The 144179-nt window shown below is 38.3% G+C and overlaps 1 protein-coding gene across 1 annotated transcript; it reads left to right on the plus strand.

Annotated features, from left to right (window-relative positions):
- Positions 1–35492: 35492 nt before the first annotated feature.
- Positions 35493–96165, plus strand: lrfn5a (leucine rich repeat and fibronectin type III domain containing 5a). The gene is made up of 3 exons (XM_079853032.1): positions 35493–36173; positions 87400–88807; positions 94540–96165. Exons 2-3 carry the CDS (start codon positions 87420–87422, stop codon positions 95513–95515), a joined length of 2364 nt encoding a protein of 787 aa, XP_079709158.1. The 5' UTR covers positions 35493–36173; positions 87400–87419; the 3' UTR covers positions 95516–96165.
- The last annotated feature ends 48014 nt before the right edge of the window (positions 96166–144179 follow it).

Here is a 144179-nt window from a genome sequence, read left to right on the forward strand (position 1 = left end):
CCTGTTCCCTGGATTACTCTCTTGCCTCTGGTCCCTGGATTACTCTCTTGCCTCTGGTCCCTGCCTGTTTTGTTTGTTTTGTTTGTTTCTTTGTTTTGACTACCTGCCTGTGTATGACCCTAGCCTGTACTTTGGATTACGCCTCTGGATTGCCCCAGCCAATAAAGCTGCATTTGGATCTCCTACTTTGTGTCTCTGAGCAGTTCGTAACACATTTCATGACGACTAACTTACATTCGTCCATCAACCACCTTCAACAGAAAGACAAAGTTGGAGAACAGCACCAAACCAACCATAACCAGTCTTTACTGTAAACCCAACTCTGCCTAGAAATGGGAAAGAGCTTTTCCCATTTATCAAAGTCATCAGATCTTTATTCCAGCATTGAACAAACCAACATAACTGACACAGATTGTGTAATTTCTGTCCTAATATGTGTGTTAAAATGAGAGTCAGGCTGCGCTAACTCCTAACTCAATAGCCGGCGAGCTCATGACCCCATTATTTGATATTTTGAGGTCTACAAACCCCATATCACATATGCATGTCTATCCACTCATCCTCCTCAGCCAGTTCCGTTCTCTCTATTCCCATTCCAGACAGAGTGTGATACTCATATCAGCATCATTGCCATGCAGCTTGAGTTTGTCATCATCCTGGCTGGTGTCAGACTTCTGCCTCTGACACCTGGAATGCTCTGGAGGATTTCCCTCTCAACTGAGCCCATGCAAGAGAGTATTTCATGGAAGGGACATGGACTGTAGCTTCCTTTGTACTACCTGCCCTCTCTCTCTTTCTCTTGCTCACTCCCTCACTCATTCTCTGGCTGTGCAAACATGAGACCTGCAGAGACAGGACATTAATCCTAAAAACAAACAGAGTATGTCTGCATTGCAGCTTCTCCTCTCTCTCACATGCCCAACACGTGGCCTCTTTGCATCCCTGGAGTGCCAACTAGACCTGCCATTTTGATTTTCACATGCCCAATAGAGAGAGAGAGAGTCTGGTCTTGGCAGAGCTTCCACCACCTGTTTTGATGTCCGTGGAAAGCTGGGTTAACTACAGTTCACAAGCACTGTTTTTTTTTTTTTTTTTTTTTTTTTAAGATACAGTGGTTAATGTAATGTTGATCGATTAAAAACGATATACAAATTCAAGTCCCCACGCGCTGCATTTTATGTCTGTTTTTAGAGCGAATATTTTGTTCTTATATGTTTTCAGTGTCTGTTCTACTTTTTATAGAAATATTTTGTGTGCAAGTTTAATGCTGTGACTCTGATTGAGATTTGTTCATTAGCCTATCTGCCTATCTATCACCAAATGTACTGGGACACCCCTCCAAATCATTTAATTCAGGTGTTCCAATCACTTCTATGGCCACAGTTGTATAAAATCAAGACTGCTTCTACAAACATTTGTGAAAGAATGGGTCGCTCTCAGGAGCTCAGTGAATTCAAGCATGGTACCATGATAGGTTGCCATCTGTGCAATAAGTCCATTCGTGAAATTTCCTCACTTCTAAATATTCCACAGTCAACTGTTTGTGGTATTATAGGGCTGGGACAATAAATCGATGCATCGAGAAATGATTCCGGATCGATTCAGAGATTTTCCGAATGCATTGCGATTCTGTCTCGAATCGATTCTAAGCTTAGTTTTTAACAGCAGATGGCACTGCGTGCTTTAGAAACACCCGTACTCTGCTTGCTTCCATGCCTTACACACACCACTTGAAACTTCTAAAAAATAATCATTCATAAAGCTGTTTACATTAATCTTGCGTCATAAAAGTATTCTGAGGTGCAAATACATTCTCAGACTCAGCCGAACACACGATCGCTCTTCGAGCATTTGAGCGTGCGGTTAAAAACTAGTCTACAGCGCCATCTGCTGTTAAAAACTAAGCTCAGAATTGATTCGAGAGAGAATGGCGATGCATTTGGAAAATACTGGAATCGATCCACGAATCGCGATGCATCAATTTATTGTCCCAGCCTTATGGTATTTATATGGTTTATAGTGGAAGCAATTTGGGAACAACAGCAACTCAACCACGAAAGTGGTAGTTAATTATTAATTATTATATAAATGTAATGAATTATTACCAAGACATTTTGGACAATTTCATGCTCCCAACTTTGTGGGAACAGTTTGGGGATGGCCCCTTCCTGTTCCAACATGACTGCGCACCAGTGCACAAAGCAAGGTCCATAAAGACATGGATGTGCGAGTTTGGAGTGTAGGAACTTGACTGACCTGCACAGAGTCCTGACCTTAACCCGATCAGAACACCTTTGGGATGAATTAGAGCGGAGAATGCGAGCCAGGCCTTCTTGTCCAACATCAGTGGCTGACCTCACAAATGTGCTTCAATAAGAATGGTCAAAAATTCCCATAAACACACTCCTAAACCTTGTGGAAAGCCTTCGCATAAGAGTTGAAGCTGTTATAGCTGCAAAGGATGGGCCAGCTCCATATTAAACCCTACAGATTAAAGCTACACTGTGTGATTTTTACCCCCATCTAGCGGTGAAATTGTATATGACTACCCAGTGAATATAACTTTCTGTTCCTCTCAATTCCGAGGGCGTTTTAATTCCTACGGTGGCCGTATTATTCCAAGATTAACATGGCTTCCAGTTATCGACTTCGTCCATGACAATAATAAACAATACGTCTAAAATGAATAAAACTACAGGACAGATGTCAGGAGGTAAACGTCACCCTTGGAATCGGCTATCCCAGCATAATCAGATTAGGCTAACGTTACAATGTGTACAAAGTAAAAGCAATTAAAAATAACTAAAATTTACAGTGTCCTTTTTTTTATATAGCTTAAAAAATTGCGCTTTTAAAACTATTCATTACCTGTGATCCGTCGCAGCACAGATTTATGTTACAAGGTAAACAATACTTTTTCACCATTGACGCGAGGATGAAGTTATACTAGAGGTCGATCTGGCGTTATGCACAACCATGCTATGGTTAGACAAGCAACTATAAAACTTCGAATTTACACAAATGAATTACAACAGGCTGAATTACCTGTCGAGAAGAAAGCAGGCAACCTCGGCGTCCGTTTTAAAATCTTTTCTCCTCATGAGCTCTTTCCATCTGGGAAAAGTTACTCCAATATTGACTATGGTCTTGCTGATTTGTCTGTCGCGTTGACGTTTTAATTCTCTCTTTCAAATGTGAGTACGCACGCACACACACACACACACACACACACACACACACACACCACACTATCTTTCAAATCTGCCGGCACTCGCGAGTAATCTCCCCCTCGCATTCGTCACGGTGTCACTGAGTGAAAAACGCAAAAGGCGAAGCTTGAATTTACAGGCATGTCCCTCTTTGGCTAATGTAGTTTCAAGATGGAGGGGCAACATGGCGACCGGCATTCAGACCCCTCACCCGTATGTACTTTCAATGGCAGATTATAAACTTAAGACAATACTTTATTACTTGAAAGAAGTAAATATACATTAATGAGCACATATATTTTTGAAAGAACTAAGTTTTTTTTGCTAAGAATCAACTAAAAAAGTTACACAGTGTAGCTTTAAGAATTGTATCTATCTATCTATCTATCTATCTATCTATCTATCTATCTATCTATCTATCTATCTATCTATCTATCTATCTATCTATCTATCCATCTCAGTCCACAGAAGGAAGTTATTTCAAGCTGGTTGCCATTAAGTGTAATTGTTCTTCTTGTATGCAGTGGTGTGATATGGCTTCTTATCACAGAATGAGTTTGAAATTATATTATTTTATAGTATTCTATACAGTGATAAAGGCTATATCATTATAAATACATTATATTTATCTTCATTGCATTATAAATACATTATCTTTATGAGGTTCTGTTGGAGTGAAAATAAAAAGCCTTGTCCCAACCAAGATGGCTAAGTGGTTAAGGTGTTGGACTTAAGGTCCAATGGACAAATATCCTTGTGGTATTTGCAAAATATTTTATTTTGTGTTCCACAAAAGAAAGTCAGAAACTACAGCTTTGCAATTTCATGAGGGCCAGTAAATAATGCTGAAAAAAAAAAAAAAAAAAAAAAAAAAAATCCAGTGAGACAATTTCCTTTTAATTTGAGCTTGTAATTATCTTTAGTATAAAAGTATACAATAATCTATTGTCATACGATACTGATGACAATTTGCACTATATAGAGTGCAAAATATAAAAGAAGGATAAAAGCAAAACAACAAACTTAAGACTGACTTTTCCATGTAACCTAGACTGCTAGTTGTAGACAAAAAAGGCTGTGTTAACTGTCAGAAGTCATTACAGATAGCTTTCTTCTGAAACAGACGAGCACACTGTCTGACATGAGCAACAGACATTTCACTCTCTGTTTATTCTCACTCTCACTCTCTCATAATTTTATGTGGATTTGATCATTTTGAAGCTCCTGGAGGTTGGGGTTGAAGGTAGCATGCTTGTTATACAAAGCCTCATGCTGACTTTGTTCTAGGTTTTTGTTGTTGTTGTTTAACCATACCTTGTATGCATCTATATTTTTACATGTATTCATGGAAATAAAATACATACCACTACATTCACAATCTAGACCAAACATTGTGATTTTCATGTATCATCTTGAAAAACTAGTCTGTTATTTTTTCAAGGGCTTTGTAACAGTTGATTTATTCATTCCAATATATGCTGTGTGTCTGCAAAAAACCTCTGGAACTATAGTATTTTGTTTTTGAAATACTTCAATAATATAACATTTTTGGGCATTAAGGGGTTAAATGAAAATGCTGTTTTTTTATCACCTTCATGTCAATCTGAACCCATATGCTACTATTTTTTGTTTTTCATGGATCACAAAAAGAGATTTTACGGTTTTAGAACTGTTCATTTTATAAGATTATTTAATTATTGAGTGTTTTGTTTTCATCTTCAATGATAATGTGAAACAGCGGTTTTTGCCAGACTAATTTGTTATGGATATTTTGATCTTTTTAATGGATTTTTTACGTCCATTAAAGGTATATCGGAGGATTTTCTTTTTCCGGGTGGATCATCAAGACTATTGGTCCTCCTAAGTGTCAATCATACTGGTGATATGTTTACGTAAGGCCGTCATATGTGCTCGTCCCTATAGTTTTCGCTTTCTGCGCATGCGCACTTTCAGGTGTATATGTGTGGTGAGCTACGGTTTCAGCCATTCCTTTGAAAATGGCTGAGGGTCGCAAGAGGAAAAAAGTCTACGAGGTGTATGAGAAGAGGAGAAAGGCCGCAGAAGATAGAAACAAGACCAGAGTGTTTTTGGGAGAATATTTCACACGATGGCGTGCACTCAAAACACAGGTTGGGCTTCCCACTGATGCCTCAGTCACGAAGTTTCTACTCGACAGGTAAAGTTTGGCATGCTATTTGGAGAAATCCATTTAAAATCACTGCTAGTAAAAGTTAATGTAAGCTATGATTAGCGATGCTAGCCCTGGCACAAGTCACACACCGCGTAGACATGGTAAACATCTCGATTTGCTCTCTCGTGCACACGTTTAATAGGCGTTCCCTCTCGGGAGCAGGTAGAGTGTTGCGCATGTGCATTTTTTAAAAAAGTGGAGAGGGCGGTTCTTTTCTAAAATTCTGGAAAATCCTCCGCTATACCTTTAAGTACAAAGGTCTCATTCCCTAAGAAGTAAACCAAAAGGTAATAACGTTTTTAAGAGTTTAGAGATAACTTGCACACAAAGGAGGGTGGGTCTTCCAGGCAAATGGCCTCCTGCTTTTGAAAGGTGTAAACTCTGAATGCAAATTCCGATTGTTAGCAAATGTTTCCATGTGAAAAGAAGTTTCTGTCTATATAATGAAATGCAACAAGAGGCTCAGGTTTCACGATTCTGTAAGATCAGCCCATACTGTTGAAGGACCTTAAGGACTTCAGCATTATGTATTTTTCTAAATGTCGGGTTTAGCCTATCTTTTACTCTTTATCTCTGAGCATATGGATGTTATTGTATTGATTATCTTTGAACCGATTATGAAATTTGCATGATACATTTACGTGACATAATAAATTCGTAAACATTTTATTTTATTTTAACGGACATTATTTTCAATAAAGAGTTAAAAAGGATAGTCAAACATTCGCTCACATTTAATGATGCACAGATATCATTAAAACCTTTTCATTTATGGAGTCAGATGAAATAACGAGTTAATACATATGAGAACATGTATTTCATTTAATCAAATTACTTTGCCACGAGGAAAGACAGTAACGCGCAAAAACCTTCACCCTCTGACCGGATGCCTCCATTGGGCCAATTGAGTCGGGCTTACAAGTATTTATGCTCACTTAATAAATGTAATTTATTCCTGTGATGCAAAGCTGAATTTTCAGCATCATTAATTAAGTCTTCAGTGTCACATGATCCTTCAGAAATCATTCTAATGATGCTCAAGAAACATTTCTTATTATTATCAATGTTGAAAACAGTTGAGCAGCGTACTATTTTTGTATACATCTCTGTTGCCATGTTTTCCAGGAGACCTCAGGGGAAGGAGAGCTATAGCTATGGTGGGCTTCCACTGTTCATGCATGCGCTGGCCACGAGATTCCCTCTGGACTGCGGATCATCTCTGGCCAGTGTTTGGTGTGGATGGGGTAAGGTCAGCGTTGCATGGAAGATTACAGTATGTGACAGGAACAGATGCTGCAGAGAAGAGCAGCCTGTGGCCGCAGCTGAACACAGAGCTAGCAGATTTACTGGAAACCCTCAAACAACCAATGAGCTGTATCCTTTCAGACAACACACACACACACACACACACACACACACACACACACACACACACACACACACACACACACACACACACACACACACACACACACACACACACACAAACACTCTGTTTGGCTATCTTTGTGGGGACTCTCCATAAACATAATGATTATCATACTGTAGAAACTGTTTATTATATCCCCTTACACCAACACTAAACCTATACCCATCACAGAAAACTTTCTGCATTTTTACATTTTCAAATAACAATTATTTAGTATGATTGTAGTATGATCGTGTTTTTTTTTTTTTTTACTCATGGGGACAAGAAAATCTCCACAAGGTCAAGTAAGCATCTTTGTGGTGATTTTGACCCCATAACCAAGACCATAACCCAAAAGGGTATTCAAGAGACAGAAAAGAGTACATTTTAAAAGGGTATTCAAGAGACAGAAAAGAGTCAATTTTAATTTCATGATGACTTAAAGACTTGGGTCTAAAAAAATCACTCTAAAATCACTGGGTCACTCTAAAAAAATCTTGGGTTATTTGTTTCTACCCAAATACTGGGTTGAGCCTTTTGGGTCATTTTATGGGTTATTTCTAGCCTGGATGCCAGCCGAACTTAGCCCCGCCCACAAAATTTTTAGGTCGGGAAGTTCGGTCTGGACTCGATCCGTTGAGGAGCTATTATGCCCGAACAAAAATTGTTCGGACCAATCAAATTGTCAGGGGCGGGCTTTATACGATGATGGACAGATGAGCAACGGTAACGTAATCATCCACGTCATCAACGAGCGCTTGGGTTGAATACAAATGACTGCCGCTGGAGAATTGAGATTTCACGAGTTCACGCTTACAAATAAGTCAGATAGAATAAATGCATATTTGGCGTGCTGTCTGAGGAGAGGGCTCGGGCTCGGGCTCGGGCTCGGTATTCGGCCCGAACCCAAAGTAGGCTACTCCCCCCGTATTCCTGGCTGTGGAAGGACAAGCTGAGAGTGAGTGGAGGGATGCTGAAAACTGTCAAGGAATGTTAGGTGAGTTGACAGAGTGAATAATATGCTTCCTCTCATGCTGATAGTGTAGACATTGTGTTTGATGACAAGTTGATTGGATTGATTATGTGAACGTGCTCCTGCCGAACTTTGTTTATGAAACATCATGTGTAAATTCCGCCATCGCGTCTGTTATAGAAGATATCGACAGCGCATTAATTTTAAAAGAGGAAAAGAGAACCGCGATCAAGGCATTTGTCGATCGGAAACATGAATGAAAACTTACTCCGTTGCTCTGATTGGTTGTTGGTCTATCCAATTGAGTGCAGAGGCATTTTCTTTCCTGGTTCGGTTGAAACACGCCCTATAATCAAAGCTCAATGGACCAGTATCAGACTCACATTCTGACTAGAATCTGAGTATGACGACGTCAGGCTAGGTTATTTCAGTATTTGGGTAGTATTTGTGTTACCCAGCTCCTGGGTCAGACGTAACAACCGTGTTTGGGTTGTTTTCTTGTGTTACCCAGATCTTGGGTCAGATATAAAAACCCAGGCATTGAGGTTATTTATCGCAGGCTTTTTGCGACCTCTTCAGGAGAGAGCAGTGCAGCTCTGTCAAATTGGTGCATGTTCTCGGTAAAATACAGGTTTGTATTCAGATTTAATTTTAGCTATGAATTCGTTATTGTGCTGTACATCGTTTAATTTTAAGCAAAGCAGCATACAGGGGGTGAGCATACACCTACACTAGTGTCGCGTGACTTGCGTCGGTCTTTTCGCGTGATGGAAACGCCTGATGCCTTGCAGTCCAGGGGTCAGAAAGTAAAAGTCCTGCCCTGCATTTATTCCACCCATGAACTCAGCCAGCTGATTTCACTAATTTGTTTTTCCTGGCTGAAAACTGTGCTAATTAGCAAATCCAGGTGACTGGAACAATAGCTACTGAGGAGGACTTTTACTTTCTAAACCCGGGCTTTACACCTCTGGCTTTCACCAAATAACAATGCAAACACGATGTAAATACAGTAAGAGCTTCGTTGTACTGTACATTGTAACAGCGTCGTGATTTTGTGATGATTGATTTCAATGAGTTTTGGCAAGTGTCCAGATAAACAGGGCAATTGGAAAGGGAGCGTTTTTTGATTGCTTTCTTTATATAATTTAATCACAGTTTAAATAAGATTATTTTCATCCTACTAAGAGAAACGACGTGAAGATGGTTGTTTAGTCACTGGCTTGATTTACTAATGCATAAACAGTATTGAACGATATTTTGAGAGACAATCTGTCTGAACCTGAATAATTACAAATAATGCACTGCTGAGACAGTCACATTGTTGGGAAAAAAACCAAACTATCCTAGCATTAAGATAGCGTTTAGAAGGTAACTAATGCTCCAGTGGACGGGGCCAAAGCTGCCCTGTGATGTCACAAGTCTCCACTTTTTAGATCCTGCCATTTACTGGCCTTGGTTTCAATAAAAGCAGTTTTTGGAATAACAAGAGTTTTGAAACTTACAGGGTATTTTTATAGTATAACAAACTCTTAACTGTCAAAGGATCAAGGAACATTTGAATTCTCAGTCTATGACCCCTTTAAGTTGTATTTTTGAACATTCATGTCAGTCATATCATGTTGGATTCTGTAAAAGCAATAAGCCATCTGCTGCAATGCTTTTTCCATGGTTACGGGGGGGGGGGGGGGGGGGGAATCCGCATTATATAGTGCCTACAACACAGCTTAACAGAGGTAAATCACTGTCTCTCATGCTTTATTGCTTTTATAGCATCCAGAAAGTCACAAATCAACAACTCCTGTCAAACGAAGTCTTGGAGGTCATATGTAGGGTTGCCACCCGTCCCTTAAAATACGGAATTGTCCCGTATTTGAGAATAAAATAGTGCGTCCCGTTTTGAATCAATACGGAACGTGGTTTGTCCCGTATTTTCGGAGTTGTCTTCAATGCAGCATCTCTCATGCAAATCATCCCACCGGCATTCTGTGAAGACTCGTCCTATTCTGTCCCTGATTGGGTAATACTCGCTGCTGCCATTGTTGGATTGATTGGTTTGTTTCAGGGTCACAGCCAATCAGAGTCAGAGGAGGGCGGGTCTCTTGCAGAGAGTTGATTTGAAAGAATGGCGGAGGCTGCTCCAGATAACCCCCCGCGTCCAGCGCTGAAACGAAAGCGGATGCAAAAGTACAGACGAGAGTGGTAGGAATCAAATACTTGGCTTGAAAGTGTCAGCGTAAATGAATATAAAGCCAATTGCACAATTTGTCGGCGAGTGTTCTCTGTTGCGCACGGTGGCTTGTCAGATGTGCGACAGCATGCCTCGGGAGAGCAACATTCCCGCAATGCCAGAGGTCACAGAAATCAAAACACCGTCTCACAGTTCTTCATACCTAAATCATCTCCTGAGACAGATAGTGTAATGACAGTTTTTTAATCACCTCAATAATTTTCTGATTGATTACATTAGATTTCATAGGCTGCCTATTTGTTAAGAAATAATGTTAAAAATGTAAATGAATCATGTTATGGTATGATTGGTTGGTAACACTTTACAATAAGGTCCATTTATTAAACATTAGTTAATGTATTATTAACTAACATGAACTAACAATGAGTAATACATTTGTTACAGTATTAATCTTTGTTAATGTTAGTTAATAGAAATAAAGCTGTTCATGTTAGTACACAGTGCATTAACTAATATTAACAAGATTCGAATAAAGTATTAGTAAATGTGGAACTATTTCAAATTTGAAAACGGTTTTTATCATCAAGTGAAAGGTACGGCAATGGGATCTCCATTTGCCCCTAATTATGCAAACTTGTTCATGGGTAAATTTGAAGCAGACTTTGTGTATTCTTCAAGTAACATTTTTCATCACTGTTTGAAGTGTTGGTTTCGATATATTGACGATGTGTTTTTCGTTTTTAGTGGAACAGTTGAAGAACTTAATCAATTTCACGAATTCTTAAATTCCAGACTTGACTCCATACGATTTTCATTGGAATACAGTATGTCTTCTATATCGTTTCTTGATGTTAAGGTTTTTAGATCTACTGGACAGACTCTTCAGACGACAGTATATCGTAAATCCACAGATAAGAATAATTTTTTACATTCTAAAAGTTATCACCCTCCATCTATGAAAAAAAGCCTCCCGTATAGTCAGTTTTTGCGTATAAGAAGGATTTGTAGTACTGATGAAGAATTTGAAAACCAGGTGAAAGTAGTATATAACCGGTTCCTTTCAAAAGGTTACGATAATATGAATCTCGACTCGAGTTTGGACAGGGTACGTGGTATTGAACGTGAATCACTTTTTAAGAAAAAAACAGTCATTTCAGATAATCGAGTTGTCTTATCTACGACATTTTCTCCCCTTTCGGGTAAGATCAAATCAATAGTGAATAAACATTGGCATATTTTATCGAGTGACACACAGATCGCCCAGACTTTTCAAAACCCTCCGCTTTTTGCTTATAAGAGATCACGTAATTTGAGAGATATGCTGGTTAGAGCTGATTCTTACACTTCGCCTACCAATTGGCTTACAGCCCTTGATCCGGGCAATTTCCCTTGTAGGAGTTGCATTAATTGTAATGCGATGATTATGGGTAATTCCTTTTCACATCCACGGACCGGCAAGACATTCTCTGTGAGAGGGAGAATTACTTGCCGTACGTCCTTTGTTGTTTACTTGCTGAAATGCCCATGTGGGCTCTGTTATGTTGGTAAAACAAAAAGAGAGTTAAGAACAAGATTACACGAACACAAAAGTAACATACGCAATCACGATATTAAGTCACCCGTGGCGAGACATTTTAATGAGTTTGGACATGATATCTGTACTTTGAAATTTCAAGGCATTGAGTTAGTTAAACCTTTTCAACGGGGTGGAAATAGGGAGCGTTACCTTCTTCAGCGAGAGTCATTTTGGATTTATACACTTCAAACAGTATACCCTAATGGTTTAAATGAAGAATTGCCTTTGAATTGTTTTTTATGAAATCATGTAATTTGTCATTGAAATCATGTAAAAATGTATTTACCATGTATTCTGAAATTAATTTCTTTATACAGTTCAAATAGTATACCCTAATGGTCTAAATGAAGAATTGCCTTTGAATTGTTTATGAAATCATGTAATTTGAAATTAATATATATTTATTTATTTATTTATTTATTTATTTTTTTTTTTTTTTTATTTATTTATCATGTATTCTGAAATTAATTTGTTTATACACTTCAAACAGTATACCCTAATGGTTTAAATGAAGAATTGCCTTTGAATTATTATTTTTTATGGAATCATGTAATTTGAAATTATTATTATTATTTTTTTTGTATAAATTGTTCATAAGGGTCACATGGACATTACATATGGTATGATGTGTTATTCCTGGTGTTTCCACAATGTTGGTAACTTGATGCACCTGAAGGTGCTGATGATTTGCGGAATGAGGTTCACCTGCGATGTGTTTCTTTTAAAAAACAATCTTTTCGGTGTTTCATAGTACACACTGATGATGGCTTAGGCCGAAACGCGTCTGTGAGGACATGGTAATAATAAATGTATGAAAATAGAACCTGAGAGTGCGGTTTTTCATCTTTACTTTTGATAAATGTGGAAATTAACATTAACAAAGATGAACAAATGCTGTATAAGTGCAGTTCATTATTAGTTAATGTTAATTAATGTAGTTAACTAATGAACCTTATTGTAAAGTGTTACCGATTTGTTTATTACGGTTAAGGTGTACAGTCGGACACATAAGCATTATTATAATAAGAGAGATATATTTAATAATAGAAATATAGTGCCTATGTGAAGCAAATAAACAACTTAACTAATGTAAATGATTGCATCCTTCAATAGGCTACTGTAGAAAATGTTCAATCTTAATATTTTTATGAAAACATGTTTTAAGTTGTGATTTACCACCACTGGCACGTCATCAGACCCCCAACCCCCCCGGCAGGCGTCCCTTATTTTTCTGTATTGAAGGTGGCAACCCTAGTCATATGTGAGGGTGCAGAGAGCTGCTAAGGTCAAAGGATAAGATGAGAAAATCAAACCGAGCTGCAGTACATAAAGAACACTTGTTTGTATCATGAGCCTTAAAATCCCTTTGTGATTGGCAGATTCTCTTCAAGTCTAAGAAAGCTGTTTATCACAGCTATCCCTGAAAATCCTGTCACCTCAACCCTGTCACCTTTAAATAAATGTTTTCAGTCTCCTGGAAGACAACCTGCCAACGCTAGAATAGACTGTTGATTTGTCCTGTTATTAGCACTAATCCAAACCTAGATATCTGCCTTCTAAGGTAGTATCACAAAGTCATTAGTGACCAACTTGGAATGTTCTACATATCTACAACATAATTGTAGAATGTCTCCGAAATATGAGATTACAATGGACATGGAATAATAATGGAAATTATAATAGACATTTCTTTCACCTCAACTGCAAATCTGGATATCTTTTTTTTTTTTTTTTATTTATTTATTTTTTTTTTATTGTAACAGAGCTCGTGGCAATGCATTATGAGATTGCCTATGCCCTATCAAGTCAAGTCAAGTCAAGTTTATTAATATAGCGCTTTTCACAATACAGATTGTATCAAAGCAGCTTCACAGTATTAAATTAAAATAATACATCAATGTTTGTTTCTAGTGGAAAACGTCCACGTTTGGTAATGCTGATCAATAGTATTGTTTGATTAATTAAATTAAATATCCCCAACTGAGCAAGCCAAAGGCAACAGTGGCAAGGAACCGAAAAAACTCCATCAGGTGACCTGATGGAGAAAAAAAAACCTTGGGAGAACCCAGGCTCAGTCGGGGGCCAGTTCTCCTCTGGCGTCTATGAACTAGAGGTCGGATTGTAGTTTGAACTGTAAGATTAAAAGTATTATATGAATGCCTGGCTGAAGAGATGCGTCTTTAATCTAGTTTTAAACTGGGAGAGCGAGTCTGAGCAACGAACAGTATCTGGAAGACTATTCCAGAGTTTTGGAGCTAAATGTGAAAATGCTCTCCCTCCTTTGGTGGACCTAGATATCCTAGGTATGACCAAAAGTCTCGAATTTAGTGATCTTAAAGAGCGCGATGGATTATAGGGCGATAGAAGGTCCGTTAAATAGACTGGAGCTAAGCCGTTTAGGGCTTTATAAGTCAGTAGCAATACCTTGTAATTAATACGGAACTTTATAGGTAACCAATGTAGTGATGATAAAATTGGTGTTATATGATCATATTTTCTTGATATAGTAAGAACTCTAGCGGCGGCATTTTGGACTAACTGTAGCTTGTTTATTAAGGATGCAGGACAACTGGCTAATAAAGCATTACAGTAATCTAGTCTCGATGTCATGAATGCATGAACTAACTTTTCTGCATCAGAAACTGATAGCATGTTACGTAGCTTAGCAATGTTTCTAAGGTGGAAAAAGGCGGTTCTTGTAACATATGAAATATGATTTTCAAAAGACAGGTTGCAGTCTAGTATAACACCCAGGTCTTTTACTGTAGAGGATAAAGTAACAGGACATCCTCCTACTATGTTAAAGTTGTAGTGTGAGAGGTTTTGTGGGCGGTTTTTTGAACCGATGATTAGTACCTCTGTCTTGTCTGGATTTAATAAAAGAAAATTGCGCGTCATCCAATCTTTTATATCTTTAACACACTCTGTCAATTTGGATAATTTAGCGTTTTCATCTGGCCGTGATGAAATATAGATTTGAGCGTCATCAGCATAACAATGGAAACTAATTCCATGTTTCCTTATAATATTTCCAAGTGGCAGCATATATATTGAGAATAACAGAGGGCCCAACACAGATCCCTGCGGCACTCCATAGTTTACTGGAGTTATGATCGATTTTTCTCCATTTAAATAGACAAAATGGTAGCGGTCAGATAAGTATGATCTGAACCAGCTTAATGCTTGTCCTTGAACACCAGTATAATTTTGTAGTCGATCTAAGAGTATTGTGTGATCTATAGTATCGAACGCAGCACTAAGATCAAGTAAAACTAGTATTGAGATACAGCCTTGGTCAGAAGCTAATAGTAAATCATTAGTGATTTTAACAAGCGCAGTTTCAGTGCTATGGTGCGGTCTGAATCCAGACTGAAACTTTTCATAGATGTCATTTTCTTGCAAGAAAGAGCCCAGTTGGGCGGATACAACTTTTTCTAGTATTTTAGACATAAAAGGAAGATTTGAAATGGGTCTATAATTTGCTAGGTTATTATGATCTAATTGTGGTTTCTTAATGAGTGGTTTTATAACTGCCAATTTAAATGTTCTTGGAACATGACCTAAAGATAAAGATGAGTTAATAATATTGAGGAGAGGCTCTTCCACTACAGGTAACACTTCTTTCAGTAGTTTAGTTGGTATAGGATCTAATAAACATGTTGTTGTTTTAGATGAAGTGATAAGTTTATTTAACTCTTTTTGTTCTATAGTTGTAAAGCACTGTAATTGTTCTTACGGGGTGATAATTGAGGCTGGATTATAAGGCGCGATTGAGGACTGAACGTTTACAATTGTGGTTCTGATGTTTTCTATTTTCTCAGTGAAGAACTTCATGAAATCATTGCTACTAAACTGTAACGGAATATTTTGATCAGGTGACATCTGTTTATTTGCTAGTCTAGCCACGGTGTTAAATAAAAACCTAGGATTGTTTTGGTTGTTTTCTATTAGTTTGCGGAGGTGCTCAGCCCGGGCCGATTTTAGGGCCTTGTTATAACGTGACATACTGTCTTTCCATGCGATTCTAAAGACCTCTAAATTAGTTTGTTTCCATTTTTTTTCCTTTTGTTTGTTTCCTATCATTAATGTATAATCTTTTTTCCAGAACATAAATAGGTCTGTAAACTGTTTGTGAAGTTGTTTTTCTCGCGACAATGAGATTCATTTTAATTACAATAAACAATTGCAATGAAAAAAAAAATGCAATAAACAAAATTTAACTGTGCATTATCGAAGAAATTCACAGTGTTGAAGTGCTTAAATTGAAAGCTGAAGACTAATGCAACATCAGAATATACATGCTGTGCAACTCTTAGCACTATAACCCTTATATACAGTATACAGTCTGTATATATATATATATATATATATATATATATATATATATATGAAGAGTTCAGATGCAAAAGCCTCTAAGTGCCATCTGAAATTTTCTTCTAGAATGATCATTTTTATAAAGCTTGTATATTTAAGTTAAGTAATTTCACTTAAATGACAATTAATAGGTAATTTGCATTGCCATTTAAGTGAAATTATTGAACTTAAATATACAAGCTTGATAAAAATGAAAATTTCAGATGGTACTTAGAGGCTTTTGCATCTGAACTCTTCATATATATATATATATATATATATATATATATATATATATATATATATATATATATATATATATATATATATATATATATATATATATATATAAGCACAACTGTCTTATGCACTGATAATATTATAATAATTAGAAATATCAGTGGCTGATGAAAATTCAGCTTTGCCATCACATGAATAAATACAATTTTTAAACATATTTTAAATAGAAAGGAGTTATTTTATATTGAAATATTAATTTAAAAAAATCCCATTTTTACTGTATTTTAGATAATGAGCTGTATTTAAATAAATGCAGCCTTGGTGAGCATAAGATATTTTTTTTAACAAACTTTAAGCCAAGCAATAATATGTAATCCTGTTACGTAACCATTCAAATCGGTTCACCATTGTGAGATATAAAGTCATGTGACCGTCTAATCTTTTTTTGTTTTTGTTTTTATGTCTACCTCTAGAACATTTTTTTTTTTTACTGACATAAACTTGGCCTTGCCTGTGTGGAAAAACAATATTAAGCAATACTCTTCTAACCTACTTTTCACAACCCAATCCAATCCAATCCAACCCCCCCATCCCCCCCCCCCCCCATTATACAGTTATAATTTTCTGTTTCACTCATCACATTATACGTAAAGGTTATAGCAATATGAATGCTCTTCATGTTGTCTTTGAAGATTAAATATCTTTATCCGCTCTCAGTAAATCCTGTTTTGCATTATAGGCCAATTTCAAACTCTGTTTACAAATACTAAAGGTCATAGGTTTATGGTAATATGTAGAGGCAGTTTTCACATGCAGTCACATAAAATTGTCAGTAATGATGCATTAGGTGAGCAGACACGGCATTAGGCATTGCTGATTCATATCTCTGATTGACTGAACACCAATAATGACTGAATCTCCTTTTCTGTAATTGCAGACATTGAATTGCACATGTATAATTCTTCTGACTCATGCTTGTTCACTCACTGAGAACTGACCGTACACCTTGAGGTGTCCTGATGTCTAGATTGCACTTGCCCATTCACTTGAATGGCTGAGAGAGCTAATCCGTGTTTTGGCAGCTAAATGGCCTGGCCACAGCACCCAGTTTTAGGTGAAGTTATCCGGTGTGCAGGAAAACAGGGCACTCTCTGCCTCTGCACTTGCCAGGGTCATTCGTCAGCACCTGGAATGTAGAACGAAGGAGATTACGCCTTGTAAATAGTGGGAAATGTGAAACGGTAAACACTGCTTCCCTGATCTCCCGTTTTGCGGCTGTAAAATTCCCCTCTCCGTCTGACACGAGCACTAAAGCTTCCTCTGGTCTCTGGTTGTTCGGCCATATCTTAAATTTCCTTTAATCCCCATGGGATGCCATATTACACAATCCCATAGTCGCACAGCAGACGTGCAGTGTTTAGGGCATGTCGTCTTAAGCTTGGACAGAAAACAAAACAAACAAAAAGAAAAAAGCTCCAAAAGCAATCATTGTGATGAATCTTCAGTACTATTTCAGATGGTACCATCCATATTTTACATCCGGAGCATTGCATGTAATTCTTAAGTACATTGTATAGTATTCAGCCAAATGCAAGAACAGTATAAATACACATGGACATATGTCATGCAAAACATGATTTCACTTGATTTATTTTGAAATGAAAGAGTTCAATCAAGAATTTAGATTTAGATATTTACAACGAAAATTCCTGTATGTAATCCATCAAGATTAGAAATGGGAACCTAAGCGACCAAAAAGGGGTCATTTATAATGTTATGTCATGACTGTTCAGATATTTAATATTGCTGTATTATTTTATGACATTACATAATATTATATTTCATATATTTAAGTATATTAATTATTTTAAATTATTTGTTTGTTCATCTTTTTTTTTTTTTTTTTTTTTTAGAGAGATTTGTATTATGTCCCAAAAATAAAAACCTTGGACATCAAAATATTAATATATGACATCCCACATTGACATATAAACACCTATTTAGCATTTAGAAATTTGACAGAGGCCTTGTTACTCATTCTATATGCATAAATGCAAGCCAGTCATAAGGTAAGATTTTTTTAAAAAAAGAAAAAAAGTTTATTATGCTTACCAAGACTGCATTTATTTTGATCAAAAAGACAATGAAATGGTAATATATTTAATTATTATTACAATTTAAAATAATGTAATTAAATGTAATTTATTCCTGTGATGACAAAGCTGAACTTTCTCTGTTTTGGTACTCAAGAAATATTTCTTATTATTATCATGTTGAAAACAGTGTTGTGTGCTACTTAATATTTTTGCGGAAACCGTGATATTTTTCTCAGGATTATTTGATGAATAGAAAGTTCAAAAGAACAGCATTTATTTGAAATGTATTTTGTTTTTGTACCAATACGAATGTCTTTACTGTCACTTTCCATCAATTTAATGCATCCTTGCTAAATAAAAGTATTAATTTATTTAAATAAAGAGACGGGGGTGGGGGAAATAATGGTTGTGTAAAACTCAATTATGACTTGCAAGTGCAAGAAACATTGCCTAATATTATAAGTGGACCTATACTGTATATATATTTCTATAATATTACAATGTAGAGATTTGTTGTTGAATGCTGGTGTAAATCAGATCCGCGACTCCCTGACGTGCTTGGTCACAGGGACGGTTATTTATGTCTGTAGGATAAAGAAAAACTGCTGATATCCTGTCTGTGCTCCCCTGTCGTGTGTTTTACCATCACACAAGGGCATGTATTAGGTTTTATTCTTATCTGCTAGGTTTCACAAGTTTATGAGTGCCAGAGTCTCTCAGCAGGTGAGAAGACAGCTGTTTCTCACCTCCCTCTGCCAAAAAACACATTGTGTCGGAGCAATACTCACATGCACATACTGTAGCTACACATAATCATAACCTTCTGAAACTCAAAAAGCACAGAAATGTAAGCACAGCTGGCCCTCCTGCTAGAAACAATCCAGATAAGTGATACTATACAGCTGGTACAATGAGATAAATATGAGTGTAAACATCACAGAACAGTGTAATGATAATAATAATGTCAGAAAACTTATATATGGTTTTGTCTATGATTTACCTGATCTAATGCTCTCATAATGAATGGTTTTATTGTATGCCATTGTATGTTCACAAGCTGCATTAGGATTCTTCAAAAGTACTCATTTTGTTCTTTAGAGACAAGATAACAGCAGACGGGTTCCGAACGGCATTAGGGTGAATAAATAATTACAACATTTTCTTTCCTAGGAAACAATCACTGCGGTGTCGTGGCTGTGAATGTCCTAGGGTGAGAGGGATCACGGAAGGGATGGGACTGTCACTGCTGTTCAGTCAGTGTGTTTATCAGGCTACAAGAGCATGACAGCTTGTATGCTTCATTACGGCTTCAACCGCAGCATCGAGTGGCAGGTGGCTGTGTGTGTGCGCTTCCTGCCCACTCTCTCATTCACACATACGTGACAGTACTCATACGCAGTCCGTCTCTATTTCTGACTCGCTTTCTATCTCTCCTGTCACCTGTGCTGCTCATTAGCAGGGGGTCTTTTGTTTTCCTCCAGAGGTGAGCGAGTGAGCACTGGTGGTGAGAGCTCTGCCATTCTATGGGTGCCAGACTGTGTCATCCCGAGATAACCTGCTACACGCTCTGATTCCTGCTCATTTTGTACAGTGGTCATGTTCCCTCAACTTTGAATGAAATTTCACATACATTCAGAAAGGTGGGAACTAAGAGGTCGTCTACATTGTTCTTATTGATATGCACCCAAAATTGTGTTACTTTTACACCTTGAAACGAAATACGGATTATGAACTTTTTCATTATATAAATTAGATGGATGAACTAGAAAGGCAAAGTTGGATGGATGTGTTACGTGTGAATGTATTTACTTTGTGTTGGTGGGGAAGATGGAGCTGCTAACGAGTGACCTGATTAGTGACGGGAGTGATTGCCGCTATACTTAAGCCTTCAGAACCATTGATCTACAGCTCCCTGCTCTCATGGCTTCCTTGATGGACAGATGTGTTCAATGTTTACGCTGTACATAGTGATTGTTAAACAAATTTACACAGCAAGAAGAAAATAGCTGTCTATGAAGGTGCAATACAATTTACTTGCTATATCAGTGCAAGTAAAAGTTGTGAAGTTAGTTTATACAGTTGATAAAGGTATAGAGAGAATTGAACATTTGAGCTCACATGTAGTAATTTTATAGCTTTATCTATTGATTCTAAAGCATATTTTATATTACCTTTATATATTTTTTCATTTAAACTGTATGCTTCGTAATAATAATTGATAAACTAAAATTGTTCATGTGTGATCGATTAATGGTATAATAATTACATAATATCTAAATCATACAAAATTATTGTTCTAAATAAGTATTACTAAAAGCCAGACGATTTTGTCTTTAAAAATCATTTGTAATGTAGTGACCTTTAATTTGGAGTAGAAATATGTGGAGTCGCATTAGACACGTCACTTTGCTCACAGCTGATTGGTCCAAGTTCGGTTTGCAACCTCTTACCTGGAACATAACCCGCCCCGGACCAGGTTAGCCATGGAGCGCAAGTTACTATGGCGATGAACACTGCTAAAAGCCAAACCACTTTCATGGTACCTAAAACCCAGGGTTGGCGCAAACTAAACTGAAACATACCTGGCTAGCCATCTAAACCGGCTTCATGGTATAGGCCCCAGGGATCTTGTTGATCGGATCCTTGTTAATTGATGGTTTCATCCTCTTTGAGTAGAGATTTTACTTAATTTGTAACAGATGGATGAATGGAAAGACTGAATAATGGATGGATTAATTGATTGATTGATTAATTGACGAACAGCTGAACTGTCAGCATTAAGAAATACATTTTTCATGATTGAAAACAATTCGGGAGTTCAAGAGCATTCAACTCATAAATGCAATATTTCTAACATAACTTGAACGTACCAATAGTCAATGTTTTTACTATCTACTGATACAGGAAATGGACACAAGAACATTTTACGGGCGGAAGGAACATGATCGAGCAGTTAGAGTCATTCCTTCTGACAGTGAGGACAGTGAACTTGAGGAGAGTGACAATGAGGACAGTGAGGTTGAGGAGAGTCAGGAAGACTGGATCCCTGAGAGGCAGTTTGGAGGTCAGGGGTCAGTAAGAAAAGTAACATGTGTGTGCATGCATGTGTGTGATGTGTGCGTGTTTGTTTGCATGTCATTGTATGATGAAGGGTATATGACACACTCTTCCTGTTGTCTTTTTTAGGAGAATGCCTGTCTGTTGACATTGAGACGGAGTCTGAGGATGAAGATGAAGATGTAGAAGAGGTTGATGTTCCACACTTACCCCGGTGGAGAACATGTGGGGTGTATGCACACTTCAATGCTTACCCAGAATGGCAGGACCTGCTTCCAACATCTCATGATAGCATGTCCCCCCTCCAGTACTTCAAGCAGTTTCTCTCTGAAGACATTCTGGAAGTTATTGTAGAGCAGTCAAATCTATATGCGATACAATGTGATGCAAACAAGTCGCTTTACCTCACCATAAACTAATTGGAGCAGTTCCTGGGGATTGTGGTGTACATGTCATTGTTTGGTTTACCAGGCACCCGCATGTTTTGGAACAAAGCCTGCAGAGTGTCCCAAGTAGCTGACACCATGACACTGAATAGATGGGAGGCCATCAAAAAACACCTGCACTTCAATGACAATGAAGAGAGACAGGAGGATAATAATGATCCACTCCACAAGATCCGACCACTGGTTACTCATTTAACCTCAAAACTGACATCAATCCCAATGAGTGAGAAGCTGGCTGTTGATGAGCAGATGGTCCCATTCAAGGGAAGAAACAGATTGAAGCATCAAAACCAAAGAAATGGGGCTACAAGATTCTCATCTTGGCTGGCTCTGATGGTGTCCCGTACAACTTGGAAATCTACACAGGGAGAGTTGTACAACCCCGTGAGCTAGCAGATGTGGGAGCAAGTGGTAATGTTGTCTTCCGCCTGGCCCAGCCTATACCCAAGCAAAAGAACTTCAAGCTTTTCTTCGACAACTGGTTTATGAGTGTCCCTCTTGTGCTTACACTGGCTCAGCAGGGAATTCACTGCACTGGTACTGTTCGTGGCAACAGGCTACCAGGCGTCAACTTGATGTGCGATGCTGAGCTGAAAAGAGCGGGACAGAAGATGGCCATGGTTGGAGAAACCACCTTGCATGCTGTAAAGTGGTACGATAATCGCTCAGTGACCCTTCTCAGTGATTACACTGGAGCCCATCCAGTCACAGAGGCTGACAGGTGGGATCGCAAGCAAAAGATGATCACCAAAGTCCCCTGCCCTGCTGTGGTGAAAGAATACAACAAGAATATGGGTGGGGTGGATCTGTTCGACTCGCTGCTTGCACTGTATCGAAACAAAATCAGATCAAAGAAGTGGTACCACCGGCTGGTGTTCCACTTTCTGGATGTGATCATCGTGACCACATGGCTGCTCTACTGAAGAGATTGTGAAGGTACTGGTATGTGAAAGAATGAACATATGAAGCTGTATACCTTCAAATCCTACATTGCTGACGCCCTATGCAAAAGTAGAAAGAGCCTGGAGCGCAAGAAAGGTCGCCGCTGTTCCACAATTGCATGAGGAAAAGAGGAGAAAGGGACGTGCTGCTCCAATTCCAGTCCCTGATGTGTACCTGGATGCCACAGTCCACTGGATGATTATGGCTTAAAAGAAGGGGATATGCAAGGTACCAGGGTGCACAGGTACACCAAAAGCCAAGTGCCGGAAATGTGATGTTCACCTCTGTTTTACATCCATCAGCAACTGCTTTCTGAGGTTTCACACATAATAGGAAATCAGAATATGCTTTGTCAAAAAGAGAAGCACTGATTCAAACAATAACCAATAAACCACACATTCACACACACACACACACAGTCATTCAGATGTTGGTTAATATGTTTATATGAAATGTAAGAAACAATTATACAGGTGTTGTAATTAGTAGTAGTTTGTTTATTTGATTGTTCATTGTTTTTTTTTGTTTTTTTATTGGTTGGAACCATTTGTTATTGATGTTTGTCAAAATAAAACGTGTTCTAATGAATATATTACTTGTTTTCCTTATTCCACTTATATAGAAAACCTTGGTGTTTTAGTATCCTCGTAGGACATTGTTGCCCTGAGGCAACAAACCAATATTTTGTTCAGGGGTGGAGGACGGAACACATTTTATGATGGATATATTATCAGGGATCCCCAAGCTCCCAAAAAATGGGGTAAAAATTGTTCCTCCCCAAAATAAAAAGTCATGCCATAGAGGGATAAGGAGAATAGCGTGCATAAATAGAGTTCTTGACTCCTTATTTTCAGATGGAGATGAAACCGGCATAAATGTCTGGTTTATGAACCATGGGAGGATGTTTGCAAAAACAGGAAAAAAGAAAATCAACAGGGGAAAAAAAAGAAAGAAAGCTGTTGACTGAACTCATTAGAAGATATGCTTTTTCTAAGGTGAAAGCTAATAGTTGGCGGTTCGGTCCTATTTGCGTTTGAGGATAAGTTTGTGTGTGTCTGAGCTTGTGTGTGTGTTTATTTACTAGCGTTGTGCTGGAATCTGGAGCTGATCACTGGATTAATCAGGCATTTATTCCAAGGAGAATAGCAAACGGATCTGTTCTGTAAACACTTTAGGCAAGTGTCAAAGAGGCAGGCTAAGCCATGCCTGACAGATTGGGCATGTCAAGGCCCCATCACACACATTCTTTACTAGCCTTGGCCTAATAATGAATGTGCCCATCACATGAACCCTCTTTCCACTGTGCCGAATTATCAGATGGTCTCCTTCTGCTATATGTTGGCTCAGCCATTTAAATAATCAACATGATCTCATTAATATGCATAGGTATTCGCACAAAGTGTGGCTCTAGCACACATAAAAAAAAAAAAAATTCACAACTAGACAGACACCGATTGCATTGGTGTGCTAGATACATGTAGATAGCTGGATGGATGGATTGATGATTTTATTGTCTTTTTAATAAATTAGTTTAATTCAATTTATTTAAAATGTTCAGAGCTTTGATAACTGAATTCAAAAACAAAGAGTTAAAATGTCTTTGATTTTAATAATCCCATTTGTATCAAGTAAATTTGCCATTATTTTGCCCTTCTCAGACAGTTTATCCATTTTATTGCCATGAGAGTCCTGGATTTTTTCATGTTATTTTCAATGGTGAAGGTTCCAGATCTGACCAGATTCAGATTAATAAACATTTGTACATCTCAACAGTTGTACATAGGGTTTACTTTTAATGTGCCCATATTGTACATTTTAGTGCCTTTCAGTGTGTGTGTGTTATGTGCAAATACCTGCAAATCAGGATGACACTACCTTTGAATGAGTCATTGCCAGTGTGCTTTAATGCTCATGATTTCCCTGTGTTTGGTATCTAAACGCTGCTACAAAGCTGAACTGACCTGCTGTGCTAGCTTATCCATGATATCGTTGCATCACAACACCTCTTTTCTGTTACGCCCCCCTACTAATGCTTTATTCCCCACTCCAGACCTCATACGGCACCAAGCCACAATCCCTCATCAGATCCGCCTCATGGAGATTCAGGAAGGTTACCTTCACAATTTAATCCTTGACTCCATTCTTCACAAAGGGGGGTTAGATGTTTAGCAAAGGGAAGAAAGGCCACACTTTGAGCTACTCTTCTCAGACCCCATCTGATTCAATGCCATAATGTCATTTTTCAGTGAGGAAACTAAATGTTCTCTTTTCTGTTCCTATTTCCAGAGTGTAGCTGCAAGATCTGCTCCATAAGCTCTTAGAAACATTATCCTCCATTATCCATCGCAGAAGGATTACTAACCACTGAGGTCTATATAATACCTGGAGAAAGCTTTTCGCTAGTATAGTATAATCTTAGCTGGCATGGAAGGTATGCGGTTTGCCATTTGCCATTTTATGTTCCAGACTATTCGAAACTTGGAATTCTTCTACTTAAATAATCACTGGAATGGCAGACATCCAACTTAACTGACATCAAATGACACCTCTCACTGAAGTTGGTTGTTTTTTTCCCCAATATACTGGCAATTAAAGTGACGTTTTGTTATTTATTTTCAATTGGATGTGGAAGAATTCAAAGTTCTGAGTCTAGCATGCAGCAGTAATTTTTTGAAGTCAGAAATGTGCAATTTCAACTAGTTGAAGTTATCCTGGCGTTTGCCATTTACCAGCTATTTCTGAGTGAATCACTTGAGCTGTACGTGACTAAAATTTTAGCCATAGTAGTAACCAAGCCAAACCTACTAACCATCAGCACTGTGTTTGAAACATGCATGGTGCGCTAGTCAAAGTAATTATTCTTTTTCGTTGGATGAACTGGGGCATTGGCTGGGGCTCTTGAAACAGCAATAAAACCGGTGTGGCTTTTTATAGTGAATGTGACAGCTTGATATATTGTTTTTGTTTATTCATATAAACAGAACAGCAGAAAGATGCAGTCGTGACCTTAAAAACCACCACAGATGCATCCTCTCCTGCAATGCTGTGCATCAATAGATTGCTGCCTGACTTATCTAGCGGCCTCAGTAGACACGCTCATTGCCTTTGTTATATGGATGGTTTTAGAACCGAGGCTTACGTTTCTTAACCAAATGCCTATACATGCATTCTGTGATTCGAATCCAATATAAGATTTAGTTCTTAATAAGCTTTTGCAGGACGGTGACGCTAAAGGGAATTGGAAGTTTCTACAAAACTGTGTCAGCGTCAGTTATGGTCAATCAGACACGCACTATGGGGCTGTAAAATTCTGTGCAACTGTACTCTCTTTAGAATTAAATCTGGGACTTTTGAAAATGTCATTAAGTATTGAAACTCATGTTCATCTAGAATAAGGTCTAGTCTGAAATGCAGCTTATATATACTGTATACAGTACACAGGAAGATACCATGTGACTGCCTAAGGGTATTTTTACACAAAACCATTTTCTACTAAATACAGAAAACTTTATGTTCGTTATTGGGACTCGTTATTGTGACATATGCGTTTTGGCCATTCATTTACACAATAACAGTGTTCTGGGGGCTTGAAAACAAGCTTTTGACAACGGGTTTCAAAGTACAAGGTCTTGAAAATGTTACCTTTACCGTCACCATGTAAACAACAAAAGCGTGAATTTGTGAAAATGGTGACATCATGCGCTGCATTCTCACAGCCTCGTCCTGCTTGCCACACATACTTTGTGTGTTCTTTTTGTAAGTGGTGTTTAGGGTGCGATTATCTGAAATAGATTCAGAATTGAATATGCCCTTTAAATTCCAATTTCGGTTTGAATGGTTTTTCAATTTGAATTAAGGTAGAAAATAGAAAATTCCCATTGCAGTTTGAATGTAAGTGTCAGGGTTGTTGCCGGTTGCTGAAGATGAGGGAACAGAATTTCAATGCAGCTGGTTTATTCATAAACTCAGGTTACAGAAAAATACAGGAACTCAGGAGAATATAGGAACTCAGGAACACACAACCATACATGGACGAGAACCGACAAACACTGAGGGAAAACACAGGGCTTAAATACACTGGGGTTAACAGGATAATTAACAAGGTGATTGACAGGACACAGGTGAAAGACATGACTAATTAGAACATAGGAGAAACTAATTAACAGGACTAAACCAAAAGCACAAAAGACAGGGGAAACCTAGATAACAAAACTAAACCAAAACACAGAAACATGACAGTAAGGAATTGAATTGAAGTTCACATAAATTCAACTGTAAATGTTAAAAAGTAAAGTTTATCTAGACAAAATGTAAATGCTGGCGTGATAAAACTTGTTTGAAATGCCATAGAAATAATTTAGTTTATATATTTTACCATAGTTAAAAAAATATATACTTATTTACACCAGGATGGAAGAATACTTCCTTTCCCAGAATTCATTACATGTGTTAAATTTCTTTGAATTATAGTTCAGTAAATTTAAAGTAATTAGAAACTGAGTTAATTTCTCTTCTTGACAATCCAGTTCAACTTCATATTATACTTCCTGCCAATTCTGTATTTTTTAACTAGAAAATGTTATTTATTTGATATATATATATATATATACATCTTTAATAAAATACCTTTTGTAGATTAGGATGGGGAAACACTTAATTTCCCAGACTGATTTTCTTGAATTACAATTCAGAAAAGTTCTCTTCCTGTGATTAAAATTCTGATTCAACTTCCTGGCCTTCAATTTAAATATCATTGTATCAATCGGAGGGCTTGTGAATGTGTTTTGTTTCCAAACAGACTGATAAAAAAGCACTGTGCTGTTCCCTCAAATTGTGTAAAGCCAACCAATCAGATTAGAGCTTACTAAATTGAGAAATCGATTGCCAGTTTTGTGAGCAGCATGTATCATACGGTTGTCGTGCCTGTCTGAGGCTGAGACTAATGTCCACCTATACCTCAAACAACATAAACAGTCCCAGAAGAACCTGTCCAGACAGTAGAGACACTATGTAAGTACATGATCCTTAAAACCCCAAGGGAATCATTCTACCACAACCAGATGTCTGTCTCTTTATTTCTTAAGAACTACTGAGCTTGCTCTCTTTCCACAAATCCCTCCAGTATACCCCGCAAGGGAAGACCCGAGAAATACAGAGTGCGAAAGAACATCTCATTTTTCTCTTGTACTTTCCAAGCAGTAAATTCTTTTACATTTTTTCACAAAGCTCCTACAAAATAATGGTTGCAGGGGGAGAAAGTTACAGAGCAAGATCCAATTATAAAGGGGCGGTGAACAACCCCAGACATGACACGCGGTGAACAGCAGATAGGGAGGAGAAGCAGGAATCTCAAGCAGGTGTTGAGACTCAGCTTTGACTGAGGGCGAACAGATTGCTGCCAGCACTCATCTGCATGGTAATATCAGCTGCCCCCTGCTAACCAGACAAAATGATAAAACCTTCTGCCACAAGCAAGTCCTGAGAAGTGTGTGAAGAAATGCAACACATAGTTCTGATGGTTGCTTATGGAAATACAGCGCTTATCGCTCGACAGGCATCTTAGTAACAACCCTGGGCAGCTTCTGATCTCCCAAATTGTTTGACAAAATTGTGCTGTTCCTGTTAATGTGCATGTAAGTTCTAGAACAAACACACTTTATAAAAAAAGGGATTGGCTGTTTTAACTTCAAGGCCCTGAATGAACTGGTGAGACGTAATTTTGAACAAAATCAGGCCCAAACGAAGTTTGTTAGGAGCTTGCCAAATGGTAAACACCTTCAAACTCCCATTGGTCCGTGACGATTATGTTATAGGTAGGTGTGCTCTGAGGCGTCACCTTCTTTGGCGTAGAAATCTTCTCTAGTTCTTTTCTTCTGTTCAATTTGCAGAGGTCAGTACGCTAGTAAAGTATGAATTACTATATAAATAAACGTTACATTGCTTGATACGTTGAACATACAACCATTCAAACATTCAACTTTTTTACCCCTATGTGAAGAGTGAAAATAACTTTGTTGAGAATATTTTGGGGCCTTAAATGTTGTACTTACATTCTTAAAGCTATATTGAGTGTTATGATTCGTGTGGGCCGTTCCCCTTACGTCTTTCATGTAGCATGTTTGCATCAACCCTGCAAACATGGACCTTGTTCAATGTGAACACAAAAGAAGCTGTGAGGGATAGAAGTACAGTTTGTTCAGTGAGTTATATTATTGTGGATTAGGTTGTCGATAAATTCGTGCTGGAAACATTAGTCAGAGATTTTGGTCCATATTGACATGATAACATCACGCAGTTACTGCATATTTGTCAGCTACATATCCATGATGTGAATCTCCCGTTCCACCACAACTAAAAAGGTGTTCTATTGGATTGAGATCTGGTGACTGTAGAGGCCATTTGAGCAAAGAGAACTCATTGTCTACTTCAAGAAACTAGTTTGAGATGATTTCAGCTTTGTGACATGGCGCATTATCCTGCTGGAAGTAGCTATCAGAAGATGGGTACACTGTGGTCATCAAGGGGTGGACATGGTCAGCAACAATTATTATACTCAGGTATACTATGACATTTAAATGATTCTCAGTTGGTACCAAGGGGCACAAAATGTTCCAAGAAAATATCACTGACACCCTTACACCACCAGCAGCAGCCTGATCTATTGATATAAGGCATGATGGATCTATGCTTTCATGTTGTTTATGCCAAATTCTGACCCTACCATCTAAATGTTGCAGCAGAAATCAAGACTCTTTAGACCAGGCAACATTTTTCCAATCTTCTATTGTCCAATTTTGGTGAGCCTGTGCCAATTGTAGCCTTAATTGTTCTTAGCTGACAGGATTGATACCTGGTGTGGGGACAATTTTCCTTTTATTTGCTGTTCATTCTTGAAGTGAAAGAATGTGTAATAGACTACTTTAACAAAATCACTTTAATATTGCTCAAATGTGCATGCATGTGTCATAATTGCTTACTCATCAGTAAATACAATGCAAATACCTGCCACACTTTGCCATTTGTGGCTACTATTAGGCTGTACTGAAGATGTTTTGGTCTACAGTATACAATCAACAAGATTAAGCGCTAAGTATAAATGAGACCGCTGCCAAAAAAATCAATCCTCAGGTTCTTACTCGTTTTACCTGTAATGTTTTTTTTTTTCTGCTTGTCTTGGACAGTGGCTGTGCCGGAGGGTTGAGGGGGAGATGATGTGACTCAGGGAGATTTCTGCCTGGTTGCTCTCTGCAGGCTGCGTGAAGGGAAAGGTAACCTGCAGGTGGGCTGAGGCTTGGAGGAATTTTCCTGCACATGGAGGAAATAGAACAAAATGGGTTCTGTGTCACAGTGAACAAATAGCACCCTCAATCAGAAAGCACATGACCTGTCACACACGCTGAACTTGAACACACACATACACACGCCCAATGTGTCTGCACTTATGACATAAAACCCTTCTTAGCCCTGCGGCTGAAGCTACAATGATACCCTTGACATTTCATGCCCAGCAATGCCCTCACCCTTCCATAGCTTCCATAATTGCTCTCTGCCCACCCCCACCCCCCACTTCAGTGTTTGAAATAACATGAGGTTGAAAAAGAAAATGACACAGGAAACCTTTAAATCATAGAGCAATATATCTACAGTACAGGACGGGCATCCGTAACACATAAAGAAAACCTCATCTCAGACTGTGTACTTTTCTGTTCTATTCATATCTGCATAAAATTACAGCTAGTTACACTCCATCAGAGTCATTAGCATCCTCTCTCTGTCTTTCTAAAAACAGAAGATTGTACTGTGCAGACTCATAGCATGATTACAAGAGAGGCGGTCTCAGGAGAACAGAATCTCACATCAGCAGCATGAAAGTGTCCCTTAGGAGCTACACCAAAGGTGTTTCATTCCCTCTGATGATGTGACAGGGTATGGCACAATAGAGCGCAGGTCACGCGTGTGTGAGCACAAGCACATGGGTATTGCGTAGGGGATATCTCACATCTGTTTTTGTTTGAAGGGGGTAGAAAAAAAGTTTTTTAATTAACATATTAGTCATTAAAAAGGAGACATGATCTCAAGGGGAATCAAAACAGTTACAAATTATTTCCCTTCTAGTAAAGGCAGCGTTCCACAACCTTTTTCTGCCCACTAGGACTATCTGCTGTCTAATTTGTATGTCACGTCAATTACTGTTGGTTGGGTCCTGACAACTGACGGATTCCCATCAGAAGACACCTGATAGATAGTATATTTGTCCTCTCTAGAGAGCTGATAATTAAACGACAATAGTGCTTTCACCATTCATTGCAAAGGTGTTAGTAATTTACAGCACAGTAACCTACTACTACCATTTTAATCAGTCAGTAGCCTTCATGAGTGTTATTAAAGCTAAAACATTAGTCCATATTTGACTGTATAGAAATTCATATACATTTCATGTCATGTTTAAAATGATTTAGCTCTTTTCTTATAATTTCAGGATTATAAATTCTGTAAACATGGCCTTGCATTGGCAAACCAAAATCATCATTATGGCTTTTCAGAGCGAATTAAAGTAAGTGCTAATTCAGCTAAACAAGAGCTTGATTATGAGATGATCAGCAGGGGGGCTTTTTATTTTGCAGGGCAGATACTGATGGGCTGTTTAATGCTGAGTGGAAGTGTTTGCTTTGGAAGGAGAACACCCAAAATGAGAGGTAATAAAATAGTACAAATAAGGAGATTTCATGGCCATTTTGTAATTCACCCTTTAGAGAAAGCATATACTGTAACATGTTTTGCCTTGCAAATAAATGACTCTGCAGGAAGTCCTGGACTGAATAATCCATAGCAATATAGTGTTCAGTGCAACAGCTCCCCCATCTTAACAGACCTCTTGCATGCATGCTGTGCTTCGAAATAAATTGATCCAGCACATAAAACCATTTTAATGCTATGTTCTACACGCATGTAGTTATACTGAGTGCAGCGAAACAACCGGTCGTGTCTTTATGGAGCGTGCTGAGTGCTGACGACACAAAGAATAGTGAATTGCCCAGACAATCAACCGAGTGAAAAAGTCAAATACCTGTCAAACATTTTTCAAGCATGTACAAATGGTTTTAATGAACACATAATTTACTGTGAATCATTTACGATTCACAGACCATTCCACAAGGACCTCAGTGTGAGATTACTTTTAACTGTGGCGTCAAAGGAAAAGTTCAAACACAACTGCAGACAACTCTTTGAGGGTGAAAGGGGGCAAACCTGAATTACAGTTACATCAGTGTCTAACACTTGGTATACCAGGACTCAAAAACTGATTTATTATACTGAAAATAATATTGGTCTAGAAAGGTAAGTGTGTGTGTTCTTGTTTAACCTACATTGAGGGGACCAAATGTCACCACAAAGATAGTAAAATGTGAGAATTTTTACATTGTTTGGCAAAAGGAAAACAACTTATAAATAAAACCAAGGGATGTTTTTTTTGAAAATGCAGAAAGTTTTCTGTGAGGGTAGGTTTAGAGTTAGGGTTAGTAGGGGGATATAATATACAGTTTATACAGCATACAGTAAACCATTACGTCTATGGAAATTCAACGTCAAGATATACAAACACCTTTGTGTGTGTGTGTGTGTGTGTGTGTGTGTGTGTGTGTGTGTGTGTGTGTGTGTGTGTGTGTGTGTGTGTGTGTGTGTGTGTGTGTTTGTGTGTGTGTGGTTAAGGTATACCATACATTATGTCCCCACTAAGATGGCAATATCCAAAATTATTGTCCTTGTGAGGATTTTGTTGTTGTTGTGAAAAACGCCTTATAAATCATACTAAGTAATGTTTTTTGAAAATGTTGTTTTCCCTTTGATGGGTAGGTTTAGGGTTAGTTAGGGGGTGTAATATACAGTTTGGACATTATAAAAATAATTATGTCTATGGAATGACCCCATAAAACATGAAAACCCAACGTGCGTGTGTATGTCTGTGTGTATGTGTGTGTGGTCTTAAAGATATTAACAAAAAACAGCAAAACTGCTGAAATCGCTGTCCATGGAGCTGAATCACAATTCAACAACCATCTTTGTGACATCTTTGTGAGTGTTTTAAATTACAGCATAGAACACAAGAGTTGCATCGATATTGACAGCTGAAATGTCAAGCTATATGTAGTGAGCAAACTCTTGAGGCAGAGATAAATGCAGCGTTGACGCTTTTATTAGTATGATCGTAAGTAATCGATCTCCTGTTACACACAAGTGTGGAAGCGGTATTACAGCAGCAGCAACTCAAACCTTTATGGCGTAATCAACTGTTGCTCCATTCACTGATGTCAGTGCATTCACTGCATGAAACATTCCAGAACTCGGACCACGTAAGGCTCGTTCTTAATCCCGACCATCTGCTGGATTTCCGTGGACAGGGCTGAGGGTTATACGTTGAACGGAAGTAAGATACAGACAGTATCATGTGCATTTATGGCAAGCTGTATTAGCATTTGTTCCTTTTATAGTACTATTTAATTAGAAAACAGAAGGTAACATTCTCATTCGTTTAGGCTACTTGTTCCTTTGCTACTGGTCTATCCTAATAGTTACAACACTGTCATTTCATATTTTCTTCAAAATACTGTCAATATGTGACAGCATATCTGCTTTTTGTGGATGATGTTGTCGTGCTGGCCCCATCAGACCAGGACCTTCAGCATGCACTGGGACGGATTGCGGCAGAGTGTGCCGTAATGCGGTCGATGTACTGGTCTGTCGTGGTGAAGAAAGAGCTGAGCTGCAAGGCGAAGCTCTCGATTTACCGGTCAATCTACTTTCCTACTCTCACCTATGGTCATGAGCTTTGGGTCATGACCGAAAGGACAAGATCCCGGATACAGGAGGCCGAAATGAGCTTTCTCTGCAGGGTGGCTGGGCGATCCCTTAGAGATAGTGTGAGGAGCTCGGTCACTCGGGAGGAGCTCAGAATAGAGCCACTGCTCCTCCACATCGAGAGCCAGCTGAGGTGGCTCGGGCATCTGTTCCGGATGCCTCCTGGACGCCTTCCCGGGAAGGTGTTCCGGGCGCGTCCCACCGGGAGGAGACCCCGGGGAAGACCTAGGACACACTGGAGGGATTATGTCTCCCTGGGAACGCCTCGGTGTCCCGCCGGAAGAGCTGGAGGAAGTGTCTGGGGAGAGGGAAGTCTGGGCATCTCTGCTTAGACTGTCTGCTGCCCCTGCAACCCGGCCCCGGATAAGCGGAAGAAGAAGATGATGATGATGATGACAAACTTTTTTTAAGTATGCATTCCAGTTTTACTAGTAGTTGTTCTTTAGGCACTTTAAGTAACTGTCCCAACTCTTACTAGAATGTATTCTAGCTTTATTAGTATGTATTCTACTACTGTAGTCACTATCCCAATAACTTAAGATTTTTGGTTGCACTTTATTCTAGACTACTTGCACTTATGTATATTAGTATACTTACCTAAGAATGTACTGGGTAGTATAAGTGAGTTAAGGTTAGTTTTAGGGGTATGTTCAGGGTTAGTACCTAGTTATTATCCAGTTATTGCAATTATTCTAATATGTATAGTACGTACATGGGAAAAAGTAGTAGCCTTTCTGATTAATCATTACAAATGTCAAGTAAAAAGCAATTTTTTTTACTAGTGAGATTACAATTACAATTGGAAAACACACTAGTGTCTCATTTTTAACTGTTAGATTTCTTCTTAATCACTTTGTTTTGATATTAAAGATGAAATCGGCCAATCATGATTCTGAAAAATAACGTGCAGGGAGCTTACTGTTGCTAAATTAATAAACACAAATTTCACATGCATCTCAGTAGCAGGTAAACAGTGTGCTCTTATTTAATTGTTGGAGTTGAATTTATATATTTCAGCAAAAAACAGTTTGCTATCTTCAAAATTCCTACATCTTGTTTTGACATCCTTCAGGGGGATCCAATTCGCACCCTGCCTAATAATAGTATCTAAAGAAAAGTTGCTTTTGAAATTAAAATGAATACGTCCAAGTCATAACTTCTGAATGATTGTTAATAGTTTCTTATTTCTTGGGCTTCACTTTTGACATCTGTATATGACTTTCTTCTTTCAGCCAAACACAATCAGAGTTATATTGAAACAAATATCCTGGCTCTTCGAAACTTTATAATGGGATTGAATAGTAACTTCATCCACCCATCAGAAAAGTAATCCATACGGCTCCAGGGGGTTAATAAAGGCCTTCTGAAGCGAAGCCCTATTTGTTTAAACTGCATATCTAGGATGGCTTGAGGGTGAGCAAATATAGATAATAGCAGATCATTTTAATTTTTGGGTGAACTTACCCATTAATAAACATGAGAATGTTTTGGTAGGCTACTACACTGTCTCTAGTCTGCTTGATCTCTAGTCTCCCAAAATCTCGCGCTGCTGCTGGGTTTAGGCTCCTGTTTCCAACTGATGACTGCTAGCTTTGAGGCTGAAGATATAGTGAACCTTGACTTACGACAGTAGTTAAAAACAAACTTTAAGTAAGAACGAAATTTATACTACTTTGTTCTAATGAATAAACGATAAAACAGCTTGCCATAGTCCGTGGTCTTCTTTACCTTTTCTGTCATCTTCGAACCCTAAATCAACAGCACTTCTCACTGAGGGGCGCAGAGTGACACACGTATCAAGTATTGCGAGCGTCAGTCTGAGCCAATCCGCGATGACGTCCTGCGTTCTCTCTCCCAATCCAAACAGCAGGGTAGAGAGAACAGCCGTTATACGGATGATCCCAGGCAGTGGCTGGTGCAAAACTAGTTTGTTTAAACAGCTCGACCGTTATTATGAGGAATTTGCTCGGTCTTCCCGCTTCATGTGCAATTAATTAGACCTCTCTTTACATTTTTTAGCATCCTGTGTGTGTTATATCGACTTATCGGAGAAATTTCGAGTTATTAATCCATCTTCAGTCGCGTGTGGAGAGCGTACGCAGCCTGAGGAGAAGACACTTTTGATACCTTTTGGATGGAGGGCTGGCGCGAAAGGCAGTCGGTCAGTGACTGTGTGGATTAAGCTGGGGGGGGAAGTACTTGTAAAGGTGCGGTGGTGTGAAGGTCTCCCTGCTGAGATTTGAGTTGACTTCCCGGGTTTAATGCGGACGAAAGCTCGCGCTCGAGCGAGGTGCGTCGACGGGCGGGAGGAGAATGGCACGAGCTTCCGCGCTTCTGAGGGGAAAACAAGTACTTAGCTTCCTTGAGGGGCGTTGGGCACGTTGCGCAGGAATTTGACTGTCCCTCAGTACGTTATTTGGGGATATCAATCCATTACTTCGAAAGGAAAAAAAATATCCCATTGGATTTTAGTGGTTTTGGATATGGGCTTTGGGGTGTTGGATGCCTTCATATCACGCGCACCTTTGAATTTAGTGTGAATCCAGTGGAGCACAACATGGGAAAATATGACAAGTGAGAAGATTCGGTTCCTCTGACCCTCGGTGCTTCAAGCAGGACTGGTGTTCCTTCTGCTAGGTAAACTTTTCAGTCTGAATATTGAATGGTTTGTCACATTGAACTGTCCCTTCTCGACCTTAAAGAATTGGTGCCGAGAGTCCGAATCTCTTTTCAGAGTGTCTAGATGTCTTTGGCAGATCGGGCTTTGGTTTTTAGACAAGGTCAATATATATCTTCAGGTATAATCTTTTATTTTGCTCTCAAAAATGAGAAATAGCTACATTGAGATGGTTTATTATAGCATATTGTATCTGGTTCATGCATTAAATATATAGCCATGATTTGGTCTGAGTGCTTGTATAGTTCAGATAATGGGATGGATGGGTTTGTGTAGCTATATATATGTGTGTGTGTGTGTGTGTGTGTGTGTGTGTGTGTGCGCGCGTGTGTTGGGCGGTGGAGGGGGTTATGTTGAAAGACTATAGATCAAAATCAATTATTTTATATGCACCCACATCCGTAATCTGCTCTATTCTAAGTAGTGATGACATTAAGAGTGACATTCTCTGTCATTTTTATTTTATTTTATTATTATTTATCTATTTATTTATTTATTTTGTGAAATATTGACTATCAGAAGCAATGAAGTAATGTTCTTCAACATTGGCACAGATTCTGTCGATGATACAAAAGGCGTATCCAGTCATGTGAACTTGGCTTAAAAGTGGTATTAAAAAAAAAGTGTGTGTTTCTAAAATATTGTAATTTTTGCAAAATATTGTAAAATATGTGAATTTATAGATTGGAGTTGTCTTCCTAGTTCCATCTTTTAGCGCGCATATATATATATATATATATATATATATATATATATATATATATATATATATGAGAGGTAATATGAAGTGCTGTAACCATTTCGCAGTGGTATTTGGATATATTCAGATGTTTGAGTTGTATGCAGCTTTTTGATTATCCTAAACAACAACAAAAAAATTATTTCTCACAAGAAAACAATTATCCTCACATGCTTCATTTGTGAAACTCTTTTTTTTATTTATTTTTTTATTTTATTTTTTACTATTATTTAAATACTTTATATAAAGTTTCAATTATATATAATTTATGTTCTAAACAATATTTTAGATCTAAATGCAGAGTAATATGCAATCTATCTATATATCTTTTATTTTAAATTAAGTAAAATTCCATCAGTTACCTTGACATAAATGTGTAATTTTGTCTTGAATTACTTGAAAATAAATGCAATTGCTAATATATATTGTTGTTCCTAAGTTCACAAAATGCCAATATACGAGATACGTTGTTTGATATGAAGCTGCTGTATATTTTTTTCACACAGAGTAGATGGGTAACTGAACTGCAGCACCTCTTCCACTGGCTGGTGGTGCTATAATTCAATTTATGGCTCACACAGCAGCTCTGAGGGCCTAGCGCACTGTCTTCCTGGATAGGGGTGTGGGAAACTATGGTTATGTCATGCTGACAAGACTGTATATGAGGAAAGAGGGTTATATACTTTATATTTGCATATTCATATTACAGTACAGTAACAAACTGCATATTTAATGTGTTATTGTTTTATGGAGCTGCTTGCATATTGGCCTTGTGGTGGACAGTAACCAGCCATTTTAACATTTACTATATAGCATTGATTTCCATTCATTGCGTAACATTGAAATTAGCACGTTTTTCAGAACCATGGACAGCTCCTAAATCTCCTGCGCTGTGTTGTTGAATGTGGTGCCAGAATGCCAGAAAGTCCTTCAGACTTGTTTAATTACTCTTGCTGAGCTTAGACCCATGATATGATGAGATGGAGCCAAGAAGCCAGCAAGAGCGCAATGATTCCCACAGCTTGCGTGATTGTTTGAGTAAGGAATTGGAAAGGGGGGGGGGGAAGATTATCACACTCATTGAGTTATTTTGCAGTGCAGAGTAAAACTGAGCTTTCCTTGAAATTATGCAACTAGCAGGTCGCAATCACAGCAGACCTGACAAGTTTTAGTTGATTTATAGTCATATGCATGTAAGCTGCTTGTTTGAGATAGGCGTTACATGTGTGACTTTGCACGCGAGGAATTAGGAGACATGTTAGCTGTGCTGAGATGGTGAAACCTAATATGCCTCTGTTTACAGCTGTCTGGAGAAGCAGCCATGTCTCTGGTTTGTTCCTGTGCAGGTTTTTTTTTTTTTTGCTTCAAATATAGAGATGAGAGGAACCTGAAAGCTATGCATATGTGTATGGTTGAGTAAAGGGTAATCCTATGTTTATTCTTTTAGTTTGTATGGCTTTGTTTGATGTCATGGACTAAAAGGTTAAATCATATCTCTCAGTCAATCATCCATGTTGTTTTCTGTGGGAGATTTGTATAGTATATCTGCTCTGACTGGTATAGAGTATTTTTCAGGCTTGGGTGGCCATCTGTTGCCTGACCTGTCTCTGAATTCAGTCAGCTAAGACAGATGAATTAAACACAATAGATCTGTGACTCAACTAGATGAATGTAAACATGTCAGTAAAGATTAGACACTGGATATGAGGTCAAATCCCAACCTTTAGTGCACTGACCTCATATCTAACTTTTGAGACATGCCGCTCAAGATGTATGCCAATATTTTCCCTAGAAAGGTACTGTACACCTCAGGTTTTTTTCTTCTTTTTTTTTTGTTGTTATTGCAGGTCTGCACAGGTTAAAACAACCCAGCAGTGTTTCTGCAGATGCTGTGAGGAACTACCTGAATCTTCTGGAAGCTATTTTTCAGTCGCAGAGGGCAGAGTCACTGGGATGTAAAAAGCTTTTGGGCAGGCATTCAGGAAATGTTTGGCGAGAGAAGTAAACTGAAACAATTCCAGTCAAAACAGCCAGATTTTGAAGCAGCATATAATCACAACATAGCCACAGTGAGGTCACGATCAGCACTAAGCGTTCTGAATGTCGGATTCGGGAGTGCTGGCGTTCAGAGATGGGGAGAGTGTGCTTGTTGTCAGAGTGACGGGAGAGGCGGTGAAGTAAAATGGCAGAGGTTCGAGTGGGAGTCACTTTAGGGGGTGTTTGTCTGTGATAATGAGCTGTCACTGAGGCACTGGTGCCTTGTTTTGATCTTGCCACCCTGCTGCTTTAAGCAAGAGAAAAGTGACAGCTGTGAATAGAAATAGAGTCTGTGTACAAAGGCCAATGAGGCTATAATGCCATTAGTTATGTGTATGTGTTGGAGAGTGGAGAATTTCGTCTGTGTTCAGAGGAAATGGTGTGTGTGTGTGTGTGTGTGTGTGTGTGTCTTGTACTGGACAGTGGTAGATGTGGTCTACTGAGACTTGAACAGAGAAAAATGATCATGAATTAGAAACCTTCAAGTGTAAAAACAGGAAATAAATCACCAGAAGGAAGAGGAAGTGACAAAAAAATGAATTATCTAATCTAATAATAGCATAATAGTATTATCAATACTCTAGTGGATTCCCTACCATTTGTAAGTGCTGCAGCTCAAATGAGACATATGGACTTTATCAAAGCATAATTTTAATGATGTTCAAGATGTCCCAATGTTTTTTCTTTTTTTTTCTTTTTGGTTATATATTTAATATGAATTAATTTACCATCTACCACATCTACATGTGTGAGGAAACTAGGTCATAGAACGATAGAACGATAGAACAATAGAACAATAGATAGATAGATAGATAGATAGATAGATAGATAGATAGATAGATAGATAGATAGATAGATAGATAGATAGACAGACTGAAATTAAAAATGTTGTCATCATGTACTTATCATTTTACAAATGACTTTCTTCTGCATTTTGAAGAATGCTGGGCATTGACTTCCATTGTATGTAAAAAAAAAAAAAAAAAAAAACATTGAGACTTTAATCAAAATATCTATTCCACAGAAGAAAGCCATACAGGTTTGTAACTATATGAGGTTATTATGACAGAAAAAACTATCCCTTTAAGATGTATTGCACTGTGACATTTTTATTAACAGTTAGCATATTTTTCTTCAAATTTCTTTACTGAAACAAAAAATACAAAGCATCATTCTAAAAATAATGTTTAAATTTAGTTTTAAATCATTTTATTTAAACCACATTACAAAAATACTATAACTTATTATTTTTTCACATTACATTAGTGTTGTCACAAAACTGGAATGTCTAACTTCGATACGATACCTTGAAAAATATAGATATTCTATACCATTTTTGATACCACGGGGAAAAAACTGTTTACGTGAATACTTGCCAAGACGGGCATTTTGACATAATTATGTGTGTATTTGATCATTTAAGTGCCATAAGCCAATTTGATACTCACGACTCTCAAGCTTTTTGACAGACAGCTTTATGTGCATGCATTCTGGGTGAGCACAAACTTGCGAGGATGAGTAAAATTATGCCGAGTGAGTAAGAGGAGCCGGTTGTGTGTCAACTCGCTGTCGGAGAGAAGAGTGTGAGAAAGCACAGCAGGTATCGGTCGATTCGATACTGTGGGAAATGAGTATGGGAATTGTTTCAGATATTTCAGTATCAATACATATTGAAAAATCTATATTTTTGACAACACTACATTACATTAATGATGAGTATGGTGCTTGGGTTTAGTTGATGTATCATATCATGTCGATGCAAATGGTGATAAAAAATCTTTAATGCAAAATAAAGTTAGTATTGTTTTTGTTTTATATAGGAGTGAAATATAATCTTTTTGCATATTCTTGACAGATTTCATGATTTTCATCCGCATGTGTACTGAATTTACACTGAGTTCCAATAAATGTAGTGGAGTAGACCATAAAATGAGCTTTGTGATCCAAAGCACTAATGGAGTCAAAAGATTATAGAAGTGTTGATATGCAGTGTTTGTGCAGTTGTTTGTTGTTGTCGTGCCAATGAAAACCTTTGGTGACTGAAGATTCATCAGGCCTCTCTGATCTAGAAATAAATCATCAGCGTGCATTAGCTGTCAACTGCATTAGCATATCGCCGCTACCTTCTGCTTTCCTCTGTATGGAGCAAAGCCTGTGTCATCCATAACAAGATTAATAGTTCTTAGCTAACCAAAGCTAGGCCTATCTCTTTAAAGTAGCCCATGCATCCACACTGCACTTATTTAAGCCTCATCATCCGAACAGAACTGGCTTGGAATATTTGTTTTCTCTGATCTCTGTTATAGGGATTTTCTGCAATGCCAATCTCATGTCTAATCTAATCAAATATTAGTCTTGTATTCACAAGGTGAAAATGGGATAAATATTTGTGTTGTGTTCTGAGAAAGGAAGTGTTTTATTTGTGTGAGTGAATTTGAGCATTAGATCTGGGGTGCATCTCATTCAGCTCCCTAGTTCAGTATTCAGGGCACTGATCATGGAGTCGGCCATTTTAAGGGCTGTCTCAATCGCAGAATCCTTCCAGGGCGCTGAAACGTTCGCTCCCTAAAAAACTCCCACAGTGCATCATGAAAACGAGGGAGCATCGATGCTCACTATGTTCCCTTAACGGAAGTTAAGAAGCACAAAATTGAAATCAAGTGAGCCAACTCACTACACAGGATGACATGCGATAGATGTTTTTAAAAATAGAAAAAAATATTTTTTTTATTATATTTAAGCATAAACATACATCGCTAGACGGGTAATGAACATACTCTAGCGAACAATTATAATTAGATGAAATGTTGCACGTATATGTAACAAGCAAAGTATTTATCTTAATATACTTTAAATAACATTGCAAGTAATGTCAGAAAGAAATGCTCTGCTGTTGTTCATAAATACCAGTAGTGATGTTGTACTGAGTAGTGAGCCAGCGTCCTTTACTGTCCTTACCAGTGCCCGAATTCTTGAATACTATATATTGATTCACAAGCTAAGGAGTTGATTGAGACACACCCCTGGTCTTTTCTGATGTGTTCAGATTACAGACATAGAGGAAGAGCCATTAACGGCATGGATGACCTTAATCTGATCCAGGTGTCACAATTAATCACACGTGTGTAAGTTCACATGACTAGCAGCGTTAGCTCTACTGTCACATCCAAGATGCTTACTTTCTATGTTCTGCATACACTAAAACTAAATATATAAAGATTAATTATTGGCATTACAATAAGAACCTTTATACTACAGGGCCGTTGAATGCTTGAATCTGATTGGTTGACGAACGTTCTAAGGTGTGCATTATTTTCAGGGAAACGCACAGCTAAAGTAGTTCCAGGCAGGTCTTGACCACATTACAGTTCCATATCACTTTGCGTAGTTAACTGTAATAATGGAAAATAGGATACAATTCATAACAAGAAAAAACATTTAGCCCCATGCGCTTAATCTGCAATTTTCAATGTCTAGCTTCACAATCAATGGAAACATGCAGTTTAATTTTAATAAATAAAGTATATTCCTATCTATAATCAATAGAAAATTAATATGAATATAGGCTAAATAAATGGATAGTCCTGCAGCACGGATTTTTATTGCAGATAATATAACAAATAAATAATTATTGATAGGCCTTACTTGTTAAAAGGCTTTTTTTTTTCATTTATTTGGCTAGTCTACTGTCATTTTTTAATAATAGAAAAAAAAAGAATGAACAAATTAATTAAAACGAATTGAATTAATAAATAAATAATAACGCACATGCTTTTCTGTCTCATTATTGCAACATCTCTCTAATAACTGCATAAAGCCGAGCTGAGGACACACTTTAAGGCCGGTTATGAATGTAATTTGATGACTGATCATGCCCAAACTCGTGTTCAGCGCGTTCAGTCTGTGTTCAAAGTCGGTGTTTAAAATCTGCTGCGATGAAAACAGTCAGAGAATGTGTCCGCTAGTCAGGTGTCCCCAGCATTAGACTGCTATCAGTGGCTCAAACCTTCGTTACTAACTCTAAAATGACGTTTTGGAATTAGCAACAGAGGCATTGGACTAGATGCGTAAGAAATTAGTCCTACATACAAGAGCATTTTAATGACAAAAACTTTACAAACGTCTTGAAATACATAATCTGAACAATGTTTCGAGGTGTGGTAACTGTAGTATAAGCGGAATAATTGACTTCCGCTTCGCGTCGTGACCGCATTACCACCTCGGGTGTGCATTATTTTTCTAATAATTCAACGGCCTGTCGTCAATTATTCCTTACTTAACATCCATGAACCTTTGCACAAAAAGGTTCTTTATAGTGGAAAAGGGTTCTTAGATTATTAAATGTAAATTATTAAATTATTAAACTAAGAAAAAAAAAAAAAAGTCGATCTCCGAATGTAACGTAACAGGGAGGAGAGTAAAGATGGAAAGCTCCTAAAGTTTCCTTATAAATTCACAGATAATTTGTTGTTTGGTCCTTAGTGAAAATCAATATTGACCTTGTATTTGAAAAAGGCTCATAGTAGAAGCAATACAAAAATTCAGAGTCAGTTCATTCACATTCGGAGATCGACTATTTCTGACTGTCAAAATGCCGGCCGACACAGCTACCGTGAGTTGTTCAAAATCTTTATTTTTAGTAAACTCTGTGGACACAAACAATGTTCTCAATGCTCGAGTTCATTTGTAGAGCCCCTGGTGATACTTCGAGCAAAGTTTCATGTTGTGTCGAGCCTTATTAGTGTTTTAAAAATAGCGATTTTTGATGCTATCATAGTAGAGCCCCAAGCACTCTCATTCAAAAGGCAGTTTGACCTAAATCGTAAATACGGTCAAACTTAAAAGTGGCGTTTCTATTCTAATTATGTTTTTAAACGAAAGTTTGCCTCGGGTAGATTAACAAAAAGACCCTAGGTTGCATTTTGGCGAGAGTTACCCTTTCATGAAGAACCTTTCTGTTGCACAAAAGGTTCTCTATCAGGGGAGACTTACGTCCTACCACTCTGGTTGTTGTGCGGGACTTATATTTTGATGACACGGCGGGCATTTATTTCGACAGCGCTGAGAACACCAGCGTCTGAGCACACATCGCTCCCATTCTCCTGATCATTAGATTACGTTCTGTTTAACAGTCCTATCTAATACAAAGAACTGTTATACAAAGAAAGTAAATGGTATACGAAAAAAGTATTATTGAGTGTGCCGTGTGGTTGAGGCCCAATGTCGCTAGCTGAGCAGAAATACATAATCATGTTTTGCTTGATCCCTTAAAATTCGCATTGGATTTCCTCCTTAGCATAAAGGTTGAGAAGTGCCTGGACTTCGGCGTCAGGTCCATCTTTTGTTGTTTTCCATGTTCGTGGAGGCGTTCCTCACTTCCTATAACTGATATCGTTCACAGTTCCTGCAGTGCGAACATGCCAAAAAGCGGGTACTTCTCCCAGTAGTTAATGGAACTGTTTACATGACTACGTTTTCAACTAAAAAAACAAAATATGCGTTTTGGCCGTTCATTTACACAGCAACAGCGGTTTAGGTGCTTGAAAACACAAACTTTTGAAAACGGGTTTCAAAATGCAAGTTTTTGAAAACGGTTTGTGTAAACAACAAAAACGCAAATCTCTGAAGACGGTGATGTCACGCACATGCGTATTACGTGTTCAGTCTATAGTGTTTCATCGCCATCTAATGACCTGGTAGCAGAATACACGGTTTTTAGACATTTTTGCAGATCCATGTGAATAGGGATCGTTTTGACAATGGTGTCATCTGTGCGCGGAAAACTTCTCCATTTGAAGCATATCATTGTCGTGTAAATGTACCCTTCGATTATTAAAATGTTCTTCACATTAAAACAATATATATTTTAGAACTGATCACTGAAGGAAACTTTTGAAACCTTGATTTTTAAGAGTTTAAGGTAAAGTGCAGAGGAGTGACTTTGTTGAGCTGATCTGAGTGAGTAAAACACTGTAACACTGTCTGATACAGAGGGTGGCATCTGATACAGCTCCCCTGCTGCAAACATGGCTGGTCAGGTTTGGCTTGCAGTAAGTGGATCTTACTAAAGTAAGCAGATATTGTCATAAAAGAGGTCTGCTGCTACTTTAAAAGGAGACGGTGTTACCCGGCATGCCTGATATACTCACCTGGTAAAGTGGTAAAGAGTGCATTAAAGCTCTTTCTGTATTCTTGCACCATTTTCTGGTAATGAAAATGGCTGCTTATCTACAGGCGTACACAAGCACAAACTATATAGTGTGGCTAGGCGATGTGTCCTACGCCAAGATACCCTAATTGCACTTCACTTGGCCCAGCTGATGAAGATAGAGATTCGGTAGGTGCGTTTATTGCATATATGATTACCTCCTCTGGCCTCTGTCTCCTGCGCATATTGACACTAAATGATGGACTAAAATGGATGTATGCACATCTGTATTCAGGGTGAATGTCAGACTATAATGGCTTAATGCAGTCTCTCTCCCTCTCACTACGGCCATGAGAGGCTCAAAGCAGATATAAGTCTGCCAACAGCTGGGTGGAATACAAATGCAGCACCACACCGCTCTCTCATTAGCCTGTGATTTATCACACACCACAAACTATTTCTGGCCTGTGTTTATAGGGGCTTGTTGTGACCTATGGGGATCGGTTGTTTTTCATTTACTTATCTAAAAGAATACAAAAAGTACTTGCTGGGAAGCGCAAGTAACCCAGGGATGACATGAGATAACAATTAAATAATAATTTTATTTAAAAAAAAAAAGAAGAAAAAAAAACTATACCAAAATCTATTTAAAATATATTTATTTATTTCATACTTCAAAACCATTAACATATTTATTGACATATCACTTAAGACTTGCTGATATAAAATTATAATTAAACTTTATTTGGAGTATTTGCACATGCACATTTCTTAATATTAAGCCTAAAATGTATATCATTTTAATATCATTATTAATAAGGATTGTATGATCTCTGTATAATATCAGTCTTTAAATGCAAGATATTTAAAGTGTACCTTAAGTATACTTGCAATAGTTCCACTTTAGCACCAAGTATACTTAAATGTATATTTAGTTGAACTTAAGCGCTCCAATTTAGCAGACTTTAAGTATACCAGTTTAATATGGCAAAAGTTTCAGCCTTGGTGATTTTAAAGGATCCTTTACAAGAAAAAAAAAACCTCTGAGATGAGATGAATAAAAAATTGTATTAGTTATTTTCTCTGTCAAACTAACTGAATGTTAATTACTGCAAGGTAAAACTTTTTCATCGATAACTGGATGTAATTAAAGTCAGGTCATGTTCCATCTCTTGAGAGGAAAATGCATTTTAAAAACAAAGTTTTTTTGGTGATGTAATGGGTGATAAAATCAGCTAGAATCATAACTAGGAATGAAATGATAGAATAGAACTGAAATTTCTGTTCATCTCATAAAGATTCACTTTTTCAAACTTCCCATTCATTCAAGAAATGTATCCTTTTGCATTCCACAAAAGATAACCATTCTGGTTTGGAGCACAAGGGCGAGTAAATGATGACAGAATATAAATGTTTAAATATAAGAATACAAGTATTCCCTTTCCACTTACACAAAACAAAATTCGAGATGGGCATTTTTGTCAGTTTCTCATTTCAAGTACTGATAGGTCTCAAAAACAAGTACTCTGGGCGGGTCGTGTCCGGCATGGCGATAATTATTTTTTTAAAAATGAAAACACTGTTATGAAAATTAATGTTGACAAATAAAAATATTTCATGAAAATATGTATATCAAAATACAAAAATATGACTAGAAAAACGTTGCTTGAGTATTAATAACGCATCAATGTTAACATCTAAAAGGAATAGCTGCATGAGGTGAATCTGAAGAGGGAATAAACACCTGTAAACTGAATCCTGTTCTATATGACACATCCTAAATGAGATTAATCAGATATCCCAGATCAGTGATTATCAAACTTTTTACACCAAGTACCACCTCAGAAAATATGTGGCTCTCCAAGTACCACCATAATGACCAATATTAACCAGTAGTGTAGTAGGCCTAACTATTCAACTACATCTATGCACAGCTCAAAAACGAAGCAGTTTCATTTATACATTGATTTATATTTAACCATTTCACACGTAAGTTTAAAATATTCTGGCTGACCCCCAAGCGTGAGTTTTTCAAGACGATCGTTATTTAGAACGTATCACTTTATTGTTTCCATGGTGACGTGTCATTGATTGTCACGTGATACACTGCATTCACAATAGCGCTGAATGAATGATGATCTGCTTTTATTTCCTTTTTTATTCAAAATATTCAGAAATTTGTTAGCTATAGCATATAGCTATAGAAATATCTCATATTCAGATTGTCAAATATGTGCAAGTGGATGTTTTTTGTTGTTTAAACGCCTTTATAATGATTGCGTTAGTTTAGTCTCGCGTAGCCAGACCTTCAGACTGACGGCAGAAGGTCTGGACTCTATCGCAGATTTTCTTGGCCAAGAGGACGTTTGACTGACATATAACGCAACCAATCACAGTTCGTTTTGTTCCGCGTCATGTTTAGGGGCGTGCCAATATAATGTTGATGTCCCTAGAATAACAGACCAGCGTGCATCTAATAAATTATTCATTCAAGAATGTTGTGCAAGTTTACTGCAACAATGGAGCCGCAAACTTCACATACTTTTGAAAATCCAGCGTTTAGTTGATCCTGGTAAGCGCTCATTTGTCTCAGTTGTAAACACAACGGCTTTCTTCTTCCACGAGGGGTTTTGGCGTCACGGCATTTGTTTCCAGACGGACCATTAAAGAACGCGACACACACGTCTCGCGGACATCCTGTAGAATTCAACCAATTAGGTCGCGACTTTGAAACTCCTGAAGTGTTTCCAGAAAAGTGTGCCATATGCATCAGACGTTCAGCCAACGGTCAGTGGGCGTTACGTCCGAGGCTGAGACTAGCGTTAGTTGAGCTATATGCGCGATGGGCGCCGCCATGTTAGTTTGTGCCGCAGTTTAGAGAATTGGACCTGTTGGATTTACAACACGTGAATTCATTCACTTCTCCTGAAACACTTCAAAGTATGTGGTCACTGACCTGGGAGTAGAGTAGTGTAAAATTTAAAGTTACTTACACAATGTGTTATGGTATGAATAAAACGTGATTATTAACATATTAACATAACATTAACATTAACATAATTATAATGGAAAGGATTATTATTGCCGCTTCCATAGATATCAGTGTGTATTTTACAAACTCTAAATGTATTGTTTTTTTAGTACTTATGTGAATTTAAATGTCTGAAACCTAAAATAAACACTATGTGGTTAAAAACACTGAATAGTTGTGATATATGACAAGCGCTGAGCGCGTCCATCTCTGGCTCAGCGCCAGCCATAGACTGTAAAAAAAAAATGAGGGGGTTGAATGCATCAACAAATGATTGATAAATGCATTCACAACCTTGCAACTATGTTATTGAACTTTAATACATAGAGAAATACATCCATTCCATTCACCTTTTGGCCCGCAACAATAGAATAATGACACACATAAAAAAAAAGTTTAGCTTTTAACACCTTTTACATGACACTGTTTCTTTTCATTACCATGAAAATAAAATAAAAATAAAATAAACAAATCTGTTGCCATAAGAAACCCCACTATTTCAGTAAGAAAAAATAATTTCAGTCCTCCAGATGTTCTCTTGTATACTTTCCTTATGTGGGCTTCGAGGTCGCTAGCACCTTTATGACACTTTCGTGACAGCTTTGCATGTAATGCATTCTGCTTCACACGGATCTCGACCGAGACGAAAACACAGGAATTTTCTCTGTAAATCATCAGGAGCCATGTGCCACTGTTGACAGGCAAGCGCTGCTGTGTGTCTCTTGGCTGTTGCCGTGGTGCTGAGGGTAATGATTGAGATGCAGTTTGACCAATGTTTGCGTTACGTACATGACCAATGGTGCCGTGCGAGAAGGTGGGACCTAAAGCAATGCAATAACGCACATCAACCCGATCACTTGTTTATCGTTCATGTAAAAAGTACATTCAGATTCATCAATCTGAATGAATTCAGTCCGATTGAAACAAAAGGGATGTAAACATAATGAATGGTGACTGCAGAAAGCAAAAGCCGAATCCCGGACATTTTGTGTGATCTAGAAATTCCGGCCTGGGGCATTTTTTAGGTAAAAAAAAAGGACGTCCTGGAAAAAGAGGACGTATGGTCACCCTAATTTAAGGCTTAATATGATTTAAATGGATGAGTTATAAAATAATTCACCCCACTCACAGTTGGCATAAAGGGCAAAATTAGCTATAGACCAAAACTACTTTTTGCATCAGGCTGTGAACATATTTTTTTCTGCTGTAAAGCATTTTAACATGGGGGAGATACAGATTTGACTCACTTTTGCATCCAGCCTCAAGCGGCCTGTCGATGAATTGCAGTTTAATTCACTTACGTGTTGGTTTCAAGAGAGAGAGGAGGTTGCCGCTTGGCGCCAGCACATTTGAATTTAGCAGTTGATCACGTGATGCACTGACCGTTCTAATCACACCGGTGTGATCGTACGTCCGGAATTAAGTGATTCCTCTGCGTACCACTAGAGGGAGCTGTACCACACTTTGAGAATCAGTGTCCTAGATACACAACACAAACATAACATTACAACTTGTATCTGCACAAAAGGACGCAAATGTAACTGAACTTGAACTAAGTTACCTGCTAGCCAGAAAGTGTTACTCCCATTGGGATGCACTCGTCCAGTAGCAATTCGCTGAAACACAAAATTCACAACGGTGAATTCTATAGTGTTCTTATTATAATATTATGCATATGGTAGAATGGTGTTGCACATCTTGCAATTAACTGTATTTTTCATCTACTTTATCAAGTGATTCCAGACATCCCTGTGTTTTCAAAGCATAAACATAGACCTACTGTTGAAAAAATAAGATAGCTGCTGGATTATTAATATGGAATATGAGTGTCTCAAATAACCCAATCATAGTCACACATCCAAGTACATCCCTACTAAAAACGCTGTATTATGCATGCTAGGCCAGTAGTTGGCGATGTCACTACGCGCCTATAGACTGAACGCGTAATATGGATGCGCATGATGTTACCGTTTTCACAAATTCAAGCTTTTGTAGTTTACACCGAGACAGTGTCGTTTGCAAAAACTTGCACTTTGAAACCTGTTTTCAAAAGTTTGTGTATTCAGGTCTCCAAAACGCAGTAGTCATGTAAATGAACGGCCAAAACACACAAAAAGTTTTCCGTAGGAAAACAGTGTCATGTAAACGGCCCTAAAGTGTCATAATTAATAAATTAGATATAAAAATAGATTTTTGGTACAAGAAACTTAAACCAACATGATAAATGATTAAGTTTTGGCGAAATACAATATATATATTTTTTTTTTTGTAAAAAAAAAAAAATATATATATATATATATATTTTTAAAACAATAATAAAAAAAATCAAGGTTTAAAATTCAGCTGCTTTTTGTTATAGTGTAGGCTAAACAAAAATACCTCATAGCGCCACCTAGCTTCCAACCAGTGTATACCGCAGCGGTGTGAAAATTACGACATTTAGTCTAATAATGCGTTGTTTGAAAAAGTTTTAAGGTAAAGTTTTGCATGACATACTGCAGGACACTTGAAATATCATGCCAACTACAAATACAATACAAATAAGTGTATATTTTCCATTGTTTGACATTCTTTCTGCCTGTGCTACAAAAAGAGAGATCCATTTAGTGAAAGACAGGAAACAGGAGTTTAGAAAGGCTTTGATGCTTTGTTGATTCTCATTAAGGAGCTGAAAGGTTGAATAGCTGTTTTAGAGGAGACACCTGGGAGGCCTGAATGGAGGCTGTCACCGTGAGTTTATGTCCCAGCGCAGGCAGACTCATGAGCTGAGCAAAGGCCGTCTGTCACTCCAGAGGTGCCGCTCACCGTCTCTAGAGATGCCACCGAGAACAATGAGCACCTGGGAGGATTTAGAGATCCTAAAATGTCTGTCAAAGCACCATGAGAGGTTAGACAAGTTCTGCTCGAGGATAAAATAACTATCACATGCTAACAAGCAGTGCTTAATTTGTAAACTAGGAGGTTGTGAAACAAAGACTGGTGATGTATCTGCCATTAAATCTAATTGACCTAGCAAGCGAGGGGCAGGAGACAAAACTACATCTCTTCTATTAAAATCAACACTTTCTACACTGACACTATATTCACTCATGCACAAATAACAATATTTTTTGGTTGTTATTATTATTAAGTGCAACATATTACTCTTACTACTATTATTATGTATTTATTTATTTAGACTATTGTTGAATCACGGAAGCTACACCAGTTACTTTGTCAAGAGATATCTTATTTATTATTTGTATACATGTGTCTGACAGAGAGAGGCATAGCAGAATAAGGCTATAGGTGAGGAGGTCTTCATTCTAGATTTCTCTGTTCCCCATACTCTATCCTCTCACCCCATCATGCCTTTATGTTTCTCTGGGGTGGTACAGTAAGGATTGAGCTTATATACACTACTCTGGGACTTACAACTTCCTTGTAAGGTAGAAAAACATGTTGCTTATGTTTAAAAATGGAACATATACCTCGTGCTTACACATGGTACAATCCACTTTCCATATTAAGAAACTATCCTCTGCGTATTCATTTGTGGTACATTTGCATCAGTTGAAACATTTCTTTCCTTGTAAAGAACATGCCAACTGAAGTATCATCATTAGTGGACCATCTCTGCTCAGCAGGGCCGGAGTGGGGCCACTTTTCAGCCCGGGAGTTTCAGGCCCAAGACCGGCCCACTTTTTCCATGGTGGAATTCCAAATTAGCACTTTTTCCAAATTGGATAAATGAAGCAACAGTTTGCTCTTACTATTGTGTAGTTTGTATTAATACCATGGTTCAACAAATAATGTAAAGGTTAAATAATAATTCACTTATTGCAATTCTGACTTTATATCTTGCAATTCTGATTTTATAACACGCAATTGCAACATTATTCCACGCAATTCTGACTTTATATCTCGCAATTCTGACTATATATCTCGCAATTCTGAGAAATAAAGTCAGAATTGCGAGATGTAAACTCGCAATTGTGAGATAAAAAGTTGCAATTATCTTTTAAAATGTTTTATTCTGTGGCGGAAACAAGCTTCCATACCTCCTGGCCTCTTCCTCCCATCCATCCTCCCTGACGCGTACCGTTACGGTAGGGCCGGCCCAGCTATCGGTAGGCGGTGCCGTGGTAGCCTACCTGAGAAAACGTTTTGGAAAAGACGGACTATGGACCCAACCAACTCTATAGGAGGGGTGGGGAGAACTCCCTCACATGGTACAACCCATGCAGAGGCTGCGCGCTGCGGTGTCAGGATGCGGAACGTCTGTAGCCTACTGTAACTAACGTGACAAATGTGAAAAAAAATAAATCCTCGACCGGCCCAAAAGTGAAGCGGCCCACTGGGAATTCTCCCGATTACCCACCCCAGGCCTGCTGCTCAGTGAACGTTGCATTGTACACATACCTCTAAGCAAAATATAGCTCATCCCAGATCTCTGCTCAGCACACATGTACATACTCTGACTTCACAAAACGGCGCTCACATTGTCCGTTTCACAGTTTAGCGTCTCTTTTAACAGTCATATCTAATACTGTACTGTACTAGAGATAACTGTTAAACAAAGAAAGTGAACGGTATGGGAAAAAGTATAGCGTTTGCTTTTATATTAAGAGTAACAGAAAGGCAATAATAGGCTATAATACTCATTTACCGTCAACATTTAGCACATACACATCAGAAAAACAAATCTCTGAATATTTAAATTTAAATGTTTACGTGAGCTTCCGAGAGCCTCTCCTCTCGGAAGCTATAGACCTTTAAGTCACTGTTTGTTTTTATGTGACAGTTAGAAGCAAAAAAGTGGCTCGTTCAAATAATGACTCCACAAATGGTTGTACAATTGTCAAAAAGTTTAACTTTGTGGTTAGAACTCAGAAGTAATAAGTATTGCTTTTTTAAAAAAAAAAGATTTATTTAGTACCTAAATTGCATAATGCCAGCTAATTAGATCAGATATTGCTATTGTTTACACATCTTGCCATTTTTGTGTGTGTGTGCAATATGCATTAGACGCAATGTAGGCAGTCCTGAAGCTGAGACTTAGTGATTAATCTTGGTCCAGTAACTGTGAAATAACAATTAAAAAGAAGAGAAAGGAATTCAAATCATCATAATTACTTTCACGCATGAAGATCTGCAGTTTATTATGCACAAATCATACTAGAAACCATTGAGGTGTAGAGTTGTGAGTGGCAAATGTGTGTTGAGTTTTACTTCTCTCTCCCCCCAGAGCACAAAACATTTCATTTGCTTGGTTTCTGCATGAAAAAAAAAAAAAAGCATTTAGATGTCAAGACATTTCCAAATGTTTAGCTAAGCACATATGAAATGTGCAGTGTGGCAGCCAGGTACTAACGTGTTTATTTTTGATTGCTATGTTTTCTGGTGGTATGTGACAGAGATCGCATGTGGCGGTTGCATCACTCCGAGCTGTTTATGAGCATTAGCATAGCTTTGATGTCACGCTTCCCGTTGGAGGTGTGCCATAATGTATGCATTGTTTTAAGGCTCCAGGTTATTTTCTCGTCTTCTCTCTGGCTTTCCCTCTCTCTTATAATTTTACTCCCTCTGCATTTTCATTTTCTCTCTTTGATCCACTTTATCTTTAATGATTCCACATTGCTCAGCTGATTAACTTATTTCTTGATTGCTTTATAACAGTGCTTGTATTGCTTCGTAACCTTATACAACTTTTTCTTTGTCTTCAGCTCCAGACATTTTACATTCAGTCGCCACTTGGTTTTATAGCTAATTTAGTTAAGGTAGAGATAAAGATAGTAGACTGCAGTGTGAGAATAAAATCAAGGTGAGAATGATGCTGTCAAGCAGGGGCAAAAACAACTTTCATCTGTGCATTAGCAGTGTTAAGTTTAATTGAAATCCACTCAAGGCTTTGCTCTTCATGGCTACTGCCTTGGTTACTGTGGTAACTGTCTTGAAAATCTTGGAATGTCTGCCCACTTCAGATATTTCAGTAAAACACATGTACAATCACACATGCCTGTTTATATATAGACTTGTGTTGTTCTTAAATGTCCACAACTATTTGGACACCTGTATGTCACCCTTAAATATGTCTGAAACTCATTCCGTTACATGGATTAAATGCTTTTGAACTAGTTTTATCTTCAAATTATTATTATTTTTTAATTCAGATTGAAAAGTATACTACTTTTCTTTAAACAAATAGCACTTTTTATTTTTTTAAATGCCAGTTTGACATTTTGTTATTCAATTATTAAATATTATTCGATTACATTTTAAAGTGTCCAAATACGTTTTGTCTATATTTTGAACATCTTCATTGTTTTATATTTAAAGATCTAACAAGCTATCTTTTGTAAAAATTTTGCCTGAAAAGTGTACTTTTTCTTTCAAATAAATGCCACATTTTTCATATTTAGTTCTGTCACAATAATTACTTTTTGTTCGGCGATATATTGTCGCAGTAATAATTGCGATAAATGATATTATTGTCATTTTTTAAGACCATTTTTCACTGATTATATAATGGTAATATAACAGCATAAGCATATAACATGCTTTCAAATAACAAAGAACATTTAAATCTTAAGAATATTTAGATACTGGAATTGAAATGTCTAAATCCTAAATAAAATACAACTTGAATAAAAAACATTTGTTAACAGAAAGTTCTAAGTAACAACAAGCAGAACAAACAAACATGTTAATATAAAGTCGCTGTACAATAGAACCTTTTTTATATAGCAATCTTGTCCCCAAAAGTGTTCGTAGGTTAGAGATACACCAGTGTCATCTCCCCTTGCCCCAGGTGTTTTGTGCCGCACGAGTACGGACACAATCATCAGTATCATTAAATCCTAATGACCCCATAATTATCCCCTGCATTTATTGGATAAACCTAGAGTGCATTCATCTCCATTCACTCTCCATATTGTGCTTTCTTGGCGCGATCACCCATAATTTGCTGCTTGTTGCCTTGACCTTCAGAGGAAGCAAATCATTAGGATGCTGCAGCGTATTGATGATTAAGGATTTTCTTTGTGCTGTGCCCTCTGAAACCCTCCTTGTCCCGCATGTGTGTGCATATATGCGTGATGATTCGAAACTATAGCGCTTGTGGCATATTCTGATGGAAAACATCACAGTGGGAGCGAATGCTTTTAGATCTGTCTGACTGTTATGCACGACTTACCAGAGTGACAGAGCTTTTCTTCACATGGGACACCCACACAACACACACACACACCTACACAAATACATATAATTACTGAGATGTTTCTGTGAGCCGTCAGCTATTACACAGAAAACACGAAGACTGTGATAATCAGGAGCCACAATGTACAAAACGAAAGGAGGAAGCCCCTTAAGGGGTGGTTATTTTGTCTTCTTGATAACACACCTCTGTGATTTGTTCCCTGTCTAATGGTTTCCACGTTGTCAGCATTTCCACACAGAGTGGCTGAAACCCACGTGAGCCAATTCTGCATGAAATACAGCACCAATACTGTCCACATGTAATAAGCATGCATAGTTTAATCCATGTTTTATAGGATTTACAAAGGGCAGATTGTTGTATTTCCTCGGACAGACATCCCAGTGTGTACTGCGTTTGGGAAAGGTAAAGCATCATTAAATTTTATGACTTTTCATACATATTCAGGGATCGTAAGCGAGCTGAATGTGGATCGTACATCATCATCTCAGACCAGGGGCTATTTAATACAATAAAAGTTTCAATATTTATCACAGGCAGCACTTCATAGCAGAGTGGCCTATTCAGAGTCAAAAATATGACCATAGAAAGGTTGAGAACAGTGCTTGGATGAATGCTCTACGTAAGATCAATACTGTGTTGTTTTTTCCCCCTGTGGTCACCATTTGAGATGGGTTTTGAGATGCTAGGATTAGTATTCATTGAAGCAACACATGAATGTAACAAATCTTCATTCGCATAGCAATGTAATCATATACTGTGTTTTCACTACAGTGTTCTAACTTTTCATTGGATGCATCCAGACCAGGGGTTTGCAAGGAGGTGGTAGAGTGTTGGTGGAACATTTTAGAAAAGAAAAATGGAAATATTTGCATTATTACTGTTTCATTGTGTTTTCAAAAACTAGTTGGAGGTTAATAGTTGATTTAGAAACAAAAACAACAAAACATTTTTAATTCTGCCTTCTAAAGACTTGTTGGATGTCATAAGATTAATTGTGATTTATATATATATATATAAATTGCGGGTGTAAATTGCGGGTGTGTATTTGCAGCCTCTTACCGCTAAGAGGCGCTACAATCACAGACTTTGCAAAGTGTCAGTTTATTCTCTCTATTTCGTAATCTGCCGCTGCGCGCGGCTCATTGAGAGCGGTTGAAAGCTGGTAGCAAATCAATTCAAATGAAACATTGAACGAATTCATAATCACAATACTGAAATTACTGAAATTAAATTGAATAATGAAAAAAAATTCAACATAAAACATTGCAATAGAAAAATATTAGGCCACATCAATGAGACTTTGTAAGAGCATAAGACAATAGTTTAACAGTATTCAGACGATAGCTCTGTGGTCAATGCAACAACATGAGCCTCTCGGAGCTTCAAGTGATCTGAGATCGAATCTCAGTGTAGCCGACAGAGTGTATGTTTTTTTTCCGTTCTTGATGCTTAAATATGTATCTGTTTATTAAAGTCAAGCATCTTGTTTAATTATCAATTGTATATTACAACATAAATTTGCTACATTCCAGTTGAGCCGCTGCAAAGACGACACATCTGATGAAGGAAGACTGTCAGCTGATCGCACCAGAAAATGAAGATGATGAAGCTCGTCTTTAATCTGCTAAATTATTATTTTTTTTGTGAATCATTCACGAAATTGAGATGACTGACAGTGATACCCGGCCAAAGCAACGGAATACATTTTTCAAAACAGATCGAACAAATCAGAAAAATACTTTCAATACAGTATTGCTTTCAATTAAAAAAATAAACAATGAAAATGTAAAATAAAAATAAAATTAATTAAGTTTGAAAACCCATCGCACATTTCAAGGTATAAATAAAGTGTCGGGACAGTTTATTTATTTAAAACAGGGTTGCATCGATAGAGTTTATTCCCTTTGCGATGCAAAATAAGAAACAGAATCTTATTCTTGCAACATTTTAAATTTCTATTGTCAAAGAAATTGCAGCTAAGTTAAAAAATTAAAACGGTACAAAACGAAAATAGTTCAAAGCAACATAAATTAAGAACAGGCGTTTTTCTTTGCCTCTCTCTCTCGCGATGGATCTCTTTTTAGCGAGTTTATTTTGTCTCCCTCACTGCACGCGCCGGGTCTTTCTCGAAATGAAACATTTCAGGGTAAAACCACACCATACAGCTGATAATACTGTATATGTCGCTGCGTGTCATCCACACAAATACTGTATCCAGAAAAAAACTGTAACAAATAGCCTTTGTTGCTTCAAAGATGCAGCATGCCTTGCTCAATTCACCTTACAATAAAACGAGGTTGATCGCGAATTAAAGAGCTCTGTATCTGCTAAATTGTAATTGTGTGTTGAAAACCTTTAAATACAATCAATAAAACTACAATATTTATAATTTAATAAGATATAGGGCCTACATATGGACTTTTGGAGATTTTGAGATGTATCCTTAAAAGAATTTTGCCTTTGCCTGCTCATCAGGCTGGCTATCCGACACTCTCCATATGAAAGACGGAACATTAACACCTCTTGTCCTGCACCCCCACGATAAATCAACTATACTGCCTTCTCCAAACCCCCCACAGGCTATCTGAGTTTGCAAAACAAAACAAAGAGTTTGCAATTCACACTTAAATCGCTATTCTAGACATTAGCAATAGGCTATTCAAGTGTTGATAATGAAGGAATTAAATAATTTAAGCTATGTAGTAATATTTCTGTCATAAATGTTTATTACTAAATATTTAATTATTTCAATAATTGAAGAATTAAAACGCTACTTCAGTTTGGGCCAGCTTTTTCCAAGCAAAACTAAATACAATCTTCAAACGCATTTTCATTTGTTGTCATGAACAAAATGTTCAACTCAATATTAAATTCCACATGGATCTTTGAATCCTTACAACCAGGGTGCTATTTGTGAATAAAGTTTTTTTATTTTTTTATTCAAATATTATCTCGAACCACAGTGCTTCGTGCTTCTGTTAAACTAAATAACATTTACAGAATAATTATGAACTTAAATGAAACAATATCGCAACATTGACAAATGCATTTATTTGATCTGAATTTAATTCAGGGCGATTTAGCCTACATTTAATTAGAGCGAGATTTTCACCCTTTCCTTGTCCTTTCCTCATTGGGAAGCGCTCACATGATAGCTAAACATGTTTGAGTAGATCCTCTGTATCTCTCGGTTTCATATGGATTACATAATCAGGCTTTAGACATAGCCGATTTCGTATCGTGAGTGAGCTGAGGCAAGTGGCTTTCGGTTCATTTTTGTGACGCGTAGTTCCCAGAGACAGAGACGACAGACAAACTTTTGTCATTAGCCTAATATGAATAAAAGTTTACAGTTTTGAACGATGTAGGCTACTCTACTCTTATCCGTATGACCGAAAAACTACAGAGTAGCCTATTAAGTTATTTTAGCTGTTAAGAGAAAAATTAATCCAAATGAACGCGCCGCCGCGTTTGTGTATATATATATATATATATATATATATATATATATATATATATATATATATATATATATATATATATATATATATATATATATATATATATTTTTTTATTTTTTTTTTTTTTATTTATTCAATTATTATTTATTTATTTATTTATTTTTTAACAGAACTGCTTTTGAAATTACGATTGGAATTATTATAGGCTACAGAAATAAAGTCATTGTATAATATTTGTTCCTTAGTGTAAAATGGAAATGCATGGTCATTTTATTTTATAAATATAAGCAAAAAACTATGGTGTAACAGAGTTTTAGAACTAGACAAATCTCTCTGCATCAATAATAGGCTATACAATGCATTAATAGGCTAATATAAAAATTTCAGTAGTCCAAGTTAGTTGGGGATTTGAACCCGTGTCATCTAAATGATCGAAATGTAAGTTCTACCACTCGGCCATGTTTTTGATGCTAAGGACACCCTTTCTATATATATATATTAGAAAGGGTGTCCTTGGCATCAAAAACTTTGAAAACCCCTAATCCAGATGACAGTGAAGAGCAGAATAAAGCAGGTGGAGAGTCAGCACAAATTCTCATTGTTGTTGTGGACTGATGCAGTTTTATTCTACCCTTCCTTTCAAGAAAGCTTGCCAGTTGTATTTGTAAGCAGAGATTCTCTCTGAATCTATTAGAGCTTTCAGACCGGACAAAACATCGGTGGTGAACACTCAGCCACTGAATTTTCTTTTGACAAGTGGCTCTAATGGGCCTTACAAGTGATCTGAATGCCTCCTTAGTCAGTGTGTGTTGGACAGTGGTTGGTGGGCGGTCACAACAGGACCACTGAGACAGACTTTGTGACATAATTGAGAGCGACATCACAGAAACCTGTCCTGGCTAGACCTCTCAATCTTCTGAGAGAACAAACGTAAGTGATGCAAGCTTGAAATCTTAAACAAACAGATTTTTGTCTCTCTTCATGTCCCAGATATGGGCAACTTGTTCTTTTTTGTGTGAGCCAGTGGTATATAAACTGTGACCTACTTCGTTGAATAATGGGACATGCATCATTTGGTTTGGATCGCTGGAGGAAGCATGACCTGAGCTGCACCACCGGCACAGTTGGCGGTGTGTGTGTGTTAGAACATGTATGTGTGAATGCCACAGGCAGGTTGAAAGTGAAATAGTGCACTCAATCCATGCAGCATTGATCAGAAAAGGCCTCAACCTCATGCCTCGCAGCCAAACTTTGCTGATGAGTAACTAGAGGTGGAATCGGTGGGGAATGTTTGAGACGCAAAAGCCAGACATAGCCACGGGCAGTGCGATTTAGATTCAAGTTGGAGAGTGGCAAGGATGAGACCCCACCAGGGAGAGGGGGGAGAAAGTCCATCTGCAGAGATCCCAGGTGCAGCCGACACAGGTGCTGGAGAACCCAGATGAGCTGAGGCAGCCGGCTCAACCAGACCTGAGAGAGAGAGAGAGAGAGAGAGAGAGAGAGAGAGAGAGAGAGAGAGAGAGAGAGAGAGAGAGAGAGAGAGAGAGAGAGAGAGAGAGAGAGAGAGAGAGAGAGAGAGAGAGAGAGAGAGAGAGAAAAAACCCACAATGCACAAATGACAAGTGCAAAGCTGCATAGACAAAATCATCAGCTTTAAAGTGCAGAGTGGATCATTTTATGCTGCTCCCTAATTCCTTTTATAATGCTCTCTTTTTAGTGAGAACTGAGCTAAACATTTACTAGATCCCACCTGGAATAGTTCACCCAGGAACAGATCACCAAAAATTAGCATTTTGTCATTATTTTCTTACCCTGATGTCTTTCCCACTCCATTGTATTTACATTACTTCATGATAGAAACATTAAGGCTATATTCAGACTACCACCAAAAATCCAATATTTTGCATATCCAGATGGGGTTTTGAAAGCCTGGACAGCAAAAAAAACCATATGGGATCTGATTTTTTTCAAATTTAATTCAAACCACATTTGGAGGTGGTTTGAAATGTGATTCCAGTCAGATTTTTACAGATTAGTCTCAGTTTGGAGACTCTGGCTGCTCAAATCAGATTTCAAATTGTCTTTTGCGTCACTCTTAACATTAACATCAAAACAGGTGATGAAAATGAAGGAATATTCATACTGTATTCAAACTGTGTCTGTAGATTTTGGCTGTGACTACAGCATGGAACATCCCAATATATATGAGTCTTAGTTTTTCTTGTGCAATAGAGGAGTTCTGAACCGTGACACGACAGGGCACTTATTAAGAGAGCGAAATTATGCACCTCTAATTTTCCTGCATCTGTTTTGAAAGCCTTGTCACATACATGGGTACGTCTGCATCATTACCAAAGCAATCCATGCAGATGCGTTGGTTATGTCTAGACACATAAATCTTATTTGATAACTTGCAATTAATAGTGCGGACAGTCTGTCTGAAAAGATCTGATTTGTGAAAAAATCCAATTTGCCTGCAGTCTGAACAAAGCCTAAAAGAGATCTTAGGCAGAATTACCGCTAGCTTCTATTTTTGTACAAGGAAAGTGAATGGCGGTTTACATTGTCAAGCTAAAAGGACAAAAAGTATTGTGAAGGTAGTGAACTTTTGTGCTAAATTCCTGGAAGACCTACAATTAAACGTAACGTCAGTTCTGGCAGGTCACGTTAGTCAACTCGTATCAGCTGATCCACGTCTTCCTATAGGAATACGACGTCTATCACTGTATGCATATATAAGCTCCTCAGTATTATCAACAACTATTGCGTTTCTCAGGAGCAAATTTCCATCCCCAGCTCCTCTCGTCAGTCAGGATTTGGCATTCTGATTCCACCTGAATCAGACTAAAATTCTCTAATTATGTTGTACTTTAAAATTAATTAATGATATCTGCAATACATTCATGTCGGTTCTGTTCTGTTTACCCTAAGGGGGTTATTGCTGCTCTTGCCCAGAACAGAACCATACCGCCAATCCTAACTGTATGCTAATTGTCAATCGTATTTGACGATAGTGGTCCTGACAGAAGTACAATAACTTTGTATTAGTAACTGACAAAATCTGTGCAAATGGAGAACTTTCCCTTTTTAACCCCCTGGGTTCGGCGGTATCGCCGGCGATACCAGCTCGCATTTTTTCTTATCAGTTAAAAAGAAATTCATTTTGCTCTGTTGACTTTGATATTACAAACAAGTTTCATACATCAATCGATTCTGTTAAATGTGTATTATTTTTGTGTATACTCACAATAAAAACAAAGTGTTGTGCTTTTTGCCAAATAAAGAAAAATAAACGTGATGCGAGTTCTGCCTTCTCTCTGTCAGTGTAGTCCATTCTGAAACGCGTCCGAAATGTAACTCAGCGAATACTCAGTCAAACAGGCATACAGACACACAGGCATGAAGCTTGAATTCTCTTCTTTTAAATGAAGTAATTTATATAAAAAACAAATATTCTCATCTTGTGAAATCTGTATTAAAAGAGAGCGATTCCAGTCGAGCTCATTACAGCTCATTCAAATGTAATGTGACTCCGCCCACGGAGAGCTCGCGCTATTCAAACGCAAATGACTGAGGCAATCCACGCAAACCTGTGAACGCCCCCATATCAGCTCGAGAAAACCCAAGTTTATTCAGATCATTACTTGTTTACACCGTCTCGCAGCGCTGTGAGGAATAATAATAATGGAAAATGTCCCTCAGAAGTGCGGGTATTTCGAGGAGCAAGGATCCGACTGAGCTGAGGAATACTGTAGTAAGTTTTTTTTTCCTTCTCACGTGAATCGCGTTTCTGTGAATGAACGGCAGCCGCAGAGATGCGCGCTGTTTACCACAGCTCGCAAAAAGACAGTTTAAATTTAAATCGCGTGTGTGAATGAATGATGATGTTTTAGCAAACTGTATTGCTATACTGAGATGAGTAAAAATCGACTGAAATATGTTGAAATAAAATGTAGGCTATTTGTATAAGCAACGTATTAAACTGCAAATTAACATTTTTATGCCCTATATTTCATAAAAACAACGTTACAGTCAGGCGAAATATGAAAGACAACATTTTGTTGACTAGATTTGGGTACAGTTTTTACTGTAGAATATACTGCCACATCAAATAAGCTTTTGTTTAGCAATTTCTGCTCATATGTTCTATATATATATTTCACGCGACACGCAAGCGTCTTGGAAGCGTTTCCATGCAAAATTGAATAGGAAAATCTGTTTATATGTCATTTTGACACGAATACATATTAATAAATGGAAAAAAGCCAACGAATAAAACAAACAAGTAAGAATGAACAACAACAGTAAAACTTTACAATAATGTCCCATTAGTTAACGCTTTAAGATTATAATGATTAGGGATGCTCCGAATGATCGGCCGCATATCGGTATCAGGTGTCACTAAAATAGGCCGATCTCACCAACCGATTGCAAATTGATGACATCAGACTTTAGCGCTGCATTGTGGAGTTATTACGCGGTCTCAAGAAACAATACGTTTTTATTCCTTTCTGATTTAAGAACAAGTGATTTGAAGCAGTGAAACAGTGCTCATTTGATATGTGGGCGCACTGTCTGAGAGATGGGTACTGAGCACAGTCAGTGTACACACCTGGAACACACGCACATAAAGCTGCGGCTCATACAGAGCGTGAGTACTTAGCTTACTGGGTTTGAACAGTCAAATATACACACTTGTGTATCTAAATGCCCGTCTTTGCGAGTATTGGTGTATTCAGTTAAAGTGGAAGCAGGCTAATAAAGCTGCTGTCATCTTTGCCATTAATGTTAATCAAATGGTCTCTCATTGTTTTTAACTAAATCATTTTTGTGAAGATAATGCACTGTTTTTGTTCATTTAATTACTTTATGCAATTTATGTTGTATTTCTATTTCTAGTTCTTGAAGTGCTGATGGTGAGCGACTCTATAGTACAGCCACATTTGTTTTGGAAGAAAAGAGGAATAGACTATCTCCCCCCAAATGCAGAAAAGCTAGCATTTATAGAGAATCCTGCCTTACCTACTTAAGTAGGATGTAGGAAGGAAGGACACAAATACTTAGCACTTGCTGAATAATATTCCTGATCATTTTTGTGTCAGACTACTCATTTTGGTAATTTAGGAGTTGTAGTGTTTCTATTTTATTTTGTCCTCAGTCACATATTGGACAATGTTTAATTACACCTTATGGGGTTGTAATTATGTTCAGTTTGACATTAAGTCTCGTAGGTTCTTTAATAAGCCAGAGTATCCTAACATAGTGTTTTGCATAAACCCTGTTTTTAAAGGCCTATTCAAATGTTCATTGTAAAATTAAAATGTGTTGTGCTTATTTATTTGATTCTCGATATAAAAACAATAATCTATAACTGTAAATAACGTCTGGTTTTACTTGTCTGATAAAAAACAAAACAAAACAAAAAAACACTGACATTCAACAGAGAGCTGAATTATTACTTATATAAACTTGAATGATCGGGATCGGGATCGGGATTGTGATTGCAAAACAAATAGTATCGGCTGCAAAAATCCTGATCGGAACATCCCAAATAATGATCCTAACGTGTTACAGTATTTTTTTTTTTTTTATACCATTGGTAAATAAAAAATAATATAACTAAGATTAAGAAATGCTTTAGAAGTATTTTTCAATGTTAGTTCATGTTATCTAATGTAGTAACAAATGGAAACATACTGTAAATTTGTTACACAACAACTTAAAATGTATCTGTTCACCACACATATAAAATATAGTGCACTTATCATATTGACTACTTTTATTTAAAAGTGATTTTATTTATTTTTTACTTTTTGTCATATGTAATACAGAAGCTCAGGCATTCTCTGTAAGATCTTGTTTTGTGTTATGTGGTAGAAAGTAAATTTGTTTTAGAGATGACAGACCCAGTGCTCTTATTGTTAAAATATTACAAATTTTCAATTTTTGGTAATTTAAATAAAATAAAATAAAATATAAATATCAGACTTAGGCCGTGTGTCCACCAAAGCGTTTTTTTCACGCGGCTGGCGTGTTTTTTCAATTGTTTTCAATGGGAGCACCGCGTTTTTAAAACGCCATGAGCGTAAAGCCGCTTGTCCACCAGCGTCCGATCAATTTTTGTTCCGACGCGACGCCTGTGACGTTTTCGCTGCTTGGGGGAATGTACTTTAAATATGAAACCATAGCAACGGCCATACACAAATTCTCGCCGCCGAGTTTCCATTGGCTGCTGCCCCGCGTTTTGACGCTCTCATTTGCATAAAGTATCCACCGAGATACTTTTTTGCAGCGCCGCTGTTGACCAAATCGACGCGACGCGACCCATCATGCTTTGCGGGGGCGTTTTTGCTGCCTGACGTAGTTCCATAGGAAATGAATGGGCTTTGGCGTCGCGTCAGAAATCGAGACGCTGGTGGACAAGCGGCTTAACAAGGTGCTGAGCGTCTTATTCACGCTGAAGCGCTGAGCGTTCGGCGTTTTTTACAGGTCGCCGAGAGTTGAAGAATGTAGCAGCGCTCATCACTGTCACTTTTTACCCAACCGTCCAATCATAGTGGAGGAGGGGCGGGACTAATACCACACCGACCAACCGCGTCCGCCACATTCTGCTTGTAAAACGTCAACAGATGACAACAACAAGCATAATAACGGAACAAAATCATTTGAAACGAGCCAGAGAAAATACATTATGTATTGACATTTTAATATAGAATCAACACAGAAACAAAATATGTGTGAAATGAGATACTAGTAACACTTTTGCGGATATTCCGTATCATAACAAGCAAAGTGTCTCAACTGAAAAAAACGCAACGCTGGCCAAACGCTCTCAAGCGCCCACAGCTAGGTGTTTTCAGCAGAGCGCCTAGCATTTTCAGCTGGCTAAAAATGCTTTGGTGGACACACGGCTTAAAAAAACATAAACATTTGAAATGTTGACATTAAGTTGAAGCACTAAAATGTGTAAAACTATAAAAACTGATACAAATGACAAAAGCACAACAAAACTACTAAAATGTAATTCAGATGAAAATGATGTGCTTGAAGAGCATCTTGAAACTTCAGCTCTTAAGTGATAAAGACAAGCCAATGATTTGCCAAAAACAACAGCAAGCACTGCTGCAAAACAAATTGATTATAGATCTCGATGGTCCCTTCCTCATGATGCCGAGAAGACTGAGAGGGAGGTGGGGTGCTATTCCGACTGATTGTCCATTAGACTCGGCATTAATCCTTAAATGCAAAATCAATACCGAGAGGCAAATGAGATCAGAGCCCTGCTGGAGAGAAGGATAGGATGGAACAGGCCCTGAAAAAAACACACGCTGGTGCCAGTCATGCCCCATGAGATATTTGTTCATCTTCTCCCCCACGTTCTGTTCTAGCCTCTTCAGAGAAAACAAGAAGACATCTAAAGATGTCTTTTGAGACGTTCATAGCCTGCTTGAGAGCCTTTTTATACTGTCGTAAATACAAATGAGCATTGCTCAGAGTATAGCACAATATAATGCTTTGTAGTGTTCTGTGATTTTCAATTACAGGACAAGTCATCCAGGCGTATCAAAAAGTAATGAGCTCGCAGAAAGATGTCGGTGTTGTCATACATTGCGTGCCGCATTATGCGCTTATTTACGCTTATTTCTCCGAACCGGGAGTTTGTGTGTGTACTTGTCCTCTGTTTGATAGAGCTGTGGCGTGTCCATCTGTTGCAGGTTTTAATGTCTCTGTGGATAGCTGAAGGGCGTGCATCAAACCACACCAACTCTCACACAGATGGCAATGATCAACTCTACGGAGACATTTAGGGTTAAGCTGCTCTCATACCCTTTGAGGAACCATGTGACCCCTGCACTGCAAACGCTATTCGTGGGACAAGAGGATTTAGGGATCTAAAAAAAAAATGCACCATGGGACAAATGTTGGTCTAATAACATTTAGTTGTCCTCATCTGTGCCTTACTGTGAAACCAGATCAATTCTGTGTGACATGGCTGTATATTATTGCATGTACGTGAACCTGTTTGTGCGTATTGATGCATCGTTGCATGCACAGCGATGTAATTTATTTATACTCAAAGAAACATGAAATCACAACAACTACCACTTTCAGTTGTGGTTGCTGTTTGGATTTGAATAATTTATTTATTTGATTGTTGTTCCGCATTGAGTGTTTGGTTGAGCTCATTACCATGTGGTGTGTTTATATAAGGCTGTTTGTTCTCTGAGGTCTGGCACACCTTGACAGAGTTCTTTTAGGTCTGGATTTGGGTTTGGATTATGATTAGGTTCTTCCTTATTCACATTTCCAGGGGTGGAGGTCAGGAGAATCAGTTAGAGTACAGAGCTGCTTAATCCAGCCCATTGAAGGGGCAACTGCGGTCCTGGAGAGTTTAGCTCCAACCCGGATAAAATCTCACCTGCCTGTAGCTTTCTAGTTGAAGACCTTTTCCTAAAGACCTTGGTTATCTTGTTCATGTGTGTTTGATTGGGGTTTGGAGATAAGCTCTGCAGGACAAAGTCCCTCTAAGACTGAAGTTGCCCATCCCTGGTCTAGCCAAAACAAGACTTTTGACTTCTGCCATGAAGTCTGCTCCACAATGTAGCTTATTTAGGTCAATATCCACCCATGTACACACACAGCTGATTGCTGTAAAATGATCAACCACTGTTTGCTTTGACATTTTGGGACGAGTAAATCTAAAATCAATGATGCCGTTAATAATAGATACCTTCAAATAAAGGTACATCAGTCTAGTGGAAAATGTGTGTAGACTTTGTGGTCAGATTGAAACAAAACTCTTGAGTATCATAATAAGATTTTTTTCCTCTGAAGCACTTATTATACAATGCAAAATATATATTCCAATATATATGTATTTTTTAACCTGTTTTCCAGTAAATCCAATTATTAATTAAGATATTAAGAAATCTGAAAACAAGACAAGGCAAGTGAAATTAACAATTTATTAGAGGCTAATATTGTCGACTAACAATTTATACCAGTGGCTAACGATAGACATTATGATATTTAATCACATGTGCAAGTGATTTACCCGCAATGTAGAGGGTTGATGTAAATCAAGTTGATTTTTTTTTTTTTTACTAAAATACCAGACAAAAAGTGTAGCAGCCAAGTCACTTACATTTATCATTTGACAGACACTTCTATTAAGGCTGGGTATTGACACACATTTCACAATTCGATTCGATTTCGATTCACAAGCTTGCAATTCGATTCGATTCGATTCATTATTGATTATTTTGGATATCAGGTACAATACATGGCAAAATTTTCTCAAGGAAAACAAATCTCTTAACTAATGCTGTAAACTAAGGGAGTCAGTTGTGGCCTACTAGGCTTCATTAGCCTACTATAATATTGAAGGTAAAAATGAACTGATTTGTATACAAACACTTAAATTACACTTTTATTTATTTTTATAATAATAAAGTTATATGAAATATAAACATTTAAATGCTGGCTGTCGTAAAAACTTGCCAGATTTATTCAAACATGCATTAAATATTGAAGAACATTAAAAATCATGATGAATATGTAATATGGTGCATATATGTAGCAAAATGCTCCTCTCTAGAGTTAATATTCTAGCTGACTAACAAGTTTATGGTCACTGGATATGGTTTTTCTGAGGTAAATGTGACGTTACATGACATTGTTTACAAGCTGTTTTACTGACGTCTTTCCACGGTTGAAACACTGATTGAGCGATTCCATGTCACATGATACGGATTTCGATAAGTTGTACTCTATCTTTTAACACTTTCAGGTGCTCATTCATGTTTATTTCGTGCTGTAACTGGTATGAAGGCGGAAGAGAAGATCATGTGCTGCTTCTCTTGAGCTGAGCTGAGCGATCTCATGCCACAGCGCCAAAACGGTATTTATGTTTTTGTATTTTGTAAGAAAATGGACGTAATTTGAAATCTGAGACTTTGTTTCATATCAATAGTAACAAAGCACGAAGATTATTGTGATTTATTGGATGGGATGCACGCTACAATGTTACATTCATTCATCAACTGAAAACAGGATGACTAATCAATTCTTGGGATTTAAGAATCGATATCGGTTCGTAAAATTAAGAAACGATTAAAATCGAGAAATCAATCTTTTTTACCCAGCCCTAACTTCTATCATTCAAAATATACAGTTTTGTACATGTATTGGTTTCAAAGTTGTGTAACTGCCAGCCAATTGATTTTTTCGTAATCATTTGCTTTTTTGAGTGCACTTTGCATCTTACAGCATCTGTGGGCAGTCCGTTGGCATGTCGTGTCTGAGCTACTAGACCATATTGGTACTTTTTTGTAATATCACATAGCGAGAGCTACCTTTTCACCTGTTCACCATTACTCCAATGGAACAGTGACTTTGATATCCCTCTTCAAACAAACTGCTTTAAGCATTTATATCCTGGATCTTAAGCTTTTGGAAAGGCTTGATAGATTTAACATAGTCTATAATGGATTGGACCAAGTTATAATATTTACAAATATTTTCAGGGACACTCATAACGGCATTAGCTCAAATGTCAATGCTGACATAAGACGATTGCTTCATCTTTAACCTCTCCTTTGAGGTGCACAGACAGTTATCCTGTACTCATCCTCCTGTTTTCCATGGCTTTTTTCTTGTAATCCCATAAACCTTTGCTTGGCTGAAAGGGTGATGTGAACTTCATGCATGAGGTAATCACCTCACTGAGTGTGTTTTCTTTTCCTTCACTTTGAGACAGAGAAAAGCCAAAGAGAGAGAGAGCGAGAAAGGGAGAGGACTATTGATCTTCATAAAGCCTAGCTTTCCCAGCTGTGAACGCCAGCTCTCAGCTCAGAGATAAGATGCTTGCTCCACTTTACATACTTAGAGACACTTTAGTGGCAAGTACATTCAAGTGAAACACCAAACAAGCACGCCCACCCCATACACAGCACAAAGTTTGTGTGGATGTAGAAAGACCTAGAAGTGTGATGCGTTATGTATCGTTGTGACATTTAATTATTTTTGATGAATGAATCATATGGGGTCTACAATTCTAAGACAAATTAGTTTTGATAAAGACCTTTAATATATCCCTGACAATTATGACTTTTAACATTAAAAGCATCTCGGTTCATTGGCAGCATGCCTCGTTTGGTTCTTACTTGTTAGCAGATTATTGTATCTATAATGGATTTGAAATACATCTGCTTGAAAGATTTAGCAGAGGTTATGATGACACAACGCATTTTCAATAGCAATTTCTGAGAACGCTCTTGATGTATTAGTCATTTATATAACATTAGCAGAAACGCTTACATAAAATCACTGATGTGACACAATCAGTACTGATATGAAAATTTAAGCCATTGTGCATTATACCATTAAACAGACTTGGACTAGAGCAGAAGAACAGTCTTGCCTATAAAAAAAATATAATATATAAACCCTAAATCTGGATCAATTACTTTGAGTTCTGGGAAAGAGAGATATCCACACTGTTAAGCCCTGGTGCCATGGATCTAGCGGTCAGATCAGGTGGAAAGAATGAAGGCCTCACCCTTTATTAACACTGAATGGCAGAGAAACGTATTCAGCCTTGGGCATATGTTCGAAAGCACACATCACAAATGCTTTTCATCTCATCTACCATTGCTATTTTGCCTTTGATGATGGTGAGGGCTGCCATATATCCGATTGTACTGCGTATGAGTGCTGGAGATCCAGTTAACTTATTATGGCCATTTTGTCTGTAAATGTATCACAATAACACTAAACGATTACCATTAATGTAGTGAAGTGTTGGTTGAAAGAGAGAATGTTATCGTCTGCAAATATCCAACTGTCTCATTTTTTTTTTTTTTTTTAAATGAATGGTGTGATGAAAGAAGCGCTTGCTCCTTAAAAATAACATTTTGAATAAATGCCCCATTTTGAAGCATTACACTTCTTAAACCTCAGGTTGAATTCATTAAACACTGCCTCTTAAGGACATGTTATTTAAGTGCAAAACCCCATTTTATTCATATAAATGTTCTCAAGTAGCACAGTGACACAAAAACATGCTCTTACTGTGTACATTAGGCACATTACAGATAATTGTTCATTTATACTGTCATTTAACAAAAAGATACAGGGTTTGTTTTATGTCTTATTTAATTGTATTATAAATATACATCCAGCGAAGATAATCAGAGTATATATGCACATATTACCACATATTAATATGTTTCATATATTTTTTTAAAGAAAACGAAATGAGGCAGGGATATGTTTTATATTTTGTTTTGTTATGAATATACATGTGCACATGTTGCATGAACCACATTTTGGTGGCTATTAATTTGTTTGAGTTTGTAAAAAACAAAAATGAAAAGAGGCAGGGTGGTGTTTTATATCATGTTTCGTTTTATTGCTAATATACAGTGAGGATAACCAGAGTAGTCAATGCAAGATGGGTGACGTTATCAAGGAATTGCCAACTTTAGTACTCAAGAGTCGAACTTGTTCCTAAGCTTTAAAAGATTTGCCCATATTCACAGAAGTTATAGCCTAAGCCAACCAATCAGAAATTAGCTTGAAATTTTGCCATTTATTTGTACAATATGCATCAGGCTGTCAGTGAACAGTCTGTGGGCGGTCAGTGTGGCAGAGACTAGTGTCACTATAAGGTGAAGAGGGATTTCAACCTATAACCCTCTAGTTACCAATCTTTTCTGCACTCATTTCCCAGCGGAGGTGCTACAGATGCTCTGTTACAGATCAAAGAGTTCTGGGTCTTCTGCTTCAAAAGCGGCGGGGTCGTGGTGGCAGTCCAGCATAAGTATCTGGAGGCCTTTCTCTCCGTCCACACACCCGCCCGGCTTCTCTCCCCTCTCCCAGCTTGAGCCGATGGCTTTCTCCTATGGTTGTGATCAGCGGCCAAGGTGGGCGGAAGACCAGCGGGAGGTGAAGGATCTTCTAATGAGCTATGAGAGGCAGGCTATGGGGGGGCCGCGAGAGTCACCAGAAAAAGGCTTGGGTTGCGTGTGTGTGTTTGTGTGTGTGCTGGGTCAAACACTGACAGCCAGACAGAACAGAACAGGTCCCGCTGAGCTTCAGTCATCAGACACATGATCCCACACAGAGACCTTATTAACATATGCCAGCATGCACACGCTTGTCGTCATGTCATGATGAGTCTCAGGTTGCTTGTTGGCATACAGCATTGGCTCAATTCTTGTATGCTTCTAAGTGGTTAGGTGCACTTTCCAATTTAAATCACCTGAGAATAGAATGCAATTGCACAGAGGTCGCTCTGTCAAGGCATAGGAGATTTTAAGGATCTCGGTTATGTTTAATTTAGATGTTAACTTTGTCTCTTCTAAAATTTCCTAGGAGAGACAAACAGATAATTATCGACACAGTAATAGTACAGAACTATAAAACTAATAGGAAAATGTGATAAAAAATATGAGGTCTCATTGACTTTTCATATTTCTGACATTCATTTTATTTCTTATTCTTATTGACTTTAGATTGTAAACTTTGACATATTGGCAGATCTGAGCACTTTTTTTTTTTTTTTTTTAAACCTAGAGGAGACATCACTCGTGAAGTCAAATAATCTCTCGGCTCTCGAAATGAATGACAACAAGTTTGTGCGCCTTCCTGTTTATACCCGCGGGGTGGGGTGCGTGATGCGGTTCACGCACACCAATGCTCATTGGCTCGTTCTGTAGACACTCGAAGATGATAGGGCTCCCTGAAGTGATTCCAATTACGTTGTCACTTCGACGTAATGTGAGCGACTGATAGGGAACCACTTTATTATAGTTCTGGTTCTAAAACTGCATTGTATAAGTAATTTTTAAAGCTTTTTTTCTTTAGCTGATATGTGTATGCACACCTGTGACTGCACATCAGTTGAATTCTAGTAAAGAGCCAAGTGGTTACTGTGTGCTGCTTAGCAACTATAAAGTTTGGTTAATTAACTAGATTATTATTTCACAGTAATGTAAAATTAAGAACAGAATTTCTCATCTGTGAGTCATTGTTGAGCTGTTTTTGTAGCATTTTGTCATGGAACATTAGTGTTATTATGTTGCTGTGGTGGTTTTATAGCAGTTAAAGTTTTGTTGGTACTAACAGTACAGCTTAAAGGGATACTCCACCGTTTTTCATATTAAACTATGTTATTCCCTTAACTAAGACGAGTTGATACATACCTCTCTCGTCTCAGTGCGTGCACTCAATCGCTCTGGCGCATGGCGACACTTTGATAGCACTTAGCTTAGCCCAGTTCATTCATTAGGGACCAAACAGAGATGAAGTTAGAAGCGACCAAACACCTCCATGTTTTCCCTATTTAAATACAGTTACACGAGTAGTTACACGACCAAGTATGGTGACACAAAATAAAACGTGGCGCTTTTCTAAGCGGGTAAATGGATAACTATAATATATGCCGGAATATCACTTGAAGTTGGGAGCACTTCGACTCTGCGCAGTAGAAAGTCACGTTGGTTCTAATGACAGAAGTGAGAGAGAGAGGATTTTTCAGGAGTGACTTTTTACTACGCCGAGTCGAAGTGCTCCCAACTTCAAGTGCTATTCCGTCATACATTATAGTTATACTTTTTACCCGCTTAGAAAAGCGCCATGTTTTATTTTGTGTCAACATACTTGGTCATGTAACTACTCATGTAACTGTATTTAAATAGGGAAAACGTGGAGGTGTTTGGTCGCTTCTAACTTCATCTCTGTTTGGTTCCTAATGAATGAACTAGGCTAAGCTAAGTGCTATCAAAGTGTCGCCGCGCACCAGAGCGATTGAGTGCACACACTGAGACGAGAGAGGTATGTATCAACTCGTCTTAGTTAAGGGAATAACATAGTTTAATATGAAAAAACGGTGGAGTATCCCTTTAAGTATGGTAACACCACTGTAACACTTAAAGGAGAACTCCGGTCAATTTTAACATTGAGCTCATTTTTTTGGTACATTTGGAGTGCTGTCAATACAGAGAACAATGACAAAAATCGGTGTTGCCTACACCGAGTTATTCTATTTTTAAAATTTGCACCCTGTTGACTTCAATGGGGCAAGTACTAAACCTGCTTTTAGCCTCTTAACATTCTTGATGTGTCATTACAAGTGCACAGAAAATGTGAGTGATTCCTTCAGAGTGAACACGAGTGAATCTGACTGCAGTAGATGTGAAAGATATGTATAAAAATGATGTTATTTAAGCCAGCGCAAATACCTGTGTTTACATCCTGTTTTCGGTGGAAGTCAAAAGTAGTCGATTGCCGAGTTCACGCGCGTGATCATAGGTAACTAAACCTGTGTGCGTAGGCAACACCGATTTTTGTCGTTGTTCTCTGTATTGACAGCACTCCAAATGTACAAAAAAATGAGCTCAATGTTAAAATTGACCGGAGTTCTCCTTTAAGAAAATGTAAAAAATTGTTTGCATTTTTTGAGGCTTCAGACAGACTAAACCATTCTTGGTCTTACTGTCTGATGGTATTGACACCTACATATAATAACCAGCTAGAGTGGCATTAAGAGGGTCAGTGGGCATAGATGCATCTGCTTATGCTCAGACTCAGAGACCAAAAGAGAAATGAGATTCCCCTGATAGGATCTGTCCTGTGTCACAAGCTTCATGTGCTTTATTAAAATTCATCCCATCGTATGCAACGCCGAATTCATTTTCTCATCCAATTAAGTGACCCAGCTCTCTTTCTGTCGAGCTGTTGTTCCTGTCTCCGACACGCACACACAGTCACACGGTTTCTTCCCTACTCAGGTTTGATCAGGGCTGAACAATTGGTTATCTTTCCAGAGCACAGATTTACTCTGATTGCTGCACTCTGGTTTTCTAAAGCGTAACTCCAGAAAATTGGGTAAAGTTGGCAGAGCAGGAAGAGGTGTAAAATATTGCTTTATTTTGACATCTTTTCATACAATGGCAGGGAACAGAAGAGATACAAAGGAAAAAAATGTTAAATCACTCAAAGGAAAATTGTGTTACTTAGAGGACGCTCTTTTGTAACTCAGACATAATCAAGTTCCCAGTTGTAGAGTTCATTAAAGTATCAACTTTTTTTTCAGATGTTTCTTATATAATTCTTAGAAGGAATAAAAACTAGAAGACAAATATAATTTATTTGGATATTGTAACTCAAATTATTTAATGAGATATGTTTAAGTTCATATTTAAATCCCTGACTTTTGAGTAAATATGAGCACAATTTATTAAATTAGAAAGATCCTTTTTTCCATGTTAGATTACTAGGGTCTTTACATATCTGAGAAGCTACTAAATTGTTGTTTAATATTAAGCTTTTTTAATAGCTATATAGTTTATTCCAGATTACAAATGAATTTTACAATTTAGATATGAAAAAAAGTTTGTGATTTGAGTGGGATTGTAGATATCTTTTACATTCTTCATGTAATCTTATTGTCATCTAGAATAAACAATTCAGATATTAAAGTTCACACAAAAATGAAAATTCTGTTATCATTTACTCACCCTCAAGTTGTTCCAAACCTGTATGAGTTTATTTTGTCTGCTGAACACAAAAGAAGATATTTAGAAGAAAATGGGTAACCAAACAGTTGATGCTGACTTCCATAGTATGAAGAAAAAAATAAAATAATAATAATACAATGGGGCCCATCAACTGTTTGGTTACCCATATTCTTCAAAATATCTCATACAAAGAAATTCATACGGGTTTGCAACAATACAATGAAGACAGAATATTAATTTTTGGGTACTGAAAAGAATATTAGAATATTATATAATATTCAACTATCCCTTTAAAAAAAAACACATTTATAATTTCTCTTTCCTATTGATTTATTGAGATATATTCTGACTAATAATCTCTCCAAACTATAGAGTCTTTATGTAAATGAAAAGTTCTGTCAGCAAAAGCCTTTATTGTATGTCTAGAAGAAATAGCTGAGATATTCAAAAGATCTCATTTGTGTTTTTTGTTTTCCTGTGGGGGATGAAGCAGAAAGTTGGGGCAGGCAATATATGAGCTTAGGGGAAAATGCTAGACAGAAGGAAAATGATAGAAAAGGATGGAGAGAATGTAGTAAGGAGAGATGTTTAGTATGGATTCTGTCTTATTGTGTTCCTGTGCGTGTGTGTCAGTGGGAGTGATGCTGAGGCTGGTCATTGCTCCAGGCAGCTACTGCGGATGTGTTGATGTTTCTTTTTTTCCCTTTCTGTATTTCAATCCATCTCTCTCAGTCTGTACCCCTCTCTCTTTTATGGAGATTTTAGCACTCTGTTTTTGCCATTAGGTACTGATTAATCTTGAATAAGCAGCCTGAAAAATGCTGCTGCCATCACTTAGCACGAGGAAAAAAAGCAGCTCCATTTCTCTTCCTGTTGAAGTGTGGATCTACATCCTCCAGAACAAGTCAGCCTCCCTCCCAGCTGTTGGAGCAAAAGTCTCCACATTTTTCTTCAAAAACATCTTTAGTCTGACATCTGCAGTGCATCACTGTTCACAGTGCAAATGGGCCAGAAATGGGATTTCACATTGTGCCACATTTTGCTTAGTGGTTTTGGAAATACAGTAACTGTCCAAATGAATCTGTTTAGCTTTGATCATTTTTAAGATTATCTTCCTGTGCAAACTCAAAGCCTGTAAATATAGCTGGAATTTATCAAAAAGAGATCAGAGATGAGCGGTTATATCATTTAATTCATACATAAGCGAAAGTGGGAGAGATTGAACTTCTTTGCTCAAAATCAATCAGACAAAACCTTTATTTTGGCATTTTGCATTTTCTTATTTTATAAAAATAATTAAATTAAGAAAAGACAATTTTACTGTATTTTGAAAAAAAGTTAAGTCATTGCAAATATATTGTATATTGTCATTTATTAGCCCATCTGTACTCATACTGTAACTTTGGATTTAACCAAGGAGGTCTAATGTACTTTGTACTAATGCAGACATTATAGAACTCCTTAATTTGAGAAAAAAAGTTGGACACTGATGAAATGTTCTGAAATCTGTACTGAGTGTCAAATATAACTAGCCAAAACATGACATTAACATTAACAACCAATGTAAATCTTGTGAGTTTCACAGAATGAGTTTTGAATCTTTCTCTTTTTCTCTCTTTATGCCCGTATCCTGCTTCACATCTCTGCTGTATTGACACATCTTAAATATTTATAATATTTTCAGTGAGGAAAACATGCTTAAAAATTCATGTGTGCATTGTGTGTAAAATATGGCCAATGTAAATTATAGAGAAGTTTTTATGTTTTTACCATGTGAATGATGCATGATAATCATGTCTTTCTCATTCTCTCTGTCACTGGCAGGTCAACAATCAGTTGCTACACACACAAATACACATGCATGTGTAAACAAAAAAAGGACCTAAAACTTTTTTTTATTCCAAACATCCCAAATTTATGTAAGATTTTGTTTTCGGTCAGCTAATAAATCGGAAATGGCTGCATACAAGAATAACGATCCACATCTTTGTCGCTGAATGAAAATATGCTGGTCTTGCTTAATTGTGCAACATTGGTGAAGATAAACGTGTATCGTATATCAGAATAATATCAGATTTAATGTGCACAATGTGCAATAAACAGTACTGTGCTGTAATATTATACAGTTTGCCCCACAGAAAAAAAAGAAGCTATTTAACATGCAGCAATTATCTCTCTTTTTTTTTCTTGAAACATTGTTTATGAAGTTTCCCATCTCGGGACTAAGCTATTGTTTAACCGAACACCTCACTTCATTAAGGACTGTGGTGGGTGAAACATCCATACTTGCTCAGACATGCTTGATTAGCGAGTGTTTGTCTTGGGGCTCCTCTTCACAGTGAAGTACACGGCAATTGCTTCCTGTCAAAGTGACTGACAGCCCTCTAAAGCTTCCTCATTACACTAGCTATCATTGAGCTTTTCATGAGAGTCTGCTGTGCATGCATCATCTACTTGATATTCAGTAGGGTCACTTGTCATTTAGAATACTTTAATACAAAGAGGTCTTTTGTTTGGTATGGTTTAATCAGACTAGATAGGGTTTTAATAGAATCAGTGATTTTTTTACATCATTTTTTTTTTTTTTTTTTTTTATAGTTAGTCAGTACTAGTTTGCTGTTAATTTTCGATGAGCTTGCTGATGTCATCTTTAAATTGAAGCTTATGTGCTGTGGTTCCCTTTGCATGCTTTATTTAGCCAAACAAGTCTTCAAATAATGACTGATACATCTGGCACATTGGCTATGTTTAGATTGCAATATTACCATACTACTTAAATTCCGCTTAATGTATACTGCCTACTATTTGTTTTTAAATAATAAGTGAAATATTAGATGCTATTCCATAAAAAAAGTTTCAAACAGTAGAATTCCATGTTGTTAGCTCTATCTTTCATGTTATATTCATCTTATACATAATAAAGTGAATTTGCATTTTGATTTTGGTGTAAAGAAGTCTTAGCATTTGGCAGTCTAATTTGAGTCAAGAAAGAGATGCATCACATTTGATATTACCACTGAGTCATCCATTACACTGGTGCATTGTGGGATGTAATGGGTCATCTGGGTATTCTATGCATACAGAAAATGTGCACACTGTGCAGTATGTGCACTATAGTGTATACTGCATCAGTAGTATGGTAGCATTACTATTATAGCCAGATGCTAAGCCTGATAATATATAGATAATATAATATATTTCAAAATATAAATCTTCGAAAATCATCCAAAATACAGGATTATACAAAATACAAAATCCTCCAAAATACAGGATTGAAAATGAAAATATAAATAAAACAAGAAATGTGGTTCTAGCACTGCAGACCTGAAACTGCAGCCTCTATTTTTGCAGGAATACCCTGCTCATTAATTTAGCCATTGATAGCATTGGTAAAGAAACGCATAATTCCCAGTCCGACAACTTATACAGCTCTGTATAGAACGTCATGTATTCAAACTGGATGGGAAGAAAAACGTACGTACGTAACCCTCGTTCACTGAAGGAGAGAACGGAGACGTTACGAAATGGAGGTTTCGCTAGAGAGCCCTATCACCTTCGAGTATTAGAAAACGAGCCAATGGTATGAAAATACCATGGGTCTGCGGAATTTGCATCGTGAACTGTAACATCGTGGGTATAAAAGTAGCCGCGAGTGCAATCTGGCATTATGTTACCTGCTGAGGAGCCGAGACTATGCGCTCCGGCCGCTTCTGTGGAACAGAGGTAGTGGCATGCGGACGTAAAGTCTCCGTTCCCTCCTCCACGGAACGAGGGTTACATACATAACCGAGACGTTCCCTTTCAGTCAGTCACTACGAGTTACGTCAGTGACTGACGAAATGGGGGTCCCAATCTAATCTCCCACTGCGGCTGTCTTCCAGTGTCCTGCGCAAGCCACAGCTCCCTGTCGTGAGGTTAGCATGAGCGAAGGGCCAGGCTAACACAAGGAGGAAGCAACGCTCCGAGTGGAGTGTGCCTTCACCCCTAGGGTGACCTTGGACAAATATCTAGGCCGGGGTCTCAAGATGACGTGAGAGTTAGCCGGCCCGAATTCCAGGCACGCTTCGTTGACGGAAAATGCCTGCAGGTCCCTTACCCTCTTGATGGAGGTCAAAGCAACCAGGAGCACCGTCTTCAAAGAGAGGTACTTAAGCTCAACTGAGTGCAATGGCTCAAAGGGAGCTCTCTGCAGTGCAGATAGAACCACTGCAAGGTCTCAAGAGGGCATATGTGGGGGGTGGGGAGGATTTATCTCTAAGGTACCTCTAAGGAACCTGATGACCAGGTCATGGTGTCCTACCGTCTTAGACTCCACAAGGTCGTGGTGCGCAGAGATCGCAGCCACATAAACCTTAAGGGTGGAAGGAGACAGCCATTCATTCCAACCCTTCTTGGAGGAAGCAGAACACAGACCTGATCGGGCATTTTCTGGGATCATCTCAGAGAGAAGAACACCCGGTTCCACTTCAGAGCGTAGGCGTGTCTCGTGGACAAGGCTCTAGCTGAAGTGATGGTAGCCACCACCTTTTACATTTACATTTACATTTATTCATTTAGCTGACGCTTTTATCCAAAGCAACTTACAATTGCTATATATATGTCAGAGGTCGCACGCCTCTGGAGCAACTAGGGGTTAAGTGTCTTGCTCAGGGACACATTGGTGTCTCACAGTGGATTCGAACCCGGGTCTCTCACACCAAAGGCAAGTGTCTTATCCATTGCGCCACACCACCCCACCTGAGGTGGTAGGGTACTCAAACCTTCCGTGTCCCGTCCAGGACCCACACGTGCAGGTTCCAGAGATCGGGACGCGGCTGCCAAAGGGCTCTGAGAAAGGTCATTCCTCAGAGGGAATGGCCAGGGAGGGGCTGTCGGGAGGAGCACCATTTTGGAGAACCAAGTCCGGGTGGGCCAATGAGGCGCAATCAAAATGATGCTCCTCATCCTCCCTGATCTTGCACAGGACCTGTGCAAGAAGGCTCACTGGTGGAAATGCATACTTGCGGAGGCCCCGCTGCCAGCTGTGCTCTATTGCATCCGTGCCGAGGGTCCTCTCGGTCAGGGAGTAAAACCAGTGGCAGTCGGAAGTGTCTGGGGAGGCAAACAGATCTACCTGTGCATCGCCGAACTGTTCCCAAATCAGCTGAACCGTCTGGGGATGGAGTCTCCCAACCCGTGGCTGAGGCATCTGTTGACACAACAACATGCCTGGACACTCGTTCTAAGGGCACTCCGGCCCGTAGAAAGGAGAGGTTCGACCACGGGGTGATGGTCTGATGACAAGCCCGAGTGACTGGCACCCGGAGCATGTCCTGTTGCCATGCCCATCTCGGGACTCAATCGCAAAGCCAGTGCTGAAGCGGTCTCATATGAAGCAGTCCGAGCGTCATGACTGCTGCTGCAGATGCCATATGCCCCAGGAGCCTCTGAAATAACTGCAGTGGGGCCGCACTCTTGCCCTCGAATTGACTCAGGCAATTCAGCAGTGACTGCGTGCGCTCGCAAGCTGCGCGTACATGGCGACGAGTCAATTTCCATACCGAAAAAAGAGATCCTCTGCACGGGGGAGAGTTTGATCTTTCCCCAGTTGACCCGAAGGCCCAGACAGGCGAGGTGCTGGAGCACCAGGTCCCTGTGTTCACAAACCTGTTCTTGAGAGTTTGCTAGAATCAGCCAGTCGTTGAAATAGTTCAGTGTTGCCTGAGTGGCACAAGGGCTGCCTCTACGACCTTCTTGAAGACGCGAGGAGACAGGGCTAACCCGAATGGGAGTAGCGCAAACTGATATGTCTGCCCCTCGAAAGCAAACTGTAGAAATGGTCTGTGTCGAGGAACAATGGAGACATGAAAGTATGCGTCCTTCAGGTCGACCCCAGCAAACCAATCTGACGGACGAACGTATTCGAAAATGCGTTTGGCTGTCAACATCTTGAATGGAAGCCTGTGCAGGATTCGGTTCAAGATGTGCAGGTCCAGGATTGGTCGTAACCCACCGCTCTTCTTGGGTACAATGAAGTAGGGGCTGTAGAAGCCGGACTTCATCTCGGACGGCCTCGATCGCACCCTTTGCCAGTAGGGCAGCGACCTCTGCACGCATGACAGGGGTATTGCCACCCACCATGGTATAGCGGACTCCCCGGAAGCAGGGAGGAGACCGTGCGAACTGAATCGCATAGCCGAGCCTGATCGTTCGCTCTAGCCAGGCTCCCAAGAACTGAACCAGCGGGGTCATAGGAACTACAGGCGTACCCACGATGGGGCAGTGATGTGGAACGACCGGCCCAAACATGGGTGGTGTAGCGTCCCGGTGTGGGGTGTGGTCAAGTTCCGCGTTCCAACAGAGGAGGCCAGGGAAGGATGAGCATTCTGCGGCGGCCTGCTCTGACAGAGGTCTGGCGACGGGGGGAACGAGAGTGGTGAGGCATAGCGTCGCAGACTGTCATCCACGACCTCTTGGGGCTCGGAGGAAGGTGTGTCAGTTCTTTCTTTAACAGTTTTAGGGTTCTGCCTGCCTGAGCGTAATTAAAGCCCAAACACTCTAGGCAGCGCTCGTGACCTTCAGGCGGATGGATCATGCACCCACATCCAGAAACACATGAGCGAGACATCTTGAAAAAGACGTGCCCGTGCAGCTCTTTTTGAAAAGAAAGCTCTCTTAGCAGTGCTGAAGCGCCCAGGTGAGAACACCAGCCGCGTACAAAGTCACTGCAAAGACCACGAACCTGCTGAAACACGCCATCACACCAACACCGATTGAAGAGAGAGAAGCTTGTTGCTCTTGAAGAAGGTAAAGAGAAGCACATAAACACATAGGCTCTGAAGCAGAAACATAATGCGAGATTGCACTCGCGGCTGCTTTTATACCCACGCAGTGGAGCGGAATTTTCATACCATTGGCCCGTTTTTTAATACTCGAAGGTGATGGGGCTCTCTAGCGAAACCCCCATTTCGTCAGTCACTGACGTAACTCGTAGCAGAGCATGTGAGCGGAGTGGAGCGGTGAGAATCTCCGCTCATCGCTCACGGAACTGTTCACCCCTCCGCTCCCCCGCTCAAAGCTACATCAGGCCGCTCCGCTCATTATCGCTCAGCGCTCAACGAGGTTTGCTTCGCGCTCCACTCAAATCGCCCCCCGCTCGCTCCAAAAAAGGAAAAAAAATCTACATGTATATCACTTTTAGCTTAGACCACAGCCTTACCTCCTAAAGAACTAATGAGTGACAACAACATTTTTCAAATAGAAATGTTTTATTTCAAATTACAGGCCTATGTAAGAAGGAATATAGCCTGCACAAAAGGTCCTGTAAAATTAAACGAATAAATGGGCCTAATAATATAAATAAAAATTATATAAACAAAAATGTACATACATTTTTTAAAAGTAAATTAACTATAAGGCCAGATAAGTGAACTTTTGTGCAACGCGCACGATTAAAATTTAAATTGGCTTCCATACACACAAACTGCTGTAAAATTAAACGAATAAATGGGCCTAATAATATAAATATTATTATGGATGACACAAATTTGGCTAAATAAAACGAACCATTAGGTCTACTTGAATGAAAAAACGAATTTGTTTGAATATTACGCTATATTTAATTTACACTTTGTTAAAGTTACCGTATTCAATTTGCTAACCTTTTGTTTTCTTCCCAGCGTGTTCGCGTAGCTCACGTTCATGTTTTCGAGAGATTTGTCTTTTGAGATTCCAAAATTAATCTTTGCTGACTGAAACGATGTCTCCACATTCGTTTTCTTGTACCACATTATCATTGTTAGTTAGTTATATGAATAGTAGGCTACACCTGACCTGTATGACTTCTCATTTTCCTTTTTGAAGTAACCTTTTTGAAACTCCATTATTGAGCCGAGTTTTGACTGAAAATAGTCTACTTTTGATGACTGTGCAAGACAGATGGATCCTGGTTTAGGTTTGACTGAGCATGCTTCAGACTTGTGGTGTGAGCTGAGCGAAATTGGAGCGGGAAATAAGGCGACGCTCCGTCCTTTTAAAAATGCCGCTCTGCGCTCTGTCCAAGATCCGCCCGCTCCCGCTCCCCGCTCGCTCCCGCTCCACTCCGCTCACATGCTCTGACTCGTAGTGACTGACTGAAAGGGAACAAAGTATTAATGTAGTTTTGTTATTTTCATTTTTTATAGGACTGGTAGTGTGTTCTGTCAAAAATATTTATTTATTTGTATCACTTAGAGGCCCTTAATGAAGCATGAAATGCAGATTAATTAGGCCTATTGTTCGTTGGTTTGGTCCTATCTTAGTTTGTAACAGAATTGGGAAATGTGAATTTGCTAATTCTAGGATCTGCAGGCATACATGATAAATAATAAATAATAATAAATAATGAAAAAGAAGGATGATGAAAGAGAAGATTTCAGGACGTTGGAAGCTTGAAACCTTAGAAACATAAATTAACTTGGGCTGCCAACATTAATGTGTTAACGCATGCGATTAATTCAAAATCCTTAATGGGTTAAAATAATTTAACGCAAATAAATTACTGAAGCACACAAAATTGCGTCATTAAGGTAATTTACGTCATACAGTTAGATGATCTTCGAAGTCGAGAGCATCTACAATGGCACAAGCACCTGTAACCCTGGTTGCGATCAGATCATTTTACATTTTACAGTTTTGTGAGAATCACCCTTCAATCTAATGGTTTACTTTGCTGGATATAGCAAATGATGACAAAATGAGCATTAAACAAGATAAATAGTGTATGCTTAATTTCACGATAAGTGTGCAATTAATCGTGATTAAAAAAAATAAAAAATCTTCTGACAGCCTTAAAATGAACACATTTACCTTGTCTGAGGTGTATTTACGGATATAGCACAGCTATTAGTTACAACTTAACAGGTTTAATCAACATCCGTGCTAACATTGTCACTCTTACTGGTAATGCAGGAAAAGCTGGCAGAATTGTCACCTATACTGAAGTTAACAGGTGCTTTGATAATTGTTGTTACAATTACGGGGAATTGTCTGTGCAAGCCCCTCCCAAACCCTACTTCAACTTTGTAGACGGTATGACAAGAATGGGATTGTGTCCTACTCATACAGTAGTAAAAATATATACAATTAGTTTTTGTACACTGATAGATTTGTATAAGCTGTCCCAATCATGGGGTGGGGCCCAGTGCGAGTTAGAAGGAAGCAGGACCCACTTGGTCAGTGGCACCGCCCTAAGGACCGCCCTGCCGATAGGCCTTTGTGTATCCGTGTGGCTTGGGAACATTATTCAGTTAATCTTGAGGCAAAACATACTGCACATCAGCCTGTTTTGCTTTACTGCACTGGTGAAGAGCCAGTGCTCGTGAATCAGATCCACTGGCATGAATCATACACTCCACATACTATTCCCTATTGTTCATATGCATAACACATCAGTCTCCATTACAGCATCACATTTCTCTGTATCTCTCTTGCTCTTTCCTACTTCCCTCCCTTTATCTCTCGTTCACTCAAATCTCGCTGCTCCATCCGTCCACAGTTTGGAATGAAAAACAATAGTGAAGATTTGCAGTGTTGGAAAGAACATGATCTTTGCATTTGCTGTGTGACTGGGCGACAACCAGATGACCAGATGAGTCATTCACGTAAGAGGGAGTATTTTATCTTGTCCAGACATGTTCAAAAGTCATCTTTCCGTCATCATTTTCACCCAAAGAAATACCCATAAATAAAATGTACTCACCCTAATGTTGTTTCATACCTGTATGATTGTCTTTCTTACGTGAAAAACAAAAGAAGATGCAGGTTGTTGACACCAGTGTTGTTATTGTTAACTAAAATTAAAACTATTACAGATAATTTTCATTAATTGAAATAAATCTGAAATTATTATGGGTGATAATGTTTTATGTCTGTTTTTTTGTGAGTTGTAATTCTGTTTCCTGGGTTTGTTTGTTTCTATGGTTTTTCATTGATGTGATTATGATTTGCACCTGTTGTTTATTTTGTTGATTAGTTTGCTTTGGTATTCAAGCCCTGTGTTTTGTTCAGGTCATTTGTCTGTTCTCGTCACTTTCATTTGGTCCGTCTGCTCATGGTTTTCTAGTCTGAGTATTAGTATTTTGTTTTGAGTTCCAGTTTAATAAAAGTCTGCTGCAAATAGATCTTGATGTTTTTTTTTTAATTATTATTATTATTATTTTTTATCTTTGTTGCAACCGAAACTGACAGAAATAAATTAAATATAAATATTGATGAAAACTTAAACTTAAAAATAAGAAATGTTTCCTTGGTAACTAACTGAAATAAAAAAAGTTGAAGTAATAAAATTACTGAAACTGAAATAAAAACAAGTTAAAGATATATATATATATATATATATATATATATATATATATATATATATATATATATATATATATATATATATATATATATATATGTGTGTGTGTGTGTGTGTGTGTGTGTGTGTATATATAAATCACTATAACTTTAAATGAAAATGACAACTGAATATAAAAAAAGCTAATTCAAAATAAATACTACATTATTGTGTATAAATAATACTAAAAACGTACTGTATTGACACTGTGCTTTTCCCCCATATAATGAAAGAGAACTGTTGTTGTTTTCCCCTCATCACTATTCACATTCATTGTATAGAAACCAGCAGTGTGGATATTCTATTAACCTCCTTCAGTTGAGTTCTGCAGAGGACAATATCAGGTTTGAAATGACATAAGGGTAAATAAATGATAACAACTTGTCATATTTGAGAGAGCATTATCATCAACAAGATGACATAATCAGTCTGCAATCATGCTTTTTCGGGTAATTTCAGGTCTAATGCTCAGACAGTCTCCTCATAATTTCATAGTCTGATGTCAGCTGCTGTAGCCATTTGATGATAGCTGTTTTTAATGCAGTACTCTCTATGAGTGCATAGTTGTTAGACCCCGTATTGTGTCATTACATACTCAACTTAGCGTAATTATATAATTAAATATAATACAGTTGCCCCCACTGGGTCAGGGTCTTGCAAAAGCGTTCCCTGTTCACACACACGGTCATTATGAAACAGCTCTTCTGCACACCCACACAATTCTAATGGAGAGTGAAGGACACTACAGTTGGAAAGAATGAGTCACACCTTCGAGAGAAGTGTGAAAAAGTAAGACAGGAAGATATTGTTAAAACACTTGAAATCAAAGATGAAAATAACATATTGGTTTAGAATGAATTAATGTAGCTAATAAACTGAAGTGTTGAAACAGTTCCTGTAGTGTGCATGACGTTTATTAGCCATGTGTTTTGCCTGAAATAAACCCACACTCCTTTAGAGACTGCATCGATCTATTTTCAGCAGAGTTGCCATGAGCACTTATTATAAGCTACTCTTTTTTTTTTCATAAAGTCGCTCATAAATATGGGCTGGTGGCTGTGTTTTATTGTTTTGGGGCTTATTTACAGTCATGTATTTGGACTAGCTAGCAATTAGCTGCCATATCACAATAAAAATGGACTACTAATCAAATCTCCACACCTGTTGTTCAAAATACTGCACTTTATATCTGAGAGCTGAAAGCTGCAAGCAAATATGCATATACAGTAGTTTTCTAAATAAAATATGTATTTCTAAATCTCTCCTTCCTTGCATGTGCATTTGTTCAAAAATAGTTTGTGTTTGTGTCCTTTTATATTATATGTATATTTTCCCTTATTTTGGATTTTTTATCAGAGCAGGTTACTTTGTTTTTTTTAGATCTGGCAACATTGATTTTGAGGTTGGGAATGTTAATACTGTGTTACAAAACTGCTGTTTCTTACATCTGACATGGGGTTTTGTTTGTGCAAGATGAACTGTTTATCACACTTCCTGAAATAATTGCAGGATAACCAATGGCCTGCTGTTATCTCATGCATTATAACTGCGCTAAGCACTGGTGTTTGATAAACATCTACAAATGCAATTATGCTCCAAGTGAATAAAGGCCTGCTTTGCTTGAAATTGTAGTTCAAAGGCACAGTAGCATATTATTCACACCCTTTGTATTTTTTTCTCTTTTTCCCCTAGGTGTAAAAACCTGATTTACAATGGAAAAACTGCTTGTCTGCTTGTTGGTTATCGGAATGGCAGTGAAGGCCCAGATCTGTCCAAAGCGCTGCGTCTGTCAAGTTCTATCCCCCAACCTCGCAACACTCTGTGCCAAAAAAGGGCTACTCTTTGTTCCGCCCAACATCGACAGGCATACCGTGGAGCTCCGACTAGCTGATAACTTTGTCACAAGTGTAAAACGGAAAGACTTGGCCAACATGACCAAGCTGGTGGATCTTACTTTGTCGAGGAATACAATAAGCTACATCACTCCACATGCGTTCTCAGACCTGGAGAACCTACGAGCCTTGCATTTAGACCACAACCGCTTGACGCGGATATCTAACGAGACCTTCAGTGGCATGTCTAAGCTTCATCACCTGATTCTGAACAACAACCAACTGACCCTCATCCACATGGGAGCCTTTAATGACCTACTAGCCCTCGAAGAACTGGACTTATCCTACAACAACCTGGAGACCATCCCCTGGGAGGCCATTCAAAGGATGATCAGCCTACACACACTTAGTCTGGACCACAACATGATCGAATACATTCCTGAGGGGACTTTCTCCCTCCTACAGAAGCTCAATCGCTTGGACGTGACCTCCAACAAGCTCCAGAAGCTTCCACCAGACCCGCTTTTCCAGCGGGCGCAGGTTCTGGCCACATCCGGCATTCTCAATTCCTTCTCTTTTGCTCTGAGCTTTGGAGGAAATCCTTTACACTGCAACTGCGAGCTGCTGTGGCTTAGGCGGCTCAATCGCGAGGACGACTTGGAGACCTGCGCCACACCCTTGCATCTCTCTGGACGCTATTTCTGGTCCATCCCGGAGGAGGAGTTCCTCTGTGAGCCGCCCCTCATCACCCGCCACTCTCACGAGATGAGGGTCCTGGAGGGCCAGCGGGTAGCATTGAAGTGCAAAGCCAGGGGAGATCCCGAACCTGCCATTCACTGGATATCTCCTGATGGGAAGTTAGTCTCAAACACATCACGCACGCTGGTTTACAACAACGGCACGCTGGACATCCTGATAAGCACAGTAAAGGACACGGGCTCTTTCACGTGCATTTCCTCGAATCCTGCCGGGGAGGCCCACCAGACTGTGGAGCTGGTTATCATCAAGCTTCCGCATATTAGCAACAGCACCAATAACATCCAGGAGCCTGACCCAGGCTCTTCTGACATCTCCACTTCAACAAGGGCGGGAGCAAACGGCAGCAACCACACCGGCGACGCCAAGACCAGTCCAGATAAGAGGGTGGTTATGGCAGAAGCCACTTCATCTACTGCACTCATCAAATTTAACTTCCAGAGGAATATACCTGGAATACGCATGTTTCAGATTCAGTATAATGGAACCTATGATGACTCTCTTGTTTACAGGTGAGAAATACTTTTCATTCTGTCATTTTTGCTTGTTGGGTGAATCCACATTAAATGTTTATCCATTTCTTGAAGTGGATTTCAAACAGTAATTGTTAGTCATTGTTTTTTATTTCTTTGTTCTTTTTGCTTGTTTGACTTCACAGACTGAAACTCCACAACCATCATTTAGAAAAAAAGCCAATAAAGACCATTAGATTAACTAAGACAACGTATTTCCATTGTGAAACAACCAAGTAAAACTGAAGTTGAATTAGAATTGTGCTTACTATACAGTGAATTTAGTTTTACATTGTTTTAGATCTATAAACAAAATTGCCTTAACTATTGAAACTTATGGACCACCTTCTTGAATGCCCTCATTTCAGATTTCCACTTTAGTAGATAATACAATAGCAATGAGAAGTAAACATGAAAATACCTTCAGTTTTTCTCTAAATGTGTAAAATTTTGGACATCATAATTTTTATCATGTGAATAATAAAGCACAAACATTTGGAAATTAGCCAGATACATTAGTAGGTGATTTGAAATAATGAGTTTGTAGATTGAAATTTAAGAAGCCAATTTAATATAGGCTACACTAGACATTAGACACAACAATAGGCCAGCAAGGAGAGGAACAAACCGACTTTGGCCCTTTGAGACAGCAGCAATGTGTTAAAGAGGCCAGTTGTGAAAAGGGATCTAATATTCAGTACATTAGCACAAAAATCCATCACCAGTTTGTGTTGTTCTAATGGATGGATGGATCGATGCTTTTTGTTCACGTGAAATGCTAGAATAGAAATCCATTTCTAATTTTCTCTTAAATTACTGGTGTATGTGTGTGATTTGTTTTTGTATGCTGGCTTTTAGACTGTGCCGTGTTTTTGTCTTTTGCGGTTGTGATCTGTCATAGTGTACCCTAGCCTTTAGTTTCTATTACTTTATTTTAAACTTTGTCCTTTAAAATGGTTTAAATATATTTCCTTTTCCTAGCTTAAAGTGCCCCTATTATGCTATTTTGAAGATTTTGTTTTGGAGGTCTCCTACAACAGGTTTACATGCATCAAAGGTCAAAAAAAATGTTTTTTTCTCATAAAATAAATTACACATCACAACATTTTTCAATGATTCTACGACCGTCCGATGATTCAGTCTCTCTAAATATTTCCGGATGCCTACTCTGCTCTGATTGGTCAGATGGCCCAGTCTGTTGTGACAGGTTGTTACAGCGCATGTCGAAAAAAAAATGGCCATTACCATAACTGAACTTCAACTCCGGAGGCTTCCTAAAACTCAGCTATTGTAAACACTGTAAAGACAGTAACGATGGCATCAATCCGAGCTCGAGTCCGATTATGAAACATTTGAAGAACTAGTTATTCAACCTGAACCACAGCTGTTCGGCAGAGCTATTTCAGTACGGCAATAATAACGTGAGTTAGCCTGATACCTGCACAATTTAAAACGCAAAACGACGCATTTTGAACGCCCGGTAGAAAAAATAGACATCAATAATCAATCATACATGCAGGTTGTGATTCTGAGGAGCAAGTTGGTCCAAATAAAGTGGGTACTGTCCTATCTTTAATGGATAAGCGTTTTGTAAATCCCATTTAGACCTCCCCGAGATTTAAGAAACAATAATCATAAGGTTATACTGCTGTTGTAATTTGTCCTCTGCATTTAACCCATCCAAGTTAGTGCTAAGTCCATTCCTGCTGGTACCTTTGGGTTACCAGTCTGAATCTCTAACCATTAGGCCACGACTTCCCCCAGCTTGGATTAAAGAGGTTGTGGGCACTTGGGAGAGTGGTCACAGAATAAAATCTATGGACCTCTTTGATTAGGATTAGCAAGCGTGTCTACCTAGAGCATATTAAAATGTAAAACTGAATAATCATTATAATTTATGACTGATAATATTCAGAAACCATTGTGTGTGTTAGCCAATCTGTTTTAGTGCTATCTCGAACAGTATTTCCTTTCACGTATGCTGTACTCATTAATACGTTCTCGTAATTACGTTCTTTGCAGACTCGCTTGGGGGAATCAAAAAGAGATTCATTTTTGGCTTACTTTATCTCAATGGGCTGCTGTAAATGAGCCACAGTCGGCTAATTACAATAACACACACTGGCCATGAGCGTTCCCTGTTCAATGAGACACACTGCAGAAGCAAAGCCATTACCTCGTCATTTGTGTACAGAGCACATTGTGTGGGAAGCTCTTTTTCACAAATGATGAGAATGAAGCCCACAGAAAGACAACAGATACATCTCAACCTATTTTTTTTACTAGAGATCTGGCATCTGGCTGATACCCCATGTTGTTATCAAGTGCTCCCTTCTCAGTTAACACATTTGGCAACAGACCGGCCGCAGTGAAACATAGACTATAATCGAATTTTCGCCACACATACAGGGCCAGTGGAATTTGTTCCTGCGATAAAGCTGCAGAAAAGTGCCATGAACTTATAACACAGACAATCCCCTGTCAAACCTGGGGTTAAGTGTCTGGCCACAATGATGATGTCTGCTATCTTGATTCTTGCCATTCTGAAACCTTCCGACTATCACTCCTACGCTTCAAGTCAATATAAAATGGCATTCATCATTCAATCTATAATTCAATGTATTCAATGCATTCAATATTCAAGAAATTGATTGGATATTGCAATGCAGGCATTAAGTATTCTGGTGGTTTGTGATGTCTGTCGAAAATGAACATCATTTCAGAGGTGAAACATTTAGATAAAAGTTTATAAAGATTAATCGTTTTTTTTCTTTGGAATAAGGTGCAATTTTTTAAAAGCCAAGTAAGTAGTACATTTTACTATTAAATATTAAGTATTTTACTTTCACCCAAGTAGCCTATGCATTTAGCTGAATACTTTGACTTTTAACTGGTATAATTTTGACATAGTATCCATACTTTCACTTACATTTTTTGTACTTTTTATACCCAATTTTTTTGTGTCATTGCCAAGGATTGCAAATGTATTCACATTAACAGCGCCAACTGCCTGCTAGTATCAAGAAACTCCTCCACAAAGAGAAAACGTATGCTACCCAGATTTAGTGACACTAACAGAGTCTAGGCAGTGTGCTAATTAGATGTTACATTTAACAATAAAGCATCTACAAATGGGAGGATATATTCCAGTGTCACTGCATAAAACTAGTACTTACTCAATGGCACTGTAGAACGATGCAAATATTTTCAGCCATTTTGTGAAACATGACCCTAGCAGCTAGTTTCTTGACACCATTAAACACACACTGAGTTACTTAGAACAACCCTGCAATTAAAATTCATTTGTATGTATGACAGCGGACGCTCTCACCCAGCATACTGAACCGCTCTGACCGGCTGGGGCGCGAGGCCGCTTCTACTGAGAACCTTTGTGCTCCAAATCCAGTCGGTTTGCATGGGAAATCACAGAGCGCTTCTTTCAGCGGGCTGAATGAGCTGAATGTTTGCCAGGCTGCAGAGGAGACAGGTGGGGCATGTGGGGAAGGATGATAAGAGATGCCATTGTTCAGGTCTGAAGTGAACGGTTCAGAGAGTGATAGCAGACCCCAGGCTCCTGCAAGTACAGCAGGACTTCCTGTAGATACAGCACCGAAGCAGATTTACCGTTGCTCCAGACTTACGCTCTCTAGATTATGTGATTAAACATGTCTGCAGCAGAGTAAACACGGGACAGATAAGAGATAAAGTCCTGATATCACAGTTTGCTTTACGTGTTTATTGTAACATGCCCAGAATAGTATAATAGGTTCTCCACATGTGGCGTGCTTAAATCTGCTGCACAAATGACAATGCAACTTGAGCATTACCATATTTATCAATAGCTTAGGACTAGTGTGCTCCTGTGCAGAGCTCTCCAATGTGAAATCCACTTTTCTATCGTGCTGTTCTTGTTAGCTTATGAAAATTGCATATTCATGTGGGTTTTGATTCAGAACACAAAACTGAAAAAAATCATGCACATGAAAAGAATCATAACAGTTAACCACTTGAAGTAATGCCATATGTTTTTTTTTCCAAATTATGTATTGCTTCATTTGTAATATTTTTTATTATGGTTTGATTCATTATTTTACTTTATTTTATTTCAGACAATATTTTTTTTAGAAAATTTAACCCATTTAGAGGATTTTGCATTGCATTGGGATCCTGATCAGCCTTTCAGGGTTTTTTTTATTTTTTTTTTTAAAGAAATTAATACTATAGATAATTGATTATGTTTCCTGGGTGCATTTATAATGTTAATACGATTTTTACATCAACAATTGTCATAATTTAGAAATAAAAGGCATTTGACCTAATCTGATTTTATCCCTCTGATTAAAGGGGCGTGTCTGCTGTGAGACTTCAATGTAAACGCCCACTGCTGTGTTTGGCTAACATCTTTGCATATGAAATAAGTATTACATGTGGAACTCTCTCAGAAACTTCTTTTAGCACGTTTTTACTATTACAGCTCTCAACGTTAACAAATCGTGAAAAATGTTGATTATAGCATTATATTTAGATTGTAACATGAAAGGTGATGAGCATTGTAGCTGATCACAGACATGTTGAGCGCATGAATGCAGGGATCTTGTCATTGTAACTCGATTTCTGCACTCTAGCGAATACTTTCATGATAACTAACAGTGCAAACACGATATAAATAAGAGATTTATTGATTATAACGGAAGTTTTGGTGAGAGGGAGCATTCTTTGATCGCTTTCTAATTTAATTATAATTTAAATAACAGAATATTTTCATCCTATTAAGCAAAACAATGTTAAGTTGACATTTTAGTCACTGGTTTTATTAACTGACACAAATGGGAATAACCAATTTTGAGAAAAAGAACATCTGACTGTACATTAATCATTACATATCAAAAATCACTGGTAACTGCGATTTTGGTTAGACATGCACACCTAATCAGTACAAATCAAACAATCTGTAACAAAGCAATAGTGACACAGTAAAAACTTATTGATTCTGCAAATCCAGCGTCAGAAGGAAGGTTATGCATCCAGTGTTAGCGTCACGCATGTTATTTACCTATTACTTGTCACGTGCAAATCAGTGGGCGGGGCTACAGGGGTAATGATGTAGAAGTAGGCGTAATCTTACACCTATCATATAGGCACGTTCCAAACCGAGTCGTTCTCTGGGGTTGGTTTCAGTAAAAGCTGTTTTTGGAAGTTTTCAGTTCTAGTAGTATAGTATGAAGGAAAATTGTAGTCTGTGGACTTTAAAAAAAAATTCTGACCTCACATTTTGAATGATAGTGAATGCGTATAATATTACAACAAAAGGGACTCAACATACAGAATGTAATTATGGGTAATGGACAAGCAATAAAATGCCATGATCGATAAAAAATAAAAAAAAGTATAAATACATTCTGTTTTTAATGAAACTTTTTATCAGTTGAATAAGCATTTGTCTATGCAGGTCTGCAAAAAAAAAAAAAAAAAAAAAAGTTCTGCAAAAAAAGCCAAATGATGTAAAAATGTTGAAAAAGTCACAGTACATAAAACTTTCATTTTTCTTTATCCATATATGAGATTACTCTCTCAGGGCTACTGCTGCGCTGAAAAATTATGTAAATTAAAATTTTGCATGAACTGATAGCACTCTTGAGGTTGTTCAGAAGGTGTAAAGCAGTTTAATAAATGATTGATGAATGAAACCTATAATGTTTAATTCCAACACTCTTCTTTTATTCACCCAACAGAATGATTCCCCCAACGAGCAAAAACTTCCTGGTGAATAACCTGGCTGCCGGGACGCAGTATGACCTGTGCGTCCTTGCAATTTATGACGACGGCATGACCTCTCTGACGGCCACGCGGGTTGTAGGCTGCGTGCAGTTCACCACCGAGTCTGAGTATCTACGCTGCCACTTCATGCAGTCCCAGTTCTTGGGTGGCACTATGATCATCATCATCGGGGGCATAATCGTGGCCTCCGTCCTCGTCTTCATCATCATCCTCATGATCCGCTACAAAGTGTGCAACAGCGGCAACTCGGCCAAGGGGACCTCGGTCACCGACGTGCACTCTCAAACCAACGGGGCGCAGTCCCAGGGCTGTACCGTCACGCCGTCTGCGTCCAAACAGGGTGCATTGAGCATGGAGGCAGGCGAGGGATGCCAAAAGAGCTCCGCCGCGCCTCTTCCTCCACCTCCAGATTCCCAAACCCAAACCTCAGAGACCTCCATTCCAGACTGCTCCACCTCCACTTGCCAAAGCTGGACAACACCCGGCTCTTCAGGGTCACTAAAGCCAAAGCGCAAACCCGCGCCAAAGCCCGTCCCCGTGGCCGGCGCCGCCGAGCCCAAAGTGGAGGCGCTACCCAACGCAGAGACGCAAAACACCAACCGAAACAACTCCACTGCCCTTCAGCAGACGGTCCCAACCCCTCCGCCCCCATCCCGCTTTAATGACACTCCAATTTTAAGGAGGGCTCGTCCGACTTCGTCCAAGTATATGACACTGCCCGTTGAAGGAGTGCGGGCTAAACGCAGGTACTCTTTGAACGAGAACCTGTCGAAACACCACTGCTACATTGGCTCGCAGAAGCTGGGGAACGTGTTTTGCAAGCGGAGTATGTCTGTAAACGGGATGCTAGTCCAAATGGCAAACTCAAATCTAGACAGCGAGAAAACTGCGTTTTCCAGTTCAGAGTGGATTTTAGAGAGCACCGTGTGAATGTAGACTGCTGGAGACTAGATGGAGTGCCTGCATCTCATTGTGTACGCGCGTGTGTGTGTGTGTGTGTGTGTGTGTGTGTGTGTATAGGCTCTCATAGTATATAAATGTGTGTGATCGTATGAATGTGCACGTTTTGCACCATTTCTTTAGTTTCCATCTGCAAATCATATTTTCTGCCGTCTTTTTATTAATGTTTTCTGGAAACCCATGGATTACTGTGGATATTTGCTTTGAGGGAGGTGCTAGCCGCTCATAGCCGGATCCATTACCCAAGAGAGACACGCCTCCATCTTCACTGAACACGGTGAGCTTCACGGTAAGAGGAAAGCATCGGTGCCTTCCTGTGTCCTCTTACCAGAGGGCTCCTACTGGATACAAGCTTTGTGTCAGTTACACAGATAGAACGAAACATAAGAGATTTCACAAAAAAGCCTTTCTATTCAAGGAAATGACATTTCCTGCATATTATAGAGAAACTCTTAAGGAAAAAAAAACTATATAAAGACTTGATACTGGGACCTGTTATTAAATTGATATTTTTTAAGAAATCAAAGCTTTTTCTTTTCAGTGACATTTTGCCTTTGTTTGAAGGCACAAAAAAAATCCATGTACAGAAAGACAACATCAGCTGTGTTCTTATGTTGTGTAAAATAAAATAAAAAAATTAAACCATTCCGTTTGTGTCGTTCTGAACGCAAAACAAATGTTCATGATACTGCTTCAATTCGTGTAATACACAAAAAATAAAGTGATGTTTCAGGTATTATGGGATGGCATTGTAGGAGCTGTATATTTGTACATTTCATAGCCTTATTCATTGTTAATATATAATCTACTTGAACTACAAAAATCTTTAAAATGCTTTGACAAATGGTAAAACAGTTCATAAAATTGGCCTTTCCATGAACCACAAATCAACAGAGTAAAATAATTCAATAAACATTACCTAAACAAATACACAGTAAGATAAAACATTATTTAAATAAAAAATAACCATGTGATTTTACAATGAAAACATCTGAGAGAATGTAATATTCCGGTGCAATCATAATCATTTTCAATATTTTACTGTAAAAATACACTTATTATCTAAAAATATAGTTTTTTTTAAAGAGTTGTATTAAAATGTGCACTTTAAATGTAAAAAAAAGAAGTATTTTCTGTTATGTCCAGTGTAATTTGTCATATATATATATATATATATATATATATATATATATATATGTATATATATATATATATATATATATATATATATATGTATATATATATATATATATATATATATATATATATGTATATATATATATATATATATATATATATATATATATATGACATTATATATATATGTATAGGGAGTTGACTCTTTTTCACAAGTTAACAGTCTTTCACAGGCAATCCTTTTAAGCTGAGGATTGCCAAAGTGGACTGACAGCTGTATCTGATTCAAGACTTCCTGAGCTGTTACAAGAAAAAATATGATAGGCATAGATGTCCTGGTAGGTTTGTTTGCAGTAAGACCCTTTAAAAATGTCCCCATCAATGTTCAAACGAAACCTACACCAACATGTGAATGGTTACAGTTCCTTACAAAGGGTCAGGTGACACAGAGTGGCAGAAGCTCACATAAAAAATGACCCTTTTAAGCCCTCTTAATGGTAAGTAGCTTTAAGAAGATCTCTTTGACCACATATGGTTTCCGGTTGGCGGGCTTCAAAGGCCTTACGTCCCTCTTCAGCTTTATTGTCTCATAGAGAGACTCACAAGTCAAAGTACCCATGTGAATCTACCATAAAGATTTAGCCGAAGGCACTGACATTTTAACAACCCTCACTCCAATTTTTCTGTCACAAGTCTTTTAATCGGAATGTGTCAGCTCATTAGAGGGGAGAGGAAGGGTGAACACACATAGAGAACTGCAACTCTTTAGTGGGAAATTAAAGCGTAATCGTTATTTATAGAGATGTCTACTAAACCGTGGTACAATGAGAAATTTCGCAATTTTAAAATGGAATAAAATGTAAATACATGACCTTTTCTACTACTCATAATAATGATACACTTTATGGATATAAAAACATAATTTGCATATTCTTATACATTGCAAATTGTTTATAAATAGCTATATACTGTATGCACATAAATGCAAGTGAAAAAAGAAAAATAGAGTAGCACATCATCTGCATACCAATGACAAATGGCATGTCAGTTAATTACACTGGCAAGTGAAAGCCTTCTTTCTTCAGCTCCGTCTGTCAAAGACGACAATGGATGTGACCGGGGATAGTCATCATTTACAGCAGCGACCACTGTGGTTAAATTGTCTGATTTGCGAGTGGTAGTCTTTAGCGCAGTTTGCACAGACATAGGTTGATGATGTTGTTGCGTTGGTTCTGTCGTAACCTTTCTTTTCAATCATTTATCTTACTCGGTTTTCCTCTGCTTTGGCTAAACCCTTGCATACATTCTCTTACAAAGCAGTAAATTAAATAAAAAAATACATAATGGGCCCAGAATCGAGCCATGTGGGACACCACAAGATATAATTTTCTGTTTGTAAATTAAAGATTTGTATTTTTTTTTTTTTAGCAATAAACTATAAATAGAATCTATTAAATTAACAAGATTAAATGGTTGAGATATACAATGTAGTTAAATCGTTTTAACTAATACATAATATATTGTTATTACAATATTATGATTCTAAGCTTCCGTATACTCTGTTTGTGTAAAGTGTGGCATAATTTTTTTTTATTTTTTTTTTTTTATCATAAAGAAGATTCATGTTGGTAAAACCTGATCCCTTTTTGTATAAATGTGACATCATTAAACAGTAAAAGTAAACAGAGCACATCACACAGCCTTTCAGCCCACGTCAACATATATACTCTAGACAACATAATAACAAAAATATGTATTTTGGTTCAATCACTGATGTTAGGTTGGAAATTCTGTCAAGGTTTGTGCCAGATGCATTTTACACAGTATATCTGACATGAGCCAACCTTGACTGCAATTTATTTTTATCACAACTACACTAACACCCAATAATCTCTGCTAGCTGGTGGTGAAAAATTCACTCAAATTAGATAGTCACTGGATCAAAACCTAATGAAATCAGCCCTTTTCCATCTCCCTCTGTCTGTAAGACAGCCTTCTAATATACCTAAAACAAGAAAATGACAAATAGGCAGATATATGCTTGAAGACACATGTATTCCATGCCAAGCTGAAATAATTGTTTAATTACATGTCGAGGAAGATGCCAGTTTTCTTTGTTTCTTAAATAATGTAGCATCCTTTCATTAACTTTTAATTTATCTAGGGAGGGACAAGAGGTAGATTTGGCTTATGATAAATTATAGACAAATGCGTGACATTGAAATCATCTAAATCCATCTGTCCTATATTGCTGGACAGAAGATGAAAACCGCTTGCCTGCCATCTGGAACCTCTGCTAAAAAGAAATACGTTCAATATGCACCCATGTGCCTGGTGGCTTAAAACCCACATATATATCTCTGAGCTTTGTACAACTGTGCACATGATAATAATGAAATGTATGCATGCAAGTGTACATGCACACATTAATATGGGTATTGTAAAGTACATATTTGCCCTTCATTTGTCTTTCATGTTTTAGCAACATTACAAGTTGCATTGACATCCTTTTTGTGACAATGAAGACACAAAAAGATTCTCTTTAATTGATTTTGGGGTGAAATGTGACCTGTTTTCATGAGATTCACCCATACAGAATAAAGATGTGTGAAGGTCAGCCAAAGTGGCAAAAAATAAAGATTAATTTCAAAATCTTTTAATTGTAATATCAAGCAAAATAAAAATTAATATTCTTAATAAATTTATTTCTGAGCCGATTTAGTGTTCTTAATGACATTTCTATTAGATTTGGATGAATGCATTTCTAACTTTTTATTTATTTATTTATTTTTTCACTTATGCATATGCACTGGAAACAAACACCGTAGAATTTGTGTTAAAAAGACATTTTTCTAACTTAAATTATTCGGTAAAAAATGTATTAATGAATTTTTGGAAAGCCCAAACCAAACTCCCAGTGCAACTTATCAAATCTACCAAGTATATTTACATGTCTGAACAATAGATCTTAATCTCTGATTAAATACAAACTTCTTTTTGGAAATCAATTTTTTTTTTTTTTTTTTTGACAAAGCACAAATGTTTTCCATTTAGCCATCATTCAATTAGTGTAGTTGAACTCCAGAAGCTACTATTTGATGATTTCCCCCAAAGCCTTGGCTGAGAGTTCTAAAAGCTCCCACTTGCACACTTCAGGAAAGTAGTTTAGTTTCTGCCTGGTGTGTCATGTCCAGAGAACTGGGGAAACTAATGAGAATAGACGCAAGTAGGCGGTCTGATTCCTCTCAATTAGCATTGATTTGCACTTTAAGGAGAGTGTAATTTAACCACATTCTTCTCCACAATAGTCTCTCTTGCATGGAAGGAATGGGGGATGCAAATATAAAGGAAGGATCAAAGCCGTGAGAGCTCTGTGCTTCAAAGAGGCCTTCAGCGTGAACACACAGGATCCACGTTAAGTCTGCGAGACATCTAAGGTGTTGCGCTGTCAGTAACTCAACGCAGGAATGCAGTCGTGGCCAAAAAGTTTGTGAGTTCAAAAAGTAAAGGGAAATATTAGAATTGTCAAATCAAGTCAGAGGCAAAGTTTCTGTTCTCAGTGCATCAACATCAAATGTGACTTTGCTTGCTTAATTATGTTTCTGAGGCCTCATTTATAAAATGTTGCGTAGAAACCGTTCTAGATTTGATCTAAGATCATTTCTCAAATGTGCGTATATGTGTGATTCAGATAAAACAAACGTATGCACACAAAAAAAAACGTGTGTATGCCTCTCTTCCAGATGTGAAATCTATTTCTGCATTATATAGGCCATTTATAGCCTATAGATTGGCCAAAATAATTTACATTATTGATTGTGGAATCTAAGTATGCCGGACTGCCAACTTTTGAGTTTGGAGTGAGAACTTTCTAAAAAAAAAAAAAAAAAAAAAAGTTCATAAAAAAAGAATGCGGTCAACAATGATGATGATAAATGAAGATAATTTACATCTTTGGGTAAATGTTTTAAATGTAGCTTTTCAAAATCTTTCCAAACATCTTTACATGATAAATTCAGCAGTTATCGAAAAATCTGAAAGGCATAGATGACCTGGGAGGTTTGTTTGCAGGAAGACCCCTTAAAACATTCCAATGTCAATGTTCAAATGAAACTTATATGTTCATATGAAAGGTTACGGTTCCTTACAAAGGGTCTGGTGACTCAGAAAATGGCACAAGCGCTTGTAAAAATGTCCTTGCTGTGGCCCTGGACTAATGGTAAAACTAATGCTGAAATGAAAGAAATGGTAAGCCCTAATGGTAATGGATTTGGTTGTGATAAATGAGAACAATGATATTGATATCCCTGTATTTTTATGTTGTAACACTAATGTGAGATGTCAGTTTTATTGAGGTGTAGGGAGCAGAGGTCTTTCACTTGAAGAGCCACGAGCCATAGACTCCAGCTTGAAATGGTTTTTGGATGCAGCAAACTAATATTCCTGCACGTGACATTATCACATGTGCATCATCTCAATGGTGAGCGGACTATGCATGCCGTTGCCCTTTATACACAATTCATGTGCACGTCTCACAGAAGGGAAGCGTTTCAGTGCATCTGGATTACTGTCAATCTTGAATGACATCGTCAGTAATCCTGACATAAACCTGACGCTCAGTGATTGGCATTAACACTAGTGGTGAGGAATCTGGATGCTAAATCTCCTGACACACATTCAGCTGAGGCCGTAAAGGCCGTATAGTGCTGCAGCTGTTCTGTTCTTGTTATTAATTTATGACTAATATAGGAGTCCGTTATCTATATGGGAACTAAATTTGTGATGAATAGTTTGCAGATTAGAATCCACCACTAAGCACCACTGAGAACTTGTTAGATTAACATGACTTTAAGATGCCTTTCACGAAGTGATCAATCAAGTTACAAGGATGTTCCCAGTAAAGATACTGAAGCGACAGATTTAGCCTCAAGCAATGCGGATTTTCTGTCAGTGACAGTGTAGAAATATAAACAAGCAAATTATTATGTATGTAATCACTTTCAAAGATGGTTATATTTTATGTTGTTCCTGGTTGGGATGAAGTCAAGTTTTTAAACGTCAGCAATTAATAAAATTAAATAAAATATATAAATATATATAACATATTTTATAATATATTATTAATAAAATCTATATGAATGTCACAGATGGTTAGGACAGATTTATATGCATTATCCCTGGTCAGTTTCATGTTGTAGCTGGTTATGTAGTGTAGGTTTTAAAAAAATAAAATAAAATAAAACATAGAATACAATACAATAATAAAACAATAAAAATAAAACAAAATTAAAAATAACTAAAATAAAATAAAAGTTTTAGACATACAGTAGTCCAGATTTCTTTGTTCATTTCACAGCAGTTTGCTCACCCAGTATAAAATATTGTATTGACATGAATGTTCTGAACTGTTGTAGAAAGACAAAGAGGTCATGACTGAAAGGGATTCATCCCTGCCCTCACATACAACATGAATGAATGTCAAACTCTCTTTCAACCCTCACAGTGGATCAAAGCTCGCTTGCAGAAGATTTCTCCACATTACCTCAGCGCCAGATATGAACCACCAGCTAGAGCCGAAGAAAAGCGATGCAAGTCATTAGAGTGGCTAAAAAAGCAAATGCTCTCCATCAGTGTCACTGCAACTTCCCCAGATGCAGCTCAAACACGCAGCCAGGCAGCGCTGATTTCTCACTTCTGCTATCGATCACAAACCACCTGCCTTTTTCTAGTCAGACAATTGACACTCAACGGGGGAGAGATGCATTGAGGGTCAGGGTTATCTGTGAACTTTGATGAAGAGGAACCATCGTGGACACACGCTACGTCTTTTAGGAACATGCCATCTCAAGAGAAAAGCAAAAGATGCTAAATCTATTAAAATACAGAGATCAGTTCAAGACCATTACTCTTAAGAAAGATGTTCCTTTGTTCTTACATATGTTAGTCAAGTCAGCCAAATGAAAACCCAGGCCCTCTCCAGAAAATCAATAAAAGCATAATGTAGTATTTTCTGAGATTATTTAGCCAGCAGCATTTACACACATTTGGCAGATGCTTTGTTACTTGTGTGTGTGTGTGTGTGTGTGTGCTCCCTAGAAATCAAACTCATAAAAAAAAAAAAAAAAAAAAAAGGTTGCAGAAGGAAACACGATGCATTAAGGGCCGGGGGGTGAAAACTTTTTGAAGATCAAGGTAAATTGTACTTAATTTGTCTTCCTGTATCTTCGGTTGCTTCCGAAGGGCAGTACTAAATAATAATAATAATAATAATAATAATAATAAAAGATATTTAAACAAAATAAGAAAAAATAGGACATCTTCATCCTGTTCAAAAGTTTTCACCCACATCTCTTAATACTTCTGGAGCATCAGTGAATGTTTGAACCTTTTTCAATAGTTGTGCTTGAGTCCCTCAATCGTCCTCAGTGTGAAAAGATGCTCAAAACCATACAGTCACTGCTAGAAAGTTTTCAAATATGCAAAAGATGCTGGACAACTGAAGAATTTGCAGGATGTGAAGGATTTTTCTGAAGAACATTGGGCAGTTTAACTGCTCAGGACAAACAAGGGACTCAAGAACAAACATCACAAAAAAAAAAAAAAAAAAAAAAAAAAAAAACAGTCGTGGATCATCCAGGAAAGGACACACAGTATTAAGAATCAAGGGTACATAAACTTTTGAACAGGGTCATTTTTATAAATGCAGCAATTTTTTTCTTTTTTTTCTTGTGGACTATATGTAAACATATTTTATGTAAAATATCTTATTCAGGACAGTACTAAATAAAAAATAACATGCATTTTGTATGATCGCTCTAATTTGTTAAAATTTACATTTAGCAGATTCGGCATTATGTAAAGTTGTGAGCATGACTGTATCATTTTATATCACAATATAGTGTATGCTATGTTGTTTTTCTGTTTTGTAGGAATAAAGGGCTCAGACAATTCTGGGTCGAGATCAAGCCCAATGATGTGCTGGACCAGATGAGGACCTGAACACTGCCAGCTGGGTTTCCAATTGTGGAGATTAAGTGCTGAGGCTTGAGGTTTGGGTAGGACTTTGGGTTAGTCTCAGCACAATCCATCCCAAGCTCAAGCAGCTCAGAGAGGACAGACAACTCTCTGGCAGGCCATTCCACCTCTTTAATCTGCCCAGGGGTTCAACCTCGCTTTGATACTTTGAATTAATACCCACCACTGCAAAAACAAGGTTTGGTTGACTTATGTGCGAACATAACAAATCAGTGCAGTGTTATAAGAAAGATCAACGCTTTTTTTATGCCCTTTCTATAGCACTTCTAACTGTGACAGTCTCATTTTAAAAAGGATGACTTGGGTGGACAGACATTTCCTGATCACTATTCTCTTTATATCACCTGCTGTGTCATGATACCATGATGCTGGTTTTTAAGAATGATTATTTTGAAAAGTCCTGCCAAAATAAAAATAAAAAGCATGCAAATGCATACAGTCATACCAGCAAACTCCAAACTGCCGAAAAAGTAGTTGAAATCGTTTTGGAAAACTCAACATTCTCTATGATGACATCCTAAACTGTAAAATGACTATTAAAAATAATGATTTAAACAACTTTACCTTTCAAATAATACGTTTTGACAAAAAAAAAAAAAAGTTTTATAAAATGATAAACATCACATTTCAGCCTATTGATTATGTATATTATATATAATTTGTCTGAACAAAAATTGGACTTTAAAAAAAGTTGTAAAGTTGGGTTACCAATGCAGATTCATTGATTAATATGCACTTTTTAGCATCTCTAATTTGTGTGCCAAAGCTTGAAAGGCGTAGATAGGCTACAATGATGGCACAAACCCAGAGCCCAGAGACGACAACCCACAGCGGAGTCGAGGGAGGGAGGAGCCAAGTTGGAATGATGGCTGACGTCAACTGGGAGACGACCGACCTAGGCGATGCCACGGCTACGAGTGTCTGAAGTGTAGCCAGACTGCCCAAGGAGGCGATGCCGGTGTGATGGAGGACCGAGGCGTACACGAAGGGAAAGAAGAGTCCGCTGCAGCCGCAGGGGTGGAGGAACGGAGCGTAGTCGAAGATCCACAAGTCTGTGGCGGAGGTGGTGTGACGACTGACCAAGAGGGAGCCGGTGGGACGAGGGAATCCGGTAGAGTCAAAAGGCCAAGGGTGTCTGGTGGAGTCGAAGGTGGGAGGAGTCAAGGCGCAGCCGAGATGATCTGGGGCCCGGAGGCGGAGCCACTGGATCTATCCGCTGAGGCGCTGATGGTGGTTGAAGGACCTGAGGCTCGACGTGACTGCACTGCAAACCTCCAGCAGAGGTGGAGCTGGAGGACTGCCTGAGCAGGGTGGTGACGGAGGCAAATGGAGATTTGACAGGGTCAAAGGTAACAATCCATTGTTCATACATGTGTCTGTGCTGTCTAGAAACAGTGATGAAGGTTCCGATAAAACAGATAAAGAGTTTATACAGTCCATAGTGCTGTCCAGAAACAGCGATGAATGTTCCGATAAAACAATAAACATAATAAAAAATAATAATTTGTGTAAAATAAATTAAAAATTGGTGTAATATAGTCAACGCATTCTCATCCTAGGGCGTCATATACTGACGCTTTTGACATTTCGTCTACATCCAATGCACATGGCACCCTTTAGCATCAATATGAGACGCAGATAGCTTTGTTTGGTTATGGGTAGGTTTAGGTCTGGGGTAGGGTTAGGGTTAGACCGCTAGGAGGTGCCTTCTGGCCCATATCTATCTGCGTCTCATATTGACACTAAAGGGTGCCATGTGCGTTGGATGTAGACGAAATGTCAAAAGCGTCAGTATATGACGCCCTAGGATGAGAACAGGCTGAATATAGTGATGACAAAAGAATGAATCGTTCATTTGATCCATTACTTTGAAACAAAATAACAATTCACGTAAATGAATTGGACTTCATCACTAATCAAGAAGCATGGCAAGAAGCAAGATCACACAAGACAAATAACACATATCTCGCTAAGCAATAACATGATTCAGTAATGTAAAAATATATTGAATTGGCTTATTTCATTAAGCTTCTACTTGCAAGTATCCATCATATTTCTGAAAGAGCTTTTAAAAAGACAGTAAGAATGCTATTTTTGCCTTTAATCGACTGTATGGAGGGACATCTCATTATGATAGATCTGTCTCTTTCTCTCGCAGTCTTTGAGATACAATCCTTTTGAGTGGCCTGAAAATCATTTATTCTGTGTTTCTCAGAACTTCAAGGAGAGTGGAGTGTCTGTGTAGTGAACACCATCATCATGTGATGTGACAGGAACCCAAAACTCCCATTCACAGTTAGAGCGTTGCTGTGAAAGAGCCTTATTAATAAATAATTGGGTGCAATCACATAGCTTTGAGAAAAACTTTCATGTAAAGTTATCTGGAAAGCCCCTTTTCATTTAAAGTTGAGTTTTTTGGGGTAGTAAGCACTTTGAAACACATTAAAAAAGATCTGCAGGTGTGCATTATGCAAATGACTCCTTCTCTTAAGCTTTCGAAGCTCTATGCTTTTTCAGCCAGTGAAATGGCTTTCAAAGGAAGCCCAGAGGTCCATTGTACAGAATATAATAGTCCATTCTTCCTGCTTTAAAACCAACCTAAATGTGACTTTTTGCCATCAAAAGTGAATTTGATTGACAGGCGATCTGACCAATCATAATCCGCCATCCGCCATTTTTGTCCGACAAAGCAGTCAGGAGAGTTAGTGTTAGAGTTAGAGTTTAGTCGATTAACGTTGGAGGATTTGAACTGTGTGTATTGACGTCTTTCCGCGGTTAAAACAACATTCCTTCTTGTGTTCATTCATGTTTATTTGATGCTATAAATTAACTAGAAGGAAGAGATTATCGGTTCACGAGCAGCTTTAACTGAGGCTCTACAGCGATCTGTCAGACACATTAAAGAGCCACAAAATGGTAATTTCTTTAAAAAATGACCAAATTTGAAAGGTGAGACTTATCAAAAGTAACCTGGTCTGTCCTGTCTGTCAGCGCTTTGTCAGTGTTCTCTCTGCTCCGCAAATGTAATTTTCACTGCGTGAGAACATGGTGTGGCATGAGAGCGGCGTGGCTGGTCAGACATAGCAACAGTAACTAAAGGGGTCAGTTGCTTTAATAGGCTGGGAATAAGTCTAAAAGTGGAAATGTTGAAATAAAAGCATAAAGGTTTTGATTCACAAAGATAGGCTTTTTATTTTACTCTGTAGTTGGGCATTTGCCTATTTCGTATAATCATCCAATTAAATGAGAATATCACTACATGGGTGTTTTAGTTGTAGCACATGCACCCACATCTCACCCATGTGCTCATTGTGGCATTTTATGCTTCACAGAAGATAGTAGACAGTGAAATTCGTCCATCAGTTGAACACCATTTTTAGTAAAACACAACGTTTGGCTGAAATAAACATGTAGTATTATATTGCACATTACAGTGCGCGTGCCATATAGCTTATATAGCAGGCTAAAACCAACAAATAGATTAACAAGTCCATATAGAAAAGAAAGGAGACTGTCAGCTTTGCTGAAAGTGTCCATAGAGAGACAAACAACTCCATTCATAATTATACCATATTCAACGTTGTTCCTTATGGATAATAACTAGCACATGTCTTACGAGCGTGTGACTAAGGGTGTACAAGAAATTATTAGATAGACAGAAAAGGAGATGTAAACATACAGTATGTATCCTAACACGTGTGGTTTCCACAAAAATATTAAGCAGCACAACTGCTTTTAACTCTGATAAGAAATGTTTCTGCAGCAAATCAGCATTTAACTCTGAAGATTATAATGGCTGCTGAAAATTCAGCATAGAAATAAAATAAAATTACATTTTAAAATATTATAGAATAGAAAACCGTTGTTTTGTAAAATGTAATTGTAATTCACAATATGACTGTTTGTTCTGCATTTTTTTATCAAATAAATACAGCCTTGGTTAGCATAACACCGACGCGACAAAAGCAGATTGAACCCATTGTAATCAGTGCTGTCTATACTGGATGCTGCGGCGCAACTGTCGCGTCTGGTGTACATAGTCCTGGCTGTGTAAATAGAAGAAAAAACAAAGTGGATCGTACTGATCCAGGAGCACCAAAACACTGTTGTAGCCAATTAGCAATAGGGGGTGTATGATGGGCACAGAGAGAGGGTGAGCAATGCGGCAGAGAGGTGGCTGAAACATTACCAAAGACAAAAAGGTCAGAGCAGAGGAATATATAACTGATGGAGAAGGTTTACGATCAGATAAAAAGCTTGGACCCGCGTTAATATTGGAAAAGCTTTCCATCGCTGGAGAGACGGGATGGCCTAAAGGCGGATGCTGACGCTCCTGTCTCTGCTTGCTACGTGAGAAACATTGGTTTTTGCTGTTTCACTGAACCAAGATATTTTGTTGCATGCTGTTGTTTTGGAATCATAACTTGCACGAGCTGTCTGTTGCATAGAGTGTTTGCTATTTTGGGGTCGGAGAAATGGAGGGGTGTGTTTGTTTGGATGTCTATTTCAAATATCAACAGTGTTTCTCAGAAATCACTTACTGCACTTTTAATTCATGGGTTTAAGTATAATAAATTTAAATAATTTATATTTGGCCAAATCATTTAAATATAAATAATTATATTAATGTAAACATAGTTTTATTTAAAAAAAATACACAAACATCCCTCCTACTCTGCATTACTCAAAGTCTGTGTTTGGTGACCAATTGAACAAATTTTGTCAAGTGAAGTGAACTTCTACAGATACCATATAGGGAGCAGCGAACATAGCATAGGGAACGGCATTTAGGAAAACCGCAGAGCTCCATGGCCATGTTTGCATTTGGTGTGGATTACAGCAGTATCCCAGCTGTGTAGTATCTGAAATTAAATCACTCATGTTTGCCACACCATTGAAACAAATTTTCCTCTCTCATTAAATGCTACTGCTTGTGATAAAAGCACCTGAAGCGAAGTGTTGGCAAGCTAATATTTGATGGTTTCTGTTCTGACACCAAACAAAACTCAACAATGAGGGCCCATTCACTTTTCGAGAGGAGCGAAAATGAAGAATCCGACAATTCATTTAATAGCTATCCTAGAATACAGAATAAACGTGCGGTGAATTGTAATGCTCTGCTCTTACCATCCAAAGCTTTCAATTTAAATGATAGATTCTTTTCAGGATATAAATTCAATCTAGGATGGTGACTTTTTAAAAAAAACCAATGTCATAAAAATGGTGAAATGCTAGACAACCTTTAATCTTCCCTATGGAACACATTTATATGCTGCCTATTAATTAATTGATGGACATAGAAATGGTGAGATAAAGTAGATTAAAAGCAGACAATAGCTAGCCTTATGTTGACCTCAGAATTTGAGGTGTAATAAAAACACCTGTTACTGGATAGCCTAAGTCATATTGGTGATTTTCTGGTGGTTTGGCTTTGGCCTTTTTTGGAGCTTCACAAAAGTGATCTATAAACTGTTGTACTATGGAAAAAGAGCATAAATATTCTTCAAAATTGCACACAAAAAATAACACCACACGGTATTGGTGAGTGAAATAAACAGAGAAATTTGATAACCAGTAGGCCTACACATTTTCAAGTATCTGTGGCGCTGGAATGCACAGCAATACGGCATAAGAAATCAAGAACCCCAAGTTGTAAACATAAGTTTGTCATCTAAATGGAATGTGTGTCAGGGTTAACTGGTTATGTTTATTTCAGTTCTCACCACATGGACTCTGTTTGGGTTTTCACCTCAGGGTACGTTTACACGACAACGATATGCTTAAAACTGAGAAGTTTTTCCTTCGAGTTCTCCGTGTACAGATGACACCATTGTCAAAATGATCCCCATTCACACGGATCTGCAAAAACGATTAAAAATGCTGTATTCTGGTGCCAGGCCATTAGATGGCGATGAAACACTATAGATTGAATGTGTAATACGCATGTGCGTGACGTCATCGTCTTCAAAGATTTGCGTTTTTAAAAAAAACTTGCACTTTGAAACCCGTTTTCAAAAGTTTTTGTTTCAGGCACCCAAAACGCCGTTGTCGTGTAAATGAACGGCCAAAACGCATTAAAAAGATTTACGTTTTTAGTTGAAAACGGTGTTGTGTAAGCAGCCACTTAGTTAGTTTGAGTAACAACCTCATGGTTGTTAATTTGATTAATTACTCACTTCAAGTGTGTGTCATTGTGTTCAATATGTCAAGATGTTCAATCATAAAAGTAATCCATACGCCTCCAGTGGGTTAATAAATGCCCTCTGAAGCAAATCGATGGGTTTTTGTAAGAAAAATATCCATATTTAAATTTTATAAACTATAATCACTGACTTCTGGCAATGGCCGTATATGATTTCTAGAGAGAGTCGAGTTGCGGCAGAAGGGTGAACTCTGACCCGATGTAGCTCCTCTTCTCTTATATCGAAATCCTCTGACATTTTTCTTTAAAGCTACACTGTGTAACTTTTTAAGTTGATTCTTAGCAAAAAACACTTTTTTCTATCAAAAGTATATGTGCTCATTCATGTGTAATTACTTCCACCAACTAATAAAGTATTCTCGTAAGCGTAAAATCTACCATTTATAATACATACGAGTGAGTCGCTCGAATGGCGGCAGCCATGTTGCGCCTCCATCTTGAAAATACATTTGCCAAAGAGGGACATACCTGGAAATTCGCCTTTCGCGTTTTACACTCAGTGACACCGTGACGAATGCGAGGGGGAGATTACTCGCGACTGCCGGCAGATTTGAAAGATTGCTGAAGATGTAGGATCATGCCTATTTTCGAGGACATGTAGCAGAGTCGCCAAGGAAGCGAAAGAGAATTAAAACGTCAACGCGACAGGCAAATCAGCAAGACCAAAGTCAATATTGGAGTAACTTTTCCCAGATGGAAAGAGCTCATGAGGAGCAAAGATTTTAAAACGGACGCCGATGTTGCCTGCTTTCTTCTCGACAGGTAATTCAGCCTATTTGTGTAAATTCGAAGTTTTATAGTTGCTTGTCTAACCATAGCATGGTTGTGCATAACGCCAGAACGACCTCTAGTATAACTTGCGTTACTTTTCCTCACGTCAATGGTGAAAAAGTATTGTTTACCTTGTAACATAAATCTGTGCTGCAACGGATCACAGGTGATGAATAGTTTTAAAGGCGCAATTTTTGCGAAGTCGAACTGGAAGCCATGTTAATCTTGGAATAATACGGCCACCGTAGGAGTTAAAACGCCCTCGGAATTGAAAGGAACAGAAACTAATATTCACTGGGTAGTCATATACAATTTCATCGCTAGATGGGGGAAAATATCACACAGTGTAGCTTTAAAACTTCTCGTTTTAGACTTCTAATTAATTATCGGCTTTATTTAATTTCTTGTGTTTTACTGTAAAACATGTACAGTATGTACATCTATATATAATCTTAATAGGGCATGATGAATTATTCATGTGATAACCAATATAATGTATAATATGTATAATGTATAATATCACCTCGATCAAAAATTCAAAACATTCGACATTTATTAACTAATGATGGTCTGCACATTCTTTCTTTTTTTTGAGATGGAGAAAAAATACATGGCAAAGAGCTGAAATGAATTGCAATCATCTTTATCCAAGCTGTTTTAAAAATCTTAAATGAATGCATGAAAACGAGAGATGCCTGTAAAACAGAATAAAAAGGCAATGTTTATCAAAATTATGTTATTAAGGCCAGTTTATGAATTGATGTGTATATCATTGTCCTACAGGAAAGGACAGGCAAGAAAGGAGCTCATCACTCATTAATATGGCACATCAGTGAAGGGTGAGTATATTTTACCTTTCTCCATTAATTATTGAAACTCTTCCTTATTACGCCATGCTGACAGGTGTCTTTCACCACTGCAATAACCCGGGTTTGAATTGCAGGGTCTTGCTCTAAAAATATCAACCTGAGTTTTGCATATATTAGTATTAATGGAGCTTATGAATATAAATGCTCTATATTACAGGAGATTGTATCTCCTGCTAGACTAAATGTGGTTAGTGACCCTTGAGTCGGTATAGAGTATCTTTGGTGCCTCAGCAGGCCTCTGCATCTTCCAAAGCATCTCTAACAATAGAAACGTTAAAGGAACTTGTATACTGTAATGGTTGGCCTTTAGATGAAACCCCTCATTGATATCCAGCATTGCTTCTCAGTACTGCAATGACATTTTACAGAGCACCTCTGTGATTAATGCTTCCAAGAAGAGTCTCGGGAATATGTCAGTGTGCATATTAAAACTTTAAAAACAAGCACTATTGCGAAGCAAATATTGCTCATAGCATTGCTAAGTTTATTTTCTTGTAAGTTGCACCTTGTTGGCTCAATGTACAGTACACAGGCTTTAATGAATTGTTTTTTTTTTTAGATAATAACATTGATCTGTGATGTATAATCTTGTTTGTGTCTTGAGGCATAATCCATCACATTCAGTCTGAAAATACAGTCAGTATGTAGATGATTTATTAACAACACTAATGTAGCAATGATCATCACTCAGAATTTGTCATTCTGCCCTATGCAGAAGTGTTTTATGATGAATGGAAACAGCAGCTTTTTTTGGTGGGGTTTATAACAGTTTTATTGCTATTGTTTTATTGGCAAGTAGATATTCTGAATGTCTAATTCTCATTGTCGGTAACTTAAGCACATGGTCAGAGTAAGTGAGTGGTGTGTGTGTGTAGGAGGTCAATGGTCAGTGATTGGCACATATACAGCAGTCCTTTGAAATTCGTGCAATGTGAACTCGGCATTAATCACGCTCAGTGTGAAAGGCCCTTTAGGTTAATGTTGAATTGGATAATAGTTCTTTCATATCTAAAAGATCACATGATAAAAATGGACTCTAGTGTTTTAAAAAGAATTCACTGGACACCAGAGTGAACTGTATTTGTATACATTTTGAACTGTAAAAAACAGTTTGTTGTGATCATTGCACACAGTGAAAACCGTCTACACATCAATGAACCCTGAAATTCTTTGTCACACAGCTCAGCTCATTTGAGTCAATTAAAATCCGAATATAATCTCCATTGTTCATTCTAACGATCCCGTGTTGTTTTTATTGAAATAATCAGATTTTAACAGAGGAAGCCAAAAGCCCTGCACATCCACCCTCATACACCTACTAACAGACTCACTTCACAACACACTCATTATACAATGCCCAATTATTATTTTATTCACTGTTTAAAAAAAATAAAAACACTAAGTGACACAAAAAGAGAGCTGCCATTGCCTAATTATAGGTGACTGCAGTTTAGTTGTCGTATAAGCAGCTTCTTGCTCCGCAGCACAGGTTGTTTATGCAAATGATTAGCAATTTGTCATTTACATGATAGACTGCAGTATAGTATCAGTAACACTTCTGCTGCTTTCCTGGTGGATATTAGTGTCAATTTATCCCACGTTCAAGATATTCTTTATAATATCACCCCTCCTTTTTTGAATCATAATGGCCTAAAATAAGTAATGCCTAAAAGCAGGACATAGGCGAAGGTCACCACACACTGGTATCTCTGCTCAGGTATGGCATTGTCACGGTGTCACCAGATCAGCACGCTCCGCCCACTCGTTCACTCTCCCCGGGGTTCTAATTCACCGCACCTGCACATCATCAACCACGCTCACTATAAAGAGACACTTCCCCTTCACTTCTTTTTCTGGTCTCGTCTTTACGTGAATACACCGACTCTACCTTGAAGATACCTTGTACTTCATCGCCGATCACCCGCATCCTGTCTTCTGTCTCCAGCCATCTGCCCGCTATATTCACGGTCCTCTTCTACAAACAAGAAACCAAGATTAGCAGCCAGCTAAGTTCTACATCCAGAACCAATTCTTCTACATAAATACTCACCAGTCATCTCTGCTGTTCCACTCCGTGCCTCTGTTCAATAAAACCCTGTTTTTGTATAACTCACCAGTCTGCTTCCCTCTATACCGTGACAGGCATATTACCAGCTTCTAGTAAATACACTAATAAACATTTCATCTGCCAAGTAATATAGTTCTTTATCCAGACTGTTGGCTGTTTGCGGCAACAAATCTCAACAACATGACAAATGAACACCAATCATTCAGAATTTAACATTAAAAAGAAAAACAACATATTTATGTATATACATTGTCAATCAACATGACATCACATTTTATAATTGCATAAGTTTGAGTTTGAGTCACAGATTCTCTGGAATGTAAGCAAATAAACACCAACTGGCCATTTAAATAGAATACAGCCTCTTTCAATTCACTGTTACATATGTGCCCAGTTATAAATGACCTTATTTTCTCAAACATTAGATGTACAACTGCTGAAAAAAGTCGAAAACTCCTATTGGCTGTCTCACTAATTAAAGCATCAAAATATTTACAACTTTGAACAAATTATGATGTCTATAATAATGATAGTAAATAATTATATTATGCTATGCTATAGCAATATAGTCCATTATCTTAACTCTAGACTCTATAGAATTTAATTTATATTATATGTATACTATTTTGGTTAATTCATGTCATGTGATTCCCAGTTCCCCTGGTCATGTGTTTCATGTGTCGTGTTCTTATTGGTTGTCATAGTCATGTGTTCCCCTGAATCATGGATTTAATCCTTCATGTTTGCCTTGTCTAGTTTTCCTGTATTGAAGTAAATAGCTGTTATGTGCAAGGTCTGATGTTCCTGTTTATGGTTTATTGTTTTTTCACTGTAAATTAACTGCACTTAGGTTTGCTACACTATCATCTTTGTCTGCTTCCAAGGTCATTGTTCATAACTGGGCACATATGTAACAATGAATTAGAAGAAGCTGTATTGTATTTGAATGAAATTATGGGTTCCATAAAAATGACTTTTGCAATAATCTCCTTGCAGTATTCATATTGCAGTTTGTACATCAGTATGGTGTCTCTAATGGTAAGTGTTACGTAATTGCTCTTTACACAGCATAATCTGGAAATGCTTTAAAAGCTTTTTAAGAAAGGCACTGTATGTTTAATGCATGAAGTTTGCACATTTGCGTCTAATCATGCTTTCACCATGGCCCACATGTAAACACTGTATCTTTGAAGTCTCCAATGTCTGATCATAAATTTCACTTCATCTTAATGTTTATGAATACATAATATATATTATTCTTTACCTTTTTTTTCTTTCTTTTTTTTAAACAGTTGTTTATAATATACCATGGTCTGTCCGAATACTCGATTCTTGGCTGGAAAGTAATAAAATTTAATGCACAGGTAGCAGCATTATAATAGTTGTATAGATTTTTTTTTTTTTTTTAATGATCAATATTACAAAGTTGTTTAAGATTTGGGATGATACTGCTTGCACCTGTGAATTACATGATACGACATGCGCAGCTATGATTACATTTCAGCCGACGGATAAACCCTACCATATTAAGTTGGCTCCATATTTTAAAGTCCCTAACTCCCATACGGAGCGTGACAAATAACGCTGGGCTGAGGATATCCCCCGAGGAGCGGGCTGTAAAATAGACCACTCTAATATTCATTCCAGCTCATCTTCCCTTCCAACACAGACGCTATTAAAATGCAAACAGTTTAAACACTTTGCTGCCTACCATTAAAACAAAATGATATGCACAGAATAAAGTGGCCACTGTCCTTGAGTGTGCCTTTGCAGGATCATATTCTCTGTGATTTATCTAGTGCATTCCGCTCACAGCCCTTTAGCAGACATGATTTAATCTCTAAAGATCCTGCTGTAATCTGGGCCATGTTAGACGCAGAGGTATTGTGTTCAGTTTGTTCGTGTTGTGCCATTGAAGAGTCGTGTTTCCAACAGCGTCGTATTCCTGCTCACTTAAAGCCATAGTACCACAACCATGGTCAGATATGTGATCGCAAGGCCAGGAAAGGCTGGAATCAATCAATCAATGACTTCCGTCAAAGCCGCCAATTGAATCTTCTCATTCTTTGTCAATAGTATTTTCTTTCTGTATAGCTCATATAGTATGCTGCATTGCTTTATGTGCTCTGTGAATGCAGGGACAATGCTGGGGTTAAGATTGAGGCTCTTTAACCCAAAACACGTTGGTACACCATAAGTGGGAGATGGAAAGGAATCAGCAGAAAATGTGATCGTTGACCATTGTGAAGCTAAAGAGATCAATAAATGACATAAAGGAAAGGTCAGTCATTTAGAAGAGTCTAGAGTGCATTACATAAGTCTGCTGATAGCCGCCTAATAGAATGCCAAACAGCATATAATTAACATATTGATCTGGAACACATTAAAGAATTTCCTTATTTCCCTAGATGTTCCTACTAACACTAAGAAATTAAATATAATCAATACAGCTGATTTGGTTTACTTGCTTTCACTTAAATGCTTTATAAACCGATTGCTTTTTGTCTGTGTAGATGTACAAACTACATTTCCAATTCCAAGTCATCAAAATCTTTAATTGCACACATGAAAACCTTAACGTGTTAATGAAACAGTTGCACTCAGCACAAAAAAAAAAAACTTCTTGTCTTGTTTACTAACCTCCTGTAATTTAAATTTATCAGGTACTGAAGGCCCCGAAATAGTGCTGCTCTATATTTAAGTCACAGTCATTCTTTAGTGTAAAGGCCTCAGATGTAAATTAGGCTCATTATAAAATGTGCCTTACTCAGAAAGCTCATCGCTTTTGTCCAGGTGTGATTATTGTCATGCTGTTACAGCACATGGAAAGCAGGCCGTAAACATGAATTTAGTTCAAATGGATGCATTTGCTAGTGATCATGGCGGGAGTCATTTATCAAGTGATGATCAAATGATGGAGAAGACTACATGACCGGGCACATGTCCAGATGTGTGCTGTGCTCAAATGCATGTTCTGCATTGCAGAGATGCTGGCGTCATTCTGGCGTTCTTGTCATAATGCAGATCTCCTGTGAGATTGGGAATTGCATCATGCAAATCGCATTCAGCTACAAATTTTTGGGAGTGTCTGTGCCCCCAGCTAACAAAAAATATGTTTTGAAAACATTTTGCTAATGTTCCCATTAAGTTACGAAAATGAATGTTCTCTGAACGTTCAAAATGTTCTGTTATTTAAATGTTGTAAAAAAAGTTAAGGGGACATTCAATTCCATTCATTTTTTTTCCCCGTCCCCTTGCGATGAAATGAGCCATCCAATTAGATCTTAGCTTACCTGAGCCGCTGCCGTTGCACAAAAGTGTGCCGCTGTTTTGAAAAACTCCTTGATAACATGGTAAAAACATTCCATAAATGATGTATAAATAACATTTTTGTGCTAACGTTTTCAGAACATTACAGACCAGATTGCTTTAAACGAACATTCTATGGACTACAGTACATGCACTGAGCTTCGTGACGCACTTCCGTTTTGAAATAGTACAACTCATTTCCGGTTAAGTTGTGTCATATGCTATAGATGTGCACAAGGCAGCTCGAGTCTCAGCTGGAGGTTCAGGCTTATTTGTTCATTAATGACATCATCAGCGACTAGTCAACGTAGACACGGCGTAAATGTTGACTTAAATCTGAAGTTGTTCAACCCCCAGGAATCTGCATTCTTATGAGTAACTGTCTGTATGTAGGTGCACTTAGGGCCGGAGTGGGGCCACTTTTCAGCCCGGGAGTTTCAGGCCCAAGACCGGCCCACTTTTTCCATGGTGGAATTCCAAATTAGCACTTTTTCCAAATTGGATAAATGAAGCAACAGTTCAGCTCTTACTATTGTGTAGTTTGTATTAAAGGGATACTCCACTTTAAAATGAAAATTCTGTCATCATATACTCACCCTCATGTTGTTTCAAACCTGTATGAATTTCTTTCTTCTGCTGAACAGAAAGGAAGATATTTAGAAGAATATCAGTAACCAGACAGTTTCTGGTGTCATTGACTTCCATAGTAGGAAAAAAAATATATACTATGGAAGTCAATGGTATGAATTTATCTCGCAATGTGAGATAAAAAGTCGCAATTATCTTTTAAAATGTTTTATTTTGTGGCGGAAACAAGCTTCCATACCTCCTGGCCTCTTCCTCCCATCCATCCTCCCTGACGCGTACCGTTACGGTAGGGCCGGCCCAGCTATCGGTAGGCGCCGGCGGTGCCGCGGTAGCCTACTCCTGAGAAAACGTTTTGGAAAAGACAGGCTATGGACCCAACCAACTGTGAGGAAATAACGGGAGGATGCAAATGCAAGTAAAATCTCAGTTTATTTAGAAAGTGGTCAGATGAAGACACAGGTCGGGGACAACACTCAGGTGGAGATGAAGCAGGGACGAGATGGCGATCCGGTGGTGGTGCGGTGAACAGCGTGCTCGAGTGAGACAACCAGGAACCGTGGGACATCAGACGACACGAAGAACTGACGAAAATCCAGACGAAGAACTTCTCAGACGAGGCACAGGAACAGGACACACACCGAGGAACAACCACAACGATCTGACAACATGAGAGGGAAAATCACTGGGCATATAAAGGGAACTGGGATTGAAGACAGCTGGTGACACTAATCAACACAACGAGTAACCACACCCACACAATTACATTCACACAGACACATCAGCATGAGACAGCCGATTCATGAACCGTGACAGTACCCCTCTCCCTAGGAACGCCTCCTGGCGTTCCCAGACAACCTTACCTGTCGATTGTAATCATCGATAAGGGAGTGATCCAGAATGTCTCTAGCAGGTACCCAACTTCTCTCCTCCGGACCGTAACCCTCCCAGTCCACCAAGTACTGAAATCCGCGTCCCCTCCGTCTCGAGTCCAGAATGCGATGTACCGAATAGGTGGGTTCCCCATCTACGAGGCGCGGCGGGGGGGGAACCGGGGCAGGCGGATTAATATGAGAATAAAACACGGGCTTAATTTTAGACACATGGAAGGCGGAGTGAATTCTCCTGTACGCAGGAGGAAGTTTGAGTCGGACTGTCACCGGACTAATAATCTTGGTGACAGGAAACGGGCCAATGAATTTGGGAGCTAACTTGTTAGACACGGAGCGGAGCGGAATATTCTTAGTAGAAAGCCACACTTTTTGACCCACGACGTAAACGGGAGGCTTTGACCGGTGGCGGTCGGCCTTGGCCTTCATGCGCCGCCCTGCTTGGAGTAGAGTCTCACGGGCTCTAGTCCAAGTACGGCGACACCTCTGGACGAATGCGTGAGCGGAGGGGACCGCGACTTCGGATTCCAGACTAGGAAAAATTGGTGGCTGGTAACCTAAACTACACTCAAATGGCGAGAGGCCCGTGGATGACACTGGTAACGAATTGTGGGCGTACTCCACCATAGAAAGCTGTTGGCTCCAGGACGAAGGATTCTTGGCAACCAAACATCGCAACATTCTCTCGAGGTCCTGATTGGCTCGCTCAGACTGGCCGTTGCTCTGGGGGTGATAGCCTGAGGACAGACTGACCGTGGCCCCCAGTAACCTACAAAATTCTCGCCAAAATTTGGACACGAATTGGGAACCTCTGTCAGAGACCACGTCCATCGGGAGGCCATGTAACCGAAAAACGTGATCTATGACTGTGACCGCTGTCTCCTTGGCTGAAGGTAATTTGGGCAAGGGGATGAAATGTGCCGCCTTCGAGAATCGGTCCACTACGGTTAAAACAACCGTCATGCCTCTGGAGGGCGGGAGGGCGGTGACAAAATCTAGAGCGATGTGGGACCAGGGTCTCGAAGGGACAGACAGCGGTCGAAGTAACCCATCTGGGGGCTGGTTAGATGTCTTACCAGTGGCACAAACTGAGCAAGCCAACACAAAATCGTGAATGTCACGAGCCATTAATGGCCACCAGAATCGTTGTTTAACTAAAAAACTGGTTCGCGTCACTCCTGGATGACAAGCCACGTTGGAGCAATGACCCCATCGAATAACGTCGGACCGTAACCCCTCCGGAACAAACAAACGACCCGGTGGGCAACCAGGCGGAGGCGTTACCCCTTCTAGGGCTGTCTTGACCCTCGATTCGACCTCCCATACTAGAGTGGAGATGACAACCTTCTCAGGTAAAATACACTCGGGAGTAACCGGGCGTTCGGATGGATCAAAAATACGAGATAAAGAATCGGGTTTGATGTTTTTGGAACCCGGGCGGTACGAGAGAACAAAATCAAAACGTCCGAAAAAAAGAGCCCACCGAGCCTGCCTGGAGTTGAGTCTTTTAGCCGATCTGATGTACTCAAGATTCTTATGATCAGTCCAGACGATAAAGGGTACCCCCGAACCCTCCAACCAATGACGCCACTCCTCCAACGCTAACTTGACTGCCAACAACTCTCTGTTACCAATGTCATAATTACGTTCGGCAGGCGATAGTCGATGAGAGAAAAACGCGCAGGGATGCATCTTGTCGTCTGAGGAAGCGCGCTGTGAAAGCACTGCTCCTACTCCCACCTCTGACGCGTCGACCTCCACCACAAACTGACGTGTGGGATCAGGGGTGACAAGAATGGGAGCCGAAACGAAGCGACTTTTGAGGTTGTTGAACACTGCCTCGGCAGTGTTCGACCACCTGAACGTCGTTCGGGGGGAGGTCAAGGCAGTCAGAGGTGCGACTAGTTGGCTGAAATTGCGAATGAAACGCCGGTAAAAATTGGCGAACCCCAGAAACCGCTGTAGGGCCTTACGGGAATCTGGACTTGGCCAATCTACCACAGCCTTAACCTTGTCAGGATCCATGCGCACTCCCTCAGAAGAGATGATGTACCCTAGGAAAGGAACAGACTGTGCATGAAACGCGCATTTCTCCGCCTTGACAAAAAGCCCATTCTCTAACAACCTCTGGAGCACTCGTCTGACGTGTTGAACGTGTTCCTGGAGAGACGAAGAAAAAATCAATATGTCATCCAGGTAAACATATATGAACTGATCTACCATGTCTCTCAACACGTCATTAACGAGTGCCTGGAAAACCGCTGGACTGTTGGAAAGCCCGAAGGGCATAACCAAATATTCAAAGTGTCCTCTAGGGGTATTAAAAGCGGTTTTCCATTCATCCCCCTTCCTGATGCGAACCAAATGATATGCATTACGCAAGTCCAGTTTTGTGAAAATAGATGCTCCCTGCAACCTCTCGAAAGCTGAAGACATCAACGGCAAAGGATAAGAATTCTTTACCGTGATGTTGTTCAGCTCTCGGTAATCAATGCAAGGTCGCAGAGAACCATCCTTCTTTCCAACGAAAAAGAACCCCGCCCCCGCAGGAGAAGAGGAAGGTTGGATGAACCCAGAGGCTAGAGAATCAGAAATATATTTCTCCATGGCCTCCCTCTCGGGAACAGAAAGAGAGTAAAGTTTGCCCTTAGGCGGAGATTTACCTGGCAGTAGATCTATTGCACAGTCATAGGAACGATGCGGAGGAAGAGAAGCAGCACGAGACTTACTGAACACCTCCTTCAGGTCGAGGTACTCTGCGGGCACGTTAGACAAATCCGCCGCCTCACTCTGAAACACAGAACCAGACACAGAAGGACAGGCAGACACTAAACAGGACTCATGACAGTGGTTACTCCATGTGGAAACAGTGTTAGTGCACCAGTCGACACGGGGGTTGTGTCTGGAAAGCCACGGGTGTCCCAAAACCACTGGTGCAAGTGGTGAGTCCATGAGGAGGAATGAAATGAGTTCCGTGTGATTGCCAGAAGTGATGAGGGTGATACTTTCAGTGGAATGAGTAATCCGGGGGAGTTCTTGACCATTGAGTGCGTTGACCGTAATCTGGTGTGAGAGAGGAGTGATGGGGATTTGAAGCTTATGTGCAAGTTTAAAGTCCATGAAATTACCCTCTGCTCCCGAATCCAGTAGTGCGTTGGTGCAGTGCGACGACGTTCGCCATCTCAGTCTTACCGGGAGGAGGGTCGATGATGGTGATGAGGTCTTCTCGGCGGAGATCCCACCCGATAGTAGCCTCATACTTACTACCGGGCTTGCCCCTTTTACCGGGCAGGCATGGATGAAATGGCCCGCCCGGCCACAGTACAGACAGAGTCCTTGGGATCTCCGCCTTTCCCTCTCCTCCCGGGAAAGCCGAGCTCTCCCCACCTGCATGGGCTCATGATCGAATGCGGGGCTGACCGCGCTCGCGCCACTGGGCTGGAAATCCTCCGTGCTGGGCTGTGGATGGCTGGTACGCGTCAATCTGGTCACACGATTCAGACGAGCGTCTACTCTCAAAGCAAGTTCCACCAATCCATTTAGCGTCTCAGGTAAGTCCAAAGCATAAATTTCTCTTTGAACGCGGTCAGCCAGCCCATGCAGGAACATATCCCACTGCGCCTCCTCGTTCCAACGGCACTCTGCGGCCAGGGTGCGGAACCGGATGGAAAAGTCCGCCACCGAGCCTTCTCCCTGTCTCAGTTCGGCGAGTAATCTGGCCGCCTCCTTACCCGCCACAGCACGATCGAATACCCTCTTTATTTCTTCGGAGAGTGCCTGGAACGAGGTGCAGCAGTTGTCTCCGTTCTCCCACACCGCCGTTCCCCAAAGCGCTGCTCTCCCTGACAGCAGGGTCAATACAAATGCCACCTTCGCCTGTTCACTCTGGAAAGTGCGTGGCTGTAGAGCGAAATGCATGGAACATCTCGTGAGGAACGCTCTGCAAAACTCCGGCTCGCCGGAATAACCCTCAGGTGTGGGTAGGCGTGGCTCTGGGCGATCAGCTGCAGCAGGCGCTGGTGGTGGGGGAACGGGCGGCGTGGGGGGCGCAGTGGGAATCCGTAGAAGTTGTACCTGTTGGGTGAGCTCGGACACCTGCTTCACGAGTGCTTGCACCGCACGACCTGTGCCCGAGATGTTTTCCTCTTGTTGGTCCATACGTGAGATACTGTGGGCGATGAAATCGTTGATCTGGGACGTACTTGCTGCATCCATGATGGGTCAGATCGTTCTGTGAGGAAATAACGGGAGGATGCAAATGCAAGTAAAATCTCAGTTTATTTAGAAAGTGGTCAGATGAAGACACAGGTCGGGGACAACACTCAGGTGGAGATGAAGCAGGGACGAGATGGCGATCCGGTGGTGGTGCGGTGAACAGCGTGCTCGAGTGAGACAACCAGGAACCGTGGGACATCAGACGACACGAAGAACTGACGAAAATCCAGACGAAGAACTTCTCAGACGAGGCACAGGAACAGGACACACACCGAGGAACAACCACAACGATCTGACAACATGAGAGGGAAAATCACTGGGCATATAAAGGGAACTGGGATTGAAGACAGCTGGTGACACTAATCAACACAACGAGTAACCACACCCACACAATTACATTCACACAGACACATCAGCATGAGACAGCCGATTCATGAACCGTGACACCAACTCTATAGGAGGGGAGGGGAGAACTCCCTCACATGGTACAACCCCATTCAGAGGTTGCGCGCTGTGGCTGTGGTGTCAGAATGCGGAACGTGTGTAGCCTAATGTAACTAACGTGACAAATGTGAAAAAAAACAAAAACAAATAAATCCTCGACCGGCCCAAAAGTGAAGCGGCCCACCGGGAATTCTCCCGATTCTCCCGATTACCCACCCCGGGCCTGGGTGCACTGAACGCTGTTACTGAAAACTCCCGAGTAGTAGTAAGAAGAACATGGAGGTAGTTGTGCTACTAGTCCATTAATCTTACTGGAATAAAGTTTGTTCATAACTTTGAGAGAACCTTGTCAGAACATTTTGAGAACGTTCCGTGTTTGGTGGGCCCTTACCTGATTCCAGTGAATCAGATTTGAGACGTCTTTGAATGTTAACTTTACAACAAATGTTGGCAAAATGTTGTGCTCTTACATCCAAGCTTAATCTTCTATTCACATGAGTAGTGAACTAAAAGTCTAAGAAAGAAAAGGTGATTCTTATCTTCCGAAGGGCACAGACTTGTTTCAAATAAAAACATCTGATTCCACAATGTTATTCGGCTGCACAGAAGCACAGAGATGAGAGTGTCGACTCTGTACATAATCACCAGCCTTCAGACTGAGTGCAGGCCTTCAAAGAAATCGCCTTTCTTTCTCTCATCTTGGCCTGAGATTGCTTTTCTGAATGGATGTGCATATGAAAGTAGGTTAATGAACTGTGAAAGAAGGTCCTACTAGCAAGTGAGTGTATTTTGGAAAGAGATGCTTTCTTATGTGGTTTATACCTCTAATCACCCTTAAATATTGAACTTTATGAGTAGCCTGTGTCCTGTCTCACACACAAAAAAAAAGTCATTGATAAACAGTGTGTACAATGTCGAGAATACAAGGGCAGCCATTTTCAAAATACTTTAAAATATTGCTAGCTATTGTAGTCAACAGGGACGGGACATTATATAGCCCTGAGTTCCTCGGGATCCTACAAGAATGAATAACTATATTATACAGTGAAGACTATGGAGTATTATTTCACATTTTAAATTCTGTACCTCAAAACTACTGTTAGAACTACTTGAAAACCTGAATAGCACTGCTTATTTCATTTGTATCTTTGTTTTATTATTTTTATTTGTGCTATTTGTAATTGGATTATTTCTTCTTATTTTATTACTGACTGTTTACTTGTCTTTAATGTTTTAAATTAACATTAACATTAGTAGTTTTTGCTGTAGTATCAAAATTGTAATTTAGAATTGTGATATTTCACTGGTACCTAACCTAACATAAACCACTGACCCAACTGGACCAGTAGAAAAAATCCTTAGCATTGAGCCCTGACTTTAAATATGCGCTGTGCTATTAAATAAAAGATAAAATATGATAGCGCAATAGAATGAACAGTCAAAGCAACAGAGGCTTGTACAATACATATTAACAGGCATAATTAAGTATGAAAATAACCAGCCCGTTCTCATCCCAAGGCGTCATATACTGACGCTTTTGACATTTCGTCTACATCGAACGCACATGGCACCCTTTAGTGTCAATATGAGACGCAGATAGATATGGGCCAGAAGGCGCCTTCTATAGCGGTCTAACCCTAACCCTACCCCAGACCTAAACCTACCCATAACCGAACAAAGCTCTGTGCGTGTCATATTGACGCTAAAGGGTGCCATGTGCGTTCGATGTAGACGAAATGTCAAAAGCATCAGTATATGACGCCCTAGGATGAGAATGCGTTGAAATAACTGAAGGAAATATATATTTGCTAAACAAATTAAATCAATGAATATGATTCATATTCTTTAGATTTCTCTATCTAATATAGTTAAAAATGACAAATGCAGTGAAAATACCGGTATCTGCATCGGCAAGTACCAAAAATGAAAGTATCGGTATCGGCCTTGTCCTGCAAAAAGTATTCTCGTCGCTTCATAACACACTATCTTAACAATGTCTTTACTACCTTTCTGGATCTTGAAAGTGGTAATAACTTTGCAGTCTATATATGGAGGGGTCAGAAAGCTCTCAGATTTCACCAAAAAATATCCTAATTTGTGTTCCGAAGACGAATGAAGGTCTTACGGGTTTGGAACGACATGAGGGTGAGTAATTATTGACTATTGGGTGAACTAACCTTTTAACACTTAAATCACTGGTCTGGAAATTAGCAAGAATTGCTGTAGATAAACTAATGTAGCACAGAATAGCCTTCACCAACGTGCAGACAGCTTTTTACAGGAAGAAGAGTCAGTGTTCTACTCCATGTTGATGGCTTCAAACAGTTCATGAGCAGATGAAAAATGTCTCCCAGTTAGTTTGAGTTTAATATGAGGCCAAATATTCATTAGGGTTGAAATCTGGACTCTGACCGGGCCAAAACATGAGCCTGATGGACTGATGTCTCTGCAGTTTGGGCAGGAGCATTGGCTTGTTGAAAAATAACATCTGATCATTCCTCTTTAGATAACAACTTTACATTTGTGGGAAGCAAGCCATTCTGCAATATTCTCCGGTAGTCCAAAGCATGAAATTACTTTTCACAGTGAAGTAGCTCACCGATAGCAGCATCTAAAAAGGCTCCCCACAAAAATACACTCTTCCTCCATGCTTTACGGTAGTAGAAATGCATTTATTATTATATTTCTCACTAGATTTTCGAAGGCACCGCTCTGTAACATCACCATGCAACTCATGTTTCATTGATTCATCACTTCACACACAACTTCCCATATTCTGCCAAAACCTTCATTCTGTCTTTGATGTTTTTCTGAGACAGCAATGGCTTTTCAAGTAGTGCATTTTCTTAAATTTTGCTAATTTCCTGACCAATAATGTGTGGTTAAAATTAAAATCTTAGTGTTTAGTTTAGTGTATATTTAAGTTCAGTAATTTAACTTAAATGGCAATGAAAATTACCTAATAATTGCCATTTAAGTGAAATTACTGAACTTAACCGAGCTTGATAAAAATGATCATTCTAGAAGAAAATTTCAGATGGCACTTAGAGGCTTTTGCATCTGAACTCTTCATACATGTATGTGTGCGTATGTGTGCGTATGTGTGCGTATGTGTGTATGTGTGTGTGTGTGTGTGTGTGTGTGTGTGTGTGTGTGTGTGTGTGTGTGTGTGTGTGTGTGTATCCAGTTCACCTCTCTTGGAGATGTTGGCTTTCACTAAATGATTCACTCCATAACACCAGAGCTATTTTCGCTGGATCACACAGTGTCACATTTGGCATTTACATTTTCCACATGCCAAAACTAAATGCTTTGAATGAGATTGTCATCTGTTATATGCACATATTTGCCAATTTGTTCAGTAATGTATGCAGATCTGTCCCTATGATAACTATATTCTAGTGCCTTGATTTTGTCATAAAAATAGATTTTTCTGCAGCATATAATGTTAGCTGCTGTAATATGGCCCACTGCTGCATGTGGATGACGGGAAGATCTGCAGAGGTGTCAAGCTACAGGCCTGACCTTGACAGAAGAAAGAGAATGAGACAGAAAGAGACAGCAATGGTCTGGTCAGCAAGCATATATCTGTAATACTATCACATCAGGGTGCCATTGAATCCAGGCAGGTCTTTTACGTGAAGGGCCAGTGCTGGAGACTTAATCGGCTTTGTATTAATATAAGAATCAGCTCCCCGGTGACTGAAGCAGGCAGGTTAAAACCCTCTGACATCCGAAAGCCCTTCCATTAGCTTTATATTGTATGTCTGTATGCAGATGGATGGATGGATGGATGGATGGATGGATGGATGGATGGATGAAAAAGTTAAGGACATAATAATAAATAAATAAAATTAAGAATATTTTATTTGTACATTTCATACACTGTAAAAAATAATATAAAATAAATAAATAAATAAAAAATCTGTAACATTTGCGGTAACAAACTGGCAGCTGTGGTTGCCAGAAATCTACTGTAAAAAATACGGTAGCAACATTTTAGGTTTTACAGACTTAACTTAAATTTACAGTAAAAAAAAAAAAAAAACATATTTCATTATCTGATATATAAATTTACCAACCTATTGAAGTACTAATATCTGTTTTGTACCATTGTAATACACTGACAACCACCAATCACAGTGTTGATGAGAGACACATGAATCAAAGCTCATCACAAGCAGCTTTTCCCCAAGAAAGTTATTGGTAATATATAGAAACTGCACAGTGTCAGTCACACAAACATTAAACACCATCATGATAACACACATGAAATGTTAAAAATGCAATAACCATTAATTTAACAACATTACATGTAACATAAAACCCTAATGTACATAACTGATTAAAAAAACGAAGAAAAAATGAAGAAACAGTAATTTCAACAAAATACATAAAATGTGAAGTGTCACTCAGGGAACTGTGGGATTTATACAATGAGTTGTTCTTTTTCAATTCCAATAACGGTATTTTACTGTAAAATTACATTAAAGGTACGTTTAGATCCATCGCTGTTATTCCCAATATATAGTACAGAAACATTCTGTTAACCAATTAACAGTTTTAACACTGTAGCATTTTTTTACGGTCTTTTACCGTTAAAATCACGATCATTTTGTGCAGTGTAGATATTATTCAGCTCAATGTGCAAGACAGGTAAACAAAAACATTTTTGCTAAATAAATAACTAAAGCTAGCTAACTAACTAAATAAAAACATGCATACATATATACATAGATATTCATAGAAACAATAATATATATATTTAAAATAAGAAAGCTTACAAGTATTTTTTTCATCGTAAATACCCATTATTAAAAAATTACCTTTCATAGATTCAGCTCAAACTGCATCACATATAAACATAGAAACATTTTTAAATAAATACAAAATAATTAGATAGATGGAAATAAGGAGTCCCCTGCACAGATGCCTGATCCATGGGCCGAACAAGAGGAAAAGAAGCATAGCTTTCAAAGGAATAATCCTCGAACCAATGATCACTCATTCAGCAACTCTGCACAAACCCACAGACACACAGCTATATTTAGCTCAAGATCACTGCACCTCCTGCTGAAGATTAATGGCCTGTAATGGCAGGAGAAACTGCAGGTGAAGACATGGTGGGGATGGATGATGAACAATTGGCACTCGACGCCGCAAACAAACACGGTTCCTCATTAGAGGCTTGATCCAGTTCCCGTTCACATCGCTAACTTTGATAAAGACACACTCAAACAAGTAGGTCTTGTTCTATGTTCTGATTAAAGAGACTATTTGTCAGGTAATTTGTCAGGTAAGGAACACCTACACGGGAAGTAATTAGAAAATGCAAATGGAGAATAAATATTATAATATGAACCACTTTTTTTTTTTTTTTTTTGTTGTTGTATTTAGCTCTGTGCACCGTTTTTACCATTGCATTTGTCAAAGTAAGTTTAAAATGATATAAACTTAAAAAAATTAACTGTTGGCCTATATAATCTTCATAATTGTTATGGATCTATACTTATACAAGATACAATATTTTTATATATTTAAGAAGTCTCTTATGCTCACCAAGTCTACATTTATTTGATAATAAAAACAAAACAAAACAATAAAAACAGGAATATCATGAAATAACATTACACTTGAAAAAACTGTTTTCTATTTCAATATATTTTAAGATGTAATTTTCTCCTGTGATGGCAAAGCTGAATCTTCAGCATTATTACTCCTGTCTTCAGTGTCACATGATCCTTCAGAAATCATGGAAATATACTAATTTGGTGCTCAAGATACATTTTCAGATAGTTAAAATAGAATGTTCAACACACTTATTTTCATTTTTTTGGGGGGGGGTGGGGGGTGGGGGGTGGGGGGGGGGTTGTGAAAAAAAAAATCCTGGACTGCCACTTTTGATAAATGTAATGCATCCTTGGTAAATAAAAGTATTAATCACTTACCCAATTTAAAGAAAAAAGAAATTGAGCTCAAATAGGTAAATGGTTATAAAAAAAAAAATACCCTCATAATTTCTCGAGATTTAAAGCTGATTTATTTCACCATGCAAGTATTATCAATAGTTCCTGCCAGTTCTTTGAATGTGTGGCATTGCTAATCCACGGTTAATTAACCAGCTGCTTTAGATGTAAGTACAACTCCATCAAAGCAACACTTAAACAAGCTGCATTCGCTACAAACTAATCATAGATTGAAAAACTCACTGACAAAAAGATATGGATTTGTAACAGAAATCACCCTTCCTCCCAAAATGCATGCTGATAGCTGTCAGTGCATTTACTCTGCTGTCTGCCTCACTGCCAGAGAAAATCACAGTAATTAGTGATTCACAGAGCATAACATTAATTACAGTGTAGAAGAGAAAACAAACAAACTATGTTTTAAATGTCCATCATAGATTTTATCTTTTAAGCAGCATCACTATTAAAATTGCATCTGTATTCTGTATAACAGTATGGTTGATAGATAGATAAAATAACTTTTTCATCAAGTTAACATGATAAAATTGGACTCAATGCAATAGGAAACACATCAAACATGATGGAGGAAATATCATACTGTGTTCTATTACATTAAGTCACAGCAGATCAAAAAGAAGCAGCTAGGGGTTAATACAATTTTAATCATATTACTCTGTGACAGTAGATTTACAATGACAAGGCCTCTTATAGTTAAGAGCAGACATGCAAACAACATCCTCTGTCGTTTCCTTGTACATGGTCACATGATTTTACAGTACAGTATGTCAAATTATCCTGAAAGGACCTTTAACTGGATAAAAGCAACACGCAAAGGCTTCTTCAGCAACTTTTTAATTCCATGTCTATAGAAGACTTAAAGGAAGGTTAAAAACTGACTCCTTGCACTATGACAAAGCCCCTGTGGAAAGGTTTATGCCTGCAGTTTAAATAACAAAAGTCTGTAAAACCCCCATGACTTCCAAATGAATAAGTTCATAACTTAAGTTCTGAGTTAGCAAAGCAGTGTTAGAAATAATTAATACCCTGATGGGGCTAGCTTAAACAGCACAATTATTATGTTTCACTGCTTTATATTGAAAGAAAGACTTCCCTGTTTTAGTATGATGAGAGTAGTGACATATAAGGGAGTGTATTACATTGTTAACTTCTCCAAGGCCAATGCCATTCAATAAATGAATCATGAAATACAAGTTTTATTATTTATTTGGATAAGTTAGTTAACTAGCTATATGTATGGTCTAAAAACAAGGTGTTGAGATGCAAAAGAATGGAGTCAGCGTTTAGCTCAAGTGTGCCTAATTAATGTGCATGGACCAACGAGATGGATTGGTGAGGGAATTTCCCATCACCCGGACAAATCTGCATTCTTATAAAGCGAAATAAGAGCACTCTCGAATCACACCGCATGATCGTTAAAGCTGGGTTTTGTATTGATATCAAAATTAATGCAATAGCTGAACTGTGCTTAATGACTTGAAATGATAGTCCAATTAATATGCCTCATGAACACAGTGCAGGTTTTCACATCATCTTAACCACAATAAAGCCTTCTTTGGATGCACTTTTCAACCTAATTAAAACTCAGATTTTTATTTGTATTTTATGAATGTGATTTAATGTTTGTTCTAAAGTTCAGAACGCTGTTATCAAATTTCACTAAACTATTGTTCCTTTACATTCCTTCATCATCTTTTATTATTAAGTTTTGACTTTGTTCTTCATTGCATTTCTGTATCATAGCTAAAAATTCAACTAATACAGGCAAGGCTATAAAAAGCTCATCGCAGACATCTTTGTATAATCCCTGCTGTCAGCTAGCTGCTATTATCCACCAGCGCTCCAGACCACTTTGATTCAAAATGTTTATTATTGTTATTATGAGTTTTACCATACATTTACTGAGCCATTTGAGACATCTAAGGGAGATGATGCACTTTAGTGGATCTTGTTTGTGATTTGTTGTAGCCAGTGGTGCTCTGGAAAATGTGACATTTTTATACTGTATGCAGAAAATAATGTTACTCCTCACTCAAGAAAATCGTACATGCTGTCTAATGAGGAAAGCTGCTTATATTTCATTTTGGGATTTGACTGTCTACAAATACACAAAATCAATGGTCAGTGTCAGAGATCTGTAGTACGTTTTCCTGTATGTCACAAACTAAGTCAAGGCAGATGTCACATCATGCTGTCTTACAGATATCTGCTCTGTATTTATACTGAATAAATATTGATTATATATATATATATATATATATATATATATATATATATATATATATATATATATATATATATATATATATATATATATATATATATATATATATATATATATATATATATATATATATAAGTGTATGTATAATTTCATTTTTATTAAGTTGGTATATTTTGAAGTGCAGTATGTAATAATTATTTTTTTTCATTTCTTTAATAATCTTTAAAAATCTTTAATTGTGTTCTTGTCAAAGACTACAATGTGCATACAATGCTACAATGTATCGCTTGTTTCTGCTTCTTTTTTTCCTGTGTTTTGATCCGGAGATTCAGTACTCTTTCAGAAGATGTGTGACAGCGCCCCCTACCGCATAAGTAATAACAGTGAAAACATGGAAAGCCAGAAAAATCGGTCAATGGCGGGGAATGGTTTTGATGGTTCGGTTAATTTGACAGTACTGAACTTAGTTTAGTAAGTAAGTAAGTAAATAAATAAATAAAATAAGTCTAATAAGAAAACTTGTTTTTATATACACTCACCTAAAGGATTATTAGGAACACCTGTTCAATTTCTCATTAATGCAATTATCTAATCAACCAATCAAATGGCAGTTGCTTCAATGCATTTAGAGGTGTGGTCCTGGTCAAGACAATCTCCTGAACTCCAAACTGAATGTCAGAATGGGAAAGAAAGGTGATTTAAGCAATTTTGAGCGTGGCATGGTTGTTGGTGCCAGACGGGCCGGTCTGAGTATTTCACAATCTGCTCAGTTACTGGGATTTTCACGCACAACCATTTCTAGGGTTTACAAAGAATGGTGTGAAAAGGGAAAAACATCCAGTATTCGGCAGTCCTGTGGGCGAAAATGCCTTGTTGATGCTAGAGGTCAGAGGAGAATGGGCCGACTGATTCAAGCTGATAGAAGAGTAACTTTGACTGAAATAACCACTCGTTACAACCGAGGTATGCAGCAAAGCATTTGTGAAGCCACAACACGCACAACCTTGAGGCGGATGGGCTACAACAGCAGAAGACCCAACCGGGTACCACTCATCTCCACTACAAATAGGAAAAAGAGGCTACAATTTGCACGAGCTCACCAAAATTGGACAGTTGAAGACTGGAAAAATGTTGCCTGGTCTGATGAGTCTCGATTTCTGTTGAGACATTCAGATGGTAGAGTCAGAATTTGGTGTAAACAGAATGAGAACATGGATCCATCATGCCTTGTTACCACTGTGCAGGCTGGTGGTGGTGGTGTAATGGTGTGGGGGATGTTTTCTTGGCACACTTTAGGCCCCTTAGTGCCAATTGGGCATCGTTTAAATGCCACGGCCTACCTGAGCATTGTTTCTGACCATGTCCATCCCTTTATGACCACCATGTACCCATCCTCTGATGGCTACTTCCAGCAGGATAATGCACCATGTCACAAAGCTCGAATCATTTCACATTGGTTTCTTGAACATGACAATGAGTTCACTGTACTAAAATGGCCCCCACAGTCACCAGATCTCAACCCAATAGAGCATCTTTGGGATGTGGTGGAACGGGAGCTTCGTGCCCTGGATGTGCATCCCACAAATCTCCATCAACTGCAAGATGCTATCCTATCAATATGGGCCAACATTTCTAAAGAATGCTTTCAGCACCTTGTTGAATCAATGCCACGTAGGATTAAGGCAGTTCTGAAGGCGAAAGGGGGTCAAACACAGTATTAGTATGGTGTTCCTAATAATCCTTTAGGTGAGTGTATATCAGGATAGTCACAATTAATCAAAATGAATGATTATTTAGTTGGGCTAGTAAAATTACTCTGTTTTACTTCTCCAAGCCTGTTCAATTCAAACTCACACTCAATCAATTCTTAATTTTGCTTCAAAATGTGGTTCCGATGCAAATCGTCTATATTTTATTGTCTCTATATTATATTATATTATATTATATTATATTATATTATATTATATTATATTATATTATATTATATTATATTATATTATATTATATATTTATGCTGGAATGATCACACCATCTCTTGTGCCCATTATAACTGCCATCGGAGGGATTCCTGGAATAAATCTTAGACTCATCTGTCACAGATATGTTGCTGATGCTTATTTCCTTTGAGCTCAACCTCAAACTCCCACAATCCCTCATTGGAGCCCAGTCTGGCAGCTTTGTCTGCTTCGATTTCCATGACAACCTCCAGCAGAATGAGGAATAACAAAGGGGAAGATAAATGATTTTGCTTTGAAAAGAAATGCAGAATAGCAAACAGTGTTCATTATGATAAACTATAGGGGCAGCCATGTGATTTGCCACCAACCTGGCAAACTTTGGTAAATCCAGTGAACAGTTCTTCCTTAAAATGTCTGACCCTGATAAACATAACATTGTTTCCTTGAAAAAAAAAAAAAAAACTTGCCAGTTTTGTGTGCAATATGATATGATAATAGCCAGACAGCCTGTGGACGGTCTAAAGACATGAGTTTGAGAGTATGAGCCAGATCACATTATTATTTTAACATTTATCTAACAAAACAGCATGTGTCTACAGACAGTATGTGTAACTTCGTAAATGACAGATGTTCCAATTCTGTGAAAGTTTCTGTGTGGGCTTAAAGAGTCATTCTGGATTAGAAACAGAGCTCACAAACAAGGGCTGTATTTTGAAATGATGAGAACAGCTTTTGGGTTTGAACCAAGTGCATTATCGGTGAGATTTATTGCCGCAAAAAGTGCTGCCCTTGCGCATTGCTGTTTTTTTTAACCTAAATAATATTCGGTGGTATGATAAATGGAACTATTTTAACAATCTATTTGAATTCACTTACAGGACCATCTTCGAATAGCACACCTCTGCAGTTCTTCTTAGAGTTCCATAATCTACCTTCAATATAGACATTTATACTTAGTTGAAGCAAAATCATTTTGGACTGCTTTCAAGCAATACTCCATTAGAGGAAACTCTCAAAGGAATGAGAACAGTCTGGCAAATGAAGATAAGGCCTTTTGATTTTTTTTTTTTTTTTTTTTTTTTGTAAATACTTTTTACTTTGCATTTTAACCATGTTGTTCTGTATGTAAAATGCATTAATAGTATCTCTTACTTCCAGTATGTTGTCAGGATAGTGTGGCATGTGTACTGTACAATCATGTACAGTATATTTTTACAAAAACGTTTGAAGGTTAAGTCCTTGTGTCATTACACACGCACACACACACACACACACAGAAAAAGGCAAATGAGCTATAGTTCTGCTTAGCAAGTGAGCTGGAAATGTTTCATTTACACCATTTCCCTGTAGTCATCTATTCCTTACAGCATCATCAACAAGACCTCATATTAAGACCCCAAATTAGCAAAACATGACTCTTTTTCCCATGAGCAAGCGCTTAAGTGTTATGCCAGTGGGCTATTTTGGTCTCTATGTGAGGATATTGTGTCCCCGATGAGCATATAACTTTACAAAGGCAACATGGGAGGATATTATGCGTGTGTGGGGGGGCAGCGCTGCCAAGCTATCTGTGCCAAGAAAAGTGTCTAGACTAGCACTTCCTGTATGAGATGTCAGGAAGTTATAAGATGACTGAACTCCATCTAAACAGGTCATATCACACGGACATCACATCTTTTAAGGTAAAAAAAAAAGTTCATTGTACCGTGAAGAAGTAACTTTGAGGTCGGAAAAGGTTATCTTATAAATATAAAATATAAATTCTGCCTGTTTTTGACACAACCGAAACCACTTACATTTTAAGTAGACCTGAAAGTAAGTAAATAAATACAATTAATATAGAAATGTAATAGAATTGCATTCTTGTTGCATTTACTTCCTAAAATGTAACAATCATGCTGAATTTGAAAAGTTGAAAGCTGTGCGTTTCTCACTCAGGCTATTTTAGGTAGTGATATTACACCCTGCACATGATACATCGATGTCCCATCGAGTCCAGAGGGCAGAAGCATCGGGGCTAATAGACTCGTGACATTTAAATTAGTGAGTCACAGCCTTGTTTCTTTAGACCGCCAAATCCTCATTTGCCCCATTCTCTGATTGAAAATAGTTTCCCCCTCAACTACATATAGGTCTTGAAGAAAATTAAAGTGTTACTTGGTCAGAATTCAAGTGTCTAGTGGTGCATTTTGTGAAATACGCAACAGTCGTTGATAGTGCAAAAGAAATGCTCATTTATCTTGCTCTGATTGACAACTGTGAGTTCAGTTGGTGCATGGTAAATCAGTTAACACATCTGCTTTTATGGCAAAACACAACAAATTCGAGTAATATGATGTATATTTTGATGCCCTCGGCATACCCCGTGGCTTTAAATGTGATATTTACCACCATGCATTAATTTTCTTCATGTGAAAATTGCAGCTCAGTTATGACTTGCTTTTCCCAAGCAGTGTAAACATCTTTGTTCATGGGCAATAGAGCATCATGGATATTAATGAGAGCGGAGATATTGGAAGCATAATGCATTAGTGCATTTAAAATTTCATATGCCTCGGGCAGGTAAGTCTGGAGGAAATCTACTTTTAATACAGTACCGTTAAAAATTAAACAAGATTGACATGGGCGAATTTAGTTTTTTATTTAAGTTATGAAAAAAAAAATGCTGTATTTAATTGAGCATGAATCTGGTAGGAAGCTTTGCCCTATTTGTCCTTTGTTCCACAATTAACTGATCTGCATAGAGACTTGTGTGAAATGAGGAGTTTGAGCTACCGTTAAATCCTTCAATTCAATTACGTGAAAAAAGAAGCTATTTATGTGTAATCCAGTGGAAATTAAGCTCCATAAAAGCATTATGGCTTTCTCTGTGCCATGCCAGTGGTGGTAATCTGCTAACTGTAACTTATACAACTGTTCATCAATTATTTACAGAGAGGACTAGGGCAAGTTTTCTAATAGCATACACTAAATAATAAATAGAAGCCCTTCTATGACTTTTCTTTTTTTTTCTCAGAAGCAATGCCTGGACAGCTAGAATCAAAGATGCAGAGTGTTGTCCAAGAGTGCCGAAAGGGTGAAAGCAAGATTTTTGACTTGTATGCTGTCAAATACTGATGGTTCTGTGTGACAGTCTACAGCATGACCCATATTTTATTTTAGACAACTGCTTTGGGTGTAACGCATTACAAGTAATGCAAGTTATGTAATCAGATTACTTTTTTCAAGTAATCTGACACCTGACTGACACCTCTCCTGTGCCCATGTTGAGAGAAATCGGGAGTAAAGGCAGATATGTTGTCCACTGTGTAAACATGATGGTTATTGTAGTTCTAGAATAAATGTGAGTATGCATTTACTCATCTCACTTGCACAAAAAATATTCAGTATTCCTCAAAAGGAATCAAAACAATGCAAAAAAAAAGAATTATATACTTTATGTATTTAATCTCACTTTATTAAACAATGCCTTTGCTGCTGATCTTCAGTGATCCAATTTAACTATATAAATAAGCAAAAATGACTTCAAAACTCACCCTCTTGTTATTTTTTAATTGCTAAAGAGTGTTGAACTTTCTCCACCTGCGATCTATTCTTCTGCTATCCAGAATGGGGGCACAGCTGAAAGGTTTGTTTGAGTAGCGCCCTCTACTATACAGGTGTGAATTTCCATTTCCTTCAGCCTGAGACTTGTGTGAAAGGGCCTTTACATTTGCCACAAATATAACTTTTTTATTATTATTTAAAAACAAGCAAGCAAGCCCAGTCCAGGTGAGAAAAAGTAACACAAGTATACGTAACACATTCCTTTGCATAAAGAGTAGCCTAACAATTTTTTTTTAGGGAGCAACGCCAAGTTGTAAGTAATTTCCCCAACACTGTTAGAAAAATATATGGGAAGCATCTTCACCTTTTTTAAAAGTTGATAAGTGTATTTATTTTGCTATGATACATTTAAGAAAAACCGCATACTTTTTTCATGCTGGGAACACAATTTATTTTGTGTATAACAGTGCAACCATTCAAGAACCACTGATTGACTGTTTTCAGTAGAAGATTTGTTTTTAAAACTGCACTATATCACTATACAAAAATAATAATAATAATAATAATTAAAACAAATTATAATTAGTTATTGTACTTAGTATGCGATTCTGGTTTGGAATGATCTATGTTGCTCTAAATAGACAAACAAACAAGCTGGGAAAATATCAGGTCGTTGATTACAAATTCAGTCTTACTCAATCAAAGGCCAGTGGAGGTTGGAAATAATTTCCTCTTTGTCAACACCTCATGAACAGCGTTTCACTATTATAAATGTGCCGTCACCTGTGAAATGCCGTTATCGGTTTGGCTTCCGTCCTTGACTGTGTTTCACAACAAATTCATTATCTTAATTAAACAAACAAATGAAGGAAGATGCTGTAATAAGATATGGGGAAACGCGAGTGAGTTATATAAGAGATGTAGCAAACTAGGAGGATTGGTGCATGGTGGATTGATTCGTTCACCTCATGTGGAGAGTGAGCGTGATGTTTCTGTCCCAGGGGATTTTTACTACAACACTGCTACATCACCAGGCCAAATAAACAGCAAGAAAGACTATTGTGTGAGTGTTCATAGTGACCCCTAGAGCACTTCCGATTCCTTTCTACTGTGTTTTCAGGCCATCTAAGGACATTCAGATGCACACAAAAGCTCACTTCTTTCTAACCTTTTTACTCAGTCCAAACGACACTTCTTACTGTTGTACAGCTGTTTGTAGTTGTGATCCAATTTATCTTCACAGGTCAACATTCACTGTTGATTCACACTGACCAAAAGTTTCAATTAAGAGAAGAGAAAAAAGGAGGTTTTTTTTTTTTAACCTGAAAAAAAGTATGACAATATAACAATTTATAATGAAATCATTCTAATATGCTGATTTTACAATAATGTCTCATTTGTTAACATTAGATAAAGGGTAACTCTCACCAAAATGCAACCTAGGGTCTTTTTGTTAATCTACCCGAGGCAAACTTTCGTTTAAAAGCATAATTTGAATAGAAACGGCACTTTTAAATGTGACCGTATTTTCGTTTTCGGTCAAATTGCCTTTTGAATGAGAGTGCTTGGGGCACTACTATGATAGCATCAAAAATGGCTATTTTTAAAACACTAAGAAAGCTTGACAAAACATGAAACTTTGCTCGAAGTATCACCAGGGGCTCTACACATGAACTCGAGCATTGAGAACATTGCTTGTGTACGCAGAGTTTACTAAAAAGAAAGATTTTGAACAACTCGCTGTAGCTGTTATTGTTTCCGTCCGCCGGCATTTTGTCAGTCAAAAATAGTCGACCTCCGAATGGGAATAAACTGACTCTGAATTTTGGTATTGCTTCTTATATGAGCATCCTTTTACAAATACAAGGTCAATATTGATTTTCACTAATGACAAAACAACAAATTGTCCGTGAATCTATATGGAACTAGGAGCTTTACTCTTCTCCCTGTTACGTTGCATTCGGAGATCGACTATTTTTGACTGTCAAAATGCCTACAGTGAGTTGTTCAAAATCTTTCTTTTTAGTAAACTCTGTGTACACAGACAATGTTCTCAATGCTCGAGTTCATGTGTAGAGCCCCTGGTGATACTTCGAGCAAAGTTAAGTCCTTCTTAAGTCTGCATAAGTCTGGACACCCCTATGTTAAATTCCCATAGAGGCAGGCAGATTTTTATTTTTAAAGGCCAGTTACTTCATGGATCCAGGATACTATGCATCCTGATAAAGTTCCCTTGGCCTCTGGAATTAAAATAGCCCCACATCATCACATAGCCTTCACCATACCTAGAGATTGGCATGGAGTACTTTCCATAAGATCATCTCTCAATGCAACTCAAATTAGCTATTAGGCTAACTGAAATAAAACCATGCCAATCTCTAGGTATGGTGAAGGCTATGTGATGATGTGGGGCTATTTTATTTCCAAAGGCCAAGGGAACTTTATCAGGATGCATAGTATCCTGGATCCATGAAGTAACTGGCCTTTAAAAATATAAATCTGCCTGCCTCTATGGGAATTTAACATAGGGGTGTCCAAACTTATGCACCCTGTATTTTAAGGAAGAACATTTATTTATTTACGATACATTATTCATTCACAAAGAAAATTGGTGTCCTTAAAGGTTGGATTTTTCCTAATTTTTTTAATTAAGGCATTAAGTTCAATTTCCAAAAGATGATTTGTTATTCCTCTTTTTAGTCAACTTTAGCATGGGTGTCTAAACTTATGCATAGCACTGTATATATATGCAATATATATGCAATGATGAAAGGAAACAAAACTGAACAATGTAATACAAATACATATTTTTACATTATGTGTTTTTTTCCCTTTCAATGAAAAAATAATAATAACACTTTTACAAATTTTGTTCTTGGTATCTGTCTTAAATTGTTATAACATAACTGTATATTATTTCTGTTCTGTGTTGTCCGCAGAACACTTTAAACGTGCTTATACTTTGTTGCAGAATCTCCAGAATCATTGACGCTAAAGGCAGATGAGATACAATGATACTGTTTAAGAAATATGATTTATTGTTTCTTTATGCTTTATGCTGCATATGATGCACAGACCCTTCTGACTGCCCTAGTGATCAAGACTGTTATATAGTTACTATTATATATGTATACTGTTACATAAGGATCTGTTTATGAGCAAAACAGCAGACAGTTGGTCTACACTTGGTCATCTCAACTAATTATACTGTCATCATGCATATTTGTATCCTTCGCCATCACCTCCCTTTACTCTAATTACGTCTTTTTAATTGTGTGGAGGAGGAAGTATTTTCCCTGCAGCCTCCGGTGGCCCTCGGTAGGTAGGCGTACGGCTGGAGACACAGATGCAAACCTTTGAACTTCAAGGAGACAAACAAGCAGCTCTGTGCGTGCAAAAGCAGAGAGACCTTGCTGTGTGAACCAGTGTGAAGGCAGAGTACATTCTCAGTTCATAGTATATCGTGCCAAGGGCTCTGCTGCTTAAAACCTCCCCCTCATTATATCTCAGCATATGCCACATTAAAGTCAGTACTTTTCAGATTCACTTATAAAAATTTAAGAAGACTGGATAGTGACAGAGCATGCATACTTTGCCATAGGAAAACAGAGGCAAACTATATTTCAAGGTCTCTTAACCCCCCATATTTGCAAGGGAAAGGTTGATTACAGCAGACTGTGTCAAGATGTGTCAAGTTTTCCTGTGTATACACAAGACTTTCTTTCAGACATTGAGTCACACGGAATGATTTTCGTTCACACGGATCTACAGTACGTAAACTAAAACCTATGCATGCCAGTAGTTGGCGATGTCACTTTAGAAACTAGGGCTGGAACGACACGTCAATGTAATCAATTACGTTGATTAAACATTGTTTATGTTCATCCCTAATGTCATGATTCACACAAAACAAAACTCTAGAGCAGATGCTAATGGCAGCGCGCTTAGGTTACGTCGGTCTACATTAATCCGGATACATTTGAAAACGTAAAGTTTCTCATCCACACAGAAAAGTTGGAAAACGCTACAGATGGTGGTCAACCAGAATGCCTATTACCGCCGCGCCAGCCGCCGCGGCGAAATTACCGCGGCGAAAATAAACCAGCCGCATTTCAAAGTCGTTCCCGAAATGACCGCCAGGTGGCGCAAAGGGACATTGTGCAAAACAGCAGCAATTGCCGTATTTTAAAATGTAAGTGGGTTAAATAATAGGCATATTTTTCATAAATATAAATAGGCCTATTAGGCTACAACAGAATAGAACCAAAGATAGAATCAATTTTACAGCTGAAAAAATAGAATCAAAAGTTAAAAATAGAGACGATGTTAGGAGCAATGACGCTGAATATTTTTACTATTCTATTGAGGAATTAGATAAACGAAGAGCTCTCGTGAGCGATACAATTGCACAGTAATTTATAGTGATTTCAAAAGCAGTCCTTAAAAAAAAAAAAATTACATGGAGTAGTGTGGCATAATTTTTGAGAGATTACGCGGAACACGTTTTAGTTAAGATCCTGGTTTCAATGCCCTTAATGTATATAGGCTAGGCTTTAAAAAAATTCACAACGCGTTTTGAGATTGTTTTGAATTAAACATTGAAGTTTAAAATGTAGTGTTTTGGCACACCAGGCCGAGTGGCGTTACGCATTGTTCAAAAATCAGGTTTTATTCTGGCATGTTGAATTGGCGTTAATATTTTTTTTTTTTATTTATTAGATTTAGATTTTAGGTTTTGTTAGATTTATTTTTCTCATAACAGCTAAAATAACTTAATATATGCCTTGTCTTCATATGATTTTTATCAATGAACTAGTGTTTTCTGACAGTGTCGACTGCAAAGATGAAGTTGACGATCGCCATATTAGTGAACGCACCTAGAGAGAAATGCACAAAGACATAATCAGAGAGTAGCCTTTTTCTTTTTCGTTTTGAATTATTTCGTTTGAAGACATTTCAAGCTTTGTGTATTTGATGTATTTATCATGTCTGTGTGAGGCATACGCTAAGTTTCGTTAAATTAGGAGGATGAGATGCGCTCCAGCTGACGTGCAATGCAAGTGACCTCACGGGCGCCTCTATGATTAGTGTCTGTTTGCTTCTCTTACTTATTGAATCCAGACAATTGGGTGATGAAAAAATTATTAAAATTAAGATACAATTTATAGAAAACGAAATTCACTTTTAAAAAAAGGTTTCTACTAAACAAAACTTAATGAAGTGGTCAAAATCATGTCTGACCCACTCCATATCCATCTCTCGATATAATGCATCTTATCTTACTCATGCTGTTCACTTTTCATATTCAACATAGATTGAAAAAACAACATTATAATATTTTAACAAATATGATACTAAATGAGATTATTTAATGTCTACAACAGTATAGTAGGCCTATAGACTCTATTTGTACAAATTGCTGCACGTTAATGTAATTAAATGAAACCTTGTAACGAATTCACACTGTAGACTGTGTACAGTTGAGACACCTTAAATAACTTGCGTTCGCAGCAAGCACAAGTTGTGATTTTTGCTGTGCACTTGCATATGGCTGGGAAGGAAATATAGAGACCAGACCTCTTGGAACTTTAATTGAATACATAGCGTTGGTAAAGCATACTGAAATTACATCCCTACAAATGTATTAGGCCCTACTGAAAATAAATGTATCGAATTTAAGCAAAGTAGCCTAAATGTTAAGACTGTAAGCCCTTTACTTTTTTACGTAGCCTAAAGGACTCTTATAGCCGACTTTGGGTTAATTTAATTTGTAGAGGATTTTTTAACTCAAACATTGACACTGAAATAAATTAAACTAAATTATTGTAATTTTTTGGCACACCACGACGAGTGGCACTATGCATTGTTCTAAAGCCAGGTTTTATTCTGGCATGTTGAATTAGTGTTCAACAAATGCGGCGGCGCGTTCATTTGAATGAAGAGCGCTTCTCGCTCGTGTGAGCGAACACACACTGGAACGTTAGGCCATATCGCAACGAGTGAATAGTGGCCGAGTGGTTGAACTTTCGTTACGATCATTTAGATGACACGGGTTCGAATCCCGAACTAACTTCGACTACTGGTGTTTTTATATTAGCCTATTAATGCATTTTATAGTCTATTGTTGATGCAGAGAGATTTGTCTTCTAAAACATTTTTTTTTGCCTATTTACAAAATAAAATCGCCATGCATTTCCATTTTACACTAAGGAACAAATATTATACAATGACTTTACTTCTGTAGCCTATAATAATTCATATATATGACGTTTAAACGACAAACAATAAAATCAGAACCAGTATTCTGTTGCGTTCATGGTTCCAGTGGCAGTAATGCATCCACGGCTTTTCAAAATGTCACAAAGCGTTTTGAGATTGTTTTGAATTAAATATTGAAGTTTATAATTTGTTTGGCACGACGAGTGGCAAACTCTTTGTTTTGTTTTGCAAACTCAGCTAGCCTGTGGGGGGTTTGGAGAAGGCAATACTTTGCTTTATCGTGGGGGTGCAGGACAGAGGTGTTAATGTTCCGTCTTTCATAGAGTGTCGGAGCCAGCCTGATGAGCAGGCAAAGGCAAAATTCTTATAAGGATTAATCTCAAAATCTCCAAAAGTCCATAGCCTATGTACAGTAGGCCCTATATCTTATTAAATTATATATTGTAGTTTTATTGATTGTATAGGTTTTCCACAAACAATTTAAATTTAGCAGATACAGAGCTCTTTTATTGGCGACCCACCTCGTTTTATTGTAAGGTGAATTCAGCAAGGCATGTTGTATCTTTGAAGGAACAAAAGCTATTTGTTACAGTTTTTTCTTTCGTGATTTGTGTGGATGACACACATCGACATATACAGTATTATCAGCTGTATGGTGTTTTTTTTACGCTGAAATGCTTAATTTCGAGAAAGACCCGCCGCGCAGTGAGGGAGACCAAACTTCCTAAAAAAATATCCATCGTGAGAGAGGCAAAGAAAAACGCCTGTTCTTAATTTATGTTGCTTTGCACCTTTTCCGTTTTGTACCGTTTTAATTTTTTAATTTAGCTGCAATTTCTTTGACAATAGAAATTTAAAATGTTGCAAGAATAGGCCTAAGATTCTGTGTTTCTTATTTTGCATCACAAAGGGAATAAACTCTATCGATGCAACCCTGTTTAAATAAATAAACTGTCCCGACACTTTATTCATATCTTTTAAAATGTGCGATGGGTTTTCAAACTTAATTAATTTTATTTTTCTTTTACATTTTCATTGTTTATTTTTTAATTGAAAGCAATACTGTATTGAAAGTATTTTTCTGATTTGTTCGATCTGTTTTGAAAAATGTCTTCCGTTGCTATGGCCGGGTATCACTGTCAGTCATCTCAATCTCGTGAATGATTCACACACACACA

The sequence above is a fragment of the Squalius cephalus genome (genome assembly GCF_949319135.1).
Source record: "Squalius cephalus genome assembly, chromosome: 20".
Taxonomy (NCBI): Eukaryota; Metazoa; Chordata; class Actinopteri; order Cypriniformes; family Leuciscidae; genus Squalius; species Squalius cephalus.

What these genes read in the sequence shown, in the direction of transcription:
- lrfn5a (XM_079853032.1), top strand. Translation starts at nt 87,420, where the DNA reads ATGGAAAAACTGCTTGTCTGCTTGTTGGTTATCGGAATGGCAGTGAAG. An exon ending in GATGACTCTCTTGTTTACAG is followed by an intron (nt 88,808 to 94,539) that starts GTGAGAAATACT and finishes TTCACCCAACAG; the next exon opens with AATGATTCCCCCAACGAGCA.